Genomic DNA, 131570 nt, shown 5'->3' on the forward strand with positions numbered 1-131570 from the left:
GACTTAGCAAAATGAGTGTCTGATGGATGGAGTGCTGTAGAAATGTGTAGGGTGTGAGGATCCTCTCCAAATTTGGAAGGCAGAACTGCATGGCTGAGCACTTTAAGCAAGTGTGAGAATGGAGTTGATATCTTTGGAAATGGTGGAGATATGATGAAAACCAAAATGCCATACATGGGCACTAAAAACCTTTAATGCACACTTAACTCACTTCCTCTTTTCTCTTTAGCACTGACAACTCATTCTTGTGTGAAGGATGACTGTTAATGTCCAGCAGTCTTTCTATGCATGAGGCCTTTAGTCTTCATCTGCATGGCACAGGCATTGCATGCAACTTGTCAATGAGTTAGGCAGAGTCAGCTGCAACCATGTCCACAGCACCTTTGGTGTGTGACATCAGCATGCAGCTTGAGGGGGAGAAATACATCACAGATGATGAGGGAGCATCATCCACCTCATACATAGCTGGTAAAAGCAATCAGCATGCCATACAAACCACAGAAAGTGTACCTATGACACCAAGTACTCCCATTGACCACCTTGGACCAAGGTTCAAACCTGCAGCACCCACCCATTGCTCTGGTTGCACATGTGTCAAGTCAGCATATGTACAGCACCTGCATAAGGGTGAGGGTACATATGATGGATGAATCCCACTACCTTCACTACCACTACCTTGAGGAATACAACCAGGCTCACAACAAGAGGAGAATAGAGAGACAGAAAACCTGGGCATGATGGGGGCAATGGACAAAGACAATGAAGAAGTTTTCACCTTGGTTGCTGGGACTGCAGAGCTAGAAGGGACAGATCCCATCATGATCAAAGATGCTCATGTGAGACCTGATTGGTCAAAGTGGGAGGAAGCAATTAATAAAGAACTTACCTCATTGGATGAAGCACAAATGTGGAGCATCATTGAGAGACCATGAGGTGTCAATGTGGTCAGCTGTAAATGGGTATTCCATATCAAAAAAAACATGGAGGGAGAAATTGAAAAATACAAAGTGCAACTTGTAGCAAAAGGCTACTCACAGGTCCATGGCATCAACTACTATGATACCTATGCACCTGTCGCATGCATGACATCTATCTGCACCATCCTTGCTATTGCAGTGCAGAATGACTGGGATGTTGATGTTTTCAACTTCCAGAGTGCTTTCCTAAATGGGAAGTTGGATGACAATGAAGTAATCTACATGCAACTGCCACCCAGACTCTCAGTTAACAGCAAATATAAAAACCCTGTTGCCCAACTGCACATAGTGCTTTATGGATCAAAGCAAGGAGCATTGAAGTGGTATGAGTGGCTGTGCACCACACTCACTATGCTTGGTATGTGTTGTGCTGAAGCCAACTGGGGCATTTTCTTCATGCACACAGGTCAGGACATCCTACTCCTCACATCACACATTGACAACTGCACCATTACTGGCAATAACCCTAGCTTAATCAAAAGGTTCAAATCCAAAGTGGCCACAAACTTCAAATTAACAGATTTAGGCCCCATCTTGTCCCTACTTGAAGTAAAAGTTGTGCATAATCACTCAGCATGCATGCTCTCACTCTTGCAGGCATCCTAATCAATTCTATGTTGTTAAAATATAATTTTGTAGATCTATGGCCTGTTGCAATGCCTATGGACCCCTCAATGCAGTTCTTGACTGCCCAGTGCCCAAAAATGCATGCTGAGGCTGTGTGCATGAAAAATGTGCCATATCACGAAGCTGTCAGCTTGCTGATGCACCTAGCAGTCGCCACATGCCGTGACATGGCTTTCTCTGTTGTGATGTTGTCACAATCACAATTCTGCAATAATCCCAGGTTAGCACACTGGGAGGGCATGAAAAGGATATTTAGATACCTTTTAGGCACAAAAGGGCTCACATTGACATTTGGAGGTGATAGGTATGGCCTTGAGGGCTATACAGATGCAGATGGTGCCTCACAGGAGCACTGGCATGCCATTTCTGGCTACACCTTCCTGCTCAATAGTGGAGTGATCTCCTGGGCCTCAAAGAAACAAGAACTCATTACTTTATCTACTACAGAAGCCAAGTATGTTGCTGCTACTCATGCTGCAAAAGAAGCCATCTGGCTTCATTGCCTTATCCAAGAACTTTTCCACCCACTCTCACTCCCAACCATAATCCATTGTGACAATCAGTCTGCAATTGTGCTTGCTCACCATGGCAATTACCATGCCCATACAAAACACATAGACATTCATTATCATTTTATACACTATGCTATTGATAATGGCTTGCTTCACCTCATCTACTGTCCTACTGGCAGTATGGTTGCAGATACCCTTACCAAGGCTCTTGCAAACATCAAAGCCAAGCACTTTGCTTATGAGCTTGGACTCCATGATGTTTGAGGGGGAGTGTTGTATATTCTGCCTTTCACATTATGCTTTCATCCACTTAGTATTATGGTACATGTTTAGCCATATTACATAATCACATAAGTTTTCACACTCAAGTAGCATAGTCAGACCTCAGTTGGCTACTTAACCCAACTGAGTATATATTCTACAGGCTCAACCCCCACCTCCACCAGAATTGGTAGGAGATGAGAATGAATGGGAAGTTGAGGCTATACTTAAACACAAACATGCATGGAAAGTCAAGTCATCATCTAAAGAGCCCAGTGCAACCCTGCAGCTAAAATACCTCTATCTCATCAGGTGGCTTGGTTACCTGCATTCCCAGAACAGTTGGGAAAGTGAGTACAACCTTATAAATGCCCCAGAGGTTCTTGGGGAGTACAAGCACATTCATGACCTCTGACCACTATGTCCTACACCCCCAACACTGAAAACCCTGGCTCTGATTACTTCGACAATGACTTCCATGCCAACATTGACAAACCCTATGACCCATCTCACCCCTACTTTAACTGCTATGCCAGCACCCCTCCTCACCTCTCAGAACCACCAGTATGCTCCCTATCCCCCTTGCTATCCCCCAACTCCTCATATAGCAGTACCTACCAACCCCTTCATAACTCCATTGCCTTGACCTTGTGCCCATATCCATACCCAGTCATCCACTTAGCCCCCATCTCTCAATGTGAATGTGCCTGCAAGGACACCCATAAGGGAAAGTCCAAGGCCAGAGAGGGGCCCTCAGAGCCTTGTGATGCCTCTTTCTGATCCTGCAACACCCCCCTGCTCTCCCAAGCTGCCTACAGATCACCAACCCCAGCCTCTCATCCTGGCTCATCTGCTCCAAGCCTTGCATCGCACCAGCTGCACTCCAGGCCCCTGCAGTTGCCCCCTCCACTCCTGCCACCTCAACAAACAGGTTGGCTCCTGAGGCAAGCCTCTTCCTCAGTTACATGCAGCTGCTTAATGACTTCAAGCACTGGGAATCACATGGCTGGAGAGCATGAGAACACCATGAGCATCTACAGATGCTGTCTATGGTCTTCCAAAGCTCAGAAGTAATCAGAAAGCACATCCATGACCAAGTCAGAACTGCAGAAGGAAGCTTCGAAGCCCATACATACAAAAACCTCGATCACAGCAACTCTTCCATCCTCCAAGAAGCCCTGAAAACACAGGAGGCCACTGTCAAGATCATCCATGAAGACTTCAGCCCCTCACTTATATCCTCCTTTCACTCCTTTCTTGACCAACCCCCCCTCAATGTCATGGTCCATGGGCTCTTCTCTCTGGCAAGTCAAACAGCACCTGGAAGATCAAGCCTTCCTTTGGATCCTGACAGAAAAGAAGCATGGACAGTTGCAGGAGGAGAAGCCAGTCACCAAGGGAGTGCACAACATGGATGAGGAGGAATATCAGAGGCTGGAAGAAATGTTGAACAGAGGTGTCATGATTGCTGGGAGAAGATTATACCAGGCCAAGGCTGAGAAAATTTCCAGGCCATCACAGATTCCCTCGCAGATGTCCCTTCAATGGGACTCCTTGTGACTGGCTCAACTTTTTTACTCAGGCCCAAGGAGATTCAGCAGGATGGGCCATCTTCTATGCTACTAAAACAACCTGACCTCTGCCATCTTGTCCCTTCATTCCAATCTCCATTGATTCCCTCAGCAAATGCGAACTTGGTGGGCTCATACCCCTTGATTGGCAGCATCCCCTGCATTAATTCACCTGTTACCGATGTTCATGCCTTGGACATTGGTCATCTGACTGCCCAGCTCACAGTGGCAACTAACAGTGAAATCTGCTCCTGGGTGGTCCAAGGCCTCTACCTGCACTCAGAGGACCTCAGGCCTTTGGGGGGGTGATGTTACATTGCACTGTAGGAAAAGTTCAAGTAGCTGTATGATATGAGCTAGATGGCTTTAGGAAACAACAATAAAATGAAGGGAATGAATTGCTCATCCCAAGGGATTCTGGACTGTTGAAACTAGAAGGTGGGACTCAGCACTTTGTAGTGGTAGTGATTCATGATGTGTGCAGCATGGTCTGCAGTGTAGTACTGGTGATGTGAGCAGTATGTGTAGTTTGTGCATAGCAGTATGCAAGATGTGTGGTGTAGACAAAGTGGAAAAGAAACTCATAGTGACCTTCCAAGTGCCAAAATGTATCATTCTGTACCTAAGTACAGGGCTTTATAGTCCAGGCAAACCCAGAACCTAAGTAAGACAGGGTACAAGTAAAGGAAAGCCACACAACAGCATGTACACACAAGACAGGCTGCAACAGAGACCAAGAGTATACTACTAACAAAAAAGGAACAGAGACCATGTTAAAAGAAAGAGTCTGAAGGAAGGGGAGCAACCAGAGCACAGCAGCCATGGGTATAGCATTGCATGAGAGGGAGCAAGGTAGGTGGGAAGGCAGTGCATGTACAGCAGTGGATGCAAGAGGTCTGGAAATGTAATGGTAGTCACACAATGGTCGATGATAGGGGCTTACACATCCAAGGAATGCAGATTCCTTACAGCACTCACATTTGTTTCCCTTTTTAGACTCTGTACTATACTGCTTGCACTCATCATGCTATCAAGTGATGATGTTCTGTTGCCTGCAAGCTGCTGCCTATGCAGTCAAGCTTGCATTCTGTACATTTCCCTTTATGTCTTGCCCCTGTTTACCCTGCATTGTACTATAACTGGACTGTGTCTGGTCACCCTTCCTTCCATGATCTGCTGGTGGCCCTGATCCATGTGGTCACATGACATGTGTACCCCTGGTACCCATTTACCCCTGTATGTCATATATGCAGTTTCCCCTCCTTCATCATATGTTCACCCCCAGTTCCCTCTGCTCCACAGACTTGGTTATACATGTAGTCCTGCTGTGCAGTGATTCACTATGACTCAATGATGCCATAGCTGGAACTCAGGTGTACATTTAAATGTTTTCAAATGTTTGTTACACAGTACCTCACATATGTATATAAACCTGCATGTATCGTACTGCTACCTCATTTGAAATCTACTTTGCAACCATCCTTCGCTCTGCTTGCTGTACCCACAAGGACTCAACAGTACAACTTCAGTTGGCCAAGACTAGTGTTCTGCTGCTAGTGAAGTTAAATTACACATCACCTCTCACACTGTCATGTGCTTGCACTTTGCACTTGATTCATGATGTGATATGAGTCATCAGCATAACAAAAGCACACTGGCCATTGCAGCTTTGTTCCAGTGGATTCAAAGATTGGATTTTTCTCCAACATGTGCACCCAGCAATCAAACATAGTGCAGCCCATCCTGCTCAGTGTATCAGGATGCATCAGTGATGGAAATGGACATGGCTCACCAGTATTCATGGCAGAAATCACAATCTGGCCAGCTCAGAGACAACTTGAAAAATTCATTACACTTCTGCCATTGATTGTAAGGGCCACAAAGAATCAGTGGTGATAGTAACCCAGAGAGAACATAGAGCCCCATGCTCATCCTCAAAAAAAAAGTGAGACTTGTAGATCATGTTCTTCTGACTCAGCATCTTGTCTGCCTTCAAGATCCTGCTGAATTTGAGCTTGTTCTCACCTTGACACTGCCAGCATGCATGCATGTGCAGAATACAATGCAAGCAGGTCACTGGTGTCCTGTTGTTGCAGTCACCCCACACACAGCATGTGGTGAGCATTGAACATTGGGATAGGCCAGCACTCAAGTCTTCATCAATAAGCATTGCCACATCAGTGCTCTTGCCTAAACAGGCTTCAGAGCAGCTGGAGCCAGCATTACCTCACCTGCACTCACATAGCCCTGCCTGTCTTGCTTTGAGTGACAGAAACCTCAATAGGGCCACTCAAAGTTAAATGCAGAAAAAACATGCAAGCAAACTCAAGTGCAGTTGAGTTGTGAGTTTGTGAGTGAATATTTAAGCTCCGACTGGAGATTCAAACTCCGCCGAAAAGCGTGCATGCTTATCAACAGAGGGATCTAGCAAGTGATAACAAACTGATAGCAAAGACAAACATCCACATTCATATGTACTACTACATGCTATTGTAGTGTGAATATGAAGTAGATGTATACATGGGGGGTGGGGGGGAGACAAGAATACAGCTAGGGGGGGGGAATGGGGATGCATACTAAGTGATGATCAATATTCTGTCATACACTGTTTTCAAAGTGGATAAACATCTTAAGTACTAGATGAAGGGCCTTGATCCTCACCACCAGCTACACCTTTTTGCAAGGCAAGGTTCTGAGCCCAAAGTTCCTCCAACTTGACAGTGAGCTTCATCTTCTCCAACTCTTGAGCCACCATCACCTCCTCATGTGCAAACAGCTCACATTGCATAGTAAGTTGGTGTTTGCGATCAGCCAAAAGAGTGGTGGCCTTCTGGTGAGTCCTCCAGTATCCATACTCAAGCCAGTGATGCTTGACCTCTGACCTATCCTGCTGCACCTGTTGAAACTGCTTAACAAAAGTTAATGACACAGATGTGAGGTCCAAAGAAAGCTTGTCAGTGGCAGTTTCCCATGCATGCTTACAGGATGGCTTTGATGACAGCTTGGAATTGCTGTCATCAGAGAAAGCAGTGACACTGGGGGGGGAAGATGATGAGAGACGAAGTGCTGAAAACATGTTGGATGAAGTGATGTCAGAGTTGGAAGACTCATCTGTATTTGGAGTGGAAGCTGACCAGTGTTTAAGGAGGGGTTGATCCTGCTCAAGGGATGGATGTGCTGGCTGGAGTTTTGGATGATGGGATATGAAGGGAGGGGGGTTGTTGTTCAAGCTAATAGAATTTGCCCTGTTAAAAGTAGAGGGGGGAGGAGGTATGACAGGAGACAACTCAGAAAAAACTCAGAAAAATTAAAGGATGGTGGGGGGGGCAAGCAAAAACTGCTCAGAATTAGCAGGGAGGGACAACAGCAACAACTGTTCAGAAAAATGGGGGAGATGCAATGGGTTGGCCAATGGAACAACAGGTGGTGGCAGCTCTCACTCAGAGAAGGGTGGGGAGGGGGATGGTATGGGAAACAATGGCATCTCAACATGTGACAAGGGGGGGTCACCATCAACATGCATCAGTTCAGAATCATCTGCAAAAAAGTCATCCTCTATTTCACCCTCTTCCAGCTGAGGTGAATTTGGCAGGCCTGCAGCAGGATCAATGGAATCTATGGACAGTGGGTTTGGCTGCAGCTTGAAGAGTTCAACCATGCACCTAGTGAAATCCTGCCCACTATCAGCAGCACTCCAGGTGCTGTTGTAGGCAGGATTTGTGCACCACCACCTGTGTCAAGAATGCATTTTGGAATTATGGTAGCCTCTCAGAGTTTTTCCCAGAGGGCTCAGAGTTTCTCCCTGACCCTCAGAATTAAATTCCAATATCACTACACTTACTAATTATGGTACTATAAATTTTCTGCACTGTTCTTTTCCACCTCAGTGACTTCTTTGGACACTGAGGTGAGCATACCTATACTTACATTCATTTACCTGGTACTGACATAGTGTAGATACTCATAACTTCATTAGGTACCAATACAGTGACTTCTTTGTACACTGAGATACTCATAACTTTGTTAGGTTATGAGCCCCACTCTTGCACTCTAATTCCAAAAGAGTTATTACACAGCAACAATACCCACTATGGCAAAAGACAATCATTCCTTACAAGTCTCAACCCTAAATGCAGATGGAAGCAACTGGCTATATTACAAGGCTCAGGTTGAATGGGCCATCAGTTCAAAAGGGCTGATTGGACACCTGACTGGCTTGGATGCAAAACCAGAGGACCCTTCAGCAGGAAAAGACTCCTCCTGGAAGCCCACAGCCATGGAGCAAAAACTTGTCAGCAAATACCCAGAAAAACTCTGGCAATGAGCAAAGGACAACAGATATGTCAAGCAAGTGATTGCTGTGTCACTCCTGGAATCATTGTTCCTTTGAGTTCTGAAGGAAGAGACTGCAAAGAGTATGTGGGGTGTCCTCACCAACCTTTTCCAAAACTGCTCTTGCATCATCACAATCAATCTTTGGAGAAAACTCCAAGAATCTCACTGTGCAGAAAAAGGCAATGTCCATGCTCACTTCAACAAGATGCATGCACTGTGTGAACAACTTGCTGCACTTGGACAGTCTATCACAGACAATGACTTCACAGCAATCATTCTCAGTTCACTTCCCACTTCATATGACTCCAACCTTGCAGCTACGACATCTTCAGCCCTAGTCATGCCAAAGGACCTATCTCCAGACTTTATAATCAAAGTAATTTCCAATGAATATGATAGGCACCAAATGCAGACAAAGAGAGGCAATTCTGGAAACTCCAGAAATTCCAAAGATGCAGCTTACTCAGTGAAGGATGGAAAGAAGTCCACTTGTGAAAATTGTGGAAAGAAAGGTCATGGCAGAGACCAATGCTGGGAAGAGGGTGGTGGAAATGCTGGGCAAGTGCCCAAGTGGTTCCAGAACAAGGGCAAAGGGAAAAAGAAGGAGAAAGGCTCTGGAAAAGCAGCCACTGCAGCCAGTGCATCAGCCAGCTTGAGCACACAGACCAGCACTGACTCTGAACCCAATGGAGTTTGGCTAGTGCACCCACAGGATGATGATTGACTAACAGAAATTGCAGAGGAAGAAATTCCAAACCCCCAGGATATTGTTGTTGACAAAGAAGATGCATACACAAACACCTTTAATCATGCCCTACTCACAGGTGAAAGCCTAAGTTCCACAGAGGAGACCATCCTGTTCAACTCTGGCACCTCATGTCATATGTCCTCCTACTGCAGCAAATTCCTCAACTATAAGCCAATCATCCCCAAACCTATTACTGCTGCTGACAACCACACCTTCCATGCCATCAGAAAAGGTGACCTTGCAATCTCACTCCCAAATGGCACTGCACAAACCCACATTTGACTCAAGGACATACTCTATGCTCCCAAGATGGGAATCATGCTCATTTCTGTTAGCAAACTTGATGTCACTGGGTATGTGGCATTATTCCAAGACAAGTGTTGTCAAATTTTCAATGCTCAGAAAAAGAAAGTAGCCAAAATTCCAATGCAAAAAGGCCTCTACTGCCTCAAATGAGCTTGTCATGCCTTTGCAGGCCTAGCCAAGGCCACAGAATCCTTAACCATGGAGGAGATACACATCAGGCTTGGCCATATCACTCCTGAAGCCATCCAGCACATGCTCAAGGACAGCACAATCACCAGAATTAAGCTGGATGAGGCACATTCTACCATGGGTGCATGCAATTCATGCGAATATGCCAAAGCAACTTGGAGGCCCATTGGAAAAGAGCACAAGCCACCCTGCCATGAATGCCTTGGTGACAAGATCCATACAGACCTTTGGGGACCTTCTCCAGCCCAAACCCCAGGCCACAGTCAATACTACATGTCATTCATGGATGACCACACTCATTACACCACCCTATTTTTGCAAAAGATGAAGGCTGAAACCTTCAAGTCCTACAAAGCTTACAAAGCATGGCTGAACATGCAATTTGACACCAAAGTCAAGCAACTTTGCTTGGATTGTGGGGGAGAATACCTTAGTGTGGAATTTTTGGAATATCTGAAATCCCAAGGCACAGAATGACACATAACCATCCATGATACCCCCAAACACAATGGAGTTGCAGAACAGCTCAACAGAACACTTGTTGAGCATGTGTGAGCAATGATTCATGCCAGCAGCTTACCCAATAACCTCTGGGGGGAGGCCATTATGCATGTGACTTGGCTCAAAAACTGCTCATCAACTTGTCATCTAGGCACCAAGACTCCCTATGAAATGCTCTACAACAGACCACCTGACCTCTCAAAAATCCCAGTCTGGGGATGTCATGTCAAGGTCCATGATACCTCCAGCTCCAAGCTAGACATGCAAGCCCAAGATGGACACTGGGTAGGTTTTGACCCTGAGAGCAATGGCCACCACATCTACTGGCCTGACACATGAGCAATCAGAATCAAATGAAGTGTCATTTTCAAGTGCTGAAATGTGTCCATACCACATGGTGTGCTGCTCGAGGGGGAGCAGGAGAATTCTGACACCTCAAATGGAAATTCTGAAGCCTCAGAACAAAATTCTGGAGCTGTTCAAGGAAATTCCAAGGCCACACAGACAGTTGAGCAACCCACTGAAGCAACTTTGGAAATTCCAAGACCAATTCTGGACCCACTGTAGGGAACAAGTTCAAGTTCCCTAGGAGAAGTCATCCTGGTTGGAAGAAAATAGGGGTTGGGGGATTTGTGTTTTATTTCTTGCTTTTGTTTTTGTGTTTGTACCACTGGACTTGGTGGTGAGCAGCCATGTTGCTGACTAAGCATGTGTGCTGTGTTCATGCGAGTTCAGTTTACCAAAGAAAACCAATTCATGTCACAGGCCCTCAGTAGTAGGGTGATTTCATCTCACATTTCAGTGAGTTTTTGAGAATAGAATTATTACTTTGGGGAGTACCCAAAGGGCCAGGAGGACTGGCAAGACATTTAGATCAGTAGGAAGACATCCCAGAGCTAAGTCTTCATTTTAGTTCGCATTTTTACCTTTTTACTACACCTTTCTTTCTCCACACAGGACCTCCCTTTTGGGTCAAGCACAAATACTTGCCCATTACTGATAATTACTATTTCTAGGTATCTTCTATTACCTATTCCTACACTGCTCAGAGAAAATTTTGAAACACCTCCACCTCAACCTTGTTCCACTCGCCAGCACTTCAAATCAGACTATATGAGGCACTTACATGCAGGTGAAGGGACTCATGATGGACACATCCCTCTCAACTTTGTAAAAGAACTCCAAGAGAGCAATAGCAACCCTAACAGCCCAAAATCCTGAGAGAATGCTACCTATGTATTCGATGATGAACTAGCTGCCAATGAAGATGACACTAACATTGTGTATGCTATGGTGGCAGGGATGGCTGAGGCCAAAGGGCTGGATCCATCTACAGAATGTGAGGCAAAATCCCAAGCTGACTGGCTGAAGTGGCAAAATGCCATAAATGTGGAATTACAGAGCCTAGAGGAAGCACACACCTGGGATGTTGTTGAGTGCCCAAAAGGTGCAAATGTCATAGGATGCAAATGGGTCTTCAAGACCAAATGCAATGCTACTGGGGAGATCAAGAAGTACAAGGCCAACCTAGTTGCTAAGGGCTACTCTCAGATACAGGGCATCAACTATGACAAAACCTATGCTCCTGTTGCAAGACTTGCATCACTTTGCACCATACTTGCAATTGCTGCACACAATGACTGGGACATTGATGTCTTTGATTTCCACTTGGCATTCCTAAATGGAAAACTTGGAGACAGGGAAGATGTCTACATGGAACTCCCTGAGGGCTACACTGCAGGGCAGAATTTTTCCCATCCAGTTGGGAAGCTAAATGTTGCATTATATGGCTCTAAACAAGGTGCACTTCACTGGTACCAGAAGCTATGTGCTACCCTTGCAGATCTTGGACTCACCAGGGCACACACAGACTGGGGAGTATTCTATGGTCACATAGGACCAGAAATTCTCATTCTTGCCAGCCATGTTGATGACTGTACTGTAACAGGCAGTTCCCCATCATTAATTCACTCATTTAAACAGGAGATCAGCACTTGTTTTAAAATCTCTGACTTAGGGCCCATCAGTTGGTTGCTTGGGATGAAGGTGACATGGAACAGAGAAGCCTGCACCATATCACTATCCCAGCAGTCCTACACCAAGGCCATCCTGATGAAATATAACCTCACCAACTGCAAGCCTGCCACAATTCTGATGGACCCTGGAATAAAACTATCTCACAGAGAAATTCTGCAGTCAGCCAAAGAAGCTGCATGCATGAAAAACATACCCTACTGTGCCACTGTAGGCTCCTTCATGCACCCTGCTGTTGGAACATGCCCAGACATCACATTTGCTGTCTCCACAGTCATGCAGTTCAATAATGCACCCAACATGACTCACTGGGAAGCCATATAATGAATCTACAGGTATATTGCAGGCACAAAAGCACTCACTTTGATGTTTGGAAATACAGAACAAGGCCTTGAGGGCTATGCTGGTGCAGATGGAGCTTCACAGGAGCATCAATGGGCTATCAGTGGATATGCATATCTACTGGATGGAGGAGCTATTAGTTGGGCTTCATGGAAACAAGAACTTGTCACACTCTCAACTGCAGAAGCAGAGTATGTTGCAGCAACTCATGCAGCCAAAGAGGGGAGGGCTTGTGGCTTCAACAACTCATTGGGGAAGTTTTCCAACCACTCAAACATCCTATCCCACTGTATTCCAACAGCCAATCTGCCATCATGCTCACCAAGGATGGCAGCTACCATGCTCACACCAAACACATTGATATATGATACCATTTCATTTTTTTTTGCTGTGGAAAACCATTCCTTTCATTTAATTTATTGTCCTACTGATGACATGGTTGCCAATACCCTTACCAAACCTTTACCTAGCATCAAGGTGAAACACTTCACATCTGCACTTGGACTATGTTCCAATTGAGGGGGAGTGTCAAGAATGTGTTTCAGAATTATGGTAGCCTCTTGGAGTTTTGCCCAGAGGGCTCAGAGTTTCTCCCTGACCCTCAGAATTAAATTCCAATGTCACTACACTTACTAATTACAGGACTATAAATTTTCTGCACTGTTCTTTTCCACCTCAGTGACTTCTTTGTACACTGAGGTGAGCATACCTATACTTACATTCATTTACCTGGTACTGATGTAGTGTAGATACTCATAACTTCATTAGGTACCAATACAGTGACTTGTTTGTACATTGAGATACTCATAACTTCATTAACCTGTGCAACTCACCCCACCAAGGAAACTCCCTCTCAATCATTGCTGATAACAGTCAGTAAACTAATGTCTTTAGGAATGAAATAGTCATGTACCAATTATATTTTTTGTGCTGTTGCTGCTTGCAAGATCCTTGTAGGTGTGCCTGGCACCCATCTGCCCAAGTAGCACATTCTGCTTTCAGTACTTTGTTTTTAAACTGTAATAGTTGAGCAGTGAATTTTTGTTTAAAAGATATCCACATACACATCAAGCCAACTATGGATCAGAGCAGCAAAAACAGCTGGATTGTCTTGAGCAAGGACTCAGAATTCAGGGGACTCATCAACCAAGAAGATCACTTTTGCAATCTTGATGTATATCACATTCTTCCCATGTCACAATTGTTGCTTAATCCTACCTTCCTCTCAAGCATCTTGTGTGGAGTCAGAAAACAACTTCTTCCACTCTGCTTCATGGGTCCTACACCACTTGATAAGGCAATTGGTCCATGCAGCATAAGTTTTCTCCCATATAACATGAGGGACCACTGCTTTTGTTGCTGATCTGGTGGGTTGTGATGTCAGGGGAGGAGCAGACAGCTCAGACTCCATGGCAGCTATGGACAATGTATTAGACAACAGCAGTCAGAGTTTGAATACTGATATTCTCAGCCAAAAACTCACCACAAACACCTGACAAACACCCAAGGAATTAGCTGAACCTCTAGCAACTTTGAGGTGTACTAATATAGGTTTGACAAACTCGACGACTTTTTGGACGACATATGCAATTGAGCACACCTGATATCTCGTACCATTCACCTGTTACACCATCTACCACCCAGCACAAAGCTTATCTTAAGTCAAAGTCCTGTACAATTTCCGGCATACTGCAGACCTTTGTGACGCTCGCATAGACATTAATCCTTCGCGATTCCTGTGCGCCCAGGAGCGCCTGGAGGGCTTTGGTATGCACATATGCAAAAGACTTTCGTAGCTTCAGGAACGCCATTGCTTATCGCTGGCAAAGCTGAGCAGCACGACGAAAGAGCAGGAAAGATAGCGCAAGGCAACAGTAAGGCAAGGCCTAGGCTCACGGTATGCAACCCATTAATGTAACATTCATTGTTCCAGAAGCAAGTTGTGTACCGTGCCAGAAGTATCGAAGGCGATAAATACAGTCACTTCCAGTCAGAACCTAACTAATAATAACTCGCGACAATCACACAATCAACATATCGGCACCCTCTCAGACAGAGCTCCTCGAAGAAAACCACGAGCCAAACCACTGGGGAATTGACGATATCCTTGTACCCGTAACACTAATCTCGTTCAACTGCATGTCTGCGTCTCTCACCTCTTCAGGGCTCAGTTGAGCGTCTTGCCCTACCAATCCGTTTACGATATCCAATGCTGAGTTCTGCGTATTGACGAATTGTTCGTGTCGGGCATCTAATGCGGTAGGAGGTTTCCACAAGCCCCCCTCCAAAAGCGAGACCCAACTCGGTACTTTTCCTGCATCACTTGCTTCATCCCACCTTGTAGTCACCAATCGCACGCGCTGTGAAGCGTTTCCCCCGCAAAACTCGCAGAACTTTGCGAGGTTTTCACGCACTGAGGTAGGCATGCGATGGTCGGTTGTGCGATGCGTGTAGACAACCCCTGCAATCTTCACGTGTTGCAAATACCTGTTATGTGTGTGCGCAAGTGGGGTAGGGTGAAGAGACGAAGACTTACTTGTTTCGTAGCCACTCAGCAACCCTTCCAAGAATATCTTGGTCCGATTTGGAAGCATCGTCGAACTCCGGTATGTCCACAATGACATAGCGTTTGCCCCGAGAGATGTCCAATACAAACTCCCGAACGGCTTGCATGGGAGAAGTGGGTCCATCTGCGCCATGATCCCCTTCATAACCCGTGAGTTTATTAACGAACTACAAAGCACGTTGTCAAGGAATCTGGTACGTGGAACGAAAGTTGTTTAGCTTACGTTTCTTTTCCCTGATCTCGTAGGTCCCATTACTCTGAGGATGAATGGAGTCAGTATTCCAAAACTGGCACACAAGACACGTACACGATAACAATGTCATTTCCTGGTTGAATCAAGCCACGGTTTCTGTTCAGTTTCGAACTCATTGTAAATGCTACACACGCACTGGGTGGAAGCTGGCAAGTTGATATCATTGACCTCCATTCTGCACAATTTAGAGTACGTGTACTGACCTCCCTAGTTTTCTCCACGACATCCTCCGTCCCGACGCGTGAGGATGGGTCCATCCGCGAGCAACGCAAGCATAGGTCCCACCATTCGTTTGTCATACGAGAACAGGTATCCTTGCTGGATGGCTGTTCGGGAGGCCCCTTGAGTATCCGGGATTCAACGGAGGTGATATTGTTCAGCTGATAATAGGGAACTTTCCGGGTAAAAAGTTGCTGCAAGAAATATGGCTTGGTGAACTACATCAAAAAGAGAAAGAGTCCCGACGCACCAAAGTCGTCATCGCAAAAGCCCAAATGTCAGTTTCCACGGTGAACCTCGGGTCTTGGGAACCCAAGGTATCTACCAACTCCGGAGCCATCCAACGCAATGAGCCCCCAACCTCACGGCTTACGGTCATGCTGAATGTGGAATTCTCCAGGATGGAAAGTCCAAAGTCTGTAAGAACGGCTCGACCATCAGAGGTGATCAGTACGTTGTCCTGTCTCACAATTATTACGTGAATTGCCAAGTTCGTTAACGAGACTTACGCCCTTCAAGTCACCGTGAATTATTCGACCATTCGGATGACTATGTAGGTAACGAAGTCCGAGAGCAATGTCTTTGATCTGAATCGCACCCCATCAGACATGAATTTAAATGTACACTGTTCAACTTACAAGAGGACGGGGATCTATGTCTGGATTTTGCACATAGTGACGGGCACTACCTCCATCCATCCACGGAGATACTAGTGACACCGTGAAGTCAAAGTCCAAGGTTATTCCAAGGGTGCTGAGGACATTTTGGTGCTTGAGCTTCGACCAGGTGTGTGCCTCCCTGAACATTCGCTAGATGTTCATCAATATGGGAGACGTAGCAATCCAGAAGCACTACCTTGGCAGTCTCCTCGTCTGGCACACCAAGGGCAGTCTTCACTGCCACCACCATGGCACTCCCGTCTGCGAGCTCCATTGTGCCACGAAATATCTTAGCCTGACCCCCCCTATTACATTGGCGATCACGTTTTATCAGACCACCAAGGTTGATGGCATACTTCTTGAAGGCCCGTTCGGCAATTGGGAGAAGAGTAGTGTTTGTTTCAGGGGTGGTTTCCATCGACCGATAAGTGACGGCAGTCAGAATGTGTGCTGAAGTTGCAGTAGGTTCAACTGGTATTATATCCAAGTGACTCTTGCTCGCGTGTAGCACACGCTATCAGGCAATGGGTATGGATTGATCACAGCATCTGGCGTTGGGTAATCGAAGCCCTGGAAGATGTCAGTTTCACAACAACGACAACAAAAATCCATGGAATTAACTCACACACGACGACCACAACTGCAATGTTATCGATGTGACTTGAACACAAGCCATCAGACATGAGGCTCCTAGTGCCAAGCTGTAGAGATCTCCAGTAGGGATGTCTCAGTAAGCGAGCGCTGCCATGTGTTTCGACCATCTTCACTGGCTTGCTCACAAGCGCTTTGAGCCTGCCGCACCGTATTCATCGTCCATCTGCCAAATGACTGAGTACCACCCCCGAGTAAAATATTGTGCAGTCTTCATAGAATCAACACACCAAGGCTTCCAGGATCTTCCGCCCAACTTTGTAAGTCTGATCCCGCACATTGTCAAGCACAGCGCTCCTTTTAGTGAACCACCGTGGACCCTGGACAGCTCTAAGCGCTTGGAGACACCTTTCAATACGAGTGGTGTAGAAAGTGCGGCGTGTATTTCAAATCGTCGTCCATGTGGTTCCCTGACTCGAGTTCTCCGTGTGTTACGGGCGGTAAAACATAGAACCTGCCGTTCTCAGAGTCATTCATCTGCAACACGCAGGGTTTCGATCAGCCAAGCCATCCATTAATGGAGAGGTGAGTAGTCATCTCCAACAAGATCAACGCCCTGGCTGCGAGACTAGGAGCGTGATATACACCAACCATGATTCCCACGTATGCAGAAATAGGCTGCCGGCCGCATCATGGATATGATACATCTGATGGACCGCTGTAACAGCAATTCTTGAGCGAGAAGCAAATCACGTCCTCGTGTTAAAAGCACGGGTTGGCAATCACACCTGTGCCAACACTAGAAGTGAAGGTATCAGTAGCAGGGTTGTGAGAATCTCACCCACATCACCCACCCACGTTCCTTCATCCTGCATGCCATACCCAGTGTATCGGTCATAAGGCCATGATGGTGTCACCGTCTAACTGAACTCAATTCGAAGTGGATCGAAGTGTAGGTAATACCTCTCGAAGTGGTATCGTCCACTTCTCCTGCGTACACCTGCGAAGTAGAGTAGGTCATCTCAAGTCCCAAAGTATATTATGATGTCAGTTTATCTAATTGATCGCGATGTCTCAAGGTCCAAGAATGGGAACCCCACCTTGCTGCACAAGCAGACCCTATTAAACCACGCGTCGCCCCTTCTTCAATGGCTGCTGTGCTCATGGTTTGATGCCATGGAAAATGGTGCATGTACAGTACGGCAGGCTCGGTGCTTGGTATCTAAGCGCGGCCTCAAGGCAAGAGCGTTGCAGAACTGACGGCATTGCTTGGTAGACTGATAGAAGCTGCTCCCACAGAAGCCCACTGATAGCCTGTCATCAAGGTTGGCTGCCCTAGGAGTCCGCATCAATGATCGTATCATACCTAAGTTTAATACCAGAAGCCACTGCTAGCTCTTTAATGACCGTGGGCGTCCATAGGCAATACTCACACGTTGAATTTTGATGGTTTTCTGTAACGTCTACTTGCCGCTTACATAAGAGGAGTGAACGTCGTCTGTGACAGTGGGCTACTGTTCGCCCAACAGTAGTGATCGCCGCCTAGCAGTCACCGCTGAGCTGGTGTTTCAGAGTACAGAATAAACAACATTAATGAGGGCGGTGAAAGTAGAAGATAGGACCCGTGGGGAGGGGCGGGGTAAATTTTCAGTCCACTGATCGAGATCCCTTCATGGCAGTGCCGTTCTGGCCAGCGACCTCGAGTTTCTGTTATTGCCGAGTGCCGAGGAGATTAGTATTGAGCGGTTTTACAACGTGTTCGCCAGCCCTTGGTTAAGGGTCGTGTGTCATATATGACCTGTACTTCCTGTCAAATGCGTATGTGCAGCGGAGTTGAAGTGGCACTGCAATCACTAGTACTGAAACAGTTTTGGAAGTTCTTCAAGCAGATTCCATGGCCATCGTGTGCTTGGTACCGTACCACAGGAGGGCATCTCAAATAGGTGAGTCCTGTGGGCGATTATATGCAAGGCTGGATTCTAAGATAGAAGCGTCGCATCCACTTGGGTTCCTATTACGCTCGAATGAATTCGGATATTTGGTGCTCAATTCAGTAAGCTTTCATCCACGAGGCGTGCACCCTTGTGTGCACCTACACGTATATAGCATAAATAATAGGCCGAAGTTTAAAACCTCGTCAAGCCCACGGTTGGTATCCCTCATCCTCGGATAGTTTGCAATGGTGTTGACAGGCAGCAGTTTTTATTTGACAGTGACATCGGGACACAATGGAACTACAGCAATTTCTTCGCCAACTGGCTGAAGGGGCCGGCAAGTATGCTCTCAGCCTTGACGGGCGCATAGAACGAGATCCAACGACATGTCTCCGAGTAGGCAATGCTTTGGTGTATCGTGGAAAGTTGCATCCAGACGGAAGGGTTGTAGCAATAAAAGCTGCCCTCGACGGTCCACAGGTGGACGAGAACGTCATCAAGGTAGTGATTTTGGATGATATTCCTTGCAATACTTATCGTCGTCCAGCGAATATTGGGGGAAGCATCCATCTGGTCAAAGCTAAAGCATCCAAATATCCTCGGCCTACTTGGGATAACTGTCGACTTCGATCTCGCGGTGTCGATCGTAACTAATTGGGTGGAAAGAGGCAATGCCAGTCGCTATGTACAAGAACGAGACAACGACCCGCGCCCGCTCGTAAGTTGCAAGATGTGATTTTCTTGTACATTTGATTAGGCGTGGTTCAGGTCAAAGACATCGCTCTTGGTCTTCGTTACCTACATAGTCATCCAGATGGTCCGATAGTTCATGGTAGTTTGAGAGGTGTAAGTCCTCCTTGATGGACTTTGCCAATCCAATTATTCATGTGCTAGACAGGAAAACGTGCTTATCACCGATGACGGCCGGGCCGTTCTCACAGACTTCGGACTTTCCTTTCTTTACAACTCAGCATTCGCTATGACCACAAGTCCTCTGGCTGGTGGCACGTTGCGTTGGATGGCTCCGGAACTGGTGAGTGTGATGCCCACAGAAGACCCCCAACCCACCGTAGAAGGTGATATTTGGGCTTTAGGAATGACAGCATTGGTGTGTCAAGAGCCGTTTCCCTGTGATCAAGCTTGCGATGACAGCACTTTTTTAGGAGCTCTTCACCCGGAAACTTCCCTATCATAACCTGACCAATATCGGTGCCATTCAATCACGAATACTCTCGAGACCGCCAGAACGACCCTCCGATAAGGATACTCTGGCCCGCATGACAGACAAATGGTGGGCCCTATGTTCGCGTTGCTTGAGGATGAACCCAGCTTTGCGCATTGGAGCAGAGGATGCCGTGAAAGAAACTAGGGAGGTCAGTACACGTGTTTTACCTTGTGCAGAATGGAAACCGATGACACCACCCCGCCAGCTTCCACCCAGTGCGTGTTTTGTACTTCTTTTTTTGGTGACGTCGAAATGACATAGCAACTATGTTTTTACTGATTAGGAAATGACATTGTTATCGTGTGCGTAACACGTGACTTGCTTCAAAGTTTTTCGACATTAACATGCACTCGTTCACAGAGTAATGGGCCCTAGGAGGTCGGGAATAAGTAACGTAGGTTACAAAATCCTCGAGCCTAATTTTTTGCTAATTTGCTTGGTAGTTCATCAATAAACTCGCAAACTGCAAGGAAGGGCGTGAGGCAGACAAGCTCATTTCTCGTATGCATGGCATTCGGGAATTGACGTTAGACCTCCCTTGTGGAAGACGCTATGTCCTTGTTGACACCCCAGGATTTGACGGCACTTCCTGGCGAACCCAATATATCCTCCGGGAACTTGCTAACTGGCTACATGACAAGTAAGCGCTGAATCCGCAAATTGCCCCTTGCTCACGTATATATACAACAGGTACTTTGAAGACGTGAAGATCACGGGGGTCATTTACACACATCGTGTAACCGACGATCACATATCTAGGACAGTACGCGAGAACCTCGACCAATTCCGTAGATTATGCGGTGACAAAGCTGCACAACACGTGCAGTTAGTGACTACTTGGTGGGATGAACAAGAGGATAAAGAAGCAACACCGAATTGGGTCCCGCAACTAGGGGAATGCTTACCTATCGCCGCAAATGTGCATCACGAACGATTTCGATTTTTCAACACCCAGGGGTCTGCTTTGGACATCGTAAACAGGTTGGTCGGGGAAGATGCCGTCTTGACCGAAGAAAAATTGGTGGAGGCAGAGAGACAGTTGCACGATACTAATGTTGCGAGGCCACCCTACTCTCGATTCTCTTGGCTCTGGCAACAGATGAAGGAAATCTATAAGACCTTCAGATCTTCTCTAGGCGACGCGTTGACTTGGTTGGTCCCCGGCAGCCTCAAGAGGATACAATGACATTGATGATCTCCCACACCAAGTGACGAGCCAGTCGCACCGTTCACCGTTGTCGACCATTATAGGAATTCCATGGACTCATATTCTTGCCAATTCTACCAGCCCGTTCTCCTTACTTGCTTTCAACTTGCTCTCCAACGTCTATCGCTGTTAATATGCATATGTATGTTCTGAAGCCTTCAGCTCAGAGCGCACACCCTTGCGGTGAACACACCTCATATATGGTCAAGCTCGCGATAAGCATCGCTGTCCAGCTTCCGGTTTAGCCACTTGAAGTATGAGCAAGTAACGTGAGCTGATGCCTTGTTTCTGGGGGCATAAACAGTCGGCATACGATGATCTAGGTGGATCGTTTTCCAGATAGTAGGGTGTATGACCTCTCCAATTTCACCTCTCATCTGCTAGGCAGAACTGCCAAATAGTTAACTGAGCTTCAGTGTTCTTTCTCTATACCTGCACGACACATGGACCGTTACTATTTAATTAACCCGTTTGTTGATCAAGGAGGTGCCCACCTTTCTGTTAGCGCCACGCGCGGCGTGCGGGGCGAGTCCACCAGAGATCGAACTTCGACAGGTCAGAAGAACCTGCAGGTTTGTGCATTCTGACGATCACACTGCACAACGATCTTAAATAACGACGCCGATTTCTGGGATTGCCGGCACGTTCTGGTAAGGATTGGAGTTTTGGAGTAGACCACGTATCACTGTAACGAGTGGCCCAAGGACTTCATTACTCCACATGTACGGAGACTATCTTATCTCATTCGGCACAGCACGATTATCGAATAGACAGACGGCCGTTGGTTTCCCTCGCAGATGCAGATGGACGACTTATATGCAGGGACCGTTGCAGCCACAAGCTTTGTATTGAGTTGATGGTGTCAGGACCTACCAGTCGGTACGTTCCCCATCAATGATGCGTTCTGTAAATGTTTCAGTGATGGTTATCCGCCTGCAGGTTATAAAATCTCCGTCGCCCGCCCAAGAAGTTGCCTCCCACCCTACCTGTTGACGTGACAGCACCCCTTCGGGTCCAAAAAAATTGACATCTGTAGTTCTCCTGCAGCTCTCCTATCATCCGGGTTCACCACAAATCTCAGTACCATGTGGACGGCCGACGTCTGTCACCTTATTGATGTCAGGTCTCTTTCCAATCTCAAAAATGATTCAACATGGGGTTTTACGTGTGTGCCCTATGGTGTACTTGTAAACAGCTGGCTGCCATTTGCGTTGGGCTCCCCTAATGCATGGTAGCTCATTGGTACGCCTAGCGAGGTATCGGGTTTCGAGTCATGAGCCTCTCATTGTTGCAGAACTGAATTGCGGCCTACACAGCGAAAGTACTCGAGCTCCAGCAAACAAGGTCCACTGAGCACGCTCTACTATACCAGACGGGCAAAACAGTCACAGCCTTACTCACAACTCGCGACAGCCACATTACTTGGTTATATAAGTCAGAAAGGCTCGCAGGCGTTCCATCGGACAAAAAAGCCAGGCAATCCATTCGCAAAGTGGTATCTTCAACCGAAGGTGAGCCTTCGCAGTGCTGATCTCGTTTAACTGCTTCTCTGCGTCCACCACCTCTTCCGGGATCAGACGAGCGTCTTCCCCCACCAGTCCGTTTACGATATCCAAAGCTGACCTCTGCGTATTGAAGAATCGTTCGTGACGGGCATCCGCAGGAGTGGGAGGCTTCCAGAAGTTCCCATCCAGCTGCGAGACCAAACGCGGTATTCCTTCTGCGTCATTTACTTCATCCCACCTTGTAGTCAGCAATCGCACGTGTTGTGCGGCCTTCTCCCCGCATAACCGATAGAACTCAGTGAGGTTCTCCTGTACTGAGTCAGACGAGTGATTGTCGGTTATACAGTGTGTGTAGATGACCCCTGTTATCTGTAAATGTTTCAAATATCTGTTTCGTACGTATGTGTGTAAGTAAGGGGCGTAGTGCAGAAGAAGCAAGGCTTACCTATCTCGTAGCCAGTCAGCAATCGTCCGAAGAACTTCTTGGTCCGAGTGCCGAGTGTCATCGAACCCTGGTGCTTCCACAAACACGTAGCGTTTGTCACGACAGAAGTCCAGTACAAACTCCCGAATGAATTGCGTACGAGGAACGGGTTTCCCTGCATCAGGCTTCGTTTGATAGCCCATAAGTTTGTTGATAAACTACGAAGCACGTTGTCAAAGAATCCGGTGTGAGAATTCCTTGACCTACGTTACTTTTCCCCGATTCGGTAGGTCCCATTATTCTGTGGACATATGAAGTCAAAAGTGAAAAGCTTGCACGCAATCCACGTACACAATAACAATGTCATTCCCTGATTCAGTAAAACCAGAGCTTCTATTTTAGTTTCGGCCTCAATTAAAAAAAATACCGCACACGCACTTGGCGGAAGCTGGCAGGGTGATATCATCGACTTCAACTTTGCGCGATTTAAAACCACTGTACTGACCTCCCTAGTTTCTTTTACAATATCCCCCGCTCCGAAGCGCGAAGACGGGTCCATCCGCAAGCAACGCGAACATAGGTCCCACCATTCATTTGTCATACGATAACAAGTGTCCTCCCTGGATGGTCGTTCAGGTGGCCCCATGATAACCCGCGATTGAATGGAGTCGCGATTGGTCAGGGTCCAGTAGGGATGTTTCCGGGTGAAGAGTTCCTGCAAAAATACGACTTTGACGACTATGATGAGAAAAGGAAGAAGTCCTGACGGACCAACGTGGTCATTCCAAAAGCCCATATCTCGCCTTCCACAGTGGGCTTGGGGTCTTCGGAGACCAGTCTATTAACCACCTCCGGGGCCATCCATCGTAGTGATCCTCCACATGCAGACGTCATAGGTATGCTGAATGAGGAATTGGGAAGGATGGAAAGTCCAAAGTCGGTAAGGACAGCCCGACCATCTGAGGCGACCAACACATTTTCCTGTTTCACAAATATTACACAAGTCGACAAGTTTGTGAACGAGACCTACCCCTTTCAAGTCAGCGTGAATTATCGGACCTTCCGGATGACTATGTAGGTAGCGGAGTCCGAGAGCAATATCTTTAATCTGAACTGCCCCCCAATCAATATGCGGAGAAAGTTGCACATTTCAACTTACAAGAGGACGGGGATCGTTTTTTTGTTTTTGTACATAAGCGCTGGCATTGCCTCCCTCCATCCACAGAGTCACTATTGATACAGTGGAGTCGAATTTGGTGGTTATTCCAAGGACGCTGAGAACATTCGGATGGTCCAGCTTCGACCAGGTGTGTGCTTCCTTGAGGATTTGCTGGGTGACGATCACTATGGGAGAAGTACATAATATTAGGGCCATTACCTTGATAGTACGTTCATCGTCCATCCCGATGCCTCGGGGTGTTTTTATTGCCACAGTCCTTCCATCTGATAGCAATTTTCCTCGGTATATTAGAGTACCTCCTCCATGACAGCACGGTGACGGTTCTCGTTCTATCCAGTCGTCAAGGTCGAAGACATATCTGCTGGCCCGTTGAGCGAGTCGGTGAGGCACGTCTGAGAATGCATTGGAGTTTGACTGGTTGAATTTGGAATCATCATATTGGGTTGGCCCTTGTGAAAGTCAGTAAATGGTGACATTGGTCTGAGGAGCACCACACGTACTAAGTGGAAACTTGAGCTAGAGAACTCGTACTATTAGTTTTATATTTGTTGTTAAAAGCGCGTCCGCGTACCTGCTTGATCTTCTCGATAGCATCCAGCATTTCGATGCGCGAGGATGGCTCCATCCGCACGCACCGCGAGATTAATTCCCACCATTCATCCGTCATACGAGCACAGGTATCCTTGTTAGATGGCCTGCCGGGCGGCTTGCAGAGAATCCGGGACACAATAGCGGGCCTCTCTGCCAGATTGCGGTGGGGAACTTTCGCGGTAAAGAGCTCCTGTAGAAAAATAGGCAAAGTTGGTTACGACGAAAAGGCTCCTTGACATACCAGTGTTGTCATCCCAAAAGCCCAAACGTCACTCTCCTCCGTAGCACGGCAGTTCTCCGCAGACTCCGTATCGACCAACTCTGGAGCTTTCCATTGTAATGTACCACCAAAAGGAGATTCTGTGGTCATGGCAAATGACGGATTGGAAAACATGCAGTATCCAAAGTCTGTGAGAGTAGCGTGACCAATGGCGGAAACCAGTACATTGTGCTATTGCAGAGGCAATCAGCCAAACGTACCCAATCCTCGAGAGAGGTACCTACCCCATTCAAGTTACCGTGAATTATGGGACCATCCGAATAGGTATGTAGGTAATGAAGTCCCAGAGCAATGTCCCCGATCTGAATCGCACATCATCAAATACATGTGCGGAAAAACCGCGCCTGTCAACCTACAAGAGGACGGGGGTCCCTGTCTCGTTGCTGTACGTACTGATGAGCGTCACCTCCTTCCATCCATCCAGTCATCAGGGATACGGTGAGACCGAAAGCAGTCGTTATTCCAAATAATGGAAGAACGTTTGGGTGCCGCATCTTCGACGCGATATGTGCCTCCAGAAGTATCTCCTAGATGACGATCAATACAAAGGAAACAATGTTCATCGAAAGTCACCATGTACTTTAATAACTTTCTCATCAGAACGGGAAACAATCTTTACCGCCGCGACTCTTCCGTCTGGACACAACGTTCCACGATACACCAAGGAATGAGTCCCACAGGCCAGTGGCGTAGAGTCACGTAATATCTTTCCGTCAAGGCTAATACCATAGTTCCTCGTACTGGGAGCCACTCCGCAGGGGAAATCTCTTGATTTCATGGTGTAGCAGCTGGGCGTCGTTGTCGAACAAGTGGTGGGAGTCGAGGGATGTGTTGTAGCACTTGGCTTGAGCAGCCATTGGCGTCGCGATGTACGTACGACATGTCCCGGACAGGTGTGACGCGTAGCACAGACATCCAATTGACGGGTCCTTGGATAGCGGCTGGGATGCCAGGCCCCTGGCGGTCGCGAGTGATTACAAATCAGTCACTAACCCGGCCCGGTCTCGGGCTCGAGGCCGGACCGAGCAAAACACTACCCACATTGCTGGGCTTTCACTCAACTACTACGGGACGAGCCAACACTCCCACCCTACATGGGCCTCCCTTGCGAGGCACCCTACACACGGCACAACGATATGTACAAATTCGATTTCCGCGCCATGACCCGGGCGTCACCAGGAACGTTCACGAATGAATATATGTACGACAAGTACAGCAACACTGAGGCTGCCACTCAAACTCAAACCGACCAGATTGCCCAGCAGGTCAAAGAAACCACGACTGGATTTCTACCAACTCAAACGTACAGCTTTTTCAATTCGGACTGTGCGCTTTGTTGCTGCCACGTATACACTCGGTTTGGATAGCGCGTCTGTTGGGCGCTCGTGTCAACCCTTCACTGACCTGATCGAGTCTAGTCTGGAGCCAGAGGATAGATAACGGCGAGCTCCAGCGAATGGCCGATTGTGAGCTTGATGGATGGTAGGTGCCTATGTGCTCCACCTTCTGTCACACTTGTGCCTGGCCGTCGTGATGGAACCACCCCACGGTGAATATGCATTCCCGATCTTGTCGAACGGGTTCAAGGGCCAAGGGTGTCAGGTATGGGGTTAATTAATTTCATATCGAAGCTTTGGAGTCCATGGGAAAGCGAAAGTGAGAGCCGACCGGGGAACTGCTTGGGTCAGTCCTCGTTTTCCGCCTTCTTGCTCAATGCCATACTTAATAAAAGTTGGAGATGCTTCAATCCGGTTTTGCTCAGCACCTTCACCACCGAGGGATGGACACGAAGAAGCTGGAGTCTACCCCAACCGTCGTCACAACGCAGGCACGGAGTGCGCAAGTCAACTAGGATGTCCAGTGTCCAGACGACGGAAGGATATATGTGCGCGGCACAACATGTGTATCTGCCAGCAGTGGGCCTTGCAATACTCCGTCTAGCTTACATAGTGAGCTAAGCAGATGTAAGGGATCAGATGACCGCATTGTCCAGCATCTATCGGCTCCGAAGCGAGTCGTTTCTCACCGTGCCATATCCTGTTTAACATTTAGGCTTGGCCATATTCGTGATAATAAATGGGATAAATGTGGCATATGTTATAAAAGTCCGTCGTTGCGTTGGAACTTCTCGTGTCGCGACCGTCATTTGCGTGCTCGAGTCTCGAGTGTCCTCGTCGTTGGTGTTCGCAAAAATTGTCTTTTTTTGGGTCTCTCTCCCTCTCGCAGCAACTATATCTCTGTCAGCACTTCCCAACCAACTCCGTCTTCCTTCCCCACCACACCATCCTAGTAAACCTCCTCACCGCTCCCTTTCACTCCAACCCTTCCCCTGGCCTTGTCAACCTCAGAGTCCCAATCTGCCCTGAAGACACCGAGCCACACTCCAACTCCAGAACCATACACCAGCGCAGCGGTCAGCCCGTACCAAAGCCCAGACAAGCCGTATCCGAAGTGGAAAGCGAGTAGGAGACCCAGCGGGATACCAAGGACGTAATATGCACTGCGCAACGAACGTGCGTGACATTACGGGACAACGGTGTGAAGAAGGAAGATCAACATTGGCAGAGGACCCATCAGCTTCTTGACCTCGTACAAGGACGAATGACCCACCTCAAGTTTAACAACGCACCCATCATCTGAAAGAGATACCAAATTTATCAAGGGACCATACATTAGCAGCATCCAAATTGACTTACTTGCATACCCCTTGCCCTAAAGATTCCACCGGCGATGGCGCTCGTGCCGTCAAACACCTGGAAGAGCCCAGCGATCGGGAGAATGGAAGATACGAGGTGGACAACATCAGGGTCATCGTTGAAGAGGTACCCCCACTTATTACGGAACACAAGGAAGAGAGTGCTAGGTGCGCAAACAAAATATAAATGAACGAAGCAGGATTGCCACACACAACCAAGGACAGCGCAAGTTGAAACCAATACCAAGAAAGATCATGCATCAACATATACGCACAAGAGGGTTCGGATGAGACGCACCTCCAAACACCAGCCATGACAACAGCCAAAAACAACGAAGTGTTCGCGACAAGGCCAGCCCGACGCGATTTACCCTGACCAAGTAGGTTGCCGATCCTGTCATTCACCATGAAGATGCATCATTCAGGATATCAATCAAAACACAAGAGCATGTAAACGACTCACCGTACCGACGTTGCAACACTCAATGCAAAAGGCGCCTGATACGTGCATGAAGCCGATAGGAGAAGCACGGACTGCGCTGCAAGCGGAACGGGACCTAGGCTGAATTACGGACCGCCAATTTAGCTAGGTAGCCAAGCGCAGCCCAAGGAAGCCCGATATCAAATGCAAAATACTCACAGACTTGCAGCCACTTGGATCCGGCCGCTCTCCTCAGCCTACAAACATGGTGGGAAATAAGTATTACTCACATCCAGTGAGTTCCCAGCTCCACCATTCGGATGCAGTTTGGCCTGTGTACGTCACGGATGAATATTCAGGGTTCCATTAATTTAAACCCACGACTTACCGACTCCTGCGATACCCAATCGGAGGAGTGCGCCCCACCCGCGCCATATGCCAGGTCCAATCGGGCACCAGGCAGTGCGCGGGAGCAAGAAATAGGCATAAACGATAGATGCAAGCGAAACAAGATTGAAGGACAGAGCAGTTGCAATCGGGGCGCCTGGGAAAGACAATCCGAGCGGGTACACTGGAGGGTTTGATCAGCAACGTGTTGACCGGATGACGGGCCGGTGCACACCGAAGAACCAATTCAGGAAAGCATTGATAGGTGCAACGACGACAATGATTCTTGTCGGAACGGTAAAAAGCCCTTGTGACTGGAAATACCGCCTGGAAAGGATTATTATTGAGATGACCCTGCAGGGAACGTAATTTGCCTGGATATGCAATTAAAGGTATACGCAGGAAGGCCCCACGATGCGTGTTTCAGGTAAACACCAGCGAGGTGTGCTACTTCGGGGTCCTGCTTGAGCAGCAGAAGAACCGGCTCAGCATTGAACCAGATGAAAAGTATGGGCTTGAATCGAGGTCAGTTATCTCATGTGAATGATGGTGGATGTAACTGATACGCACGACGAGCGCAAATGAGGTCATAAGAACTATAAAAAGGGGGTTAACGCAATGGTGCCGGAGAGGGAACCGAACTTTTGGCTTACCCATTCTCTGGGTCCAAAGACCGACCATGTGTGGCGTGTCCGACGTCCACGCAGGGGGAAGGAGCGTATCAAGAGTGGAGGCGAGACCCTGCACGATGCTATAGCCTGTAACGGAGGCTGTCATACTGCCGAGAGTGGCAGCAGCCAGGGCAAGAGTGGACAAATGCCCTATGGAGACGACGGATGCAAAGATGAAGGAGTACTCGAAGAGATGTGTGCTGTGACAACAAGGTGAGTAGATACGAGGACCGAAAGGGGTCACACGCACGCGAAGACTGGAAGTGAATAGCGAGTGAGGATGCCTAGTTCCTCGCGGAATATTTTGGATGAAGGCGACGCGTCAACGGCCTCGGCTTCGGTGTAGCCGTTCTCATCGACAGCTTCGTGGATGCAGGGTATGGGTGGGCTTTGCTGGAGGAGCGGGGTACGCTCGGAGACGTTGGACATCGTTCGCTGACCTGAGGTTCGTCTGATTGGGATAGCTCGCGGATGGGAAGGCCCAGCTTCTTCGTGGGTGATGGGAGGAAGGTTAGCCTGGCTAACGTCCTCGTTGAAGTGCGACACGATAGCGTAGTCCTCGGGCAGCGACTGCGGCGTTGAGTGCTGCAGCGACATGGCGCACGGAAATTGAGGGTCTGGCTGACGGGGTCTTGCCTAATAAGCACACGGGGCTCCCGGTGAATAGTATTCAGTTGAAGCAACTCCGACAACACCGAGTCAGAGCTCGCCAGGGACAGTCCCGCCTGTTATTCAACGCAATTAGTAGCCGAGTGTTCCATTGAATACAAAATGTTCTACCCAAGGTACAAAGTCGAAGGAGCGCTTGCTCTTGCCGGTTAGCGCTAGTCGGAAAAAAAAACAAACTATGTACATGCCACCACTGGTCATCCGTCTCTACTTGGAGTTCGCCAATCCAGTCGGTGCATGATCCTGCTACACATTCGTATCAGTTGTTTTACTTTGCCCTATAAACGATCGTCGTCACCATATGAGACTGACAAAGCAAAGGTACGAACGATGTCTCGTCCAGACTATCACCGCACTTCACTCTGCGTAGAGCCCCGAGAGTCTCAGGCTTGGTCTTTGCAAGGAGGTGGGTGTCGACGTTGATGGAAGAGGGTTTTAAAGAGTGAGATTGTTTCCAGGTACGGTCATGATATTGCAGAGAATGACCCAAGAGGCAGATCCTTTTTTGAAGAGAACCATCCAGCGGCTGCTTCGCCAATCATCAAGAGGCCCACTAATCAGGAGAGGTTACGCATGACGCCTCCCCTTGCTCGAATCACTTCGTGGCATCAAAGTTAACTATTGCTACGATCAGACGTGGCAGCATGCTTATGTCTTCATACATAAACCATCTCCTACCGAATCCCGCCCACCAGTTAGCTCTTCATATTGTACGTGCTTTTCACCACTTCATGAATGCGCAGCCATTCACCTCATGTAAACGCTTAAGCCACGATTGCGGTGTTCTTTCACTGCTTCCTGCCTCGCTGACGTCTGTCATCCAAACTTCTCTCTAGGGCTGTATCGGTTCCGCCCCTGCTCCCGACGGCATCGGTGCGAACGCCAACTCATGTTGCCATAACCAAGACAGTGCCGTCAGCAGCTTTCTTCTGCATACACAATGGCGATGATCGGTCGTGAACAGCCTTCTAAGCTTCCCGTCCAGAGCGCTCACCGTGTCAGAAGTGTGGCTGGGCGCTTTCCGTTTTTCAAATACCTTAATCGATAACGCCAGCGGTCGCAAATGAATGATTCCGAGGACTAATTCTTTTCGATTTGGAACATGCGGAATACTCGAGGTCGATGTCTACACGTGTATGGGTACCGGGTACATGTAGGACGGGGATAAAATGCGATCAGTGTACTGCATTGCCCGATTTCATCCTACTCGCAGCGAAGCACCTCTCCAAGCACTCAGAATGGTTCGAAAGACCAAGGATAATACTCAAGACATCGTTGTTGCGTACGTTGGTGTAGTAGATGTCACTTGGTATTGATTTCATCCATTCCTTTGCAGAGTAATGGGTCCCACGGGATCGGGAAAAAGCAATGTAAGTGTCAACCCTCTAACACGCCCAGACCATTTGGACATAGCACTTGATAGTTCATCAACAAACTCACAGGCAATAAGGAAGAGTCCAGAGCGGACGGACTCAAGTCTTGTACGCAAGGCATTCGGGAGTTTACGGTGACCCTCGCCGATGGCAAACGCTATGTATTCGTGGACACGCCAGGGTTTGACGACACTTACCGGTCGGACCGTGAAATACTTTTCACTATCGCTGATTGGTTAGAAAAGAAGTAAGCGCCAAGCTTGCAAACACGTGCATGTTACGCAACTCGCTCACGTTTCTAAATAGGTACCGGGGACTCGTAAAACTTACAGGGGTTATCTACACGCATCGCATCAGCGACAATCGTATGTCCGGCTCAGTATGTAAAAACCTCGACTTGTTCGGTCGGTTGTGTGGAGACGGGGCTGCACAGCGTGTGCGGTTGGTGACGACCATGTGGGATCATCAAAAACCGGGGAATGCAGGATTGTGGGAGAAGAGGGTGTCGCAACTGGAGGGAAACTTCTGGGAACCTCTTATCACTCTAGGAGCTCGTCATGAAAAGTTTCTCAACACACAGGATTCAGCTTGGAAAATCGTAAATGGACTAGTCCCCGCCTGTGCCACCTTGGTAGATGCGACGCGGAAGTCGGACGAAGCAAATGCGGGTCAGGCCCTTCTGATCCAAGAAGAGATGGTGGACGCGGAGAAGAAGTTGAACGAGACCAGTGCAGGAAAGGCGCTCTACTCTCGATTCCAGAGGGTACTTCTGGAGCAGAAGGAGACACTCAAGCAACTTGCGAATGGGCTAGCGGAAAAGGATCCAAAAGTAGCAGAAAATTTGCGAGCAGAATATGGTAAGTTGGAAGCCGAGATACAGAAGGCAATAGAAGATACGGAGAGAATGAAGATACCGTTTGGGAGGCGAATTGCCTTGTTCTTCGGTCGTAAAAAGACTCACTCTGTGAGTGCTTGCATTGTATCTTACTGTCAATGTCTTAGACTGATCGACACCGCAGCGCAAGATTGAACTGAACTTCGTACCAGTAGCATTAATAGATAACTGAGCCCCTTGCTCAACGCTCACTTTTTTCCACCTCAGAGCGTCACGCACTTCGCATGCGCGAAATCTGTTGATGGTTGCACGACGACTACGCTCTTCCTCCACTGTGTAAATCATTTCTGGCCATGACCCGTCTACGCACTACTATTACGAGCTAATGATATTATCATTTGATTATCATGCTAATCGCTTCCCGTGCCGACTGAGAGGTGTTCTGATAGCGAAGTGACTTGACTCCTTGGCTTATCAGATTTCTCCACGTCCCTTCCTCGAATCTCCTGAGATCTGTATCGTCCCCCATAGTACCGACCAAGACGACCGAGGAATAGAAATAGACACCGGATTGACAAAGCCCACGAAAGCAGCTTATACTGGGAGTTTCTGGCCGTTTGGCTTTCAACTGCTGGAAGAAGAGTATGCCAGCGAGACGATCATCATATCTGTCCGGAAAGTTAAGCGACTGCACTGGTGACTATTAGCGCCACAATAGCAGCTTGCCTGTTTCCCTGCAACCATTTCCTTACTGCCTGAGAAACATCTTCTTCAGATATCTCTTTTTCACCCCGTCCGAGGGGCGCGCCGATACCTGGGGTGTCGATAAGGAGGATCTTGTGACCGCAACCATCGGTGTAGAGCCCAGCTTCGACCTTGCATGTTTGACACTTCACACTATTTCCATTTCCCTGGTAATTCGCCCCGGTGGCGTTGCACATGAACTGTCGACTAGTTCAAGAGCTGGCGTCTTTGAGTTGAATGCATTATGATCTTACAGAGGTCCTCCCCGAGCCTGGGGGCCCGATCAACCTGCAACAAGAGTGGGGGTTTAACACTTCACAATTTTGTAGTTCGTGCGCCCGATACTCACGCAATAATGCCATCGACTTAACGAACAGAGCGAATTAGCAGTTATACTCCTGGCAGCTTAAGAAATTTGGACTACCCTCTGAATTGGCCTGACAGCAACCCTGGAAAAGGGTCAGCGAGCGTCAATGAGACCCAAAGGAGTAAGTGAAGAAACCATTATATCTCGCTGCGCGACTCAGAATGTAGTATACAAGTAGTCGCTGGAGCTTGTATCGTCAGATAGAGTACACGAAGAGGAAAAGGCCAAACAGTGTTCATTTATCTACGTAAGGATCACGATGTTTCGTGGTGCGGAGCGGGATCCCACCTTGTTGTACAAGCGTGCCCTAATTGTCTGATAAATGAATCGTGCGTGTGTGCAGCACGGTGGGCTCGGCGCTTATGTAGTGTAAGCGCCGCCGCATTGCAAGCGCATTGTACACACGTCTAGAAGTAACAGCCGCAAGTTACTTCCATTTAGCGCTTCGAACTGGAGACCCTGAGATTCATATATCCATGATTCTGATAGCGTTGTGAGCCATTCATGACGCATGCCACTTGTGTGTTGATATCTTCTGCTGCATGTATGACATGGGTATAAAGGTTACTCGAATGTAATGCCATTTGAATCTTCTCTGGTGCATACCTTGCCTGCCATCACTCGCCACTTGATAGCAGCGATTGCTGTGACATCATGGATACAAGTGATTTCCTCCACAAACTCGCTGAACATGCCAGCAAGTATGCCATCAACCTTGACGGACAGATTAGCCGGGACCAATCCCCACGTGTTCGCAGGGGGTAATGCTTTAGTGTATTGTGGAACAATATCTTTGGAGGGAAGGACAACGACTGTGGCGATAAAAACTGTCGTTGGCGCCACGCAGGCTGACATGAAAGTTATGAAGGTAATGTTTATGGAAGGACTAATATTTCTAGGCTAATCGCCCTCTAGCGAGTACTTCGAGAGGCACATGTCTGGTCGAAGCTGAAGCATCCGAATGTCCTCAGCCTAGTCGGAATAACTACCGAATTTGACCTCACGATATCTCTAGTAACCACGTGGATGGAGAATGGTAGTGCTCGCGCCTTTGTACAAGAACGGCACAACGATCCCCGCCCCCTCGTAAGTCAAAAGCCACGTTTTTTGCCGGCATCTGATGACGTATGATTCAGATTGGGGACATTGCTGCAGGACTTCATTACCTGCACAATCATCCGAAAGGTCCAATAATTCATGGTGACCTGAAAGGGGCATGTTCCTCTGTTGAGGATTTCTCTAGCTTGACTAATTTTCTACATGGTAGGACAACGTGCTGATCGCCCAAGACGGTCGGGCTCTTCTTACAGATTTCGGACTCTCTATCCATCTTAACTCATCCTTCACCATGACTACACACCTTCCATGTGGGGGTTCCTTGCACTGGATGGCTCCAGAGTTGGTAGATACAACTGGAACTGGAGACTTGCGTGCTACTGTTGAAAGTGATGTTTGGTCCTTTGGCATGACAACATTAGTATGTCAGGTAGCCCGCTCATTATTACAAGGCTCGCTAAAGCCCTGCAGGAACTTTTCACTGGGAAAGCGCCATACCATGAGCAGAAGTCGATTACAGCCATCCTCTTCCGCATTCTGGAAGGGCAGCCGACACGGCCATCTGACGAAGATACCAATTTTCGTATGACAGACGAATGGTGGGCACTATGCTCACGTTGCTGGAATAACAAACCATCTCGCCGCATCAGCATGTCAGACTCTATCAATTTGATCCGGCAGGTCAGTGTAAATAGCTTGCACTCCGTAGGAGATTAAGTCAGTGATGCGACTTCTCTAGCTTCTCGCTAGTACGTGTATAGTATTTTTCATTCAGGCGAAACTACAACAGCTGTTTGTCTTCTTGGATTAGATATCATTGTGTAAGTACGCCATTTTACGGGCGTATCATTAACATTGGCCTCGTTTATTTGCTCACAGAGTAATGGGTCCTACGGGATCAGGAAAAAGCAATGTAAGTGTCAACCCTCTTACACCTGAGCCGTCGGACGTAACGCTTGATAGTTTATCAACAAGCTCATAGGCAGTAAGGAAGAGTCCAAAGCGAGAAAACTCGAGTCTTGTACGCGAGACATCCATGAGCTTACAGTGAACCACACCGATGGCAAACGCTATGTGTTCGTGGACACGCCAGGGTTTGACGACACCTACCGGTCGGACCGTGATATACTTCGAACTATTGCTAATTGGTTGGAAAAGAAGTAATCACCCAGCTTGCTAACATGTTATGCAACTCACTCAACCGTATTCAATACAACAGGTACCGGAGTCACGCTAAACTTACAGGGGTTATCTACACACATCGCATCAGCGACAATCGTATGTCCGGATCGGTCTGCAAGAACCTCGACTTGTTCGGCCGCTTGTGTGGGGACAACGCTGCACAGTGTGTGCGGTTGGTGACTACCATGTGGGACAATCAAAAACCGGGGAATGAGGAAATAGTGCAAAACAGGGTCTCGCAACTGGAGGGAAACTTCTGGGAACCTCTTATCTCTCTAGGGGCACGTCATGAAAAGTTTCTCAACACACAGGGATCAGCCTGGAATATCATAAATGGATTAGTGGAGCGCCGTACTCCCTTGGTCCAGGGAAACATAGCTGCTGCGAGGAAATTGGACGAAGCGAGTACGGGAAATGTTCTTCTGATCCAAGAAGAGATGGTAGACGCGGAGAAGAAGTTGAATGAGACCAGTGCGGGAAGGGCCCTCTACTCTCGATTCCGGCAGCTACTGCGGGAGCAGCAGAAGATACTCAAGCAACTTGCGGACGCGCTGGTGGAGAAGGATCCAAGTGGGGCTGAACAATTGCGAGCAGAGTATGGTGAGATTGAAGCTGCTATGCTGAAGACAGAGGATGAAATGGAGAGAATGAAAATACCGCTTGCGAGACGGATTGCCTTATTTTTTGGGAAAAGGACTCGTTCTGTAAGTATCCTTTCTCCATCTTACTGTCCACGCACAGTAAATAATAGACACCACAGCGCACAGTCGCACTGCCCCTTCCACCAGGAGAATTAGATAATAACATCGCGGCATGACCTCTGTGCGAAGGGTCGAAGTGTCGTTCTCACAAACTATCAAGGCGTGATCGAAAAACACATATCTTCCCTGCACACATCGCGCCGATAACGTACTGTGTGCGTTCCGACTTTAGTATCGGTACACTGCCATCGCGTCCATTTACATCCCGGTTATGCGTCAGTCAAGTTCGTATAAGTTAATATATTCCGAAAAATCTGTATTTGTAGTCTCTGAATGGGTTCCACCGCCCTAGTGTTTCTGTTATTAGTGAAGGGATAATAAGGTCGTACCCAGAAAGACCTGATCACCAAGTCCTCCGTCCAACCGCCCACAATACGAATCTCGTATAAAGTCGAGTTGACGCGTCGAATGAGACGGAAGTAGGGGCGAGTGAGGATCTCGCATTCTCGATTGCCACCGTCGTAGAACTTCTGGGAGCACTTGAAGTCGATTGTGAGACTTTCGCGATCTCCTTACTGCCCCTCGCTACTCTATTCGCACCTCCACTCTATTCGCCCTCGAGATGTACTTCGACGGCAGCAAGCTAGCCAAAGGCCGGTATAACTTCTGCACGAAGTATTCACACATGTATATCAAGGCAAGCAAGACCGTTAGCGGGGGGGTTAGCACATCTTGATCGTAATGTAGTAGTTCACGAAAAGTAAGACAACGCCCCTGAATCCAAGCCCTCTGACCAGCTAAGATGTGAAGAGAAGGAAGTCTACAGCAGGCTTCATTACAGCGGTTTGCGAAAATAATGTCAGTAGCAAAATATTTGTGAGCGCTCCGTGAGCTCCGCACAATAAGGAAATGTACCAAGCTGGCGTGAAAACAATATTTTGCTACTGACATTAATTTCGCAAACCGCTGTGAACGTACAAGCGTCACTGTATTCCAGCGATACTCTCGGATCACAATGTACTGACGATCAACTCCCTGTCACAGTGGCACACGGCAATACCGCAGATTCGGATATGGAAAGGGGTACAAGTCACAAATAGTAACGATGACTACCATTGAATTCGTACTATACACACTCAGCAGTGTGAAGGTGAACCAGAGCTAGACCTCCTCTAAACTCACGCCCTTTCGCACCCACTGACGAAGTCCCCTACAAACGGTCTCGCGTGCGGAGGGGAAAGTACCTTACACCTGCCAAGCTTTGGCTCTGTCGTTCTCGCGCTACGCGACGATTCGACCTGGCACGCCCACACGGACAGAAGACGGCAGATAGTAAGGAGTAGGCAACAGCGAGCGCAGTGTCGGCGGGTGTTGGAGCAGCCACTTGACTTGTTTGAGGATTACTCGTAATGCACAAACGCGCCCTAGATCCCAAACGATGAGTCGTTCATGTCATAACTCGTGAAAGCCGCGCGGCAGGCTTAGCGCTTACTACTAAGTGTAAGCGCGGCGTCAAGGTGGGAGCCTGACAGAAGGTGTTCTCGACATTAAATGTGCACCAAGGTTGGCTGTCCTGATCGTACCACTGCGGGCTTTCAATGTAAAAACACACGTCCGTGATCGAAATGACCGTAGGTACATCACCTCTGTTCAGCGCTTCTAACTGGCCTGAGATCTTTTCATGCATGAGACGCACCACTTTTGTGTTGATGGCTTCTTCTGCAGCGCGTGCAACATGTGTTTAATGGTTACTCGACTATATAATGCCATTTGACCCCACTCAAATTTCTCCGGTACATACTTCGCAGGAGTCATCACTCAGCACTTAACAGCAGCAATTGCTGTGACATCATGGATCCACGTGATTTTCTCCGTAAACTCGCTGAAAAGGCCAGCAAGTTTGCTATTAACCTTGACGGGCGCATAGAACGAGACCAAGCCCCACGTGCCCGGGGGGGTAAAGCTGTAGTGTACCGCGGAACATTATTGTCGGAGGGAACAGCCGTGGCGGTAAAAACTGTTATTGGTGCCACGGAAGTTAACATGAAGGATATGAAGGTAATGTTTATGAAAATGCTACTATTTCCTTGCTGATCGCCCTGCAGCAAGTCCTTCGAGAGGCACATGTCTGGTCGAAGCTAGATCATCCGAATGTCCTCCCCCTACTTGGAATAACCACCGAATTTGATCTCACAGTGTCCATTGTAACTACATGGATGGGAAGGGGCAATGCTCGCTGTTTTGTACAAGAACGACACAACGATCCCCGTCCCCTGGTAAGTCAAAGGCCACGTTTTCTTTGCGTATCTGATGAGGTACGATTCAGATTGGGGACATTGCTGCGGGACTTAGTTACCTGCACAGTCATCCCAAAGGTCCAATAATTCACGCCGACTTGAAAGGGGCAGGTCCTTCTGTTAAGGATTTCTCTCGCTTAGCTAATTGTCTATACGATAGGACAACGTATTGATAGCCCAAGACGGTCGGGCTCTTCTTACAGATTTTGGACTCTCCATTCATCTTAATTCATCCTTCACCATGACTACACACCTTCCATGTGGGGGCTCCTTGCGCTGGATGGCTCCAGAGCTGGCAGATTCAACTGAAGGCATGCATGCCACTGTTGAAAGCGATATTTGGTCCTTTGGTATGACGACATTGGTATGTTAGGTAACATCTTCATTGTTTATAAAGCTCGTTCAAGTCATGCAGGAACTTTTCACTGGGCAAGTGCCATACTCTCAGGCATTTGTATGTCAGGTAGCCATCTTATTGTTACGAAGTTTGCTGAAGTCATGCAGCAACTTCCCGCTGGGAAAGCGCCGTCATTTATGGCCATTCGGAACCGCATTCTAAAAGGGCCGCCGGAACGGCCATCAGACGAGGACACCCATTTTCGTATGACAGACGAATGGTGGGCGCTATGCTCACGTTGTTGGGCGGAACAACCATCCTCCCGCATCAGTGTATCAGATTCTGTCAAATGGACTATGCGGGTCAGTATAAATGGCTTACACCTCTCGGAAACTAAGACAATAATACGGCTTTCCTAGCTTCTTCCTAGTATGTGTGCGGTATTGTTCATTCAGTCGAAACTACAACACTTGTTTGTGTCTTCGTGGACCAGCTATTATCGCGTACGTTGGTGCCGTAGATGTCGCTTGACATTGACTCTATCTCCTCCTTTACAGAGTAATGGGTCCCACGGGATCAGGGAAAAGCAACGTGAGTGATTACCCTCTTACACCTGAACCGTCGGACATAACACTTTATAGTTCATCAACAAACTCACAGGCAATATGGAAGAGTCCAAAGCGGGAAAACTCGGGTCTTGTACGCAAGAGATCCAGGAGTTTACAGTAAACCACGCCAATGGAAAACGCTATGTGTTCGTGGACACGCCAGGGTTTGACGACAGTTATCAGTCTGACCGTGACATACTTGCCACTATCGCTAATTGGTTACAAAAGAAGTGGGCACCCAGTTATAAATGCGTTCATGTTACGCAACTCGTTCACGTTTTTAAACAGGTACCAAGGAGATATAAAGCTTGCAGGAGTCATCTACACACATCGTATCAGCGACAATCGTATGTCTGGTTCGGTGTGCAAGAACCTCGACTTGTTCGGTCGGCTGTGTGGAGACAAAGCTGCGCAGTGCGTGCGGTTGGTGACAACCATGTGGGATAATCGAAGACCGGAGAATACAGCATTATGGGAGAATAGGGTGTCGCAACTGGAGGGAAACTTCTGGAAACCTCTTATCTCTCTAGGGGCTCGTCATGAAAATTTCCTCAACACACAGGAGTCAGCTTGGAGTATTGTGAATGGGTTAGTCGGGGCCCGTACTCCTGTGGTCCAAGGAGAGGTAGACACTGCGAGGAAGTTGGATGAAGGGAGTGTTCTTCTGATTCAAGAAGAGATGGTAGACGCAGAGAAGAAGTTCAATGAAACCAGTGCAGGAAAGGCGCTCTACTCTCGATTCCGGAGTGTACTACTGGAGCAGAAGGAGGCACTCAAACAACTTGCAAATGCACTAGCGGAGCAGGATCCGAATACGGTAGAACAATTGCGAGCAGAAAATAGTAGGACGGAAACCGAGATGCAGAAGGCAATAGAAGACATGGAAAAGATGAAGATACCGCTTGGAAGACGGATTGCCTTATTCTTTGGTCGGAACAGGGCTCGCTCCGTGAGTGTAGTTGTATCTTAATGTCGGCATATAATGACTAGTGGATACTACAGCACAAGATTGAACTGAACTTTGTACCAGGAGCATCATTAGATAACAACAGGTAGGCTTGACGTCCTGTGCGGAAGGCCGAAGTTACGCCTGGTCATGATAATGACAACCTCACTACTGGTGCCCCCACTACTCTCCATCTGCAGGCCAGTGCTCATGCAACCATTCAGCTTTCATCAGTTCATACATACTTGATTTTAGTATTACCCACACAGTATATGCGATATGTTCAATTACATAGGCTACACTTCCTCACCGCCTCTTCAGCTCTGCCAACCGGCTCTCCCACTTACATGCTTCTTCCAGCTTCTTCTCCAGCACTTTTATTTCTGCCAATGTATGTTCCAGCTCCTTCGGCCCGCCACCATACTGTATACCGTTTCCTTCGCTCCGAACACCAGCAGCGCCTGCAGGCAAGAATGAGCTCATGATAGGTGTCAATGTCCAGTTTCCGGTTCCGCCGCCTATCAGAGTGAGCAAGTGAGTATGGTATTTCGCGAGGGATGATCTATGGGAAGTGTCAGCTTGCCCCGGTATTGACAGACTGCGACCCTGATCCTCACCGTAAAGAGATAGTAATTAGGGATATATCGAGTGATTTAGCATGTTCGTACATCTGTCCTTCCACATCGCTTGACACGGCACTCGTACACTCTATGTAAAGCAGGTCAACACCAGACAAGTATAGGTACAGGCTGCGCCTCACCGTCTAAGATTGCAAACTTAGGTCGATGATAAAACACCCGCGCCAACGACATCTTAACAAGGCGGCTCAGCACGAATACCTATAGACATCTTGAAAGGACTCACCCTCTGCTTCTCCCCACCGCTCAACACATCCCTCCACTCCTTCACGGTCCCCCATCCCCCCTCACGCTCAACCAGATACCCCAAATGAGCAGCCTCTAATATCTCTTGTAAACCCCGAATATCTCCATCCTCCGCATAAAACATCCCCAGTGACTGTGGATAGATCACCTGCTCTAACAATGACCCAGTAACCATATATGCCCGCTGCGGAACGACGAATACGCCAGGTCTAGGTCTCCGCCTGTCATCATCTGCCATCTCCGCCGATGGTCGAGTGACAGATGCGAGTGGTCCACACGGCGCCCACAGGCCAGCAAGAACACGTGCAACTGCCGTCTTGCCAACCCCATTGGAACCAGTGATCATCAAGTGCATGCCTCGGTGTAACCTAATGCTCAGTGCGCGCACAAGCGTCGATGAATCGCCGTGTGCGGTCATGGCCTCTTTCTCGTTGGCTTCACCATTCATACCATTACATGACTCGGATGATGGGAGAGCGGCGGAAGGGATACAGACGTCGACGTTTTTGAGTTCGAAAGTGTTGCCGTCACCAGGGAGGGCAAGAGGTAACTTCGGCAAGTGATGTAAAGTCGAAAGGAGTGTGTATAGCCTGTAGATGATCGTTACTAAGGTGTTATACGGCACGTCTGTAATTAGTGAAGAGCGTACCGTCCAGTAAGCCCAGCAACTTCTACGAGATCCTTGTACGCGTACATCAGCCGTCCACCTGCATCGGCGAGAGAAAGCAACAATCGCCGATTTGATATGTACGCTGTATGCGGTGAGCCACTATAATACTAAGTGAGAAAGGGGGTTACTACATACTCTCCGTGCGATCAGCAAACACTCCATCCATCTCTGAACGAGTTCCACCGCCCTGGTGTTTCCGCGTTATGAGTAAAGGAACAGCAATGAGGCCGTACCCAGCTGCCGACCAGAGATACTTAATTACGAAGTCCTCCGTCCACTCGTACGCGATGCGGATCTTGTAGATGGAGTTGATGTGTCGAATGAGACGGAGATAGACACGAGTGAGGATCTCGCGTTCCCGTGCACCGCCGTCGTAGAACCTGAAAGCAGTTGGAGCCAAGTGAACGCTGTGCAAATTGTAAGACTTACGCAATCTCTTCGCTCTCCCTTGCTACCCTATTCACACCTGCACGATACTCACCCTCGAGACGTGCCTCGACGGCAGCAAGTTGACCAAAAGCTGGAGTAACGGCACGAAGTATCTGCACGCATACGTCAAGTCATGGCAGGCCCCTAGAAGGATGGCGCACCTTGATCGTAATGTAATAATTCACGAACAGTAAGACAGTGCCCCTGAACCCGAGCTCCCGTGCGAGCTGAGATGTGAAGAGAAGAAGGTCTAAAGAAGGTTTCATCAAGTTACCGCTGTAAACGCGTGAATCTTAATGTGGCGATGCATAAACCTATAGAGGACTGACTATATCCCGGCGATACTCTCGGACCACGCCTCGACGTCGGCTGTGATGTACTGATCAACACCTTGCAGTGGCACACGGTAATATCGTAGATCCGGATATGGAGAGAGGTACAAGTCGTGAATATACTCTGCCATGCGGGTGCGGAATTTCAGTGCAAGCTTCGATTGTAGATGCCGGATCTATGCGGCGACGGACAGAACGTCGTAAGTTAGATGGGCAAGTGCAGACAAGCAGCGATAGCATACCATGGAATTCGTATACACACTCGGCACTGCAAGGGCGAACCAGAGACCCAGACCTCTTATGAACCCGCGTCCATTGGCACTCACGAGATCCCTAACAATTTTCCCGTCAAGTCTTGCGACTGCTACACTGAGCACTGTGCGTAGTACGAGGAAACATGAGTGAGCGATGAGGAGGAAGGCTTCTTTCGTAAAGAGAGAGGGTATGACAATCCTGAGAAGTGCACGGAGCTGGTGGAGAAACGTGCTCGTTACACTCTTTGGCTTTGGGCGTCCATTCGATGCCCGGGCCCGTGGGTCGACAGGAAAGTACTTTGCATCTGAATCGTGGCTCTCTCGTTCTCGCACTACGCAAGGACTCTTCTCCTTTGAACGGTTCGATGGGGCATGTCCACACGGGCGGAAGACTGCCGTCCGAACGATGAGTGCTGATGCGAGAAGTAGCAACAGCGACCGCCGTGCTGGGGGGTGTTGGAGTAGCCGATTGACTTGATGGACGACATTGGCAGCGACATGGACATCATTCTGGGCCAGCTTCGAGAACGTCGCCATAAATGCTGCGACGATGGACAGCTGGAATCTAGAATGTCAGCTTTCGGGGTGGTCATAAGCTTGCGTTCACATGTGATTATATTAGTATCGACACTTGGAACAGCGTTTCACTTCGGTCTAGGAATAATTTGCAGACAAGTCCTTTAATTACGGTCGCTCAACACTCCAGCGACGTACAATACAAACGAACACAGTGTCACAAGGCCACCGAGCCTCGCAAGTACATCCATTGCCCCAGCATGACTCGGCCCAGGGGGTCCTGCTCTGACCCGATCCCTGTCCAAACTCGCATTTGCACCATACAACCCACTATGTCCTCCTGGAGGCTCATCTAGAGGCACGCTACCCAACCCGGTGCCACTATAATGGCCATGTGATGACGTCCTCGAACTTGATTCGGTAGCTTTCCACCCTGTGGCACGTTGCACATGCGGACTATGGAACGGATTGGGAGTACTGCGATCCTGACCGGACTTCGGCTGCTGGTGCGCTCCAGACGATGATGGATGTCGTTCATGTGTCCCATGGGCTCTAGATCGCCAATGCTGTTGTACCCAGAAGCTCCGTGAACCACGCTGTTGTGAAGGTCGGGTCGTCGTTGCTTGTGGATGATGTGATCCAAATGTAGACGAAGAGGAGCCTAAACTTCGATCGTACTCCCGTCTAGTATAAAACCGTCGGAAAACAGCAAATATAGAAAGACGAGAGAGGAAAAAAGAAGGCGTTAGTTAGAAGAAACGAATCACAGACTAACATAGACCAAGAGAGTTTCGGGTACAAACCCGAACGCACCGTTTTCGATCGTCACTCAAGATGGAGTAGGCCTCGCTTACAGCTTGAAACTTGCTTCCTGAAGCAGTGTCTCCGGCAACATCTGGATGATACATTTTGCTCAGCTGTCAACGTATCTCCTGAACCTGTTTCAGCATTCTGAGATGTCGGAGCGTACCTGATAGAACCTTGTCTTGGAGTGTGAACGTCAACGGTAAATTCGAAATGGTATCATAATGAATAACGACACCTTTATCTGAGCCTTTGTAGCAGTTCTAGGAACCGAAAGAATTGCATAGTGGTCCTGCTGCTTTGCCCGTTTACACGGACTGGACGAAAACTGTCGGTGACTCATCCACACGGCAGCCGTCCAGCATGGTTCGCTCTGTATTCTAGCCCACCTATTCAGGATTGACGACAAACATGTTGAGGATCGTCGAAGCGAAGGGTTCATCCTCGACGTTGATGACGGCGAGTTCTTACTGGCAACACCAAGTCTTTGCCGTGACCCCACCTTCCATTCACGGTATAATAGCCCCTGAGTAGGAACCTAGATGTCTTTCCAATGCATTCGCAAGTACTACCCGCCACTAACACCTTCAGCCTCAATAAGCGCCTGCTTCTCCTTCTCTCTCCCTAATCTTCCCTTTCCTCTCGCTAGATCAACCTGGTGCCAACATTTCCTAGCCACATGAATCACCTCCATACTTTCGTCATACACACTCTCAAACCTATTCACCTCCACCGCAAAGCGACTGATCCTGTCCTCGCCCTCACCTTTACTAATTCCATCCCTCCCACCAGCAAGAACATCCCGCACACCAAAAAGGAACCTGTCTAGCACCGCGAGGTTGTGTGCCGCTAGCATCGTATGTGCAGACATCTCATGTGTGTGCAACAAATGGTGCAAATATCCCCGGCTTCGCGGCGGATTGTATACCACTTTCCCACTCCGATCTCTCTCCTCGTACGATTGTACATCGGCCTTGCTATGGAGGATATGCGAAGTGGGAGAACGTGGCGAGCAGGCAATGCAGGGACATATCGGAAGTGGTGCTGAGAACTGAGACTGAGGTTCCGCCGCTCCAGCCAAACAGTCCGACAACCTTCCATACTGGCGTGCGTACCCTTGATCATATAAGTTATGCCCCACATCCTTTTTCTTACCTTCTTCCGAAGGTCCGTGATCAGGAGGTAAAGGAAAGGCGAAATCCAATGCAACACCGACGTGAGCAGCTGCAATCGCTAGATCTGCGTCAAAGATATCCACACCGACATCTCGGATAAGTCTAAGCATCTCATGTGGGGACCGCAGCGCCGGTCACCAGTCGTGGCTTTCCTTCTGGAAGCTGCTTAAGAGAGGCCTGGAGCAGCGAAGCAGTATCTGGGAGCATGGCAGACTCCGGGATTCTTGATGGCAGTGGAGATGGGGTGTGAATATCACCGTTCTCTGGCGTCGGAATCTCTATCAACTTTACCGCATCTTGAAGCATATTAGGTGACTCCTGCTGGAGCACGTTGTTTGGTTGGGTTCGGCGGGGCGGACATAGAGGCTTCGGAATCGATCCCCGCAACGTCGCGAGGTCGAACGAGTACCCTACGACGCCGTCATCCAGGCGCTTGGTGGGCTTAACAGCTTCGAGATCAGGGCCACAAAGCTCTTCGGACAGGCTATGTGCGAACTGCTTCACGAGCAGGAATCGAGGTTCCCCCAGCCATATTAACAAACACGTTTAGTGGGTGCTGAGATGGTTTCCCTGACGTTGTCAGAGAGGAAGATGGAACAGAGCGCTCCAGTGGCCGAAGCATGTCCACGAGCCAAGCAATACTACGTTCTATACTCTTGGTCACACGTTTCTGCGAATGTGGGGGCGCCGTGAACGGTGTATCGCTGAGCGCAAACACGACGTCGGGCTGCAGCTTGTACACATACTTTCTCCAATCAGAGAGCGTCACCTATCGACTTGAGTAAGTTAACGGTGATACACGAATGATCACAAGGGCAATACTCCGCTAACCTTCCTCACACCCCGCACGCATAATGCAGACATGTATGCGTTACCATTCGGAGGCATCTCACGCGTATCCATAGGATCACGGAGGCATAGAGACACGATATGTTTCCGTTTGTCGAAGCCCAAGAAATTGTGCAGTGGATCTGGTCTCGTTTGTAATGTCGGCACTGGGGGAGACTGTTCTATACTATACGCACCGGTTCATATGCATCGGCGATGGCGGTATAAACAAACCAAACACGCTTCCTACGAGAACGAAATGACACTTACAACGACTCGAACGGAACATTAATCCACTTGATAGCGTCCGCGGAATTGCAATGGTCGCGTGAAAGATGAGGAACGACTCCGCGGGAGGTCCCAACGAGAATATTTGGGGTATCGAGAGTGACGGAAGATGTTCCATCAATTGCAATATTAGTAGTACATTCCTCCCGTGGAGCCGCTAAAATGATCCTCCCAACCCGAGGTCCAAATCTCGACTGGCAGGACTTCTGGAGACCGAACGTCAGCATGCGCACGTCACTACCCCCCTGTGAATGTGATTCTGAATCCAAAGCGGTTCCCATGAAAGTTCGATCGAACGGGATATCTGCGGGTGGTGATAGAAACTCAGAACCGTGATTGTGCACAAGAAGAAGATGATCAAGATAAATAATTGAGGCATCTTTTTGGCACTGCCACCACAGACATAAAGGTACCCTTTAGATAAGCGGCGAAATTTAAAAAGATTAATTTGTGCGATGGGACATATGATGGCCCCCCGTTCTGCAGTATGTATATGAGCCCCAAATTACTTGCATTGCATCCAGACGTACTAACCATCAAGTGAATTTTCGCAGTAGCCGCGATCAATTGCCTGTTTGATGGCGTTTGCTGTTCTGTAACTGTAAGACGAGGGTTGGTATAATACCATTCATAAACTCAAGGTGCAACGAGTCGCAACGGTAATTTACAGATGGCTCTATTACGATTAAGAGTAGATCTAGTTATAACATAAGCTAACATAGCATAAGCAGAGGAGCCATATGATGCCAATGAACTGACTTGTTGTCTATGATACATGTCATGCTTGAGAGTACATACAACATGTGTGACGTGGCACGGGTTTTCACCTTCTCGAACTCTTCAGTGCCCTAAGCTGGGGGATAACGTCATTCACAGCTTGTGTAGACATCCCGTCCCTCCCTTCCACCATCACGATCACCTCTTGTTTTTCAAGAGAATCCTCGTTCACCAGGTGCCTATTTAGCGTATCACTTTCGGTAACCTCGGTGAAGTGAGCCAAGAAAGAAAGATTCCAGGAGGGTAGTGACACTCGAATGAACCGAGAGAACAGCTTGCGTGTCCTAATTTTATGACTGTTCTTTGGACACTCTTTGGATTTCCCGCGCTCGTGGACAGGCGGGCCCATCCAACTATCCGGAGGCATCCACGTCCAGTCCGACGTGTCGAGATGGGTAGCGGAGGACGATCCACAGGCGGCGGTAAAACCACTGCCATGTTTCATCGAAGACACTGGAGAAGGTAATTCCGACGAGTCAAGGCTGCTTGGCGCCTGCAGTGATATCTGAGATGCGTCACAAACGGTGTGGGGACGAATGCTCGCGCTCGAGTGTACCCGTCGAGCATGCGACGGGTGAGTGGATGTAGAAATTACAGGTTTCGGGCGTTCCGCATTTAGAGGCGATATGCCTGCCGAACGAGGACGTGGCGTAGTTGGTGTTGTAATGAGAACAGAATTTGCACGCCTGTGTAGTTTACGTGGAGGAGGCGATTTTGTGCGGGGTAGGAATGATTCGTGGATCGGGAATAGGGAAATTGGTTCCGAAACTGTCCTCGTTTTCATGCGGGAATCCACGAAGGACGCCAGGGTGCTTTTGATACTGCTGGGCGACTTGGGCGGGATGGACTCCGGCCTCGACCCGGAAGCGGTCCTTGGCCAACAGCGCATCACAATATGGGAAGCGCGCGAAATCGGAGAATGGGACTCCGCTGCAGAGGATCCCGGCATGGAGACTACAGCACTCAAGTCTAAGGATAAGATACGTGGAACTTTTTGGAGTGAATCAGAAGAACCCTCTGGCACTTGTTCCGGCACCTCTGGATCATGAACTGTCTTGTCGACAAGTCTCTGGGTCGTCGCAGCATCGCTTGGCTGACCAAGGCTTGATGCAGGACGGGAGGGCAGGTTGTCCACATTATGTTGCATCTTTCGGGCGTACGCCGGAAGTAGGACGTCGTGCAGACTAGTGCACTTGTCTACCACGATGACTGCGGCCGGATGCCGGGAAAAAGCGGAGATACAGGCACTTTGGAAAAGCACACTCCTCAGCACGCTGCTTTTCGATAAGAACCTCAGGCAACAGTTGGGTAGCAAGGAAGAGTTCTAGGTGACGAGTTGTTAGCCCTCGTTCTAGCTTTCAGCGCTCGGGTAGTCCGTCGTCCCTGACCCCGAGATGTCAAGCAGGCGTTGCTCTGACGATGGACTGACAAGTTGTCACTGAAAACGGGGTTGTATCAAGTGGAGTTCAGTCTAAAGGCAACGTAATGGCTTCTTACCTGAGAAGTACGGGCAGAGAAGGGACGATGTTGATAAGGGTAGCAGAAGCCAGATGGCGAAGACAGTGCTGGCGTGATTACTTTGGACACGGGTTTGTTTGTTTAGTAGGACGCATTTTTATCTCTACAAAAAAAGCCCTCTGATGACCGGGCATCAATTGATAATGCACACTAGTGATTATTATTGCCGCCTCCTGGGACGTCGCTGGTGGATAAGTCGCCCGAAGTTCTCGCAGTGATCGGAGTCGTCAAGTACCTGTGACAAAACAGCGAACTGCCCCTGCTTAGTGTGTTCAATGCAGTGCTTGCCTAAAGTAGCCGGTACGGGCGATAATCGATAAAGCTGGGCAACTAATAATCCCGAGGCTCGGGTTTCATGCGAAACTAACAGTAACAGGAAACCGGTGAGGGCAGCGGCTGGCTGTCTTGCGCTACGCCTGCAAGGCAGCCTTGGACTCAGTTTTCAGTTATTGGTGTCAGTCTTCGCATTCGGAGGCCTAATACCGCCGGTAGCCATAAGGTGGACGCCACTTACTCCTTCGTTGGGTACCTGTACTAGAACTGCCGTTCCGTGGCGCCGCCCTCTGGTGCTCGGTGTGTGTACTTCATGTGTGTTCCAATAGTACGCTCGACTGCCCATCTACTGTACACACGGCCGAAAAACTCGGAACAGTCAGCTGATTGTTGCTTCGCGAGCCGGTGGCATGTAAACTTTCCTGAACTCTAGGGTTCCTGTCATCGCGGACGTCAAGCAAAACACGTCTGGGGCATGTCCGAAGTTGTCTAGCCTGTGCGTGTTGGTTGCGCCACCTTCTCTGATTTGGTCTGGGTGTCCTCCCTAGTCGGCACGCGATATGTGGCACTCAGTTTCGGCTTTTATTCACGCCTCCGAATCGCTATTTGCACTGGAGGCAGTACCACTTAACCGCCTTCCGCGCAGGCTTACCTCTCATGTACTGGTACTAGATCCTGCCGACGAACAATGCAAGCTCTCCCATGCGTGCCGTGGCCATTGGCAATTACAACTACTGGACACTGCATGCCTAGGCTTATAGCACTGGTTGGCTTTCAAATAGGACCGTCAGGCTATCACGCTGTGCAAAGAATTCCTTAGCGCAACAAAGGTGTGCAACCATTCTATGGGCAACTGCGAAAGGTAACGTGCGGCAGTATGTAAACAGTGATCAAGATAACGACGAACCCAATACTAACAGGTGGTACGTGGAACTCGAAGGTCCAAAAATTCATGATGTCCGTAATAAGAGGAGGTATTAATGTAGGAAGACTGTCAATGCGCCAGTGACCCAGACCGAGGAGGATATGCCGTAGCTCATAGGCGCCGCAGGAGAGCTGAGCCCGACAAAAACATGACAAGCAGGGTTGCGACGATACCAGCGAAAGCAGGGTGCGAAATGTACTGTGATAGCGCACCAGAGCATCCCGGGCATCCCCAACCTTCAAAACTTGAATAAATGTGGTATCAAGCATAAGAGGGAAAACATACCGCTACTAATTGGCGTGTAAGGTTGGGGGGTGTATAGTGCAAACGTCAATCCGCTATTTGGAGTCAGGTATCCAGGGGCGCGAGGAGCGTCCGGCCCCTGGTCACCCCATATCCTCAAGTTGTACTCTGCCTGAGCCAGCGGCAGGTTCGGATGCGACGTCTGGTAGGAGTATGGATCCCAGACGACGTTGGTAGCAGTGCCGGGTATTATACCGTTGGTCGGACCAACGGGGTACGTATTCCCGTTTTCGCAAACGGCGGACACGGTCAGATGTGTTGGTGTTGCTATAATGTAGCTGAAGTTCCAACCAAAGGTGATATACTGACTGGGTGCAATTTTGAAATACGAAGTCGACTGCTGAGGTGGTTGGGTGACTGTGATTATGCCAGCTGGGGCACTTTGGGGTATCGTGGGCATGGCATTCCCAGTGGAGGTGGAATTCGACTGTGTCTGGGTGCCAGTCTGTGTGCCCGTCTGGCTCTGCTGAGATGCAGTTTGCGTTCCGGTCTGAGATGATGTCTGCTGCTGCCCTCCATTTCCATTATTTCCATTACCGTTATTCTGGCGTTTTTCCAGCATCTCTGGGTAACTGCCCTCCATGGCCAACAACCCACCAGTAAAAGAGGGAGAGAGAAAGAACGGGAAGGAGAAGAGAACGTGAGATGCAAATTCGACGCAAACAACCGTCTTTGAACCGAAGAGACGGGCATTTCTTAGCCTGTAATTGATTTCCTATTGGGGATAGCGCTTTGAAGACCTCAGGAAGACTGACGCTATTACCCTTCACATCGTCAGGTCAACCGCTGGGAAACAGAACTTCAGCTCGTCGTCGATCTTGCTTAGCCTTTTACTACCTGGGAGGTGCGTTTGCACCGCTATCCTGCAAGGATAATCGTGGCAGAATCAGGAAAGTCCGCCTTGGAACGTGGTCAAGTGTGTCATATATTGCACACCGCCCCGCACACATTCGGACGTAACAAGTTCCTCGCAACTCGGTGAGCTTTCCTTGAGCGCGAAAGCCACCCAGCATCAGGCTTCTGGTCACTCTCACTTGCCCGATGTTCGACGAAAGTCCTAGTCAGCCCCCGTCCCCAGCCCAAGCACTTGTTGCACTTGGGCCGCTCGAGCCCGAGTGGCAGCCCGTATTCCAGGCTTCAAACCAAGTCGTGCTTTACAACCCAACTTCCCATGCGCTGACGATACATCCAAATGCAACGCACTGCTTCCCTTGCCCGTACTGCCGCCGTCCGCTTCCACCAGGCTTTGCACTTGAGGAGGATATCCACATCCGTGAAAGATCTTATTCAAGGCCATCAAACTACTTCAAATTGTTGTCTGTGTCAAGCGACACCTCTCGGACATCAACCCCACCTCCTCTGGCAAGTGGAACTTCACAGTCTGCATTCCCTAGACAGGCTATGGCAGAAGGATACTTCAAAAAGTTCTTTCAAGAAGAGTACCGCCTGGGTATGGGTGCCTACGGAAGCGTGTATCTTTGTCAAGTTAGCAGGTGATCTTTAAGATTCGCCTAATCTTACTGATCATGTTGCAGCATGTTCTCGATGGAAACCCACTAGGTGCGCTTCGACTCATCCCTTTCATGACGCTCAGCCAATATTTTCATACACGTAGGACATTTTGCTGTCAAAAAAATTGCAGTGGGAGAGTCTCACTCGTATCTCCTCAGTATCTTGCGCGAGGTTTGTGAACAGACTATATGGTCTAGCGGTATTACTTAAAGGGAGTCTCTAAGATCCGTCTTCTGGAAACTCTTCGTCATCGGAATATAATCACTTATCATCACGCGTGGCTTGAATCATATCAGTTTTCTTCCTTCGGCCCGAAAATTCCAACACTACAGTTGAGTGCGCCGCTAAATTCTCGCGGCATCGATGTTGATGAGCGACTTCAGCGTGCTCATGCAGTGGGCGGAGGGCGGCAGGTATGTATATGAATGACCTTGGCTCTGTACTTTTTCTGAACGTCGACCACTAACAGCTTGGACGATTTCATCGACGTTCGACTTGGGCGGCCGTCTAGACTACCTTACTTACAATCATCCTCATCCTCGTCACCATCGGATTCCCCGTCTGCCCGTATACGTCAGTTCCGTGCAATGCAGCGTGCTCCGCCGGAGGAACGCGAACGTCTTCGCCGAGAAATGGAAGAAAAAGCGGCTGCTAGAAATACTGGAAAAACATCATGGAAGGCCGTCCACCTTCTAAGCGCGGAAGAAGTACAGAGCTTGTTTTCGGACGTGGTGGAGGGTCTTTCCTTCCTGGTTTGTCAAGGTTGTCTTTGGTTGTCACCAACTAAGACTTGCGAGTTAGCATAGTAGATCGATACTGCATCTCGATTTGAAGCCAGGTAATGTTTTATTGACCCATGATGAAGGGAAGCTCATGTAAGTGGTTGTGATCCACGCATGCGTCCGCTGACTTCCGCCGACAATGCAGTCCCCGTGCTATGCTTTCTGACTTTGGCACCTCTCGTGATATGCTTCAGTCTTCTGGATCGCGCTCGGGAAATACCGGGACGTAAGTGATCCACACCGAACGTATCCATGTTACCTCATGATTATGGATCAAAGATTGGAATACGCTTCACCTGAATCTTTACCCTCACCCCAAACCGGGTTCTTGAAGGAGGTAGACTCGAAATCCGACATGTGGTCTCTTGGAATGATCCTTCATAAAATGCTTTTCTTCCGGTTACCTTATCGATATGCTTCGGATTCCGAGAGGAGCGAGGAAGGGGAAGCGGACATACTAAATAAACTAGAACAGGAGATACTGGGCTACTCGGGGTGAGCAATTCACAATATCCCCTGAGTTACCGATGTACTGACAATTCACTGCAGATTCCGGTCAACATCGTCTTTATCTGCTGCCTTCGAGTCTCGGCGCCTTCCTCGAGCCTTCCTTATTTTGTTGGAGACCCTTCTCAGTGTCATTCCGTCTAGTAGACCATCATGTGAACGGATTGCGGGCGCCATAAGGGAGGGAAGAGTATGCACAGGTGCCCTACTTCGTGTGACTTCACTAATCACATCCTAGTTCAATCCCGTTGCTCCTGCCCCGGACGCATCAGGAACGTCTCTGGTTCCCCTCCGTAAGGCAACCGACGAAGCTTACACGGGGAATTCCTTCGAGAGACCGGTAGCCATGGTACCTGCATCAGCGACCAGTGGGCAAAGTGGTAGTGAAGATATTACTGTTTCGGAGCCCTCCCTTCCTCATTCAGATGAAAAGACACCACTTTTACAATTGCTTTCCCATGCTTTGCCTAGGGGCTTATCTTCTTGGCACGTCTTCATGGGCATGCTTCAGGCTCATCGACCGCGCATAACTAAGGATGCTTGGACAAGAACTTTCAAAGCATGCATGCTCGCTGCCAAGGTACCTGTTTTGCCACCAGATTTGACTTGCATTAAGCAATCGCTCCGTTTAGGCGGTTTCCATCGTTGTTTCGTGGGACGCGTTCCATGTACGTCCTGGACTGCTGACAGTCTCGGTTTTGGCTGCGCTGGCAGATCCGTTTTCAGAACAACTTCGGGTATCGTTCATCCTTGCACTTGTCCACCTAGGATTAATATGGGCAGCAAGACGGGTCCAGTTTACTACTTTCGGGTACCCCACATACTAGTTGCATTCGATCTCGCTATCACACTCTTGATTTACTATCCAATGCAAATGAACCATAGCAGTGACGGTGCAAGTGACTGTTTGGAGGCAATTCCATGCTGCATATCCGAGGGAGTTGGACGGCTCGACGGCCTTTCACCACCGCTGTCTCTATCGATAGGAAGAACATCGCCGCTGGTTCCAAGCAACGTGTCCACACTATGTGGAGTTCTTCCACTCTCCCCTCTTGGCAGGTACCCTAGTGATGTAAGTGGGGTTAGTTGCAGCACCAGGAATACCCACAAGTATGGAGACGGCCCCCTTACGCAAACTCTCGTATGGCTATTTTGAGGAACTGCTTCTAGTAGTTTCTGTGGCGAACTTTGGAGCACCAGTCCAGCTAGACGGACTGCCAGGGTTATATTAAACTTAGGGCGACTAACTATGCATGCACCTGCTAGTCCGTGTAAACCAAACTGACTGGTAGAAAGAAACGTGCTTTACAGGTCCATATGTAACGATTCGACACCATTACCGTTCTTTATATTATGAGCTCCGGCATTATTGCTTTCGTCAAGGTCATGATGAATGGTTGCATAACACAGATAACCACCTTGAAACGTCAATATTATCGGCCCTTTATGTTATACGGTCCGCGGCTTGCATGAAATGAGTTTGGCTACTCGTTCCAAACAGCACCACCCATTCCAAGTATTGCTTTCCAAAAATGCACGTCGTCCAGGGCTATCAACGTCTTCAGATTAGGCAAGGCCATCTTGAGATATCGTTCAACAGCCTCCGCATGTCCAATAATGGAGTCAGAAATATTGAGCTCCTCAAGGGGTAACGACCGCCACGCCGACTTCTCCTCTGGCAGAACCCTAGCATCGATCGCCATGCTGAGCCTAGAAAGCCGTGAGCAGCCTCGCACGAGTTCTCGGAGACTTCCAATGGTCGTGCGGTGCGAATCAATCCATGGGAGACCGCGCAGTCGCAGTTCCTCAATAACTGGCCATGAAAGGGCCGCGTGTTCAATGAAGGGGTCATCAATGGCGAGATGTCCGATATCCCTGATATCAAGAACGCGAAGGCGATGACAGGCAAGGAGTGGTTTGAATGTTGACGGTGAGTACACGAAAGGTTTAAGGATGGAACTATCCAGGGAGTAGATGTGATGTAAGACGAGGATGTGCAAGCCTCGTGAACGGCCGTGAGCTCGCTGGACCTCCTGGAAGAAGGTATGCATGACAGCCTCACTAGCCGGCGCGGAATAAAACACTGAAATTTCCCGGAGTTGAGTAGAGGCTGTGACGCGGAGTATGTCACAGAGTTGATCCAGGGTTGGGGTAGTAATTCTCATGCATTGCAGCACTGGGAACACTAGCGGATCAAAGTGATGCAATGCAGGGACTGGGTCCGCAGTTAGGGTCAGACTCAGAACTTGTAAGTTCTGCATTTGCCTGGGTTGGAGTAAGCTGCTGGGGGGGATGTACAGCTTGGTGGGGAAGCAGAGCGTGCGTAGGTAGGGCATCCGGTCAAACCTCAATGCTGAAGGGTGAACAAACGATTGCTCGTGGGCATAGGCATCGATTTTCAACACTCGAAGCGAAGGTGCACGATTCGTGACAGATTCCAATAATTCATGAAGGTCATCTGGCTCGAGGTGACGAGGCAACCTGAAGCGTAATTGAGCAAGGCGAGGGGAGAGGACATCATCCAGTAGCGATAGCGGGATTCTGTCGGCAAGGAATCCGAGGTTCAGGGTATGAAGTGACGGGAAAAGCGCATGGAATACGTCCGGAGAAATTATGGTGCACAGAGTAACGTCACCAACATCGAGTAGTCGATCAGAGCTCCTGCAAAGCTCAAAAACACGAATTCGGAAAGAATATTTTCTCAAGCGAAGCCAATCCTTAATTGTGGGCTTGCTGACTATTTCCTGGCTACAATGAGCAAAGGATCCGCGACGAGTAGTGACGATAAAAAGACATACAATTGCACCCCATGAGTCCTGCGCCCAGAGGTGACCAGGCAGGCACTTCACAAGTGGTCCCAACGCACATTGCGTTCGCCAAAGTACGTCGAGTGCGGGGTCCGTGAAGGCTCTACACGTGCGAGCAAGTCTTGCGATGTCACTTTTACGGCAAGTTGATCGCGACTCGGTGCCGTTCTCCACGAACCCAATAATATGTAGTAAAATTTCGGTAACGAGGAGGCACGGATGCATAGCTCAAGTGGGTGGTTGTCGGGTAACGCGAATAAACTTGGAAGAGTCAACACTCCGGCAAGAACTTAAAGGAAGACTGCCATGCCGTTGTCATCCACATCTACGGTTCAATGATGAGTAATGAGCTGAGCATCATGTGCTGCTGCGTTATGACAGGACGCTCACCACCGGAGTTCCATCGTTGGGAACCACACGACACATACCCTCCGTTGCCGGGCAGCCGAATGCAAAATGTTACATGACAATCCATGATTGGGGGCTTGGAACGAGAACTCGGACACGAGTCTGGGGTCTGGCGACTGATCCCGGAATTTGACACGTAACACTTCTCTCCGAGAACAGACACTCCGCTGTCACGCCACCACGCACACGTCGAGAATCATCGAAGAGTCGGTGACTAGGCGATGTCCGTAGCTTCCAAGCCTCGGCAGAATGACATTGACAATTGATTCGGGATAGTGTTAACAACATCACTGAAGTTGTGGAACCTAAGCTGTGACACTTGTGGCGCGGAGGTGGCAAGATATGGCTGGATCGACTCATTGCTACCTGTCCCAATTTGTCCGGTTCTCGTATGCAATACAATGCTAAGTTTCTGAAACTGGTGTTTAGTAGACGAGCAGGTCAGGGCACCCGAGCCGATTAGGTCATACAGGCTGGACTGCGGTCTTCGTCGGATGATAAGTGCCTGGATAGTGTGCTGGCGCGGTAGCCAGATAAGTGATAAATCCACTGGGGCAGGTACATACCATGTTGTATATGACCTGTGGGCTTGGTGTGAGAACTCGGTGAATTGCAATCCGGGGATCTGGTAATGATAATTGACGAAGGTAAAGAATAAGGTGGTTGCTGAGCGCTGAGCCGTGGTGACTGCGGCCCGATCGCACCTAAGTTGACTCGATCCTACTTCGACCATCTGTCTCCACATCCCTGCGTGAAATGAAATCGAGCAGGGAATCTCTTCTCGCGGCCCTGCAGCTGCCCTCAGGTCTCGATGACGAAGTACATACAACCAGCAGTTTGGGGCTAGCCATCGTATAATGATGCTATTCGCTTTAGGAGCTCTCCAGGGCTGTTTCTGACCTCGTATCTCTCGTAGTGACAGGGGTACAAAGTGCCAGAGTGACGCTTCAAGAGTTGGTCGATGCAATTAGAGAGTACGAGGGCACGGAATACTTGGCCAGTCCTTTCGACCCCTCCGGTTTCATCCTATTGATGCGAGTTCGGCCTTCTTTCAGGAGCCATTGACCATCCTTCCCATCCTGCTGTCTTGTAGCAGTGATCATGCCCAGGAGCTGGTTCGTGTCTGCGGGCTAAGCAGCAGCGCCAAGGAAATAATGATTGTGATACAAGAGGGCATAGAAGAATTGCAATGGTATTATCATGTCGACGACGGGGAGGCACAGGAAAAACCTATCACGGCGCCTGTACAAAGGCTCATTGGTTTAACTGTGCTATGCACGACAGGTGGCTGCTCTTTTGGAGTTCTTGTAGTTCATCGATGACCCAATTTAACCAGCGATTCCCCGACTGAGGCTTGGGAAGAGAACTCCCTTTCAACTTGCCGGCCCCATTGTTTTGGACATTCACTCCCTCGTACCGTTCGCTGCTCAAGAGGCCACCCAACATGAGGGTCGTTTGTTATTGCGCGAGGTTGCTCGTTTAGTCAGAGCCCTCCAACCCTGGACATCGGCCTCTGCCTCCCAAGATGACCTTGGACAAATGAAGGTTCGCCTGGTTGTTGGTGTGCACTTCAATCCGCTGATCATCTTGCTATTCCAGAAATCGCTTCGTGATCTCCTTGATACTACGGTCGTAGCGTGCGTATCCTCGATACAAGCTTCCCTCTCCGTTAGGGAATTTGAGAGGTTGTTTCCGCGCTTGATTGTGAAATCTGCCCTCCAAAAAGGCTGGGAAGATGGGCAACGGGTTATGACAGAAATCCAAGTATACGGTCGCCCTCCCATTCACAGTCATTCCCGGCTTACTTCTATTGCTAGGATGCTCTAACAATTTTGGGCACCCCTCCAGAGCTACCTGAGCCAAAATCAACCAGCGACTTGATATACCTCGCGCATGCTGAGCCTGTTGTTCCCTTGTCTTTGGCGAACTTGACCCAGCTTCATCCGTTGCTTCTCAACTCTTTGCAGAGGAACGTTGCCAGCAGATGAAACACTCTTCCTTTTGCTCCGGTTGCTGGGGCCAGAAAGTTCACGCTCTGACGCTACTGAAATTCCCCCAGATATTGCGGAGTCTCTTTGCAGCGTTCTTTCGGTTTTAGCTAGCACTCATCTCGGATCCGTTCATGCGCCACTTAAACCTTCGATTGCTCTCCATGATCCTTTCCAAAGTTCACCAGACCAGTCAGACTCGATGTCCTACTAAGATTAACCACTGACGAGGAATTCCCGCAAATGCGCTGTGCGGCAGTAGGACTGCTCAAAGAAGCCACTCTTAGCGCGCTTTCATCTCCAGATCGCTCCACGGAACGGAACCCATTTGCATCGTCAACGTTGCTACGTGCCTTTGGACCCGTGTTGTTCAAAACCAGCCCCCCGGATTTCCTTATACTTAGTCACACTAGAGAAGAACTGGAGCGTTCCGTTGAGCTGCTACGAATCAATGACTGCCTTTCATTCTATTATGTGCTCCTGCTAAGGGATAGGGAAAATAGCGTACGCGTCATTCTCTTATTAGATTACCCTTGCTTATGGGTAATCAAAGACCGGGGTCCGTGACCCGGATAACATTGTAAGCGTCGAAAGATCCTTCCTTCGTCCGTTGCAACGGTTCCTCGAGCAGTGGGTTGGCATGCAAGGTATGGGAGTCGAGCTGTTGTTCAACAGGCGACTCACCTCACTGCACGTAGAGGAACCCTTGATGTCTCTTCTTTCTCTTCAGGTGAATCTGGAGCGAGTAGACGCCGCTGTCGCTGGCATCAAAGGGATTCCCAAAAACGAGAAAAGTGAGGGTGCTTGATTACTTACAAGCGCCCAGTTCTCGCCGCAAACGTGAGTTTAATTGCTTTTTTTTTGAGTTCGACAGCACCTCACCGCTGCGCCGCTGTCTCGCGGCATGGAAGGTCCCCACGTAAATTCCCTTGATTGTCCCCTGGGCGTTTCCACTGAAAACGGTGCCTGGCACTTATCTGGTGTGAGCCGGGGAAATGCGTGCCTGTACTAGTTTCGCCATTCCGTTAATTAGACGATACCCGAAACCTCTACTGTATTGACGAGTTTCGTTTGGTGTGGCATGACCGTGGAGTGGCGCGTACTCTGTATTACCTTGGCAGCCCTCCGTGCCTGTTCCCGTGACAGCACATCATGCATCATCCCTGAATTCAACATCTCGGCGGTGATGATCTACATGAATATTATACCCGCGAAGAACCGTGCCCAAATCCTGGACTCGCTGAATATCCGTGCATCCCTCATTTCTCTGCTTCTTGTTATTATACATTCGTGACGAGCGGTATGGTCGTAAGTTAAACAGTGGAGATGAAGCTAGGTATCCAAGACAGTGCGGAACGGAGAGGATCGAGAGTGTGCGTTATATGTAAGTAATTCCCTGGTTCGGAAACTTTGAAACCTGGCAACGGGAAGTCATCGTGAATTTCTGGTACTGGTCGCCACTGGGAGTGTCAAGGGCGATTATAGGTCATACAAAAAATGGCTACATTCCAAGGCGTCGTCCTGCGTTCTGCTTCCCCGCGCTAATCAAATTTTTGGTATTTGAGTTCGAGTTTTCGGAGGGGGAAGTAGAGGATACCGGCCAACGGGAAGGCCACTTCAAAGCCGATGTCGCCTGTTTTGGTACCGATGGGACCCTCGAACCACACTTGTTGCATACATGGAATGACGAGGCCGAACGAGAGGATGACGGCAGCTATAGCAGCTGCCCCCCAGGGCAGACGGCGTGGATTGTTCCAAGAGCTGTGATCGTAGGAGTTAAAGTCGCCGTTGCGGAAGCAGTAATGTTCGACGATTAAGATAGCGCCATATGCACTTGCCCAATACCCGATGAGGCTCAGGAAATCGGTCAGTGTTGCATAGAATCGATGGGCGCCAACGATAGATAATGGCAATGAACTAATGGGGCAAGCGGCCCATCCGAATGAAGGGGGTAAGTCAGCGATGGATGACCAAGAAACTCAGGAGGATTGACCCACATTGCTGTGCCGACAATGGAAAAAACATATCGGGGAACTCGGCTGAACGACGGTACAAGAACTTGGAAGTTGAAACAAATAGAGTAAAGCGTACACGCGATATTCGCGGTAACGCTGAGACTCAACATGACCGTGAGGAACTTCCCAAAACCGCCAACTGGACTAAGCATGGCGCTCAAAAGGCCGCCGATGTTGCCTGCCGTGCCGTAACCCTCATTCCAACTAGGAACATTTGGAGTGGCCATGACTGCGGCTACTCCAAGGCACTCCAGCACGATCTGAGATAAGTTTAGGATTAGCCATTCACGGACATGGAAAAAATCACATACGATAGGCACAACATAACCAAGATACGAGTACAAGAAGATCTTGCGACTGCGTCGCGGATAAGGGGTCAGCCAAAATGTGTGATTGGAGATAGAAGGGTCATACCTCGAAACGGTAGGTTCGTAATACATGGTGAAATCCGAGGCCATTGCAGAGTACGTGATCACAAAACCTGCGAGGACAGATGCAAAACTAAGGATAGTAGACGCTGAGGCAGGTTCTCCCGAGAATGAGGGTGCGTTATACAGATGCTTCCCGCCAACACCAAGGGCGACGATGAAAGCAAGGAGGACAGGTGGCCACGAGAGACGCTCGTACCAGGTCAGTACTCTGTAACCCATGAAAGAGATCTACATGGTTACGGTTAGTCACGAAGGCGGGGCGGTGATGTAGTTTAGCCTATATACGTACTACCAGCGCAACGATCGCAATGATGACAATTCCGACCCTTAATAGGTCATTCGCTAAGTAAGGCTGCAGAGCATGAAACGAACTAACGCTCACGTCCAGCTCATGTTGTCGTTCGAAACACTAGCGAGGGCTTGGCCGCCGAGAATAGAGTTGAGAATGTTAAAACCACATAATCCGATTAAGTTAAGAAGGGCGGGTATCGTCAGACCGTAGTACCTGCATGGATTAATGAGCAATGCGGGAGAGTGCTGAAGATGGTTGAGACTCGCCCAAAGCTGTAACGGGAGTGGACCATTTGTCGCATTCCCGTTCGAGGTCCCCATGTGTTACTAGGTTACATTTAGATGAATGATAATCTGGGAGGGAGAGCGGACATACAAGTATGCGGGGAGAGAACAAGCAAGGAGATTGAAGAATAATATTACGAGACATGAATCACGGAGGCTCAAGCCGAAGACGATTGGTCCGAGTGTTCCGGTTGAGAAGCTACTCAAAAACTGAGAAGCGGCGCCATAACCGAGGACAGAGAGTGACGTACGAAAGGATGTTGAAGTTCATGGAGAACCAGACGAAGAAGATCTTGTAGAACTGCTTGTCTGTCCGTTGATCATAAGGGACTGGGACGATACCTGCGATCGGAGTGAGCAAGACGGAAGACGGAGCGGAACGAGAGACGGACCCCTCTCCTCGACTCCCCAGCTGAGGAGGGCTTTCAGCCACGGGTGATACCTACTCCCCTCGCTATGTACGGATGCTACATCAGACTCGGCCTTCGAGGCAGCATCCTTCTCGACGTCGGACAGTTTCTCGTCTCGGAGGTCGGCCATGGTTGGCAGTCGAGGGGTGGTACAGCAAAAAAAAGATAGCGAGGGGGGCAAGGAGCTATATATCCTGTCACCCTAGCAAAGGCACCACATGATAACATCAAACTGGAAAAAAACCGCCCTGCCTTTAGTTTTCTCCCATCTGACGCTTTTGTTGATGGGGTCAACTAAATATTCGCTTATCTTCTGTCCTTTTTCGGCACATCGCCCGATCCATTCCCCCCTTTGGCAACTGTGGCTGCGCCGCCGTCCACGTGCAAATGTTGGGCTTGGTCGCTTGCTGGCCGAACTGGGGGGCACTCATTAATGCAACTGCATACTAGCTCGACGATGGCTGCCGTCGCTGTCCAACGACCGTACCGCGGCTCCCGGGTGTCGTCTTTCTACCCAGTAAAGTCGGTGCCTCCTTTGTCTTCCTTGGACAGCGCCTTTCAGCTCCAAGAGTACATCTCGCTTCTTATTCGTCTTGACGTTCACGATGTCGATACCATAGTCTCATTACCCGGAAAAACTACCCTTAAGGGCAAGGGCAAGGACAAGGATACCGATGAATCTGGCCAAGATGCTCCCGAAAGCGACGGAAAAATGGTAGAGGACGGTGAACGCAAGGGCGAGCCATCCGTCGACCGGGCGTGTTGGATCTACGAGCAATTGCGGTGCGTCCCTCTCAGGTCCTGTCAGAGTAACTTTCATTTTGGGCCTGACTGTTCATCCAACTTTCGTTAGTCGCCTCGCTCAGGACCTTTCGCACCCCCTCATTACCACACTACAGCAAGAATGTACCCGAAGCTCCTGCCCACAGATGCAGGCTGGTGAATGGCTTTATTTATGTGTCGCTCACGGGAACGATGAGGCCTTGGAGGTTTTACATTTTACCCTTCTTTGGAGTTGCCCATGTTCTTATGCCCTGTGTCTTTTTTAGCAATGTTGTGCCATCGATTACATTGTCCACACAGTGGATAGCGCGACTGCACTATTAAATTCTCCAAGGGCGTTTCCATCTCGGTAAACTTTTCACCCGCATTCCCCCCCTCGATTAAACTCAACTTCATCCGTTTCCCCATCAGGCTCTCTATTCCACAGTCATCGCACCGTCATTTTTCCTCTCTTGCAAGAAGGCTTAGCCGGATCTTCTCGCACGCCTATTTCCATCACCGGGAGGCGTTCCAGCAAGCCGAAGCCGAGTCCTCGCTTTATGCCCGTTTCCTGAAGCTCACCGAGTCTTTTCGACTTGGTTCCCCCAGAATTTCTGGTCATACCAGAGAGCGCCATTCAGGCAGATTGCAGAAGTCGGGAGGACGTTGAACCGCCTCGTCTTCTCGCTGCTGCAGTTCATCCCGATCGAACTTCTCCCAGCGACAACCCTGTTGCAGAGCAAACTCACTCTATACCTGCAATGGATAGTGGTGCGCCGGTCTACTCGCAGACGGAGGACACTGGCTCTATGGGCAGCCGCCAGCCCACGTCGAGTTGGCCGGAAGTCGTACAGACACGATGATACTCAACGAGGTTCACAATATAACTGAGGAATTGGTTAAAAGCGTACCCGGGAGCGAGGTCGGGAGCAGCACACTGGATACTCAGGTTGTTGATTCGGAGCCTTCTCTTCGACAAATGTGGATCGGCGAACAGACCGAGCTTCAGGAAATGGGCGATCCTCACGTGGCTGAGGAGCCGGTCCCAACGGCTCCAGGGTCACCGCCAGTCGATGAAGTTCCCCTTATATCTCTCGTAGAATTGCCAGATTCTACAGAAGCCCCTTCGGCGACATCTCTGCAGTCCGACCCCATACTTCCTATGCCCAAAATAAAGGAAGAGCCCCCCTCAACCACCGCTTCGATTGTTGCGATGGCAACACCTGAGGAAATCACGATGACCGACCCAGCGTCAACTACGGATGCAAACGTGGAAAGTCCTATCGTCCCCCGATATTCGAACCATTACAGACTCAGGATACACTGGACTTTTTGCAGGAGCCGCCTTTTTCTGAAATAAAATTACCCGAGGAGTCGCAATCCGCCTCTGATCCAAACCTTGTGCAAGTGGAAGAATTGCACCCAGCACACGTGGAACCTGAGACGAAGGAATTTTCACTGGACCTTAGTGAACCTCCACCTTCAGAACCAGTACCACCAGAAAGCGACGTCACTGACGAGGCTATAGTTCACGACGACGACGACGAAAAGGAGTAGTACAGAGAATGTTGAATTTTTTCATGAACTTCACATATCACCTTCTTCGCGGCTCATTCTCGTTGTACGCTCTCTCTGCCCTTGCTCACAATTACTCATGACTTCGACGTGATTACTCCAAGATGCGCTCTCATTTATGATACCAGATATCTTACACCCTGTTCAAAAGATGACTGGTACATGAGGTTATTTTTGATCTCACCCGCCAAAGCACTACTGCGCTATGCCCGCTAGCCATTCCCATCAGACTCTCGGCCAGTTCTATAAAAAATTCTAGAACACATACATTCATGAAGGCAATACAGGTCACGCTTACCTCGCCCCTTTATCACCTCCCGAAATGAGTGTCCCGGCCGCCCATGGATTATATCGGACAAACCTCAAGGGGATTGGATCCATATCAATTCGTGAAATTCATTGATACGAGATTATCTTAACATGCTGCGCTGATTGAGCCTTGACAGCCCCCCTCGACGTAATGTGCTAAGTGGAGGCGTTGCCGGTACACAGTGCCTGTGCATGCTCACATGGTCTCGAATTTTCTGAAGTTTCATTATGCCTAGCAGACGCTTTCTAGTAGTCTCTAACCCAATACGGTTTGGCACGGCGTTGGCATTACGAATAGGCACTGTGGCGACAAATAATGTTCATGTGGTCGACTTAGAGAGTTCATTGCGTCCGCTCTCCTTATCATGAAATACCAACGAAATGATTTGGATATACACAACACACACATACACTGATACAATTTGGTAACTACCATCCAAAGCTCTGGTATTACAAGGATATTACCCTGATATGCCAATCCCGCGTCTGCCATCAGTCGGTAGATGAGTTTCATGCTTTCCAATACCCGTTCTTCGTCCAGACGTCGGCCTACCACCTGTACACCAACAGGCAAACCATCCATTGCCTCGGCATCGTACATGCGATAATTGTTCCGCTCGACGGCGTTCCGCGCACGAAATGACTGAAGGTAGCTTATCGGTGGTTCCGTTTACCCGGGTAATTGGCATTACCCCCGCGCTGTAATCAAGCTGACGTCCGTACGATCAGCGTTCCTATGTTCCGCAGGAAGTTGCCAAGCTCACCAAATTGAACAAAATAGCGTACCCACAAGCCTTCCATCCGTGCCGCATACCTCCATGCGGAACAGCGGGTAAGGCGTTCGGAACGGTGAGTATGAAATCGATACCATTGTCTCCTAAAGAGTCGCGGGCTTGGACACCTCGCCAGACTCTAAACCAGCGAGTACGATAATCCTCCCGTTGTACTATGAGTTTGCAGTATTCCTCTACGGTTTTCGCGTGGAAGTTCTCAACCAGACCCGCATAAATTGGATCGCGGCGGATGTATCGTAGGTACCACGCGTATATTTTCATGATGAAGCGTGGGAGCCTCGTCGCCCGTAAAGCAGGGACCATCCCTGCAGAATTTGTTTCAAAGCTATGAAATGGTTTCGAGAAAAATTTTCCGCCATCGGCGAACAGAAACTGGGAGGCAATCTGCAAACCCTCGTATGGGCAGGGTGAGTTTCTACCTGTAGGATCAGAAATGAGATGCTATAAGCAAAGGAAATTGTTCCTACAGCGTGACGATTTCGTGGCCATGCTTTGCGAGCACCTCCGTGACCATCTTCAGTGCTCTCAAACATGCCGGTGAGGGCGCAACGACACCTGATAGGACATTCAGAATGTTCTTTCCACTTGTCATTGCCACCTACCATCGTCCCATAGAACCCCCCACCTTATTGGACGATCTTGTGGCAACTGGACTTTCCTCCACGGCAAATTTATCACCTTCTCACGCTGAATCAGCCTAAAAGATAGTGAGTGGTGGTGTAGTTACTCACGGAATGGTCGTATTCCCATGGTTTCATCTGGAGCACAGCACGCCAAAAGGTCTCGAGATCTTCGAGCGTCTTTGCCATGGGACTATGACTACCAGCAACCCCGTCTTGACCAGGACCAGATGCGGCATTTCCACTCTTGGGGAACCTTTGTGTGCTCGATTTGATAGCGTAGATACCGGAGTAATGCGCAGGGACTCTGACACTGCCTGCTATATCGCTTCCAATGCCTATTCTGGAGCCTCCGAATGCCAACAGTGCACTTTCACCGCCCGAAGAGCCGCCGGGGCTGTAACCCTTTTTGTGAGGGTTCTCGGTGACGCCGAAAACGTCATTAGCGGACTCGTAGGAGAGCAAGGTTATGGGAACATTAGTCTTGACATAAGGAATTGCACCTGCGTCGTGCAGGAGCCGTACAATTGGAGCGTCATTAGACACGGGTGCGTTGGTGAATGCAGAGTAGCCCAGTGAGGAATCGTACCCCTTGACGGCAATCATATCTTTGAGCGAGACGGGTACTCCTGCTAAGGGACCAGACCGAATTGCCGTGTGCGCCCATTTCTCAGCTTCACCAATCATCACCTCCGTAAGGCAGTTTGTCTGTGCCTGTGCTTGAATCGTTCTTTTGCCATAAGCGAGGAGGACGTCCACTGGCGAAAGTGAGGATGTCTGGACAGCATGAATGATGGACGAAATGGGTTGAGACAATAATCGCTTGTCCTGCGGTGATAACGGTTCGTGGTAGGCCTGGGGTAAGGACGCAATTCGTTCCTCTCGTTCCCGGCGCTTGTCAAGACTGTGCGGTAGGTAAGTATGTTCGGTCGGAATTTGTTGCATTACAGCCAATCGCGCTCACCATGCTCGACGATGAGCAAGATACGAAAAGAGCATGTTATCCTACTGAATGGTGCTGTACTACCTTCGTAACAGTTGGTTGCAGAGAGCGAGCAGCTACATAAAAGGGCCTGCGGGTAAACTGTGAGATAAGTTCTCGTCAGCATTCTGATGAGGTTGCATTCGGGGATATGGTAACAATTGCAGTCTACCAAATGAAGCAAAGTAAATCAACCATGTAGCACTCAAGTCCCAATTGTGGAGAGTCGAATGTCCTCTCCATCGTGGTTTCAGGACGTACCCTGCCGAAGCCTTTTGCTCAAACAGCCATTGACAACATGACTTTCAATGTCCGTGACAAACTTGGAGCTTCCAAATAGCTCGCGTACGAAGACATGTAAGCACGCCAGAGGAGTGCGTGTCAACTCGCCCACAGCGCGACCGCAAGAGAATACCAGGGGGGCAAGTGCTGTGCCACAGTGTCTCCTGTCCCCGAGAATATCGCTCCTAACGCGGAAGCTTCAGTAGAGTGAGCGGGCGATGGTACACACCACTTCTCTGCGCCCCTAGTACATCTTCAGGTGAGAGAAGGTGCTTCATTATAGCACGCATTCCTCCGCGGAGGTGAGGATGGACAATCTTTCAACTCGCGAGTTTAGCATCGCCGCTCTCGCCCGAGACTTCGACATTGGTGGGGGGCTTCGGAAACGAGGCGGTTGAGTCTCGTTATTTCCGGGATTAAATATACATATATTCTCAGTCAGATGTTAATGTGATGTTGTCATGGCTTGGGCCTCGTGATGAAAGGTACGTATATGTGTTTGAGTTAATACGAGGAAGGAGGGTCAGGTCAATGATGAATCGATGCCTCTTGAGTTGGTACCAGTTGCCCCAGTCTGGCACAAGTGCCTCTCAGTCTAACGCCAAATAGGTCAGTGACATCATCGCCCGATGGGACTTCGGTGAGTAGCTTCTTCGGCAACTTAGAAATGGGGTGAAAACGACTTTCAAGAAGTACCTTATACTTCACTGACAGGAAGCCAAAACAGTTCAGTGGAATCAACGTGCATTGAAAAGATGTAAGGGGTGTACAAAGGCAGCGCCTAATAAGCGATAGCTTCAGAAGCAAGATGAATAGGGGTGAGGACGTGATGCCGGAGAGCAAACGGCGTAATACTTCTCATTATCAATGAAACGTTGCTACTTCACTCCACGCGGTCAATCCTTGGGGGATTAGGAGGGGTGTCCTCTGAGACGTTTCGGATCCCGGTCGACCACACTTCCAGCTCCTTTTCTAGCGCTACTAATGTCTCGCGTACACCATCACCTACCTCACCGCCCTCGGTTTGACGGCCGAACCCAATCAGTAATTCCATCCTCGCGCGTAGAAGGGTCTCATAGGCGGCCTTTAACCTCGCAGGTCCCGACGGCGGAAACGACCCGTTTTTTGGTTGAGATGTGGGAGGGGATGGTTCATCCACAGCCAAGAGTTTTCCAAATTCAACGAGCGACATGGCACGGACAGGATGTCCCTCGTCAAGTATGGCAGATAACCCAGCCGAATACTTCCCGGCAGTGCGAATGGTTTCATTTAACACTTCTTGCGTTAACGGCGTTGGAAATGAAGATATCAAAAGTGTTTGATGGAGCTTCAAAAGCGCTAACAAAGGATGTGTAGATGGTGTCAGCCCAGCGGAAATGAGCACGGAAATGATATTTGCGGTCAGTGATTTCGCTTTGTTGTTGTCTACATAGACAAATTATAGAGTAAGCTTGGTTGCAGCAAATGAAATGTTACATACCTTGCAAATTCGTCGCCTTGTGCAATGCCTCCTGTCCGACACGAACCACATCCATCACCGTATCAGGATCGTCGATCGCCGCCCGGCAATTGGTGCAACCGGATATTCGGCTCTCTGCCAAACTGTTAGTCGTCTAATTCTCGTTGCGTCATTCTCCACTTACTTTCGGTTGGTATCGGGCACGTGCCTCCACAAGCCTTAGGACACCACACAGCTTCACGGGGGTCTACTCCACCGGATTTAGTACAAGCTTTACAATGACACTGGAAGTTATATGTTTCCGTGAGAGTCATCTGTCGTAGTGATTTGGGAAATGTCGTGTCTACGTAAGACATCAGAATCTGGTATCGAAGATTAATTCAAGTACGAGACCATAAATGCGTTCGTACCTCTTCACCTGGAGCAATATTTCTAAGTGCGGCGACCTTCGCAACCGGCTCGTCCCTCGAATCCTTTCTGCTGCGGGGGAATACCACGACCACGTTTGGTGTACAAGAGTGGTTGATGAGAGCAACTAGTGGTGAAACGGCGACTCCGATGGGGGTCAAAGATGGCGTAGTCAGTGCAACCGTGTTAATAATAAACTAGAGCTTTCGTCAGCATGGTGTAAGAACATTTACTATATTGCGATTTCAGACTAACCCGTGATATCAAATCGACAAGGTCCGCTGTGGACATGATGCCATAGTCTTCCAATTCGGTTGGGGAGGACGCTCCGAGGTAACGAACGACGGATTGAGCAAGGTAAGTATGTCCTTCGACAGCAGACGGATGGATAGATTTTCTGTCTACGTAGGGTAACCATGAGTTTTGGTTTTGTCGAACCATTATAGAGACACACTGGACTGCATTGCCTGAATCTCTTTTACCTGACGTGCCCGTCAGCTGTGCGTATTCCGAGCATAAACCCCACGAAATCCATACCCAAATGCCACCGGCACCCTTGCGTTTGATCCGCCACAAGATCCTGCCCAAGCATCGAACAGCATCACTAGGCACAGACACCTTATCAGAAGGCGCTTCAGCAGACCAATTCTGGATTGCGGTACACTCGAGCTTGTGCGTTGGCCAGTCATTATTTTGACAAGTCTTCCGCGTCATAAGTCAGTTGGCTCTCGAGCTCAATCTAAGATGCTACTTCGCAGAGAGATGAAAAATGTATCTGATACTTACAGAGGTACAGTACCACACCTTGCGACACGCTGTACACCGTTTGAGTCCAGAAACAGGCGACCCAGCGCATCCAGAACAATGCGAGTCAAGGTACGTGGTAGAAAGCGTGAACACGTGAGGTCGCAGGGATAGTATGACATCGCCTTTGTGACGGTTAGGCTGACTACGAGCCAACGTAAATTTACACTCACCAGGTCTTATATTTGTAGACCCCTGATTCCACAAACCTCGTCCGGAGCTGGTAGACTCCCTTACTGCGAGCCACGAGGGAAGTTCCTTGTACAAATCACCCCGCGGAAGTATGTGCAGATCAGCATTATCATCCGGAGGTGTACTTGAGGTGGTCGGTGCAGCGGAATTTGCGGGCTCTGACATCGGAGGACCTATTGCACCGACATCCGTTGATACGATTCCAGTATCATTCGGATGTCTTGCTGGTCCAGACACCAAAGCTGACTCTGGTGTAGGTAATTGAGTATCTTCGTTTGCCCGTGCGTCTGCTATTACTTGAGGCGAAAGAGGCCCTGAGGTATGTGGAGCATCGGATGGGCACGATACATACGTTCTCCTCGATTTTGATTGCCTCTTGGACTTTAGATCAGCGAAAGACATCCGCTCCTTGAAGATGGAGGGGCTAGACGATAAATTGTGATGTCTGTACGGCAAATGTTGAACGCTGATTATCAACTTTTTATTCAAGTGGCGCTCATTCCTACTACGGAGACATATATTGTTGGCTCAAACTGACTACACCATCCAAAGTCTAGATCTTCCTCGACGTCGAGGACTCAGTACAAGTCATACATTATATAGTAATGGGGTTACATCGAAGAATAACGCTCACACTCGTGTAGCTGGGAACCCACCCACTTAGTATTGGCTAAAAACAAACTCAACTTCACTATGCAACACTCATCAAACTTCCGACAAAGGTCAAAATCTAATCCAAGTGAGGTCAAGACACAAGCATGAGGACCTAAGGCTGACTTACCAAACGAGGCCGGACGTCCACGATATCCTCCGGGACGAGGAAGATCAATGCATTCATCTTTCTCGCGATGGAAATGGCCAATTTGGCTGATATTCACAAACCCACATTTTAACGGTCCATCCACGAGGAGTGAGTCTATGACGTACCGTTTTGTCTTCGGTCTTCGTACGGACCAGTCTCGCTGACGTTGATGACCAGCGCCGGATCAACGATGCCTGGTCTCAGTCCTTCAAGAACGTTGAGGAAGAACAGGCCAGTGGTAATCGAGGGGTCTTTGAACGACCGAATGGGACGGATGCCAGGCTTGCCCTTTTGAGCGGTGGTATTAGCCCACTTCAGCATCTCTGTGTCGCTTATGGGTCGGCCGGACCCTGATAGTGACATGAGGGTCTTGGTAATATTCATCCTGCAAACGAAGTATAAGTAGCTGTGCCTATCAGAGGTCTGGAATAAAACTTACCTCATAAGCTGCCAAACAAGACCCAGGACGAGAGTTTTCTGCCCGTCGACGATGTCCGAACCTTGAATACCCACGAGGTGCATTCCATTCTGCTTTCCGAGTTCGACAGCATAATTTGTATTTTCCACCTGCTTGAAACGAGAAAGCGTGCTCTGGTTCGGCTTCACACCGATATCCTCCTGCTCTCCGTCTTCTAGCATAGTAGGAGGAGGGGCTTGAGCACCCCCTCTGGGTTTCGACACCCGCCGCCAGACCACGGATCCCGGGAGAATCTTATCGAAGGCTTGCAGGATGACCAATCCATCCTTGATGTTCTCAAACAAATTATAAACGCCAGGTTCAACCCCCAATGAATTAAGCCAGAGGGTGAACACTCGGGCCTCACGCTCTCCTTCCGCATCAAAGTCTTCGACCACGCCATAGTCCTTCGCCTCCTGCTCGTCAAGAGGGTCCAAGCCGGGCCATGTATTAAAGAGATTGGCGACGAACGCAAGGTTCAAACGAGGGTTACCGGCAACAAGCGATGAGACTGTGAGGTACTTCCTACAGTTGATCGCCGCGGCATTCTGCAGCACCTGTTCCGCACGTTGCCTAGTGTCCCTCGTCTGCAGAGGAGCAAGAGAACACTGTTCAGGTTTGAGTTGGTTGAGAAGGACTGTATAGTTTTCGCCATCGCAAACGTCGCGACTAAAGTTGTTGACTCTAGCGATAGGCTGTGGTCAGATGCGTTAACTTGTAGTTACTGGAAAGCCGTACCTTCTCTTCCAACCAGCGGCCTTCAAATGGTAGTTGAACCAACGCAGAAGGATTTGGTCCGGCGTAAGGCGAAGAAGATCATCAATGGTCTCGCCATCTTCACATAAACGGTACAACTCTGGATGGAGTTTGATATCGACTTGTGCGAGAAGACCTCTGCGGATGATTTGCCAGATAAGCCCGAGGATCAGGTGCTCCCTCCCTTCAGCAATATCAGAGGGACCGATATTGACGACGGAGCAACCTATAGCTTTGGCAGAGGTGATGACAATGTTGTTATTTTCCGTCATTTGAAACGCATTCAGTGGCTTGCGAGCAGTGGGTCTGTTCAGCACACGGGTATCGATAGTGTCCGGCACAGAGTCGTTGATGAGTTTGCAGAGAATGAGACCGTCACGACATTCGTCAAAGATTTGCATCGTTGCCGTCGGGATAGGGAACCGAGACCCAATATCCGGATCGTTTTCAATGACCTGAAGCCCATATGAGTGTCGGAAACTGGAACGATGCACAACTACGTACTCCATTGATGTGATTCGTGAATTCCTTTCGCTCGTCCTCGTTGATCGTATGACTGACGTTCGCATTTGACCCTTGGACTGTCACTTTTCCGGCTCTCGTGGGCAATACAGACGCTTTTGACTGTGTTCGTAGTTTGACGTTGAGCTAAAAGGGTCAGTGTGAGGTGTGCACGTGTGACATCATCGGAAGGGAAGACGCACTTCGACCCAGTCTTCGAGCTCGACTTTGCCACTGGCGTCGACGGAAACATGCTTCAGCGTCTCACGGGCTTGATCGTATGATTCACCGCTGTTCTGGAGGACCTGCAAGACAGAGCTCTTATCTACCCGTCCTGGAGTGTCCGTTTGGATCGCGCTAGAAATGATTTAATAATTCAATGTGGCGGGTAGATACAGACCGAAACGCACTTGAAGCGATTGATGAGATCGAACATCTCATCCTGAGTGACTTCGGGATGCTTTTTCTGTAGTCTGAGTGCCTGCATCGGCGACGATACAGTGTTCGGTGGTGGTGAAGATGGCGGTGATGGTGACCCGGGTGTCGACGAGAATGATGATTGATTTGATCTGGGACGCCACTGCTTGACTGGCGTGCTGCGGGTGCCCGTCAACATCACCATCGTTCAACTTGAATGGACTCAGCTGGTCAGTGGTACGTAGTACGCCCTCTCAAACTATACCATTACCCTATTTTTATAAGTACATGCTTACAGGCTGCGGGCACGCAGCACCTGCGCCGGAACCCGGGTGGGTCCTTTGAAATTTCTGTTCTCATTAGCGCAGTCCTGGGCAGAGGGCAGCGTACTGCCTCGTTCACTGCCCTGCGGACCCTTATTGTGGTGACCATACGGTCTGGTGCTTTGTCCAGGCAGGCCTTCAGTATCTCGGACTCCAGCTCTTTCTCGAGGTTACTCTAGCACCCTTAGAACTCAAGTCACCGTGGCTACTGACAGCCAAAGCCCAAGACGAATTTGATAGATTTCAACGTAGGTGTTCATACGCAAAAGTACAGGAAATCGGCGATGCACGCATGATCAAGCAATGATGCGAAAGCTACGCAGACCGCCAGAGTGGCTATTTCTTTGTTGTCGTTGTGCCAGTTTTCTTCGCTGTCGCCGAGCCAGCTTTCTTCACTGTCGTTGAGTCTGTTGACGGGGTTGTAAGTCATCGAGCATGTGGTTTGAGGGAATCACTGGCTATGCTTGGTGTACTTAAGCGCATTGTTATTCATGGTTGGCCGTCTAGACGAAAAGTAACATGTCAGTGTCAACTGCCAACACCCACACGGGACATCGATGTGAGTACTTCTTCGATTTCCCTTCACTTCGCGTTGCAGATCAGCATCAAAGACGGGTCGAGATTGGATGATGTCTGTGACCTCACCTACTCTTAGGCTGCTTGGGTTTGGCGGGTGGGGCGGCGCACCTACAATAGTGACTAGCGCATCCACACTGGTTGGAGCACGAAAGATGATACCCACGTGCCACGGCAGTCCACGATCGTTATTTCACTGGATACAAAAACGGCAAGTACGGAGCGTTGTTCACCCGAATAATCGCTACACGATATAGAATTACTGCCAAGATACGAGAAGCATCTGGTCAGCTCACTCCTGATGTTCGAAGGGCATGATCGATGGCAAGAGGAGATGCGTGATTTCAGGCTGAGCTGCGATGCCTCGACCAAGTTGGGAGTGTCCCCTCCTTATAGGGGAAGGCTGTACGGTGAGTAACCAAAGCAAGCGCCTGTTGGTCACTTTTGAGGTGTCGATCTCACGCCCTCGAGGCAGTAATGTGTCATGCCCAGGCTGACATATTATTCAGGACATCTAATGCGGCAAGCTGCATGCAACCAGCAGTGCACTCGTTATCAAGAAGCCTGGATGTCCGTTTATCTCTTCACTGCTCGTGATCAACAAGGTAGCCGGCCATCGGATCGTGCGGGAGGACAAATGCAATTCACCTTGCAGCCGCTCGTGTTATTGACAGATGGTCTGCGTGAGCCCTCTGGGTTTCGACCAATACCTGCAAAGATTCATCGACGCAAGTGGCGAAGTGACCTGATCTTACCTCTCCGAATCGTTGATCGCTTGAGTCATGTCAAACGAGGGTCGATTCCATCCATCAAGCTGTTTCGAGGCGGTAACAAACACAGTGATATGCCTATGGCATCAAATGGTCTCGTTAATCTAGAGTATGTGGTCAAGGAAGAACCTACACTTCACCGCTCCCTTTGTGGACACAAGGATTCGGTCTCTGGCCTGGCGAACCCACCAACGTGATTGTCATTGGACTCGTCTGCTCTGATACAAGGCTTCTCAAACCATAGTATGACTCCGGGGTTCCTCTGTTTCATCAAATACACACCTTGAGTTTGTGCATATTCCGCTAAAATTTTGACGAAGTCCTCACTTTTGTCATATACACGAGGCAGCGAGCTTCTTCGACACACAGCTATACAACCATTAGAAGTAAGGTCGAAAATGGGGTTTCGACTGTGGATATTGGGTTCCCGGAAACTAGCACAGAACTTGGAGACCGATTGTATTTCACAATCTGATGGCGAGTGGTCTCAGTAGTGATACAGTTAGCTACTAGGGGTACTCACCCAAGACGCGGCCTTACTGATCCAACATGACCACGGAGGTTGGAGCAACCCAGCGGTGGTGGGCCATCTTCGCGTCTGGCCCGATGCGTATAGCAGCTGGAAATGGAAAGACCGCAGAAGAATGGATGTACATGGCAAGGAGGTGTAACAGATGGCGATGAGCGGGGGACAGCAACGATAGCTTGAACGGAGAGTAATTGCAAGTCCTACCTGATAGATCTCAATTCTCGACATAATCCTAGTAGCGTCATGTAATGATCGGGGTGTGAGCTCGTTTCTGGCTACTTCCATCCGTCCGTACAGCGGTCCTGCATTATCGTCATCAGCCAAATTCATCGTTTAAATCAACAACTGGTGTGTGGGATCGTCGCTATACGGAGCCCATTCCTAACAGAAACCCGTGAAATTCTAGTGCTCACGACCATGACGGGGTCGATCCTCGCCTTGCTGTATACGCGGGGCAGTGAACTCCTTCACAATACCACTATGAGGTAGGTACAAATGCGTAGGACTCTCATGTCGTGAAGCGATGCACCTGCATGGGTATAGTGAACGAAATCGTAAAGTAGAGCTGCCGTGACCGAGTGAGATACATGAAAACGGGCATGGGATTCAAAAAAAGTGCCAGTCCATGACTCCGATGACAAGTGACTGCACGGGTGATGGGATCTAAATTCTTAGTGATTGAAGTGCCCATTCGCTAGGCGTCCACAGGCATCTAGTGCGACTGAATGGATTAGAGCGACCCGGCTATCGCTGGGTATCTCTACGTCACAGAGAGGATTGGTAGGACTCAAAATCCGGTTCTGCTCCGCAAATCTTATAAGAGGCAGATTCAGGGTCATAAAATAACGCACCAATTGAAGTACCCACCCCCTGTGAACCCTGGCTCATTTAGTGCCATAGCACGCATCGAAAGAGCCCACGATCACAAGGCGTTTCCTCCTCTGAAGGCAAAAGGGATGGCGAGAAGGGTAATTGGAGGATCGACGTGCACTGCAAGTCGACTGTCGCGTGTTGTTGCCATACTGTAAACTTGGAACGCATGCCAATGATGAGTTGGGAGCAGGGATTGCCAACGACGATCTGCTAGCTGTTTCTATTTGCCGGAGGGTGCGTTAGAATAGTCGATAATGTCGCTCGGTTGTGACCCACACCTTCTTAAAGCCTAGAACTACAAATTTGAACTCTCCCCCACCCCGCTCGTAAGGGTACCCTCCCAGGCGGATCCCCAGAAATGGATAGAGAGATGTCCCTCCCCCAGCTCCTGTATTTTTCCAACCCCCCATGTTACAACGACGGGAGCGCGAAGGCGACACTGTAAATAGGGAAGGGTGAGGGGGCTGGGCCTGCGACAGTGAAAGATGCGGTGGCCGATTTGGGGGAAGGGGGAGACATGGAGTACTGTGGTTTGGAAGACTCATGGACCTTCGACGAAGTGGGATGTGAAAATTTTAGGCGGGATTGTGGCCAAGTGTGGCATGTCAAGTTTACGGGCACGAAATTTCCCGCCCACTTCGCAGGATCATGCGAGTGACCGCCAGAAAAAAAAAACACCGCATACTTCGCTCTCAACGAGGGGGGAGGGGTGAATGATAGTATTGTCGTTGTCAAAAGAGGTGTCTGTCTGTTTATCAGGTCCACCAATCGAAGTCGTTACATTCAATTTGCGGAGTTCGAGCGAGGGTCAGCAGACCCACACCACTTCCGCGTAAGACCACTCCAGCCCACGTATTTGACGTCTCGATTATACCAGCACTTCTTGGGAACTTGCAGCGGCTGTCACTTCAGTCGCGACACCGGGCCTTATCTCGTTGAAGCATTGGGTACATGGAAAATGCACATTGGAGACTCCTGGGGATCTTCATCGCACACATCAAATCTTCGAATTTTCGAGTCGACCATCTGCACGCGATAGCGCATGTCAGCAACTTTAACGTCAGGAAGGGGGTCACCGAAGTCCTGTCCAGCTCCCGTTAGGTGCGCTTCATGGAAGACGCCACGGCGGTAGATTCCAGTAGCTTCGCTATGGAGAATATGCGGGTTTGGCTCATCGTAGAACTTACTTAACGCACGCCAACACACTGGCACCTTCTATTTCAGCTTGACCCTTCATAAGGGCGGACATGACAACTGGTCAAGGGCAGTACCCATTACGAGTCCCACAGGCGCAGCATGACTAGTGAGTGTCTCGGTTCACTCAAACACACCATTCGGAGGCACGATCGAATGAGGGTACTGACGCAGTCTGGGTTGACAGACAGATTTCCCGCTGGGATTTTTCCCCTGGACAGTTTCTTCGCAGTATTCGTCTTCTACCCACACGAAAGGGGATGAAAGCATCTTTGTGGCATTTGAGGACACACGCTGAGTTGCACTCCAAGCTCATGATGATGGTGAGCGACTTGCCTTGACTTTAGCGTGACGTGACATACCCCTTTTTCGCATGTCACGTCACGCAACTTCGGACTCGGCTGACTATCGCGTTTGCAGCAGCGCACTGCAGGATGGAGTATGGCACGTATATGGGCAAGCACCGTATACAGAGAGGAGAGCTTGACGATGATATTTCGTCATGCGTTCGGGTTTTGGCCAGAGCCAGAGGATCCAGTAAGGTGTAATCCCACTCGGTACAGCTGGCACCAGCCCGGAAGCAAACTGCTGTGCCATTCGAGGTTAGCGATAACGACGGTCAGAGACTTCGATCATGAGAGACCTACGATATGATCTCAGGAAAGCTCGTGTTGCAAGGTCGTTCCGGAAAGATAGTCAAGTGGTCTGGTGTGATCGTTGACGTCGCTCCGAATCTCTGGTAATAGAGGGAACTTGGAGTCCAACTTATCCCTCGCATTGGATTTGAACGTAGCCAGGATTTTCCGGGTGCCACTACGGAAACAGCTTGTGTATGTGGACCCACTGCATGGTACTTGAAATGTCAATTCGGATAAGCGCCAGCGCCGCCGCCGGGCTCCCTCTCCCTGTCGGAGCCCCAGATTTACACGACTCAGTTTTTGCATGCATAGTTCCTTTTCCCCCTTGCTATTGAGTATTCCAACCTCGCTCGGCCGCCTAAATTTTAGGCGTCGCGTGGGGTTTGTGGTATCTTCTTTTTTTCTTTCTTTCGCTCTGCAGTTTTTTTTTCGTGCTTGATGGATTCAGGAAGACTGCCCTCGTACAGGTCCTCGTACTTATTCAGGTTCCATCCGTATACAAGGGTCAGGCCCTCTGCTCGCGAGAGAGTGACGGTAGGTGCTAGCACCAGTACATGACTCGTTACTTGGGAATGCTGATGGTGACTAGGCCGTGGTGTACGCGTCTGATGAAGAAGGCTTTATCCCGTCGTATCAAACTGTCGTTTCTGATTCCGTGGGGTCTTAATTACATTCCCAAATATCCATGTGCTCATCTCCCTGGCTCCAGAATCCCTCTAGCATCATTGCTCGGAACCTGGACGATGCTGTCAACGTCATGCACTCTGTCGATGCGCCCCGGCGGAAACTGAGCACGTCCACCGTAGTGATAGTAAGTACAACTACTTTCATCGCAGGATGAACGAGATTCAGGATGCATTGCCTAGGATCTATCGTTGTTTATGTGTCGCAAGCCGTCCTCTGCCGCTTGACCGTGAGCACAAAGGGCTGATGACAGAGTTGATGGAACAGCTTCTATCTCATTTCGTGCCCTTGCGACGTTCATCCCATACCCACTTTTCCTTCGTCTAATCCTTCCTTTCGTCTAGCAACTTACGATCTCCGAACCACTGGTGTATGCAGTAAATCCACAGATTAATATATACGGCTATCGTCAAACGTTTACGGTTCGGTTTAAGGGCGTTTCCTTATACCCATTGAGCCGCTGTAACCCAGAGATGTACTAGCGGGAGGTCGGATTTGTCCTATCAAGTTGGGTATGGAAATCGAAAGGTGATAAGTTATTGACTGGGGTGAGTGATAGAAGTAATGAACGACTGGATCTGGAACAGAGGTGATAAGACGGTAAGATACACAATACAAGGGAAGCGATCATGGAATGAAACTGGCAATACGTGAAGGGGGACTAACTACAGGAGCGTGACGGTGTGAAACCAACTTGTGGTATGTACTATTCCACATTAACTCATTCCGCAATATGTCCCATACTTATTGTTCGACTGTCTAGGAATTCCGTTCCAGGATCAAAGGTATCATATTACCCCCGTTGGTCCTGGTATTCATTCACGAAATGGCGGCACTCAAGAGGTTGGTGACTGACAACTCTTCAATGACGAAGAACAGAGCGGACAGATCCACATCCTTAGTGGTACTCCGTGTGCAGCACTTGTGTCATAAAGTTGCCCAATGCCGTGCGCCGTCTCGTGCCTGATAGCGGGCGAGTGCACGACCCATGACCAGACATGGAGAGGCACGTCCCGAATGCGAGGTCGCCTCATATCGAACAGGCTGGTCCCCGTCTGGTATACTTGAGCCCTCGGTGACACGAACCATGATTCCGGAGTTGAAGTTGAATGCGGGCTGGCGATCGGGACAAAACGTCCAGCTACGTATCCTATCAAGTGTGATGGGTTGGATTGGTTGGGCTGAGGTACACCCATATACGATCGCGAGCGTAACGAAGGTCCCTGAATAGCTCGTGCTATTGTGTGAAAATGCCGGTGGTTGGACGAAGATGTCGTACAAGATGGCAAATGTGCCCGGGTATGGTTCCGAGGTTGAAGACAGGCTGTATGGTCAGTGTCTGTTGTCATTGTAGAGGGAGGTAGATTAATAGTAATTGATACGCAGGAAGACCTCACAAGCTATTCTACGGTGGTGTTTGTTTCAGGAGGAGCAGGACAGGTATGTTGTGCGATGGCATAAACCTGTACAATGCTCAATGATGGTCACAGGGAGATTTAGATCTGGGTGCGAGCAGAGCGAAGGTCATAGAACTCTTCAAGACCCGAAACCCCTGTACGTCTATCTCCATCCAAATTATCCCTTTCTCCCTCAAGGAAAGTGTCTCAGCATTTTTGACACTCCCCCTACCGCGATTCGCTCCTGTCCCGCAACAGAGTACCTACACACCATTACACATTTCTTCGTATTATGCTTTAGCAGTGAAAGTAAGTCTTTCCCCAGGGGTTACCTTGACACCCAACTGTCCTCAAATCAGCAAGGTACTAGATGGGGTTATCCAGCGCACAATGTTGCACGAATCTGGAGTGAAGACATCGATTTCGTCCGCTGACGCCATTTGGCGACTGGAGGTTGGTGCGATCGAGATCCATGAATAGTAAACTCTGTTATTATTTGGTGTATGTCACTGACTATTCCTCATTTGAAAGAAGGTTTGGCTGGCGACTGAAGTGCTGAGGTGTCTATATCAGGCAAGTTTGCCGCTTGAAAAAAGCGACCACCTTCGGAGACCTTTAGCATGACATTGGGCCGCTGGAATTCAGCAGGAAGTATAGCATTGGAGTTGGACAGGTGTAGAGAAGATATTCCAGGTAGACTAATAAAAACAATTTCCATTCCTTCTAGGATCATGGGATCTGATTCTCACTGGTAACGTATGCATGTTACAGTAAATGATATATCTTGTGTGGTCAACCGTTGAGGGTGTTCTACGATCCCAAAAGTCAGCTGGACCAATACAGTAGTCGTGTTCCCTGGGACTGTCCGAGTACGACCCTATCTTTCTTGTTCGATTCCGGTGGCGCTACCGAACTTCGAAGGTGGTTCGCTTTTTTGCGAAAGTCTCCCACGCAGTTCCACTCCATTCGCTGATCTTTTTCCGGGCTTTCCACTAGCTCCACATTCCCAACCCCTGATGACGGGCACTTTTGCGTCACAGGTGAAGTGGTGAGGAGTGATGTTCGGGGGTCGGGTTTGACTTGGGGTGTTGCACTACGGTCGTGAACTTCCTCGGTACTGCTCCAATAGGGTTTGCTACGCGTGGCTGAGTAAATATCGCTTCACTTGATAATATTCCTCCTATGACTGTCCTCTTAGGGTGAGAGTAACGTTTGCTCAAAAACATGGGTGGCGAGGGGTCGTTGACGGAGATCTTCGACGGAGATCTTTGATCACGCAGCTCCACCGTGTAAACTAGCAGTATCCTGTGGCTCGGAAGCTGGGTATGAGCGGACAGTTGCATATCGGCCTATGGCATAAAGCTCACTGCCGCTCTAAGCCAGAACGTCTGATCCGACGACTGCATTTTTCTGGAATCTCCTGCTTGCAATCCTCGATGACCCTCTACCAGAGACTGCGGGAGGAGCGTGGTTCCATCAGTTCATTGCCAGATAGGCGTGTCGGAACCGGTCAAGAGGAGCTCTGGATAACCAGTCGAATCGGAAAACGCGCGCAACACCATCATAATCCTCAATTTCAACTTGCTTTTCCTTTCCTCGGTAGCCGCTTGTGCCTAGTGGCTGAAGTTTTGTTGATGGGAATGGCAGAGACGCGATATAAAATGCACCTACTGCGATGGCGGGAGTGCCAGGTTATCGGTCAAAGCCATGTCAGCGTTCCCTTCGTGCATTCTTCCTTCTGAGCATGATCCTCGTCAATGGAGCAAATGGAAACGGTGGGCGATAGCCCTCGTAATCTGGAACCTCATTGCTCCGATGTAAGGCATTCAGCTTCGATACCATATTGGATTCCGAGCTGACGATAATCGTTCTCTCAGTGGAATAGCGAGTACGTTCTATGTGAGCTTGTAGAAGCTCATGGTACCCTTTTCTTTGCACTCATCAGTCATTCTATGTGTAGTCTGGAGTGCAAGGCAAGATACAGGAAGAGTTTGGCACATCGAATACCCTCGCGACTTTAGGCGTGGGGTTATACAATCTCGTGAGCTTAGCCTATCTCTCCTGTATTTATTATTCCAATGCTCCTCCTAGGGTGCTGTATTTGGAGTACTCTTCGGAGGACCACTGAGTGAACTTTATGGCCGTCGGCCGGTATATATCATCTCGTCTATATGTTTCGTTGGTATGCACTTCTTCCCATTCTTTGATGAATATGCTGAGTTTTATCAGTCTTTAGTTTCGGTTCGACACGTTCACCAAATATAACCACTCTCTTGATCTGCCGGGCGTTCATGGGCCCACTCGGGAGTCCTGTCTTCTCGATCTATGGCGGTTCAGTGACGGACCTTTTTACGCCGGAAGAGCGGGGTCCTGTAGCTGCATTATTTACACTCGTGTTACAAGGTGCCCCAACAATCGGGCCTGTTCCGTCATCTTTTTTACGGCCCTTCTTCCCTTGGAGGCGGTTACTCGATTTTATAACCATCTGGGGGGGGTTCTTGCTGCTACCACAATATTGTTTGTCCCCGAAACCGAGCCTGAAACAATTCGAAGGAAGATAGCCGAATCCGAAGGTGTCGTCCCAGATATCAAAGAAATAAATTCCTCCGACAAGTGGACAAAAGCACTACTTACGCCAATCAGTGAGCGCATTTTCTCCAATCCGTCTGTTTTTATCAGGTGCTCATCTACCTTCCCTTTCGTCTAGCCATACTTTGTAATGAACCGATCATGATCTGGACTACGCTGTACCACTCCTTTGTCTTTGGGCTCTTATTCCTTCTCCTCGAGGTGCGTAGGCTGTTACCGTTTTTTTTTTTTTTTTTTTTTTTTTTCTTTTTTTCAGAATCAAATTGATTTGTTCTTCTTAGGCGTACCCGTATATCTACGACACTTATTATTCGATGTCGCGAGAACAAGCAGGTCTGGTCTTCATTACCCCATTCACTGGGAATGTGCTTGGCGTTCTCGTATACTTTGGATTCCACAGGCCGCTATACGAAGCACGCCAGCGCAGAATCCAGGCCGAATCAGGTGGCAAATCAGAGATTGAGCCCGAAGCTCATCTACCCGGCGTTCTTCTTGCATCGCTTCTTACTCCCACCGGGCTATTTTGGTTGGCATTTTCCGCACAACCGGACATACACCACTTTTTCTCCATAATTTCTGGTGTTCCGATTGGAATGGGAATGATCCTCTTACAACTCTCGTTGTTCAACTACTACATTGACCTTTACCCAACGATGTCGGCGTCCGCTATCGCCGCAAACACTGCCGTCCGGAATATCGTAGTGACTATCATGCCGTGCGCCGGGGTGCCACTATACACTTCCTTGGGTATACGCAATGCGAATCTGCTGTTGGCATGCATCAGCTGTATGGGACTCCCAACTGCTGTTATTCTGTATGTCTTCGGAAGAAGACTTCGGGCGGCGAGCAGATGGGCCAAACAGGCCACAGATATTGGCCTGCTTCCGCAAATGAGCATCGAGGCCGCTGCCCCTTTGCTTGCACAACCCCCTCAAAATCACTACGGAGGAACTCATTCCTCCGAGTAGAAGTGTCACGAGTTATGATACTTGTTTTCCGTTTAACGTCCTTACGAACTTGATGTGCCACGTCACGACTTTAAACTTCAGCTCCATCGTTCACCAAAGAAAAATCTCAAGTCGGATAGCACTCCTTATTGTAAGTGTACAGTTTCGCAGTCTAAGATAGCCTTGGGTGGTTAGACATGCTTTGTACTCATCTGGCAGTAGGCTCCTTCGTACCTATATGGATTGTTTTGTAAATTTGCCACACCAGAATACACGCCATTGTCGAGCAGCGCACCAATACCGGAGGAAAATAGAAAGATGGTGATAGTAAACTGCATCACGAGTCCGGCACCTGCCCAAGGCACTGACGGCGATGGACGTACCACAAACACAACAGGAGCCGTTCCCGCTCTCAATTCGTCTGGCGATTGTTCAAGATATGACACTCTTTTTGAGGCTTCTGTATAGCCTTTCAATCACACGGGGATTCTTGACGCCCCATACAAAACTTGTCTTTGCCCTGTCATGTCGTTTCTCAAGAAAATTCGTAGCATTGTGAGTTGAGATGCTTTCGTTTCAACCATCGTGTGCGCTAGCAAGGTCGATTCGTATAAGAATAATAGTTCGAGCTACGGCTCCGATGGGCCTCCCTCCAGTCTTGCGGCGCAGTGATTTCAGATCTGCAAGTGTGCCAAGCACGGAGCAGTTTTCCTGGGACGGTGATCTGCCAGCTGTCTCAGTTCACCGAGGTGGAAGCTGGAAGTTTTACGAAGGGCCGTTCGAGTGCTACCACCAAACCAAGGTCTCCTATGAAGCTTCAAGCTGCTTTGGACTCTTCCCAGTCATGAAACGACCCACCCAGGAAATGGGGAAAGTGGTTTCCCCTCTCCCAGTTCTGCGCTCGAAGCGTCCATTTTTCCCGGCCAAGTTGTTTCGGTGTTGGATGCGCGAGGACGTTCTGGGAGTAGGAAGATAGGCAGTGCTTGACTCGAGATTGTGGAAGGAAGCTTAAATTTAACCAAGACACGAGATACTGTTGGAGTCTCGTGGACTTCAAAGAGAATCGACGAGGTGGCAAGTGATGGGCTTTTTTTTGGAGTGCGACATGCAGGAAACCACCAGTGGTGGGTACGTACATAACATATCTTTGACAAGCGTAGAACCACACGGGCAACCACCAGAGATAAATTAGCTGTCACTGCTCTCGAGGAGGGGAACTAACAGTATAGTGGTTGTCAAAACCCAAAAGATGTGTTTATGAGCTTGGTGGAACCCACCACAGTAGGGGTGAGCACACTCAGGACAAATCGCAACAAGACAGAACGTGGACAGGCATGTGGGATTGAACAACCGAGCGTACGCTCTGATACAGGATGATAGAGAGAGAAAGGAAGAGGGAAAAGAAGATATCCCTGCGCATACATGTAGCACCGATATATATACCCCCAGGATCCAAACAGTGCAACACAGCGAGAGGGATCCGCATGCCCAGACAAGGAGATAGGAGACGTGATAGTGCGGTGCGACAGGAGATGTGACAGCGTGAAGCAGTAGCGTGAGCATGAGTGACGCGTGAGTGGTAAGTGTATGCTTACACCCTCCCGACCCATAAAAAAGGAGCAACGGGGGGTGAGTGAGCTGTACGTGAGTCATTCTTCGTCAACGTCTTCTTCGTCAAAACCCGACCTCCAACTCCGTTCCTCAACCCAAACTTCTTCTTCTAAACCCGACCTCCAACTCCGTTCTTCAACACCCTTTATGGTGGGTGTTCCCTTTCCCAGATGTCCAGCGCCTCACAATCCTCCAAGTCCTTCTTCGTCAACCACTCATCATCCTCTGGCCCAAATCCTAACCACTGCACCAAATATTTCTTCGACCTCCCAGCCCGCTTCTCATCCACTATCCGCTCAATCAAGTTCTCCAACTGGCCGTCCGCTGTGACCACAGGGCCAGGGTGAGGCAGCTCGTGCGAGGGGAAAAGTGTCGTGTCATTGGGCACGAAGGCGCATAGTTGGCTAGCGTGGAATGTGCTACATGCATTTGACGCACGAGGCACGTCCAAGACATAGGTGGATGTATCTGGGGAAGCCGATAGGATGGTATATGGGCCATCATACCGTGGCATAAACTTGGCTACACGATTGGTACCATTAGTAATGTACTCATGACGACGATGTTTTGTAGATAACCAAACCTTGTCCCCGATTGCAAACCTCGGATCGGGGACGTGGCGATGATTAGCCACATGAGCCTGTGCTGCCTTAGCTGCAAGGAGATTATCGCATGCTTCCAGGACGTCCATATCTAGGCGAGCCAGAAAACTGGCTGTGTCGCTGTTTTCGGTCTCACCAGCCTCTGGAGCGGAAATGGGAGGCAGAAGACGAGGGGAGCGTCCCAGGTGAAGCTGGAAAGGCGAAAACCCTGTGCTGTTGTTAAGGGTGTTCATGATGTGAAAACGCACCTGAGGCAGGGCCTTGACCCAGCCTTTCTGATTACACTCGACGTGGAATCGAATGCACTGGTTGACGGTCTTGTTGGTGCGCTCACTTGCCCCATCCGTCTGAGGATGGTAAGATGATGACATCTTAAGCTTAACGCCCGTCAGTTTATGAAGCGATTTCCAAAAACGAGACACAAAAAGCTTATCACGATCTGATATGATCTCTAAAGGAAGACCGTTCTCGCAGTACCAGTGGTCAAAGAACAAGGAGGCGAACTCCGAGGCAGTGATGGAACTCCGACAGGGCACAAGACGTATATCCGCACCAAGGCGATCTGTCATCGTGACAATCATGTTGAAGCCGTGGTCCTCCGGCAGGGGACCAATGAAGTCGACAGCGACCGAGTCACCCCGAGCGTCTGGGACAGGCAAGGGGTGCAGCGGGCCCGCAGGTGCTGTGGTAGGCGACTTGTTGCGTGCACAGTGGGTGCAGGCAGGAACATACACGGATGTGAGATCACGATGCATGTTGGGCCAGTAGAAGGAGTTACGTAGAGCTGCGTAGGTCTTATCCGTGCCAAAGTGGCCTAGGGCGTCATGGGCAAGGTGGAAGAAACGTTCGCGAAGGGAGTGTACATGAGGAATTACCAGGCGGCCTGCAAGGTACAACAGACCGTCACGTTCCTGCAGGCCGGGAAGTGAATCGAGGAGTGAGAAAAGACGCCGGCAGAAGGGGTCTTCTGTGTACCCTTTCAATATTTCCACCGTTAACGACTTGTCTACCTCAACCGTTGACACCGCAGCGACGGGGGGAGCATCGTCAGAATGACGAGACAATGCATCAGCACCGACATTACGCTCGCCTGGAACATACTGAATAGTCAGGTCAAACTGTGACATGTACTCCTGCCAGCGAGCCTGATGCCGAGAGAGGTCGCGCTGTAAAGCAAAGTTCTGAAGAGTACGATGATCTGTATATACCAACACCGGGGCACCAAGTAGCTCGACCCTCCATTTCTTTAAGGCGCGGATGATGGCAAGGAGTTCCTTCTCATGTACAGGATAGTTGAGTTCAGCGCTACGAAGGGGTGTAGAATCGAATGCAACCAGCCGAGCCGTTTCCCAGGTGGGTCCCCAAGAAAGGATTGCCCCAGTACGGAAATCCGAGGCATCGCATGTAAGAAATATGTGATTGTCACCTGGATTATCGTGGTCGATGGTCGTCAGACAATGAGGACTGACCACGAGATCCTTGATGGCCTGAAATGCCTGCTGGTGGTCACTCGTCCACACCAGGAACTTGAGTTCTGCCACCTTGGTCGTCAACGTATTCAGGATGCGAGTGTGTTCCGTGAGATTGGGAAGGTGATCAGCGACGTAACGGACAAGACCAAGGAAGGCACGCATGTCAGTGACCGACCGTGGAACTGGCCAATCGAGAATCCTCGTGATCTTGGAGGAATCAGGCTCGATCCCTTGTGCAGAAATGCGGTGACCAAGGAAAAGCACGTCAGTGCAGAACAGCTGAGTCTTCTTAAGGGAGCAAAATAACTTAGCCTTGCAGAGAGCCTGCAAGACCGCACGAACATTTCGTTCATGTTCCTCGAGCGTCTGTGACCAGATGATAATGTCATCAAGATAGACATGGCAAATGCGACCTATCAGGTGACGGAGAGCAGCAGACATGCGACGTTGATGAACCGCAGGGGCATTCCTCACGCCCATGGGCATGACAGTCCACTCATACAGGCCCCAAGGTGTGTGTACAGCCAGCCACTTGATGTCATCTGGGTGGACCTTGGTCTGGAAGAACGCATTAGTCATGTCCAACTTTGCGAAGTACTTGCCCTTGGCACAATCGCGAAGGATCTCATCGATGCGGGGCAGTGGGTGATTATCTGGTACAGTGTTCAGGTTGAGTTGTCGGAAGTCGTTCACCCAACGAGGTAACGCTGTAGGATCTGCCTTCGGGATGATGAAGGCCGGTGAGGAGTGTGTGCTATTGGAGGGCCATAACCGCCCTGCATCGAGATGCTGTTGTAACAACGTTTTCCATGCCTCGCGGTATTTCTTTGGGCAATCATACGACCGAAGTTGGATGACCTTGTTGGCGTTTTTGGGCTGTACACGGAAAAGGACGTCATCAGGCAGGGCATCCGTGGGTGGAATATCAACAGGGAACCAGTCAGCGAACTCATGCTTGAGTCGCGCATCACGCTTTGTCAGCTCTTCTGCAGCGGCGAGAACCTCAATGCGGTGCTGTACCGCACCAATGATATCCACCCCACAGACCGGAGTGGCTGCCACCTCAACAAGTTCACGATACTTAGGCAAGACACCGCATAACTCTTCAAGAACCACATTCTTAAGTTGTTTAACTGCTTGAACAGTAGGAATCACTGGCTGCGAGGGAGTAGAGACAGGAACCGGGGGAGGGTTTATTAAGTCGTAACCAGTATCTTTATCCACACATGTACAGAGAGCGTGATCGATAACAAGCTGATTATGCGAAAGAAAAGGAAGTCCTAACAAGAGGGGAGTACACAGACAGGGCACAATGATTGCGCGAACAGAACGTGAATGGAAACGTGCATCAGGAGAAAGACAAGACAGGACAACGTAATTCTGCAGGGACATGACCTCCCGTTCACCAGAAGAAAGCGCCACCGAAACATCAAGAGACTTGTGCAGCTGGCGGTGCCGAAGACCCAGCTTTGTGACAAGGTTTTCATCAATCAGAACTAGATGTGAACCGCTGTCAATCAGTGCTTTTACAGGCAGAGGGAAGGTCAAACTAGGTCCTTCAAGAAGACAGGACCATCGAAGGTGGGGAACTGAAAGAGGCGCGACGTACTCTTCACCTGAATCAGTTCCATCCCCAAGGGCAGCAGAAGGCATGACGACAGCGATGGTATCCACATTGTCGTCAACTTCGGTGATGCGAGCACACTTCGCTGCTGGCTCTTCCTCGACGACAGCGGCAACCGGCTTGGCACGCTTCTTACGAGCAGCCTCAACATCTGCGGCAGTCAACGTCTTGTAGTTCTTAGCATCAGGGAAGTCGTTCGGACAATTATGTGTAGTGTGGTTTTGAAAGAGACGACGACACTTGAAACACCCAGAGTTATTGCGGAGGAGTTGGCGTTCCTCAACAGTGAGAGCAGGGGGACGAGTACGAGTACGGCTGTCTGGTACCTTTGAGGTCGATGCGGTGGTATTGGCTGAGCGACTAGGCTGAAAGGGCTTCTTACGAAGGGCTGCATCGATCTTTGCAGCATCGTGGACACGTTTCTCGTCGAGGAGACGGACCAAGTCGAGCCATGCACGGAACCACTTTTTACGATGAGTAGCAGTCAGACGATATTCTGCAGTAAGGTCCGGGTGCATGTGTGACTCCAAGTGGAAACGGAGATGGTCTTCGGTAAGGTGGAACTCGCTTCCTCGCAATAAGACATTCAGGCTTTCTACTTCGATGGCCCACAGATGGAAGGCCTTATTCCCCTGTGTCGACGACAACATTTTCTGCTGTATAGCCTCTGCCCAATCGCTGGGGAGCCAATACATACGAACCTCGTCCATAAATTCAGAGAAGGATAGGGCAGTCAGTCGACTACCGTTGTTACTGATCCAATCTTGCACGCGAGGATCTAAAAGGTGACCCGCGACCTTAGCAACCTGGACATCCTCAGCTACACTCTTCAGCCGAAAATAATTTTCGCAGCCCAGCTCCCAGCTCCACAACCCTTCTGGGGTGATATCACCTGCCGTCAAGAAGGGAGGATTTTTACCAGGCACAGTGTTTTCACACCGCGCCGTCTGAGACTGGGTCGAAGACATTATAATAACAGGGAAGACCGCTGTGGAGCTGTCTGACGACGAGGAACTATCGGTGGTCGCAGGAGACGCTGGATGCGCGTACAGGGACGACACTGGTGACAGGGGAACATGCGCAGAAGGGGCGGATGGAGACGATGTGGCGCTAGGCAGAGCCACAGGTGGTGGTGTGGGTGGCAGCGGGAGGGAGGCGGCACGGGACTGAGACAGCGAGGGCGAAAGCGAGGACAACGGAGATGACAACGATGTCGCCGGCAGGGGACCGTTCCCTCGACTACAGGTAGTCAAGGGCACAGGAACGGAGGGGGTGCGACGAGACGGCAGCTTGACACCTTTACCAGGCGTCGACATGCGCTATGGCACGTTCAAAAAAAGTGGAACCCACCACAGTAGGGGTGAGCACACTCAGGACAAATCGCAACAAGACAGAACGTGGACAGGCATGTGGGATTGAACAACCGAGCATACGCTCTGATACAGGATGATAGAGAGAGAAAGGAAGAGGGAAAAGAAGATATCCCTGCGCATACATGTAGCACCGATATATATACCCCCAGGATCCAAACAGTGCAACACAGCGAGAGGGATCCGCATGCCCAGACAAGGAGATAGGAGACGTGATAGTGCGGTGCGACAGGAGATGTGACAGCGTGAAGCAGTAGCATGAGCGTGAGTGACGCGTGAGTGGTAAGTGTACGCTTACACTTGGTTCCTGCTGCCAAGCCTGTCCTGTGCGGAGTTCGAGCAAACCACACCACTTTTGCACCAGAATTTCTGACGCCTTCAATCCACTGCACCCCTTGCACTGGCGGGTTCTATTCGGGTATCATCTCATTGAAGCACAGGCAACGATAACCAGAGATTCTTGGGACGTCTTTCGCACACCCATTCGCCTGCCTTAGACACAGAATTTTCAGTCGACTGCCTACTAGTTTCTACACACTGCAGCTGCACGGCGGACCCTCGACTCCATTTTTTTTCTTGAAGTTACTTCAGCGCCCTTAAGAACCTAAGTCACTGTGGCTGCTGACAGCTCAAGGCCAAGACGAAGTGGATATATTTTAGTTTTCAAGATAAGGGTTCATACGTCAAGGTACAGGTGATTAGTGATGCACGCATGATGAGGCAATGATACGAAGCCTATCAAGGATAGGGTCAAGAATATTTCCTCGCTGTCGTCGAGCCTGTTTTCTTGGCCGTTGTCGAGTCTGTTGACGGGGGCATAAGTCATCGGGAATGTGGTCTGAGGGAATCAACCAGCCGTGCTTGGTGTACTTATGCGCGTTCTTATTCACGGCTGGCGGCCTGCAAAGAGTAACCCGCCAGTGCCAACTGTCAATACCCATGCAAGATGTCGACAAGAGTACCTCTTTGATTTCCCTCCACTCTGCCTTGCACATCAGTACCAAGGGCACATCGAAGTTGGATGACGTCTGTGACCTCACCCACTCTCGGGTTGCTTGGGTTTGACGGGTGGAGTGACGCGTCTATGAACCAGCGAAGTCGCATCTGGAGCTAGAAAGATGATACCTACGCGTAACAGTTTTCCGATGCCTTACAGGGTACATTTTTGGCAACAGCTACTGTTTTGCATTCGGTGGGCTGTTCGTATGAATCACTGCTGTACCATAGTAGTTAATGCCAAGATACAATGAGGATCCAATAAACTTACCAATCTTCGGGGGGCATGATCGATGACAAGGGTAGGGGTGCAGTTCGAGACTGAGCTCGGGGTAAGCATTGGGGGCTGTACCACAGCAGGTCATCCAAAACAAGCAGGTAGGCCGTGGCCTGCGGTTGCTTCAGCTTCTCCTGTCTCGGACGGCAACAGTAATACTAGCGGGTTACCACTGATCGGGTTTGGCTCTTGCCACTGTCGTTCATCAGGACATGTACTATCACCAGTCAAAACTTATTGTTTCGATCAACTGACGGCGGCGGCGATCGCTGTTCAACCCATACAAGAAATCCCTGGACTCCTTCCGTAGTACGACTTGTGAAAGCCTTCGCTGCATAGCATAGGAGGCGGTGAGTTCCCTCACGACACTGTTACGCCATACATACATATACGTAGCACCATCAGTTGGCGAAGCAATGGACTTGCGTCGAACGTCGAACAAGACCATAAATGTGAGGTTCGGGGAAATGAGCGCGAAATTCAAATAACAATACAAGTCCATGAGTCTGATGGTGAGTGCTCTTAGTGATGGTGGAATCCCTAAAATGTTTAGAGATTGAAGTACCCACCCATTAGGCGACCTTACTCATCTGACGCAACTCCATGGATTAGTGCGACTTGGCCCTCACTACTGCTGGGAATTTCCTCACGAAAGGCGGAGGATCAGAGGACTGGCAGTGCTCAAAGACCGGTTTTGATAGTCCTCGGGGAAATAAAATCCAGATGCACCAATTGAAGTGCTCATCACGTGTGGTGATTAGCTCTTTAACAACACAGGGTGCATCAGCCGGGGATCAGAAGATATTGCCTTGCTTAAGAGCGAAAGGGGCGGGGAGAAGGGGAAATGTGAGGATCAACATGCATTGCAGGACGATATGATTCTTGCGTATTGTTCCCATGTTGCAAATTCGAATGCATGACAATGGCGAGTTGGGAGCAAGAGCGATCTGCGAGTTGTTTCAATATATCGAGGTGTAAGTTGGGGTCGTCAACGATGCCACTCGATTGTCACCATCAAACCAAATTGTGGCCCATACCCTTGCCAAGCCTTGAGTTTCTTCGAACTCCCCCAGCTGCGCCCGGGAGGGTAGCCTCCCAGGCCAATGGAAAGAGCCGTTTTCCCTCCCCAACTCCCAGTTCCAAGTGTATGCTTCCAGATGTCACAACGGTCACGATGGGTGCGCGAGGGGGGCTCTGCAGGTGGAAAAAGGGCCGGACCCGGGAGGCGAAAGACGGTTTGGATTGAACAGGGAGAGGTGGAGTACAATAGCTTGGAACATTCCTTCCAATTCGATGAGGTGGGATTTGAAAATTTTAAGCGGGACTGTGGCCAAGTGTGGCATGTCAAGCTTAAGTTGTTGGTTACTTCGCGGAATCTTCGACAACGGAGAAAAACATGCAAATAATTGCGGAGAAAAACAATGGATATTTCGCTCTTGACGAGGGGGCAGCCGAGGAAAAAAGGTATTGATACTATTGCCGTTGTCAAGAGACATGTTCGTCTGTTTAAGAAGTCCACCAATCGAACCCTTCGGCGTTTAATTTGCGGAGTTCGTGCGAGTGCTCGGCGATGGTCAGCAGACTTGCACCACTTTTGCACCAGATCATTCCAGAATCCAGCCCAAGTTTTTGACCTCCTGAACATCCGCTTGCAGATTTGCAACGACTGCCTCTTCAACCGCGATGCTCGAGCCTTAGTTCGTCGAAGCGTTGGGGGCATGGCAAAAGGAACAACGGAGAGTCTTGGAGAACTTTTATCGCACACATCAAATCTTCTGTTTAGAACAGAATTTTTCGAGTCGAACATCTGCACACGATAGTGCACGTTAGCAACGTCAACGTCAGGGAGGGGGTCACCGAAATCTTGTCCAGCTCCGGTTGGTGCGCTTCGCGACAAATGCAGTGGTGATACTTCGTTATGGAAAATATGCGGGCCTGGCTTATCGCAGAACTTACTTGATGCACGCCAATACACACTGGCATTTCCTACTTCAGCTTCTTGATCCTTCAGAAGGGCGGGTATAACAACTGGCCAAGGGCAGTGGCAATCGGGAGTCCCACAGCGCATGCACGACTAGTGAGTGTCTTGGTTCACTCAAACATACACCGGTCATGATTGGATGAGGATATTGACACGGCCTTGGTTGACGGACAGATTTCTTGTTGGGATTTTCTCTGTTGCGAACAATTTCTTCGCTGTGTCTTCGTCTTCTACCCACACCAAAGGGGATGAGAGAATCTTTGCGGTATTTGAGGACACACGCTGAGTTGCACTCCAAGCTCATGATGACGGTGAGCGACTTGCCTTGAATTTAGCGTGGTGTGACATGCCCCTTTTTGGCATGTCTCGTCACGCAACTTCGGATCCGGCTGACACTGCGCTCGCAACAGTGCACTTCTAGGGTGGAGTATGGCATGTATACGGACAAGCACCGTGTACAGAGAGGAGAGTTTGACGATGATATTTCGTCGTGCGACAGGGTTTTGGCCAGAGCCAGAGGATGCAGTGTGGTGCAATCCCGTTCGCTACAACTGGTACCAGTCTGGAAGCAAACTGTTGTGCTATTCTAGGTTAACGGTAACGACAGTCAGAAACCTCGATCATGAGAGACTTACGATGACTTCAGGAGTGTTTATGTTGCAAGGTCATTCTGGAAGGATAGTCAGATGGTCTGGTGTGATCGTGGACGTCGCTCTGAATGTCTGGCAACGAAGGTAACTTGGAGTTCAACCCAGGAGGAGGTCTCGCATCGGATTTGAACGTAGCCAGGGTTTTCCGGATACTTCCACGGAAACAGATCGTATGTGGACCCACTCCATGGTACTTGAAATGTGAATTCGAATAAGCGCCAGCGCCGCCGCTATTAGGCTCCAACTTCAATGTCCTACTGACCCTGGCAGGGTCTCAGATGACTGGACAACTTAGTTTATGCACGCATCGTTCCCTTCTTTTTTTTTTTTTTTCCTCCCCTTTCTATTGCATATTTCAGCCCTGCTTGGCTGCCTAAATTTTAGGCGTCGCGCAGGGTTTGTGGTATCTTCTTTTTTTCTTTCTTTCTCCCTACAGATTTTTCTTCGCACTTGATGGATTCGGGAAGACTTCCCACCTACAGGTCCTCGTACTTGTTTAGGTTCCATCCGTATGCAAGGGTCAAGCCTTCTGCCCGCGAAAGAGTGACGGTAGGTGCTGGCAGTAGTTCATAGCTCGCTACTTGGGAATGCTGATGGTGACTAGGCCGTGTTGTACACCTCTGACGACGACAATCTTTTATCCGACGAACAAGGCTTTGTCCTGTCGTATCAAACTGCCATCCCAGACACTGTAAGGTCATGGTGACATTCCCAAATATCCGTGTGTTGATCTCCTTGGCTCGAGAAGCCCTCTAGCATCATTGCTCGGAACCTGGACGATGCTGTCAACGTCATGCACTCCGTCGATGATCCCCGGCGGAAGCCGAGCATGTCCACCATAGTGGTTGTAAGTACAGTTGTTTTCATTGCAGAATGAATGTCGTCATGTATTGCGTAGGACCTGGCGTTGTTGATGTGTCGCAAGCCACCCTCTACCGCTTGATCGTGAGTTTGAAGGGCCAGTAATCCCAGCTGTAATAGGGAAGATGAAACAACTTCTATCTCATTTCGTACATCCTTGTGACGTTCATCCCATACCTACGTTTCCCTTGTCTAACCCTTCCTTCAGTCTAGTAACACAAGATATCCGGACCTCTGGTGCACGGAAGCGTAGAATCAGCAGGCTGTTATTTATGGCTATCATCGAACGTTAGCAGTCCGTTTTAAGGACCTCTCCTGTGCCCTTTAAGTCGCTTTGCAGACTTGAAGCTTGTGGGAAGGAGAGGCGACATCGAGATGTACTGGCAAAAGGTCGGACTTATACTGTGAAGTTGGGTATAGAAATTATGAAAGGTGACAAGTGATTGACTAGGGCGAGTGATCGAAAACAATGAGCTATTGGAACTGCAACTGCAACAGAGGCGACAAGACGATAACATACATAGTACAAGGGAAGGGATGAAAGCTATTCTGTCACGTTAGCTATTCATTCCGCAATATGTTTCATACCCATTGATCGATTGTCTGGAGATTCCATTCTGGGATCAAAAATGATATCGAAGGTTCACTTGTCCACGTTGATTCTGGCATTCATTCACGGAGTAGCAGCACCTGATCTAGAGCTTGGAGACTAGTGACTCTTCTAAAGATGCGGATTTGTCTACTGTGTCTAGTGCTTCAGTGATACCCCGTTGTAAAGTGGCCCAACGACGTGCACCATGTCGTACCCGATAGCGGGTGAATGTATGGTTCATGACCAGACATGGAGAGGCACGCCCCATATCCGAAGTCACCACATATCCGAACAATCATTTAGGATCGCAAGCGTAACGAAGGCTCCTGAAGGTCTCGTGTTATTGTGTAAAATCGCCGATGGTTGGACCCGTGCGAGACTGTGTGCTGGCTAACTGCATCTAGTACCTTGTCGATTCGAGGAAGCTGACTTTCAAGGTAACCTCTGGGAGAATACTCACATCCGATGGCGAATTATCGGCTGCACGAGCGTAATGGACAGGAACGTGTAACGGTGTGTGGATGATTTGTTGCAGGAGAGCAATGAATGAGGTAGGAGGGGTGTCGAAGACGGTGAGACATTTTCCCCAAGGGAGATAGGGATAAACTGGGGTCTTGAACACCCCGTACGAGTTCTGACCTTCAGTCTGTTCGCGCCCTCTAAATCTACTTGTGACCATCATCAAGCACTGTGCAGGTTTAAGCCATCGCACGACATACCTTCACGAGGTCCTGAGGGCAGAGAAGGTCAAGGTAATGCCGCTCCCTCCAACAACAGACACTGCCGCAAAATAGCTTGCAAAAACCGAATGTCCGAGTCCTCCTGCGTATCAAACGCCGTTAACCTACCCATTCTCGGAACTGCACACAGGTACTTTCGTGGTCTCGTACAACATCCGCATCCGGAGTAAAAGTAAAGGCATCGATGGACATTACTAGCGTGATCGTGGGTGTATGTGGTCTCATCGGACTGGGTGACGGAGTTGCCCACGTGTTACTGGCTATTCCCTACTTGTAGAACGTTTGGCTGGTAACTGAAGTGCAATTGAAAGTGTCAAGCTGGCTTTGTAGAGGTCGAGTAATTATCTTGTTTTCGTGGCGCATACTGTGTTCCGGAAGAACTTGATCCCGTTTCATTCGCTGGACGTCTCCAGAACTTGTCTAGAACAGACCTTTTTCCGCGGCATTCCACTGGCTCCGCATTTCCAACCTGTGCGCTTCGAAAAGGATGTCCTGGTGGGCACTTTGCGTCACAAGTAGTATTAGTAAAGAGGAAGGCAGTAATATTCGGGGGGTCGGATTTGGTTTGGGATCATTCCTTGACTATGCAGCTCCACTTTGTAAACCTGGCGGGATCCTGTGGCTCGGAAACAGTAGATGTTAACGCCGGCAGTTTTATATGGGCCTATAGCATAATACTCAAATTCCAATAGGAAGAATGTCTAATCTGACGACTACCCGTTTCTGGAACCTTCTTCCTGCAATGACCCCCCTGAGACCAAGAGGAGCGCCGGTTCCATCAGTTTATTGCCGGACAGACATGTCGGAACCGGCCGAGAGGTTGGACCTCTGGACCACGGATCGAATCGGTAAACGCACGCAATGACTTCACCTTCGATCTAACCATACTCGCAAGGCTAGAGCAATTCTCAATTTCAACTTGCCGTGCGTTCCTTCGGTTGCCACTCGTATCCAACGGCTGGATTTCGTTTATGGGAATGGCAGAGATGTGATATAAAATGCACCTACTGCGATGGCAGGAGTGCCAGGTTATCGGTCATAGCCATGTCAGCGTTCCCTTCGTGCATTCTTCCTTCTGAGCATGATCCTCGCCAATGGAGCAAGCGAAAACGGTGGACGATAGCCCTCATAATCTGGAACCTCATTGCTCCAATGTACGGCGTTCAGCTTCGGTACCGTATTGGATTGCGAGCTGACGATAATTGTCCTCCAGTGATATGGCGAACACGTTCTATGTGCGTTTGTAGAAGCTCATGGTGTTCTTTGCTTTGCATTGATCAGTCGTTCGATGTGTAGTCTGGAGTGCAAGACCAGGTACAGGAAGAGTTTGGCACATCGAATACCCTCGCGACTTTAGGTGTGGGGTTATACAATCTCGTGAGCTTAGCCTATCTTCCCTGTACTTATCATTCCAATGCTCTTCCTAGGGCGTTGTATTTGGGGTACTCTTCGGAGGACCACTGAGTGAACTTTATGGTCGTCGACCGGTATATATCGTCTCATCTATATGTTTCGTTGGTATGCACTCCCTCCCATTCTTTGATGAATATGCTGAGTTTTATTAGCCTTCAGTCTCGGTTCAACACTTTCGCTAAATATATTCGCTCTCTTGATCTGCCGGACACTTATGGGCCTATTTGGGAGTCCTGTCTTCTCGATCTACGGTGGCTCAGTGGCAGACCTTTTTACGCCGGAAGAACGAGGCCCGGTGGTTGCATTATTTACACTCGTGTTACAAGGTGCCCCAACCATCGGGCCTGTCCCGTCCTCTTTGCTAGGGCCCTTTTTTCCTTGGCGACGGCTACTCGATCTTATAACCATCTGGGGTGGGGTTCTTGCTACCGTCACAATATTGTTCGTCCCCGAAACCGAGCCTAGAACAATTCGAAGGAAGATAGCCGAATCCGAAGATGTCGATATCAAAGAAATAAATTCCTCCAGCAAGGTTTGGACTAAAGCACTACTTACGCCGATCAGTGAGTACTTTTTCTCCAATTCATCCGTTTGTATCGGGTACTCATCTACCTTCCCTTTTCTTCAGCCATACTTCGTAATGAACCTATCATGATCTGGACTACGCTATACCACTCCTTTGTCTTTGGGCTCTTGTTCCTTCTCCTCGAGGTGCGTAGGCTGTTACCCACCTTTCTTCAGAACTAAATTGATCTTTTCCTCAGGTATACCCGCATATCTACGACACTCATTATTCTATGTCGCGAGAACAAGCTGGTCTGGTCTTCATTGCCCCATTCGTTGGGAATGTGCTTGGCGTTCTCGTATACTTTGGATACCATAAACCACTGTACGAAGCGCGCCAACGCACAATTCAGATCGAATCAGGTGGTAAATTAGAGATTGAGCCTGAAGCCCGCCTACCTGGTGTTCTTCTTGCATCGCTTCTTACTCCCATCGGATTATTTTGGTTGACGTTTTCGGCACAGCCGGACATACATCATATATTCCCTACGCTTTCAGGTGTTCCGATTGGGATGGGAATGACTCTCTTGCAACTTTCGTTATTCAACTACTACATTGACCTTTACCCAACTATGTCGGCATCCGCTATCGCTGCAAACACTGCCGTCCGGAATATCGTAGCGACTGTGCTGCCGACCGTCGGGGTGCCACTATACACTTCCTTGGGTATACGCAATGCGAACGTGTTATTGGCATGCATCAGCTGTATAGGGCTCCCGACTGGTGTTATTTTGTATGTTTTCGGAAGAAAACTCCGGGCGGCGAGCAGATGGGCCAAACAGGCCGCAGGTGCTAGCCCGCTTCCGCGGGAGAACATCGAGGCGGTCGCCCCTTTGCTTGCCCAACCCCCTCAAAATCATTACGGAGGAACTCGTTCCTTCGAGTAAAAATGTCATGATTTATGACACCTGTTTCCTTTTTGAAGTCGATGTGCCATGCTAAAATTTTCAACTTCATCTCCATGGTACACCAAAGAAAAATCTCAAGTCGGACGGTGATACTCCTTGTACTCCTTTTAAGTATACTGTCTCGCAGTCTAGAATAGCTTTGGACGGTTGACGCCGCCCTCAACTTTGTAATTATCAGGCAGTAGATTCGTCCATACCTATCATCTGGATTGTTTTGTAAATCTGCCACACCAAAATACACTCCATTGTCGAGCAGCGCATCATCACCGGAGGATGGTAATAGTAAACTGTACACAAGTCTGTGGGAATTGTACGACGACCGCTGATTGTCTGTGTTCGAAGCGCGGGCTCCGGGCAATAGCACCGAAACAGGCCTGGCTGCGTGCAACACTTGTTCAAGACATGACGATCTTTTGCGGCTTCCGTACAACTTTTTCAGTCGCCCGGAGGGAATCTTGATGTCCCATACAAAACCTGTGTGCCTTGTCATCTCGTTGCTCAAGAGATTTCGTAGCATTGTGAGTTGAGTTGCTGTTGTTGCAACCATCTGCCGGTGCTGGTCGAAGAAGAAACTCCAATAATAAGTTCGAGAAATCTCTGACGGCCCTCCATCTGGCCTTGGGGCGCAGCAATCATAATACTAGCGCTCGTCTTCCCTTCGTTCACACCGGTACATACATCCCTAGTGTGCCTTTTGCTTTTGCCACTTTAAACGCTTGGCGGCGTCCCACAGCACGCTGTCGATGTTAAACAGCATGCATTGGGAAGCCGCCAAGCGTTTGAGAAACTCGCTCTTTGTTTCTACAGGCGATCGATTCGCGAAGTATCGAGAAAGGTATCGGGAGTTATTGAGTTTCGAAAGGTAAGCCTATTTGGTATTTACTAAATGTATGGCGGTGATGCGAAGCCAAATCACGGTGACGTCGAGGGCGAAGCTGAATTATTGGCATAGCGCAAATGACCTTCCCGAAGCTGCGAGGTAGGATATCGTACTACATTAGCTCTTTTATACTGTAGGAGACAGGCACGAAATATTTCAAGGTACACATACGGGCGAAGCAGGATCAAAGCCAATAAGAATATTAGAACAGAGCTGTCACAACGTCCTCAACATCTGAACATGTGGTCCTTCCACATCGAACCGATTCCTTTGAAGTGACAGTACCACGATAGGATCTTCCTTAACGACTACTCGCAAACCCAGACAGATGGTCTGTGTTAGTTAAGGTAGTGGAAAGAACCGTATGACCCTTCTTATGCGATAAAAGACAGACACGAAAATGTCAGAGGTACTATTAGCACGGTTAAGAACGGAACAGAAATTAATATAGAGAAGTGAACACATCTCGTTATAGGCTTTCTATCATCTATGCATTAGCGCTTCAAGTTTCAGCATCGGGCCAAATCCTTATAGAACATACGACGCAAAAAAGTATCACTCAATATCCCGTTTGCATATCACCGTGTTACACAGTCGTACACACGGTAGCGACGTGAGCTGCGAGGAATTCCCGAGAGGATGATTTTGCTAGCTGTCCCAGTTCATCGTGGTGGAAGGTAGAAGTGTCCAGGGTCGTTCACCAAGCCAAGCCTTGTCGTTTGTCCCTGCGAAGCTTCAAGCTACTTTGGACTCCCCCCAGCCATGAAAAGGCTCACCCAGGACATGGAGAAAGTAGTTTCCCCTCCTCCAGCTCTGCGCTCGAAGCGTCCATTTTCTCGACTAAATTATTTTGATGTTGACTGCGCGAAGGGGGACGTTGTGGGAGTAGCAAGATCGGCAAGTTCGACTAAGACACGGTGGGAGTACCATGTCCTTCAAAGGAAATCGACAAGATGGCAGGTAGCGGCCAAAATTAAAAAAAACTGGAGCGTGGCGTGGAGGAAACTTGGCTGCCACTTCGCAGATCTTCGACGAGCGGAGAACCGTACGGACGACCGCCGCAGAAAATTAATTGACAGCCTGCTCTCGACGGGGAGCTGTTAAAAAATACGTGGAAAAATTGACTGTATTGTCGTTAAAAGACGAGGTTCATTATGAGAGCCGCTGGCATTGGCGGAGTTCGAGCGAGGGACCTCACACCACTTTCGCACCAGACCCATTCCCACCTTCTGACGACTTGAATGCCCTCCGCCTCTTGCGATGGCGGGCTCTGTCGCGACATTCGGACATTATTTCGTTGGAGCGCAGGCAACAACCAAAGATTCTTGGAGACGTTATCGCACACCTCAGATCTGGCGCCCACCGCAGACACAGAATTTCCGGTCGATCGTCTGCTAGTTTCTGCACACGACAGCCACGTCAGCTCCTTTAATATCAAGAGGGGGGTCACCACAACTTGTCTAGCTTCGATGAGGCCCTCTTCGTGACAAAGCACCACGGTGGAAAATTCGAGCAGTATCGCTATGGAGCGCAGGTTGGTTTGCCTTGTCGCAAAACTCACTCGACGCACGCCAAAGCACGTTGGCATCTTCTAATTCCTGACCAAGTTCAAATGGTGACAACGGGAACTGGTTGAGGGGAGTCGTCGTGTTTGGGGTCGCACAGGTACAGCATGACTAGTGAGTGTCTTGGTTCACTCAAACGCGCTCCATTTATTCGGAGGCACGATCGGACGAGGGTATTAACGCAGCCTCGGTTGACAGACAGCTTTCTTGCTGGCGGTTCTCCCTTGAAAAAAGTTGAAGCGGGCAATTTCTTCTTGACTTCATCTTCTCCTATCACACTAGTGGCCTTGGAAACAGTGTTGAAGCATTCGAGTTAAGTTGCACTGCAAGATTCGTGATGGCGGTGAGCAACTTGCCTGTGGGATTTTGCATACAAGTAACAGCAGTGTGACGTGGCATGCCCCTTTTTCGTGTGACAGGTCACGCAACATTCTCACCCACGTGTGTTGGGTTCACGTTGGGATTGCATTCGCGACAAAACTGGGAGGATGGTGTAGAACGTGTATATGCACCAGCGATGCGTACAGACAAGGTTACATGGACGACAATATTTTGTGGTGCAAGCCGTCTCGGTCAGAGGACCCGAGGTGGTGTAACCCACTGGTACCATGAAGTTCAGCGTCGCCGTCGGTTTAAATTTTTCCTGTGTTATCGATGACAGGATTTAGAAACCTGGTCTCAATCATAGGAAACTTACGATGTGATGGAAGTGGGTCTATCCCACTTCGGCCCTTTTTGCAGGGTGATAGTTCCGGAAGGATGGCTCCTCACATCTAGTGACGCGTCGTGCATGGCTGGCAACGAAATCATCTTCATTCTGGCGCGCAAGCCTTGGATTGGTGTCCAGAGTTCCCGTACGAGTGGGATGCCGCCGCGGAGGCAGATGTGTGTTGGCCCAGCGCATGTGGCGAATACCAATTCGAATAAGCGCCGCGATAGGTCCCCGTTTCTGGATCTCAATGTCAACCCTGGCGGAGTCTACGACATGGACCATTGACTCAATTCATCCCATTTTTTGCCTTCTGTTGTATATTTTGAACCCCGTTTTAATATTTAAGCTCTGGATCGCAGCCCAGGGTCCCTGTCTTCTTTTCTTCTTTTCACCCTCTTTCCTGCGGTACACGATGGACTCGGGAAAACTACCAAACTACAAATCGTCATACTTGTTCAGGTTCCATCCTTACGCGAGAGTGAAGCCCTCCGCCCGCGAGAGAGTGATGGTAAGTGGCAGCGTCTGCGAAACTTGTCAGTTCGGAGTGTTCATGGTGACTAGGCTGTTCTGTACACCTCTGACGACAATGGCTTTTTTTCTGAGGACCAACGCTTTATTCCATCGTATCGAACTGCCGTCTCGGACCCTGTGAGGCCTTCGTGACATTCCCAAGTATTTTTTTGTTGATCTTTGCTCCAGAATCCGTCTACTGTCATCGCTCCGAACCTGGATGACGTTGTCAACCTCACGGACTCTGTCGATGCGCCCCGACGGAAGCTGAGCATGTCCACCCTAGTGGTAGTAAGTACAACTACTTTCATCACAGAACGAGGTTCATCGTGAATCACATAGGACCTGGCGCTGTTGATGTGTCGCAAGCCATCCCCTACCGATTGATCGTGAGCACGGAGGGTTAATCCCAGCTTCAGCAATGACTTCTGTCCTGTATAACTTTGTGACCTCTATCTTAATTACACTTCCCTCCTCTCCTTCGTTGACCTAACACCGGCAGGTCTTCGGACACGTTGTGTATAATATCTAGTATATGGGAACATATGAACTGCAGTTTAATACGAACGTCACTATCATCCGAGAAACTGGTTCTCGGCTTATTGGAGATTGAGACGTACTGTATTGCACACTCGAAGGTCAGTCTGCTTACTGCAAACTTGATCCCTGTAGAAAAGAAAACAGTGGAGGGGGATCATGCAGACTTCAAATTTTGCTTGTCTGCAACGGTATGGCATAACCAATGACATCTCCTTCATCCCATGACTTTCCACTCGGCGTTCTCCATCTCTCCTACTTCCGCATGCTTGGTGCAAAATTTATGATGAATAAGGTATGTGGAGGTGGAGCCACATAGACCAGGTAACATTATCGGACAAGCACCATGCGGTGACTAGAACGAAGTTAACGACAGTTATTGGACAGACATCGGATCTCCAAGACTCCACCTTGTCTTATAGAGATAGTATGCCGTCGCAAAGCACGTGAATGACGCAACCACGAGGAAGATAACAAAAACGGGAAGTTTGCGGTCTTGGGTCAACGGCGATGGCTCGTTGGCCTTCGTATGGCCACTTCGCAGGTTGGACCCAGGTCGACTACTTCGAGGTGCACGCAATCGATAGGTACCCTTCTCATTCGTGACGGAGGGTGATTGAAAAACGTATCTCGACGACATCCTTTGTAGCAGGCACTCGACAAACTTCTACTTCGCAAAACGAACTTGACGATTATGTAAGCACCAACGCGGAATCTGACCACGGACTAACATGATTCTATTTAGGAGAAAGAAAACTAACATGACTCAACCCGCAACGACTTCAGCAATTCTAAGGTGCCGGTTTGTGCACTTGTTCAAAGCAGCCAACCTCGATGTTCAGACGCTGGAGTGAGGGGAGTATCGGTGGCGTGGTAAGGTCACAGTCAAGTCGTGCAAATATTGCAGATGGATCAGCTCGTGCACACTACTGGACGAAACATCCGCTTTGAAAGAGAAGCTGCGCAGATAAGGAATTTCGCCGAAGTTCACCGTCAAGGGGAGAAGTGCGAAACAATAACGGTCAGCGTTGATCGACAATACTTGAAGGGATAGTGCACAAGCTGGCATGAAATACAAAACGCTACCGGGGTGGTATCCAGAGATCGAGAAGCTCAGCCGAACAAGGTGGGGTAAACTAACGGGGTCAGGGAACGTGATTGAACTTACAGGCAATATTTCGTCGAAAACTTCGATGTTCAGAGTGTGAAGCGATGGAAAGAACTCATGAGATAAGGGCAGCGAGAAGACGGTGTCCAAATTTTTTTGGGCGGATTGTGGGTAGCGGGAGCGTGGTGTGATCAAAGGTTCGTATACGGCATGAATATCTTTTCAGCGAGAGCCAGTCATCGTACGAAGGTTCCTGCAGGAGAGACTGGCAGGAATCAGCAACCTACCACTATGATGCGCAGGTGCAGACATCGTACCACCACCCTGCCGCTCCAATGTACCTCTAGAGTCCAGAAGTGCTCAGGAAAGCACATGATGAGCGGACTCAGGGAAGATTGCGTTTCCCAGAGAACATCAAGTGCCGGGTCCATGAACGCCTTGCAGCACCTTGCAAGTCTTGCAATGTCCTTGTGACAAATAGCACAGATTCCATTCGAGTTGCCAACTCTTTCATCTACCAAGAATCTGATAATGAGATCCAGAATTTCGGTGATTCCAAGGCAGGCATGCATGACGCGTCGAGAACGTGTGTGGAAACGAGATTTTCTCTACACGAGAGTATTCCAATATGTACTCAACAAAATAGTATAGGAGCAAACCACACTAATACGACTCACTGTAGAGGGCTGCGGAAGTTAAAGGGGTGCAAGCATCTGAAATAAGATAAAAGGCCATATCAGAGAGTAGTCAAGAATATCTCATGTCCTATACAAGGTCGCATACCTCTTGACGCTGTCATTCACAAAGTCTTTTGTTTGCATCTTAGTCTGGAATGGGGGCATGGCAACGATGAGTTGGAAGCAGTGATTTCTTCAATTTACCAAGGCGTAAGTTGACAATGCGACTCGAGTACCACCGATTCACCGTCAAGCCAGATTACGGGCATTGTGCTCAAAAGGGTAGCGGAACCGAGAAATGGATGGTGTGTCTCCCCTCCACCAACTCCCAGTTCCAAGTGTACTTTTCCACGACGGTGGGTGCGCGAAGGGGGTTGCAAAGTGGGAAAATCAAAAGGGCGGAACGCGCGACGATGAAAGATGGCTTTGAAAAAACGTGGAGACGAGTATCGCAGTTTGAAGCGTTCAGTCAATTCGATGAGGTGGGACTTAGAAGCTTCATGCGGGATTGTCATACACCGTGTCAAAGCCTTGTTACGCATTTCCTAGGGTCTTCAACAAATATGAATGATTCCAGATGAAACCAATGAATATCTCGACGGGGGGCCGAGGGGGAAAAAAAGGGTCTGGGTGTATTGTTGTAGCCAAGAGATGTCAGTCAGTTTGTTTTTCAGGTCTATTAAGTGGCACAAATCGAGGTCTTCTACATACGTAAGGCATCATTTGTGCTGTCAACGTACCAGCCCCTCCGGCAGACTTGAAACGGCTGCCTCTTTAATCGCGACGCTCGGGTTTTATCTCGTGGAAGCGTTGGAGTAAGGAAGACCCAGAGTCTCTTGGAGAACTTCACCGCACACACCAAATCCCGCGTTAAAGACAGGATTTCTACTCGACCATCTGCACGCTAGGGCATGTGAGCATCGGGCAGCGAAATCTTGTCCAGCTGCGGTCGGGCGAGCCTCATCCCAGTGAAAAATTCCAAGTGACTTTGCTATGATGACATCTTCTACTTCTTGATCCTTCAAAGCGGTTGGACATGACAGTTGGTTGAGCCTGGGTGGCGAGTCATACAATTGAAGTGAGGGGAGTACTAATTGCATGGACGGACCCATGTCGATATCGAAGTCATCAGGTACGATCACAGTCAAGTCGTGCAAGTATTGCAAATGAATCAGCTCGTGCATACCACTAGGCGAGATTGCCACATTCCAAGAGAGACCGAAGCTGCGCAGGTTCGGCATTTCTTTGAACCTTACCGCTAAAGTGGTACTACTGGTCCCCGGGAAGCTGATTATCAACACTTGCAGAGACGGTGCACAAACCGGCATGAAACATAGGGTTTCATCAGAGTCCGGGCGCAAGGGTGGATAGATTTCGAAGCTCAACTGAATGAGATGCGGTAAAGGGATGGAGGAGAGTAATGAGAGTGAATCTACACCCTCTGCATCGATGTTGAAAGGGGGGTTGAAGGAACCAAGGTGCAGCGTGTGAATCGACGGAAAGAGTTCGTAGATTAAGCCCTATGAAAAGATGGTTTTCAGACTATCCTCATTGACCAAGGGTAACATCAGGCCAGTATAATTGAAAGCTCGGATTCGGCATGAATACTTTTTTCAGCTCGGCCCAGTCCTCATGCGAAGGTTCCTCCTCTCGAAACTGTGGCAGGCGTCAGCGACTCTACCGCCACAGGTGCAAGATGGCATACCAGGATCCTGACGTCCCCAACTACCTCTATAGTTCAGAGGTGATCAGGCAAGCACATGGGCAAAGGACTCAGGGAAAATTGCGTCTGCCAGAGAGCGTCAAGTGCTGGGTCCCTGAATGACTTGCAACGTCTTTGTGGCGAACAACACAGTTTTAATACATGTCGCTAGCGTGTTCATTCACCAAGGACCCGATGATGTGGCGAAGAATTTCGGAGACTTGAAGACAGAGATGCATGTCGTTTTATTGGAGAGGCAGGGCGCGAGAGGTTGATTAGGAAAGGGTGCCACTGGGCCCCAGTAGCAGGGGGATGAGCGGCGCAGTAAGCTCTGGGGATGAACAATTGACTTAGGTGGGTGATTGATATGGTAGTAATATGTACATAGTAGTAACCTGTAATACTGTATTGCGAGGGTCTGCAGCAAAACAGAAAGTACTGACACATTAGTGCTGATAATTCATGAACCTGTCAAGCACCGGTTGCTCTGAACAGGGTAGGTGACATGCATTGTTTAATATCCGCTAGCGCTTCCATACAGCCGGTTTAAGCACGGTGGAAGTCTCTTGTGACAGTTCCCGTGACATCTCGAAGTCACTGAGGGCCTCATTCCAACCTTGAGACCCAGCGATTACGGTGCTCCATATTAATCTGGGACTTCGGATCCTGGGAATAGTACCGGCTGGCCGATACTTCTATCAGTGTTTATCCATCAAAAGTGGTCATAATACGGAAAGAATTCGTTATGGCCATATACACGAGACAGTTTGCATTCCTTCATAAGGGGTGGTACCTTCACGTTGCAAAGTGTTGTACTTGCATCGAAACGATAAGCGATAGGACAGAGGGAGGTTGGAATTCATAACCCGACCAGTGTGGTTTGCAAGTCTGATAACAACCAGCGATGATGAAAAGTAAACGTAGCCACTGAAGTACCCACCATGTGGATCATCCCCCCTCAATTAATCCAATCGCGTAAATTTTGTTTGCTCTAGGCCAAGACGACAGCGAAAATGGGTTAGCGATGGAACAAGCCCGAGAAAGGCACGTACGATGGATGAATGTATCACCGAACAAATCGTATTCATACCACCACCTCGCAATCTCGAATACCGAGTGCGATCCAAGGACTGCAAACTGTCAGTTGTCTCACTTCACTGGGTGGAGGGTTAGGGTAGTTGACAAGGGTCACTCGCGTGCCATCAGTGACCTTCGAGTTGGGTTGTGACTCTCGTCCCTGCGAAGTTGTAAGCTGCCCGGACTCCTTCCAGTCTCGAAAAGGCCACACCCAGGAAACGCAGGAAGTAGTTTTGCCTCCCCCAGCTCTGTGCTCGAAGCGTCCATTTTTCCCAACCAAAATATATCAGTGTTGGTTTCGCGAAGGGGAACGTTATGCGGGTGGCAAGGTTGGCAGCGCTGGAATTGCGACAACGGAAGAGAGTGCTTAAAATCGGAAAAGCCACGGGGTACCGCAGGGGAGAGCATTCGAATGGAATAAACGAGGTGGCAGATGCAAGTAAAATTTTCGGTCGGCGGTGTGGCGAAGGGTAGCATATTTGTGGACAAGAAATTCGGTGGCCACTTCGCCGACCTTCAACGAGCAGAGAACCGCACGAACGAGCCCCTCAGAAAATTAATCGAAAGTTCGCTCTCGACGGGGAATTGTTGAAAAATGCCCAGCAGAATTGTTTGTACCGTAGTTGTCAATGGGAGAGTTTAATAAGGCCCATCATGAGAACGGCTGGCGTTGGCGGAGTTCGAGAGAAGAACCCACAACACTTTTGCACCAGATCCACTTGCACAGGAAATTCTGACGACTTGAACGCATCGCACCCCTTACCATGGCTGTCGTGACATTCTGGCATTATTTCGTCCAGACTTTTGAGTCACAGCGAAAGGTGCAACCCAGAGATTCTTGCAGGCGTCATCGCATACAAATCTTGCGCATGCCTTGGACACAGAATTTCCAGTCGACACGCCTGCTGGTTTCTACACGCGATAGAGCATGTCAACTCCTTTAATGTCAAGAGGGGGCTCAACGCAATTTTGTCCAGCTGCAGTGTGGCGCTCTCCATAACAAGGTACCGCGGTGAAAAATTCGAGCGGTTTCGTTATGGAGTGTAGGTGGGTTTTCCTTGTCGCGGAACTCACTCGATGTATGCCAAAGCAAGCCAGGATATTCCAATTCTTGATCGAGTCCAAATGTTGATGATGGGGGCTGGCTGAGGGAAGTCGCCGTTTTGGGGTCGCACAGGTGCAGCATGACTAGTGAGTGTTTTGGTTTACTCAAATGTACTCCATGCAGTTCCGAGGTACAATCGGACGAGGCTATTGACGCAGCCCCGATCGACAGTCATGTTTCTTGCGGGTAGATTTCCCCTGACAACTTGAAGCGGACAATATCTTCATGGATTCTTCTGTTATCACACAAGCGTAGTCTTAGAAAACAGTGTTGAAGCAATTGAGTTGAGTTGCACAGCAAAACTCACGATGGCGGTGAGCAACCTGCTTGTAGAATTTGACGCACTTTGGCAGTAGCGTGACGTGACATGCCCCTTTTCGTGTGACAGGTCACCAATCTCACCCACTACTAGTGTTGGGTTCGCGTTCGCGACAGAACTGGGAGGATGGTGTAAAACGTGTATATGCACTAGCGATGCGTACAGGAGGCTACATCGACGACGATATTTTGTGGCCAGGTTGTCTTGGTCAGAGCCGAGGACCCAAAGCTACGCTGGCACTATGAAGCTCAACTGTGCCGTCGAAATTCTTCCTATGACTTGTCGATGGCTGAATTCAGGAACCTGGACGCGATTAGTGGAAAACTTTCGAGGTGAAGGAAGAGGGTCTACTTCACTACAGCCCACTTAGCAAGGTGGTGGTTCTGGACGGATGGCGTGCGAGTCTGGACGCATCGTGCGTGGCTTGCAACGAAGGTAGTTTTAGTCTGGCACGGGAAGGCTTGCATTGGCATGAATATCGTGGCCAAGGGCCCTGGGACTCGTGGGATACTGCCGCGGAAACAGATTTGTGTGGGCCCAGCGCATGCGGCGAATGTCAAATTCAAAATAACGCCGCGATATGTCCCCACAGCGTTTCAACTCTGGCAGAGTCCGCGATATGGTCTGTTGACTCGATTTACGGCTTGCCCGTTCCCTTCTATTGCACATTTTAGACCCCGTTTTGATATTTGAGCGCTGGATCGCAGGCCCCGGTCCCTGGTATCTTCTCTTTTTTTTTCACCCTCCTCACTCTGCAATCTTTCCTGCGGCACATGGGAAAGCTACCGAACCACAGATCAGTTATACTTGCTCAGGTTTCATCCCTACGCGAGGGTGAAGCCCTCTGCTCGCGAGAGAGCAATGGTAAGTGGTGGTGTTTGCATAACCCAACCAAGAATGCTGACGGGTGACTAGGCCGCTCGGTACACCTCTGACCCTGATGGCCTTTTTTCTGACGAACAACGCATTATCTCTTCGTATCAAACTATGGTCGCGGACTCAGTGAGGTTTCAGTGCCAACCCCAGGTATCCTTACCCTGACGACTTTGGCTCCAGGAATCACTCTCTCATTATCGCACGGGGCCTGGATAATGCTGTCAACGTCACGCACTCTGTTGATACGCATCTCCGGAACCTGAGCGTGTCCACTCTGGTGGCAGTAAGCACACCTACTTTCATCGTGGAATGAACGAGTTTCATCGTGAATTGCGTAGGACCTAGCGGTCTTGATGTGTCGAACGCCGTCCCCCACCGGTCGACAGTGAGTACGAAGAATTAATCCCAGCTCTAATGAGACAGATAAAATCACTGCTATCTCGTAGATGCACCGGCGCGACGTCTATTTTAGTTTAGTTACTCCTCGCTCGCTCGCTATTTCCTTTGGTTCTTCTCTGCGTCCGACAGCAGTATGTTTTCAGATATTTCTTGTATAGTCTAGTATCTAGTACGGCGAAGTATAAAAACTGCAAGTTAATAAGAACCTAGTTGTAACCATCCGAGAACCTGCGGAATTCTCGGCTTGTCGGGAATCGAGACGTCCTTTTCTTTGCAACCAGATATTGCCCCTAGTGTTCACCTGCTCGAGCAAACTACTCCCAGATTGGAGCGCCCCCGACCTCGAAGGTGCCTCCACCGGTAGGAATGATGGCAAGGGGAATGTAGCTCATACCGGTGCAATGGCGAGGCGTGGTTTCCTTACCGTGACGCTCGAATGTCCCTTTACCCATCCCCATGCGCGTTTCGTTCCCCTGGTGCAAAATTCTCAGAGAAAACCGTCCATTACCAAGACAGACCCCTAGAATGCAAAGCTTTTCCCTCTTGGTGACTTCCCCGGCGACCATGAACTGTTTTTGAGGTGAACTTGGCGCCCGGTGGGATGCTGCTTGACCCACCTTACGACGATCCTGCAATGGTCTTCCTAGCGCTTAATATTCGCACAGAGAACACTTTGGTGACTGCTTACTTGGATCACCCGATTTCCTATCCCTGCTCCTGCGGATAAGAGCAAGGTTAGCTTAAAGTCGTCGCAGTCGGCAACCAAAGTTGATCTTCGTTACGCGCTATAGTTCGAATTCCCCGATACTCTGTCGACTACAGGAACAAAAAATAAGAAAGTAACGTCATCAGGTAGAGTGGCAGGACAAACCAAATTCGAATGGATCTCATTCTTCCCGAGTCTCTTAAGGGTACGTCAGCATGCGCATTCAGAGTTTCTTTTGACTCGACCGCCCGCTCCAGCCCTGATGCACCGTTGAACCCAGGTGCAGGCCCGTGTTCCGGTGATTGGGGGCAAGTAGCGATGAGGAAACACCAAGAAGGAGAAAATTAATGCAGAGGGATGTATAAATGACTGATATTGCACCGTATCGCATGGACGGAGCCAACCTGACCTCGTGGTGGTCAGGACGTCCAGACTCATGAAGGCGAGGAAGGTGAAGAGACTAACGGAGGTAATGAGCAAGGAAACGGATTGACAAGAAGTAGAAAGTAATTCTGAAGTATGAATGCAGGACCTTCACGGGCGAAAGGATCAAAGGCTCTGGAGCTGAAAGAATAAAAGACTGCTTAAATTTCGGACTGTTGAATTCCGTTGAGATTGGGCGATGTCGTCAATCCGAAAGGCTTGAGGTTGTCCTCGGGGGTTACTACATGAGTTTAATAGGGCGATAGGGAAAGCTTGGTAAAACAATAAGAAACGCACTAATGTGAACTGTAATTCTTCTCCTGATCGCTGTGATACAATCCTGTAGACAACGCTACGGTACGGGAAACTGCCATCATTCCAGGCACAGTGATTCCAACCTTGGTGCGAGAATTCTAAGACATCGTTCTACCGCCGTCCGACCTTCTATGCAAGAGGGAATAATGCGGAGCTTCTTAAGAGAGATAACAAATGCACTTCTGGCTCTTTCAAAGGCAGAGTCCTCGCATTGATAGCCGTGCACGGTAAGGAAAGTCGTGGGCAGCCTCGCAAGAGCACACGTGTGCTTTCCGTTGTTAAATGAGTCTTCCGCTCTTGGAGTTTGTATAGGTACAGGATCTCGATATCAGGCCGCGCTTGCATTGCCCGTGTGACTAGGCGCTGTCAATATCCAGTGTACCGAAAGAAACGAATTTGAGAACGCGCGAGCGGTGGCAGGCAAGAAGGAGTGTCACTGTTGATTGAGGGAAGTCGTAGGAAGGATCGGAGGTGAGAACCCGACGGGGGCGTCGCGCGTAGAGCGCGTGGAAGTTTGGAGAGCGTTTGTAGATGCGCTTGATCTCCAGGAACAGTGCGTAGAGGTCACTGTGGATGGCAGGCGAGCAATGGAAAACCTCAACAGAACTGAGTTGGGATGAAGTGATAGAGGAAAGCAAGTTGGAACGATGATTCAAAGAGCGAACGATCACATTCAAGCGTTGGAGTGAGGGGAGGGTCGACTGCAAAGATGGACATACGTCGACACGAGATCCATCGTCGACATCGAATCCATCAGGTAAGGTCACCACTAAGTCGCGCAAAAAATGGATCGACTCGTGCAGATTCCTAGGCAAGATATTCATATCACGTGTGAGGGTGAGGCTGCAGGTAGGGTATTTCGAAGTTCACTCTCGGGGGAGGCGTAAACCACTGCAATACATCTGGCGATGCATTGACTATCAACGCTTGGAGGGGTGGCACACAACCCGATTAGGGGTAAACGGATGTGGTCAAGGAACAGGATTGGGTTTAGAGGTGGACTCTGCTGAAGATGTCGGCGTTCAGAGTATGAAGCAACAGGAAAAGCTCGTGAGATAGATTCGGCGAGGTGTCCAAGGTATTCTTGGAGACTTGAATTAAATGTGGCATGCTATGGTCAAAAGCTCGGATTCGGTGTGAATATCAATATCTTTCAAGCTCAGCCAGTCTTCATGCGAAGGTTCCCTGTAGGAAAGACTGCGTCAGGCGTCAGTGACGTATTACCACGGGTCCACATGACATACCAGGACCCCGATATCCCCCAATTTACCCCCACAGTCCAGAGGAGGGCGGGCGGGCACATAGCAACAGAATTCAGGGAAGGCTGCCCTTGGTCCTTGAATGTTTTGCATGTCCTCGCAAGTCCTGCAATGTCCATGTGACGAATAAAACAGGCGTTATCAACCCTCTCAGGCACCAAGAATCCAATAATGTGGTAAAGAATTTCGAGAATTCGAAGACAGTCGCGCATGTCGTGTCCCATCCGCTGCTTGTGGGGATGATTCGATGATCAATGAGAGGTCATTTGATTTGTACTTCATACTCCTTCGCGACGTCCGTCTCCATCAGTCTTCCTTCGTTCTTCCTTTCCTAAGTCCGACCGGGGCTTCTAGTACGACGAAGCATCAAACACGCAGGGTTACCTAGTCTGCGGATTCTCGGGTCCCTGGTGGTCTCCCAGCCTTGTAGGCAGACCACAAGACGATGGACGTTCTTTTTCGAATGCTCATTGGAGCCGTCGCAATGATTACGATGTTAAACTTACGATGCCAGTTCCATGAGGGATGGTTGACTTGACAAGATATGGGATCTCGAGGTACTGCAACGCTACCCATACAGTGGACGAACGGACAGCAGCAACCAGCAGACACCGTGACGCCATGGTCTGCTTGTTTGTGATAGGACTTGTCCATCGTTGTGACGTCATCGAAGACGGAGGAATCGTCGGAGATTGTTATTTGTACGGGTTGTTGGTTTCACGAAAGTCCAAGCGTACGCCTACTTTCACATTCCCGGCATGGAAACAGAGTGTGCGTTTAGATCCTGTGGTAATCTTCGTGAATAATTAGAGTCCTCCATGAGCATTGAACGACAGTCGCAACAGTCACACTCGAGTACTTGGAAGAGCTAGTTCTGTGTTATTTAGTTTCTTTGTTGCTATCTCACACATTCTACTATTTGTCTGGCGTCTACGCCAACTAAACGAAGCCTTCTTCCTTCTCGCTCAGGCAGGTTGAAGGCGAAGAATAATTACTTGATGCCATAGACACTCATGGGTCTTGTTGAGCGTGCTGAGTTCGAAGTTGGCGGAACGGGGTTATGGAAGGAACTCGGAGAGCTTGGGCTGGCAGACATCCTCGTCCTGTGGCGGGTGCATGGAATAATGCGAAGATCACTAGGGCTATTTAGAGCCACCGATGTCCTCAAACATTATCGCGGACTCGAACTTGCTCGAGGACTGAACAGACTCTTGCAGCACCGAGCTTCTGTGTGGTAAACAATCTTACCCGAGGTCGAGGTGCGAATAGTTCTAAGGATCTCGACCAGTTATGCATTCAACCAGCCGAACACGAGTCAAGTGGCGAAGTACAAACTGTCAAGTATAGGTTGCCGCTCCATGGCAGATTTAACTTCAAATCGTTTTTGCTGTTAGTTCACCGAATGTGATATGAGCGCAAGCACGAAGTAGAAGCGTCACAGTGAGATGGTAAGCAGTACTAGTGTTAGAGGGGAGTACTAAAATACACTCTACGATGTCTGACCTGCAGCAGCAATGGACACGACTGACGCTGGCGAGGATGAAGGTCGTACAACCATATTGCCTAAGCGACGCAGAGACTGTCCAGTCGAATGTCATTGGTAGTATGTCCCATGTCTGACCATGTCTGACGGAGGGCCGAAACAGGGTGACAAATGGTTAAAATCGAAACAGGCAGGGAAGAGAACAGTGGGTCTATACGGTCCTGCAATTATAGTTCTCCATGATACACCGGGGTTTCGGATCATAGGAGTAGTGCCAATTGGCGAGCACCTCTTCGAGTGTATATCCGCCAAAAGTAACCATAACACGGAAAGGGCTCGTTGTTGCCACATACATGAGACAGTTGGATTTCTTCATCTCGCCGCAAAGGGGGATGTACAGATGTACAGATCGTGCCTCCGCGCAGGGGAGTTTGTGATTCATAACCCGACCATACATATTGATTGGTGTAGTTCACAAGTCTGATAACAACCAGTGGTGATGAAAGTAAACGCAGCCACTAATGTACCCACCATGTGGATCCTCCTCCTTCATTTTAATGCTATCGCGTGAATTTTACTTGCACGGCAGCTAAGACTGTACCGAAAACGGGTTAGCAATGGAACAAGCCCGGGGGAGGCACTTACGATGCATGAAAGTATCACCGAATATATCGTATTGGTGTTGCCGCGTTACAATATGGAATAACAAGTGCGATTCAGAGACGATAAACTGCCAGCTGTGTCACTTCATGGAGGGGAGGAATTAGGGGTGGTTGACAAGGGTCGCTCGAGTGCCACCAAGCCGGCTTGTGACTCTTGTCCCTGTGAAGTTGTAAGCTGCTGTGGACTTCCCCCAGTCTCGAGGAGACCACATCCAGGAAATGCAGAAAGTAGTTTTCCCTCCTCCAGCTCTGCGCTCGAAGCGTTTATTTTTCCCAGCCAAAATGTTTCAGCGTTGGTTTCACGAAATGGGACGTTCTGCTCGGCAGCGGAAGAGAGCTCAAATTCAAGTGAAGACACGGGGCACCGCTGGGCAGAGCGATCGAACGGAATCGACGAGGTAGCAGATGAAATTCAAAATTTTGGACGGCGATGTGACGACAGGTGGCATGTTTGCGGACAGAAAATTCGGTGGCCACTTCGCAGATCTTGGACGAGCAGAGAAGCGCACGGAACACTACCACAGAAAATTAATTGACAGCGCACTCTCGACGGGGAAGTGTTGAAAAATGCCCAGAAGAATTGATTGAATTGTCGTTGTTAAGAGACGTTTGTCAGGTCCATCATGAGAGCCGCTGGCTGGGCGAAATTGGCGGAGTTCGAGCGAGGGACCCACAACGCTTTTTCAGCAGACCTACTCCCACCAGAATTTCTGACGACTTGAACACGTCGTACCCCTTGTGATAGTTGTCGCGGCATTCGGGCATCATTTCTTCGAGACTTTGGGTAACAATGAAAGGCAGAACCCAGAGATTCTTGCAGACGTTATCGCACACAAATCTTGCGCCCACCCATAACACAGAATTTCCAGTCGACCATCTGCCAGCGTCTGGATAAGAGGGCGCATGTCAACCCCTTTGGCATCGAGGGGGGGTCACCGCAATCTTGGCCGACTTCCCCGCCGCGTTGTTCGTGACAAAGCGCGACGGTGAAAAACTCGAGCAGCTTCGCTATGGAGTGTAGGTCCGTTTTCCTTTGTCGCAGAACTCACTCGATGCACGGCAAAGCACGCTGGGATCTTCCAATTCTTGATCGAGCCTAAATGCTGACGACGGGGGCTGGCTGAGGGGAGTCATCGTTTGAGGGTCGCACAGGTGCAGCATGACTAGTGAGTGTCTTCGTTCATTCAAATGCACTCCATTCATTCGGAGGCACGATCGGACAAGGGTATTGACGCAGCCTTGGTTGACAGACAGATTTATTGTCGGTAGATTCCCCCTGAAAACTTGAAGAGGGCAATTTCTTCATGGCTTCATCTTCTTCTATCACACGAGAGTGATCTTGGAAAACACTGTTGAAGCATTCGAGTTGAGTTGCACTGGAAGTCTCATGACGGCGGTGAGCAACTTGCCTGTGGGATTTTAGAATGGCGGTAGCGTGACGTGACACACCCCTTTTTCGTGTGACAGGTCACGCAGCACGTTTGCGTTCGCGACAGAACTGGGAGGACGGCGTAAAACGTGTATATGCACCAGCAATGCATACAGGAGGCTACATCGACGTCGATATTTTGTGGCCAGGTTGTCTAGGTCGCCTTGACCAGAGCAGAGGATCCAAAGCCACACTGGCACTATGAAGCTCAACTGTGCCGTCGAAGTTCTTCCTATGTTGTCGATAACGGAATTCAGAAACCTGTTTCGGTCATAGCAAACTTACGACGTGAAGGATGAGGGTCTGTTTCACTGCACGCCTTTTAACAGGGCGGTGGTTCCGGATGGATGGCCTGCGAGACCGGTGTGATCCCGGACGCGTCGTGGGTGGCTGGTAATGAGGGTTATTGTTATTCTGGCACGGGATGTCTTCTGTTGGCATGGATGTGGTCAGGGACTCATGGGATGCTGCCGTGGAAGCAGATGTGTTTGGACCCGGCGTATGTGGTGAATGACAATTCAAAATAAGCGCTGCGATAGGTTCCCGTTTCGAGATTCAACGTTTCAACCCTGGCGGTGTCTACGACATGGTCTGTTGACTCAATTTACGGCTTGACCATCCTATTCTATTGCATGTTTTAGACCCCGTTTGAATATTTAAGTTCTGGATGCTAGCTCCGGGTCCCTGGTGTCTTCTGTTTCTTTTTTTTTTCGTCCTCTTCACTCTGCAATCTTTCCTGTGCTGATGGACTCTGGAAAGCTACCGAATTACAGGTCGTCATACTTGTTCAGGTTTCATCCCTACGCAAGGGTGAAGCCCTCTGCCCGCGAGAGAGTGATGGTAAGTGATGACGTTTGTTGACCCACTGGTTCGGAACGCTCATGGTGGCTAGGCTGCTTTGTACACCTCTGACGACGATGGCCTTATTCCTGACGAACAATGCTTTATACCATCGTATCTAACCGCCGTCTCGGACTCTGTGAGGTCTTGATGGTATTTTCAACATATCCTATTGCTGATCCCCGTTCTAGAATCCGTGTAGCATCATCGCTCAGAACTTAGATGACGCTGTCAATGCCGCGCCCACTGCCGATGCGCCCCGAAGGAAGCTGAGCATGTCCACCCTAGTGGTAGTAAGTACAGCTACTTTCATCGTAGAATCAACTAGGTTCATCATGAATTACCCAGGATTTAGCGATCTTGATGTGTCGCAAGCCACCCTCCACCAGTTGACCGTCAGTACGAAGGTTGATCCCAGCTTTAACCCGAAAGATGAAATCACTTCTACCTCGTGCATTCACCCTTGTGGCGTCTATCTTAATTACGGTACAATTTCATGTATATCTAGTATCCGGTACGATGAAGCACAAACACTGCAGGTTAATATGAACTCTACAGATCCAGTAAGCCAACGTTGTTTTCCGAGTTCTCAGCCTGTCGGGAACCGAGATGTGCTGTATTGCGCACCTGAAGCCCCGTCTATGTACCTAACCCTGTACAAACACAGGACATAGGTGCAGTGGAATCATGCAGACTCTAAATAAGACGTGCCTAATAAAGAAGCACCCATACACACGAAGAGCGTCTTCTACATACGTTCGTGTCATCAAAATGTCGCCCCACTCGGGCAACTCTGGCGCGCTACCTTATGCACCGTTTCACATGGGCGGAACCAGCCTAACCTCGTGACGGCGAGGACACTGATATTGAGGAAGGCAATGGAGGAGAGGAGACTAACGGAAACAGTGGGAAAGGAAGGGCAAGGGCAGATTCGCAAGGAGTCGAAAGCAACGCCGAAGCGTGAAGGCGGAACCTTAGCGGGCGACAGGATCAGGGGCTCTGGGCCTGCAATAGTAAACACCGCTTAAATTCGGACTGTTGAATCTCACGACATCGAGCGACGCCATCCATCGAAAAGTGAGGTTGTCTTCGTAGGTACGAAATGAGTTCAGCCAATAGGGGGATTCCCTCCTAGTTGAACTAGCAGGGAAAGCCTGATATAACAATATGGAATGCACTGTTGTCCCAATGATTAGAATGAAAATACCATCAAAATCAAATGCCATTGCCACATTGCAATCACCAGCGAGGAGTGTGCAGAGAGACCACCATGTATGAAATCAAGCACAAACACCTAGGTTGGCAACAAAATGATCTGTAGAATCCTACAAATTGTGGACTATCAGTGGCGGGAGAAATGGGTGATACAATTCTGTGGAATACGCCACAACGCGGAAAACGACCACTACTTCAGGCGCAATGATTCCAACCTTGGTGCGAGAATTCTAAGATATCGGTCTATCGCGCTCCGATCTCCCATACAAGAGGGAATGATGCGCAACTTCTTAAGAGATAATGAACGCACGCCCGGATCTTCCTCAGGCAGAATCCTCGTATTGATGGCCATACAGAGCGAGGAAAGCTGTCGGCAGCCTTGCAAGAGTTCACGTATGCCTTCCAGTGTTACACATGCTTTGTTCTGTTGGAATCCTTCCAGGTATAGAGCCTCGATATCAGGCCACGCAAGCGTGACCTGTGTGATGAAGGCGTCACCGATATTCAGCGTACCGATAGAGTCGAGTTTGAGAACGCGCAAGCGGCGACATGCAAGGAGGGGTGTCAGTGTCGATTGCGGGAGGTCGAAGGAAGTGAGTTCGGTTTGGGCGCTTGAGCACCGCACGCTGAGCGTGTAAAAGTTTGGAGAGCGTTCGTGAATGCGCTCGATCTCTTGGAACAGTGTGTAGAGGTCACTCTGGGTGGCAGGCCAGCGATGGCAAACCTCAACAGAGCGAAGTTGGTATGAAGTGATAGAAGAAAGCAAGCTGAAACAACGCTTTAGAGAGGTAGCGAGGACACTTAGATGTTGGAGTGAGGGGAGTATCGGTTGCGCGGATGGATATATACCAACATCGGATCTATCGTTGACATCGAATCCATCGGGTAAAGTCACCGTTAAGTTGCATAAATATTGCAAATGGATCAACTCGCGCAGACTACTAGGTAAGATATCCACATGACGAGGGAGGGTGATGGTGCGCAGGTAAACCAGTTGGGGTAAACGGATGTGATCGAGGGACGGGATTGGATTTAGCTCTCCGCAGAGGACATTAGCGTTCAGAGTATGAAGCGACGAAAAAAGCTCGTGAGATAGGCTGGTCGAGAAAAAAGTGTGCAAGGTATTCTTCGAGACTTGAGTTAAATGTAGTGTGTTGCGGTCAAAAGCTCGGATTCGGCGAGAATATCTTTTCAAGCTCAGCCAGTCCTCATGCGAAGGTTCCTGCAGGAGACTCTATGGCGGTCGTCAGTGACCTCGAGGTACAGACGACTCAGGACAGACATACCAGGACACTGATGCCCCTATCTACCTCTATAGCCCAGAGGTGAGCAGGCAAACACATCGCAAGAGGGCTCAGGGAAGACTGCGTCCGCCAGAGAACGTCAAGCGCTGGGTCCTTGAACGCCTTGCATGTCCTCGCAAGTCTTGCAACGTCATTGTAGCGAACAGCGCAGATTTCAATGAAGTCAACCACCAAGAAACCAAAAATATGGTGACAAATTTCGAGGATTCGAAGACAGTTGTGCATGTCGTATCTCGTCCGCAGTGTATGGGAACTATCTTGGGGATGATCGACGATCGATTAGATCTTAGAGGTCTATCTCAATTGGCGTTGCCCATGTTTCCTTTCCTCTGCCGACAGTAGCGGAGCTTTATCTAGCACAACGAACATCGAGCCCGCAGATTACTTGTAAGATTTACCACGCAAGAAACTACGTACCACCGTTTTGTGGATTCTCGGCTGGCGATCGAGGCACACACTTGAAGTCTGAAGACCAGTCTACTTGCTGCGAGCTTGAAGGTAGAGAGGCGGTACCTCGTACGTTTGTCAAGTATCGGTGACCGACTCTTCCGACGCTTATCGTAGTGGGGAATGAACTCGACACCAATCGAACTTGAGTGTGGCACGACCCTTACTACTACATATGTGGTTTGTGAGTGTAATAATTTCGTTGGGCAGTGGCTCCGTCCGTTTGAACAATGTTTATAGGTAGCGCTGGAGTATCTCGAGATTCCCTACAAGGTCAGTATCCCCTTCTCCTTGCCAAGTTAATCATCCCTCATGTAATCCCGCAGTATCGTAAGTCTTACACCGCGATCATTTCGACGGCCCGGTGGTGAATAGACGAAGCCGATCCATACAAGAGTTGACTACCAGGTTTACTCGGGGCCGCCAATGTCCTCAAACGTTATCGTGGACTCGAACTTCTTCGAGGGCCCAAATTCAACGGTTGGTCGAATAGGCTTTGGGAGCATCCCGGGTTCAAGTGTACAGTACAGACATGCTTTATCTGCTTTATCTGAATAGCTACAACCGGTGAGCAATCTTACCTGACAAGGACATGAATGGCCCATTTTCAGGTAGTTATGCATTTAATAAGCCGAACGTGAGCCAAGTGGCGTTAAGAGGGGAATATTGAGATAGGGTTTACGAGGAGTGAACTGCAGTAGCAGTGGTTGTGGTTGAAGCTGGCGGAGCAAGGACTGTCAAGTGAAGGACTCGAACATCGTCGGAAGCCTGCCCGCTGCGTGACGGAGGGGCCGAAAGATCGCGACAGACGGCGAAACATGAAATGGACGAGGATGAGACATGGTCGCTCCTGAAATTTCATACCAGTTTAGGTCACTCGAAGCTATCTCCGGAAGGTCCTCGTTCCAGCCTTGAGACCCAGAGGTTGGAATTTATAACCTGACCATGCACGCTGACCGGTGTAGTTCACGGGTCTGATAACAGTCAGCGGTCATGGAAAGTAAACATAGCCATAGCGACGGTAGTACCTACCGTGTGCATCGCTATTTTGTCGCGTTACAACCGAATTGTTAGTCAGAATCGCCAACAAGAAAAAGTGCAAGGAATGAAATGGAGGTGGACAGATACAGATAGGTGAATACGCACCCCCATATCAATAACCCAAATGGGACACTGAACATGATTGCCATATGATCCGCACCGATCACTGTATCTGTTATTTCATTCACGTACTTTTGCCTATCACTCGTCCACCGATTAGCACTGAATTAACCCAACAAAAGTCAAAAAAGGAGTCCGAGGAACAGCATCCAATCGACCAAGGGCCCAGCCAAAATGATAACATGGCGAACTGAAAAAACTCACCACCTCTTCCACATTCTCCGCGGGCACAGGGTTGGCCGTGGAAGTTCAAAAAGTGGATTCGAGCTGTGAGTGTATCGTCGGGAGATTGTCGATGCATTAATCGCAAGGGGTAAGGTATGAGAATGCTGTAAGCAGAAAACGGTCGCACAGAATATACACCTGAATCGAACTGATGAAACACGTAAGCTCGAGGATCTCGCCGATACCTTCGGCTCACCTACTGCACACATGATAGGGTCGTTGACTTGTCCAGCTGAATCTGCATCCGGCAGTGAGTAACGAACGGTACAGACGTTCGAAATGAGAAGAAGGACACGAGAACAAATCTTGAAGAACGCGTACAATGTCCATCATTTTAGACAGTTCTGTGCTCTCGAACGGTGCGAGAGACGTATCGGAAGTAATTGATTCTGAGGTCTGACTAGTGTCATTCGATCGCAATAGATGGCGAGTTGCTCACTAGCATTAGCATGAATGACCAAGCCGTACAACTCTCGATAGACGGCGGCATCAAACATTCGCTCGTGCGGGTATAGTTCACAATGCGTCCTCTTCCGAACTCAGATGTCAGCTTCCAGCACACAACGCACCGAAACGCCTACACGCACCAATACCGCATCTCGAGCGCCATTTCTGTAATTACAATCGTCGCACATCGCACAGCATCGCACACGTGAGCTGGCCTCGAATCCCTACGATATCATACTCACTGATATGGCCTTGTTTCTTGATACCCCTCAAGTTCGCATACATTTTTCCTGGCACCAAACCATGCACCCAAAAGAGGAGTCTCCTCTCGGTATCGACAAAGTAATATTGACATTGTTTTCGACTCTTTCCATTTGCAAGTTCAAGGACAAGTTCGAAGGACAGAGATGAAGGTGGGGATGGGAAGGTGATAGAGTGAGATGCAGTGAGCTCAGAGAGGCGGGAAATGCATTTTTCGACGGCTCCCAAATCTTTGGGATTGCGCACGTCAGTGTCAGTGTCAATGTATATTCACTGGTGTGATGTTAACGAGGCCAGAAAGTGAGGTGAAACAAGGTGGACGGTATGAATCGGTTGCCTACACTTTGAATGTCACTGAAGTATGGAGCGCCTTCTGGGTGCGTACACACCTTCCAACTTGTGGGACTGAGATCTGGTTTGCTGTTCCGCGATGTCAGTGGAATTCCTTGTCTCCTCGTGTAGACGAGTGCACAGAATGGAACACATACATGAATTCTCCTTTATTGTATCTGTCTATTTCAGAGGCAGTAAATGAGGTGAACATCCTTGTTGGTAACTTTCCCGTAGTAGTGGTGGATTGTGAAGACAGTGACACGGACGACTCCATGACAGGTTGGGGGACGTCGTGCTGCATGGATGCTGAACTTTTCTGTATCGCGTGCCAGTCAGGGAACAAAGTCGCGGTGCTTAATCATCACTGCTACCGTCTTCCATGCCTACCGAGGAGGAAGAGCTGGTCGAGCTCATGCTCACTCTCAAGGTCAAACGAATCCATCCCATTTATTGGACATGACGGCGGGGACGCTTATATGTTGGGTATGGGGGAACGCGACGCCGGTCGAGGCTCGTAGCATTCTCGCATCTACACCCCAGATTGCGTATGCACTGATCACTCTCATGGTCAAGATGAACGCAATCGACGTACAAGTACTCCAAGTTAGTCGCATGTGCTCCCATTTTCACTAGACTTTTCGTTGTTTCCCTATGCAGAGGTCAACGAGCGCCTCGAAAATTTACAGCCCTCACTGGACACTTGCCAATTCTTCCGCTACCACTCTCCGTCTGGTACTCACCATAGTTCTTCGGTTGTTTCATTGCCACACTATCGCTGTTGGTTATTCACGTGGACAGTGCGATGTCTTGTAGTTGACCTTGTCACTGTGGAGCACCCGCACATATGGGGAGTGTGTGAACGTCAGCTGCCAGCGTGCGTGGATGCTCGAACGCGTTGTCATTCCCTGTAGTAGATGGAATTGGCGAGTGTAAGGGGGTATTTGATCAGGTCTGTGTTCGCTGCCAGCGCCTAACGTCTGAGGTTGGTGTTTCCTGCCTGAAAACCCAGTCCGTCCCTTTCCCTGCTGACGACGCTGTTCCTGCAGACCTAACCTCTTGATGTCGTTGCTGAGGAGGGGACCTTTCATTTGCACACGTAGCTCTTGTAGCCCATGGTCGTGATGTTTCCAATGGCATCGTGGCCTCTGCATCGACTACTGCACTCTACAGAAGTACCCCTGTCTACTTGAAGTGTCCGAGAGAGGGTTAAGGTTAACACATTCTAGAGATTCTACGACGAGCAGTACTGAAGTGGACCAGAGCGATCAGATGTCGGCAAGCAAGTTTGGCCCCAATGCTCCCCCTCCTCCTCTCGCACTGCTCCGAGATTTGTCTCCCGCTCTTCCTTGTAGTCCTGACACTTTGTATTCCACAGCGTATACAACAGAGCATCAATACGCTGTTCATCGTGGGCATGTCAAAGTGGCTGACATGACTGGAGTGGACGAGAGGAGCTTATCGTCGCCTGCTAACGCATCCCTGGCTGGCTGGCATGCATCTCGATGCACCGGTCGCTGGCCTTCTCCCCACTCCGTGTGTATTACTGGAAGGTGCGAACCAACCACCCCAGATGCTCTGCGTCCCATACGCTGTGCTCCATGATCTCGCCCAGTCTACGCATTTCAACCTGCCAGCAGAGACTCCTTCCATCAACCATCACTTAGAGGTTGTGGCTGCTTTGTCTTCTCTCATCGCTAGTAACCTGTCAGAAGGTGGGGGTCCCATCGTCAGTCCCAGTATCCCTTCGCTGATCTCTGCAGATAATTTTTGGCCCCCTTTACTAGCGACGGCTAATCCTGGAATGCTGGAATATTGCCTGCGTCGATCGCATATGCTCCTCCGTTCACACCAACGTCTGGACCATCCAAACCGATACCGTGCATGCAGGCGCAGAACTCGTACAAACCGTGCACCCCGCACAGAATCAAATGTCCCTCACCGCTTTCTATGAGTTCTTTTTGGCCGCCTTGCCTAGAGATGGTGCCCAATCCCAGCATGTTGCTTGCCGAGGTCGCATATACTCACTCGTTCCCACTTACACCTGGACCATCCATACCGACACCGATCGCACAAACGCGGAACTCGTCTACCACGTTCACTCTGATCACCCTGATCACCCTGTCCAACCCGCTCACTCCGTCCACCCTGCAGAGAACCAAACATGCAACATTCCCCTTACCCACCACCCCCGGCACTAAATGAACACAGGGTCATCAAGTACCCATCTTATTCTATGGGAACTCAGTCAAATATCCAGGCAAGAATGGAGAACCTGATGACAAGACGTTTAGCTGTCCCACGCCGCTTGGGCGGGGACACCTCGTCGTAGAGAGCATGTAAAGAGGCACATCAAGTGCATGCAACGAATGACGAAGGTGCGCACAGTCATTCGACGCTATATGTGTGTATGCAGTTGCGCTAATGTTGCTTCTTAAAGGTTGGGTCTGCCAGTATGGTGGGGAGGCCTGCAAGAATACCTTCAGCAGGAAGGATAAGTTAGACAGCACGTATGGAGGAACCATCCAGATCAAAAAAGTTGGGTGGATCTAACATGGAGCCGCAGTCACGTTGACAAAGGCTTCAAATCATGGGGGAGGCAGGGAGAAAGTTCCCATTTTTATAATCGCTAATTTTTCGATGATCTCTTCACGTACGAGTGTGTGCTCATTTTACTCTACGTACGACATTTCCTTATGCACCTTATCGTTACAACTTACTGTAGTCATAACGTCCTGCGCCATTTAGTACGATGTAGCATAGATTCCTACAGTGTATCACTCTTGTATTCTGGACGTGGCCCTTGGAAAGCGGAATATCAAGTATTGCTCTTTTGGTACGAGGGGGAGTCAGGTGTGGTCAGCGAACCAGCCAAGTATTGGACTCCACTAACCGCAGAAAATCCCGCCAGGCGCTAGGACTATAGTACTGTACTGTCCAGACATCCGGCTCGGCCGCTGGCCCGTCCACACCGTCAGTGGTGACGCACATGCTAGATGTTACCAAATGCAAGGAGGGGGTAGTAGCGTCAGCTCACCGTTTCTAGGATATGATATCCAGCAACTAGCGTATGCTTCCAGATATTAACCAGCGACCTTGGTCATCGACTTAGAACTCACTGACCAGTTATTCCACAAGGGCGACTGCCGTCGATGAGGGACTCCTTGCCCTTGTAGTGAGGAGAAAAGGTCCAGTAGTTTCATGTACATATCTCCCAGAAAGCTGCACATTTGTGATCGAGATCGGTGGCATGCACACGTTCACAACGTTCATAAATCGCGACGGTGGTCCCTGAGCGAACCATTGCTGATTTGCTTCTGGTCTCTGGAACTGCTTCAGAGCAAGGCAGCATACGGTGTTCCGGACGGGTGCGACTTACGGTTGTCATTGAGAGTGTCCGAGACCGAGCAACTAAACAAGTTGAGCGCAGACATTCTTGTGCACTGAAGCACTGGCCAGAACGCAGGCGGGCAATATAGGTGTATGCCTACCCTAGCCTTGCTTGCCTACGGCTGACTCCCCCTTGTCGAAAACGCAACCGAGAACAATTCAGGGGATGACCAGCAATGAACGCTAAAGAAATTGTCGATCTGCACACCCGTTCTGCATCACATGCCATGCACGTGCATGGCAAAACAGTTTACTGGAGGGGTGGTTGGGCGGAGGAGCCTTCCGATGACACTTGTTCAGGTGTGGTACTGTAGTAGACCTTCGCTGACTGACTTCGCCTGGCAATGGAGGTTGGTAAGTGCCTGTGGGCATTCCTCGACAGCACGAACCACCGACGTGTATATGGCGACCGCGGCTGCTGACTGGCGCGTCTGCGTATCGGAGTGGGCGATGTCGAGCACAGAGATATCGACCGCCAGCAGAACAGTGGACTGTGGGTTTGGCAATTTGGCACATTGGGGGAAGATGTGCTGCTTACATAATACGTACAGCCTCACCTTTTCCACATCTCCCGTCGTCGACGTCGAACAGAACTCACAAACCGTACACGAAAAACCTTTTCAATGGCACGCATGCAGTCGAAGAAACATCGTCGTCTCTTGGATTTCGGGAAGCCGCCCGGTTCTGCGCCTAGCGGTCTCACGGTACGCATGTTTTCTTTGCTAGGGGATGGCATGTTGATTTTGGGGTTCAGTCTCAACGCCCTTCTCAGGCTCCGCCAGAGAGTCCTGCCCTTGATGTGGAAACTTCGAACAGCGCATCCAAGGGAGGGCTTTCCAAGATCAAGCGCTTCTTTCATCGGAAGACTCAAAGTCATCAAACCACTGCGACGCAGGAAGCTCAAACAAATGCCGATGGGGGTCCTCCGGAACAAACAGAGCAATTACCGGCGCCTGGAACAGAGGAAGTACGTTATCTGCAATCCCCCTGCTCATGCTATGAGCCTGGCTGATCCCCTTGGGACAGACTCAAAGGCCTGCCGACGAGACACAGTCAGCACCCGCGTCAGCTGCGGTTGGAAAAGATGTCGATGGCGCGGTGAAAGCATTCCATGACATCAATCCTATTTCGCCCATCGGATGCGGCGTTATCAGTGTCGTCGATGACAGCCAATACCCGGTTCACGGAGATCCAAAACTTCAGCGATACGTATCTCCAACCTTTCAAAGTTTTCAATGAAATCGTTACTACTCTTTCCAACGTGCGTGTTTCATATTTACATCCGATACCTTCACCACATGTGTGCGCCAGGTTCACCCCTATGCCAAGATTGCACTGGGAATCTTGTCCGCTGCTTCCAATGTACGTTCACGCTTCAACGGACCTTCCTTATTTCACATCGTCCACAGCTGCTTATCAGCCAAGTTAATCGAGATGCAGCTGTATCCAGTCTGCTGAATAAGATCAGGAATACCTATGAATTTCTTGCGGAAGATGACACCATGAAGACTATCGACAACATGAAGAATACCCTTGGGATGATCGCGCGGGTGATAAGTGACTCTGCACAATTTATCAAAGACTATTCCGACATGAAGAGCTTCTGTACGTCTTATTTTTATGTTGTTTCGTATGCTGGTGCGATACGTACGTCGCCAGGGAAGAGATTGGGGAAAGACATTTTGTCTGAAACGCAGACCTATTGTCGATGGCCACATCAAAACTCTAGACGACTTGATGCAGCAGTATCGCGACCGCACCATCCGGAACATTCACATCAACATGTATCGCGTATTCGAGGATTTTGAACCTCGATGGCATGGCTTATGCGGGCGGGGCCGGCCTGAACACGACCAAGAGATGTCTTGATGGTACGAGGACCGAGATATTACAGCAGATCATTGGTTGGATCACAAATCGTGACGTCGATGCGCCCCGGATCTTGTGGCTTCATGGTCAGGCTGGGAGGGGAAAGTCAGCTATTGCGCATACAATTGCATCGTGGGTCAAGGACGTGGGGGCAATTGGATCTTGCTTTTGCTTCGTCCGTGACCGACAATCTGAGCACCGCGAAGAGAAGATGTTCACTACCATCGCGCGAGATCTGGCTGGACGTGACCCTGCGTTTCGACGAGCATTAGGCTATATTCTTGCGGAGGATCACACTCTCAAGACCACCCCTGACGCAGCGCAGCAATGGCAGCAGGCTCATCTTGGAACCGTTGTCGAAGGCCATGGGAGCGATAGTCGGAAACGTGGTTGTGGTGATAGATGCCTTGGACGAAAGTGGGACAGACGAGTCAAGAAGGCACATTTTGTCACTCCTCGTGTCGACCGAGGCGGCGCTTTTACCTGCCAATTTCCGCATTCTTTTGACGTCCAGACCGTTGCCGGACATCGAGTACGTGCTGGGACATTCTCAGCATGTGTTAACAACCTGTCTGGACGACGTCCCTTTGGAATCCGCAGAACGTGACATCCGTCTATTCGTTACCAAAGAAATTGGCCACCTGAAAAATATTGGATCCACCGAGATAGACCAGATGGCTGAGAAGGCAAACGGGTTGTTCGAATGGGCGCGTCTGGCCTGTGAATTTATCAAGCCAAGGAAAGCTGGACATACCGTAAAGGAACGCTTCGACGATGTGGTCACTTTGCAATCTGGAGAGGGGAAGACGCTTCTGGATGCAACGTACATCTCAATCCTGGAGAGTGGTATACCCACATCGCCAGTGCCCCTTTCGCGATTCCTTTCGGTGATGCGACAGGTTTTGATGGTCGCGGAGCCCCTACCGATGAAGACACTGAACCTGATGCGAATGCATTTCCCAAGGGAGGATGATCGCTATGACATTTCTGTCATCTTGGAGTTCATGGGTCCAGTGCTAAGTGGCATCAATGCCCATTCAACTCCTGTCTGCCCTCTCCATGCATCATTCTATGACTTCCTAACTGATCCTTCACGGAGTGGGGTCTACTTCATTGACATGTCTGACTTCGTATGACCAGTCCTTTGCATCGTTGCAAATTCTGTGCAGTGATCTTAAATTCAACATCTGTGGACTGGAAAGTTCCTACTTCAGCAATGCAGAAATTGCTGATTTACAAGAGAGGAAGGCTCAAAATATCATGTCTCATCTATCTTATTCCTGTCGATTCTGGGTCCAACACCTACAGAAGACTGGATTTGACTCGAGGCTGGCAATACTGGTGCACACTGTGGTTGGAAGTGAAAGGCTTCTGTTCTGGCTTGAGGCCATGAGTCTGCTTGGTTTAGTTGGGAATGCTGCAGATGCCCTTGCCTGTACTGCAAAGTGGCTGAAGGTGAGTATTGCATAATTTATGGGTAACATCATCTGAGACCAATGAAAGGGCCAAAGTGGGTTTGAGGATACATTAGCATTGGAAAAAGATGGGATACAGTTCATTTTGAACTATGGGAATGCAATCTCACACAGTGCAATGCATGTCTACCTCTCTGCACTCCCATTTTGTCCATCAAATGCTTTGCTATCAAAAATGCTCATGCCAAAATTCCATTGTCTAGCAGTAGTTTTTGCAGGAGGGTTCAAGGAGTGGCCAGATGTTCAGCTGATTTTAAAGGGTCATCAATGTTATGTCAGATCAGTGGCATTCTCTGCTGATGGGAAGAGGATTGTCTCAGGCTCATATGACAACACTGTGAGGGTTTGGGATGCTGAGAGAGGTGTGCAAGTTGGCAGCCCTCTGGAGGGTCATACAGATTGGGTCAGATCAGTGGCATTCTCCCCTGATGGGAAGAGGATTGTCTCAGGCTCTTCTGACAACACTGTGAGGGTTTGGGATGCTGAGAGAGGTGTGCAGGTTGGCAGCCCCCTGGAGGGTCATACAGATTGGGTCAGATCAGTGGCATTCTCCCCTGATGGGAAGAGGATTGTCTCAGGCTCTTCTGACAAGACTGTGAGGGTTTGGGATGCTGAGAGAGGTGTGCAGGTTGGCAGCCCTCTGGAGGGTCATACATATTCTGTCAGATCAGTGGCATTCTCTCCTGATGGGAAGAGGATTGTCTCAGGCTCAGATGACAAGACTGTGAGGGTTTGGGATGCTAAGAGAGGTGTGCAGGTTGGCAGCCCTCTGGAGGGTCATACATATTGGGTCAGATCAGTCACATTCTCCCCTGATGGGAAGAGGATTGTCTCAGGCTCATATGACAAGACTGTGAGGGTTTGGGATGCTGAGAGAGGTGTGCAGGTTGGCAGCCCTCTGGAGGGTCATACATATTGGGTCAGATCAGTCACATTCTCCCCTGATGGGAAGAGGATTGTCTCAGGCTCTTCTGACAAGACTGTGAGGGTTTGGGATGCTGAGAGAGGTGTGCAGGTTGGCAGCCCTCTGGAGGGTCATACATATTCTGTCAGATCAGTGGCATTCTCCCCTGATGGGAAGAGGATTGTCTCAGGCTCATATGACAACACTGTGAGGGTTTGGGATGCTGAGAGAGATGTGCAGGTTGGCAGCCCTCTGGAGGGTCATACATCTTCTGTCACATCAGTGGCATTCTCCCCTGATGGGAAGAGGGTTGTCTCAGGTTCAGATGACAAGACTGTGAGGGTTTGGGATGCTGAGAGAGGTGTGCAAGTTGGCAGCCCTCTGGAGGGTCATACATATTCTGTCACATCAGTGGCATTCTCCCCTGATGGGAAGAGGATTATCTCAGGCTCTTCTGACAAGACTGTGAGGGTTTGGGATGCTGAGAGAGGTGTGCAGGTTGGCAGCCCTCTGGAGGGTCATACATATTCTGTCACATCAGTGGCATTCTCTCCTGATGGGAAGAGGATTGTCTCAGGCTCATATGACAAGACTGTGAGGGTTTGGGATGCTGAGAGAGGTGTGCAAGTTGGCAGCCCTCTGGAGGGTCACACATATTCTGTCACATCAGTGGCATTCTCCCCTGATGGGAAGAGGATTGTCTCAGGCTCAGATGACAAGACTGTGAGGGTTTGGGATGCTGAGAGAGGTGTGCAGGTTGGCAGCCCTCTGGAGGGTCATATATATTCTGTCACATCAGTGGCATTCTCCCCTGATGGGAAGAGGATTGTCTCAGGTTCTTCTGACAAGACTGTGAGGGTTTGGGATGCTGAGAGAGGTGTGCAGGTTGGCAGCCCTCTGGAGGGTCATACAGATTGGG

At 49.4% G+C, this 131570-nt stretch overlaps 39 protein-coding genes across 39 annotated transcripts; 18 read left to right on the forward strand and 21 right to left on the reverse strand.

Moving 5' to 3' along the window:
* Positions 1-6577: 6577 nt before the first annotated feature.
* On the reverse strand, positions 6578-7243 carry F5J12DRAFT_940181 (uncharacterized protein; the record flags this gene model as incomplete). The annotated part of the gene is made up of 1 exon (XM_051749678.1): positions 6578-7243. A coding segment is annotated over one exon (666 nt), but the record flags the coding sequence as incomplete, so codon positions are not given.
* A 7208-nt stretch (positions 7244-14451) lies between these two features.
* On the reverse strand, positions 14452-16374 carry F5J12DRAFT_893054 (kinase-like domain-containing protein; the record flags this gene model as incomplete). The annotated part of the gene is made up of 9 exons (XM_051747622.1): positions 14452-14890; positions 14940-15136; positions 15193-15226; positions 15277-15368; positions 15426-15635; positions 15692-15901; positions 15951-16028; positions 16080-16250; positions 16297-16374. The coding sequence occupies 9 exons, from the start codon at positions 16372-16374 to the stop codon at positions 14452-14454; spliced, it is 1509 nt and encodes a 502-aa protein (XP_051599789.1).
* Positions 16375-18614: 2240 nt separating this feature from the next.
* On the forward strand, positions 18615-21531 carry F5J12DRAFT_742800 (kinase-like domain-containing protein). The gene is made up of 10 exons (XM_051742042.1): positions 18615-18839; positions 18891-19126; positions 19173-19343; positions 19394-19471; positions 19524-19733; positions 19789-20065; positions 20134-20152; positions 20211-20244; positions 20294-20490; positions 20541-21531. Exons 2-10 carry the CDS (start codon positions 18920-18922, stop codon positions 21034-21036), a joined length of 1689 nt encoding a protein of 562 aa, XP_051599790.1. The 5' UTR covers positions 18615-18839; positions 18891-18919; the 3' UTR covers positions 21037-21531.
* A 944-nt stretch (positions 21532-22475) lies between these two features.
* On the reverse strand, positions 22476-23189 carry F5J12DRAFT_721184 (uncharacterized protein; the record flags this gene model as incomplete). The annotated part of the gene is made up of 2 exons (XM_051741296.1): positions 22476-22950; positions 23008-23189. 2 exons carry the CDS (start codon positions 23187-23189, stop codon positions 22476-22478), a joined length of 657 nt encoding a protein of 218 aa, XP_051599791.1.
* F5J12DRAFT_114906 (kinase-like domain-containing protein) lies at positions 22861-25971 on the reverse strand. Its single transcript, XM_051738012.1, has 14 exons — positions 25618-25971; positions 25394-25564; positions 25262-25339; positions 24999-25208; positions 24738-24947; positions 24667-24682; positions 24365-24615; positions 24146-24316; positions 24017-24094; positions 23758-23967; positions 23338-23701; positions 23254-23287; positions 23008-23204; positions 22861-22950 (listed from the first exon to the last, which is right to left on the reverse strand). Coding segments are annotated over exons 1-12 (1959 nt in total). The 5' UTR covers positions 25816-25971; the 3' UTR covers positions 22861-22950; positions 23008-23204; positions 23254-23285.
* Positions 25972-27323: 1352 nt separating this feature from the next.
* F5J12DRAFT_783075 (MATE efflux family protein) lies at positions 27324-29808 on the reverse strand (the record flags this gene model as incomplete). The annotated part of the gene is made up of 12 exons (XM_051742818.1): positions 27324-27537; positions 27648-27673; positions 27734-27896; positions 28031-28126; positions 28196-28289; positions 28444-28485; positions 28542-28724; positions 28776-28867; positions 28894-29054; positions 29111-29136; positions 29194-29411; positions 29462-29808. The coding sequence occupies 12 exons, from the start codon at positions 29806-29808 to the stop codon at positions 27324-27326; spliced, it is 1662 nt and encodes a 553-aa protein (XP_051599793.1).
* A 1114-nt stretch (positions 29809-30922) lies between these two features.
* Positions 30923-32544, forward strand: F5J12DRAFT_115315 (P-loop containing nucleoside triphosphate hydrolase protein). The gene is made up of 4 exons (XM_051738014.1): positions 30923-31250; positions 31304-31500; positions 31560-32217; positions 32273-32544. The coding sequence occupies exons 1-4, from the start codon at positions 31221-31223 to the stop codon at positions 32318-32320; spliced, it is 933 nt and encodes a 310-aa protein (XP_051599794.1). The 5' UTR covers positions 30923-31220; the 3' UTR covers positions 32321-32544.
* F5J12DRAFT_115259 (uncharacterized protein) lies at positions 32273-33504 on the reverse strand. Its single transcript, XM_051738013.1, has 7 exons — positions 33430-33504; positions 33335-33380; positions 33257-33281; positions 33182-33197; positions 33087-33120; positions 32815-33032; positions 32273-32756 (listed from the first exon to the last, which is right to left on the reverse strand). The coding sequence occupies exons 2-7, from the start codon at positions 33335-33337 to the stop codon at positions 32483-32485; spliced, it is 570 nt and encodes a 189-aa protein (XP_051599795.1). The 5' UTR covers positions 33338-33380; positions 33430-33504; the 3' UTR covers positions 32273-32482.
* A 619-nt stretch (positions 33505-34123) lies between these two features.
* Positions 34124-34972, forward strand: F5J12DRAFT_721309 (kinase-like domain-containing protein; the record flags this gene model as incomplete). The annotated part of the gene is made up of 4 exons (XM_051741305.1): positions 34124-34285; positions 34336-34425; positions 34467-34676; positions 34727-34972. Coding segments are annotated over 4 exons (708 nt in total), but the record flags the coding sequence as incomplete, so codon positions are not given.
* A 94-nt stretch (positions 34973-35066) lies between these two features.
* F5J12DRAFT_115410 (P-loop containing nucleoside triphosphate hydrolase protein) lies at positions 35067-36365 on the forward strand. The gene is made up of 4 exons (XM_051738015.1): positions 35067-35168; positions 35219-35415; positions 35475-36141; positions 36198-36365. Exons 1-4 carry the CDS (start codon positions 35139-35141, stop codon positions 36252-36254), a joined length of 951 nt encoding a protein of 316 aa, XP_051599797.1. The 5' UTR covers positions 35067-35138; the 3' UTR covers positions 36255-36365.
* A 1695-nt stretch (positions 36366-38060) lies between these two features.
* F5J12DRAFT_742821 (kinase-like domain-containing protein) lies at positions 38061-39080 on the forward strand (the record flags this gene model as incomplete). The annotated part of the gene is made up of 6 exons (XM_051742043.1): positions 38061-38196; positions 38244-38414; positions 38465-38542; positions 38596-38799; positions 38851-38889; positions 38940-39080. Coding segments are annotated over exons 1-6 (648 nt in total), but the record flags the coding sequence as incomplete, so codon positions are not given.
* F5J12DRAFT_769145 (P-loop containing nucleoside triphosphate hydrolase protein) lies at positions 39081-40493 on the forward strand. The gene is made up of 6 exons (XM_051742227.1): positions 39081-39134; positions 39192-39275; positions 39330-39363; positions 39414-39610; positions 39669-40329; positions 40383-40493. Exons 3-6 carry the CDS (start codon positions 39334-39336, stop codon positions 40434-40436), a joined length of 942 nt encoding a protein of 313 aa, XP_051599799.1. The 5' UTR covers positions 39081-39134; positions 39192-39275; positions 39330-39333; the 3' UTR covers positions 40437-40493.
* On the reverse strand, positions 40494-43548 carry F5J12DRAFT_833682 (ABC transporter transmembrane region 2-domain-containing protein). Its single transcript, XM_051745815.1, is given in 11 exon segments — positions 40494-40711; positions 40724-40888; positions 40944-41034; positions 41087-41138; positions 41191-41800; positions 41860-41962; positions 42016-42260; positions 42310-42422; positions 42471-42585; positions 42639-42817; positions 42884-43548. 11 exon segments carry the CDS (start codon positions 43430-43432, stop codon positions 40633-40635), a joined length of 2301 nt encoding a protein of 766 aa, XP_051599800.1. The 5' UTR covers positions 43433-43548; the 3' UTR covers positions 40494-40632.
* F5J12DRAFT_833685 (uncharacterized protein) lies at positions 43549-44682 on the reverse strand (the record flags this gene model as incomplete). The annotated part of the gene is made up of 4 exons (XM_051745816.1): positions 44454-44682; positions 44382-44396; positions 44225-44328; positions 43549-44095 (listed from the first exon to the last, which is right to left on the reverse strand). Coding segments are annotated over exons 1-4 (839 nt in total), but the record flags the coding sequence as incomplete, so codon positions are not given.
* Positions 44683-44706: 24 nt separating this feature from the next.
* On the reverse strand, positions 44707-46881 carry F5J12DRAFT_833689 (uncharacterized protein). The gene is made up of 5 exons (XM_051745817.1): positions 46489-46881; positions 46222-46405; positions 45895-46159; positions 45529-45863; positions 44707-45500 (listed from the first exon to the last, which is right to left on the reverse strand). Exons 1-5 carry the CDS (start codon positions 46785-46787, stop codon positions 44784-44786), a joined length of 1800 nt encoding a protein of 599 aa, XP_051599802.1. The 5' UTR covers positions 46788-46881; the 3' UTR covers positions 44707-44783.
* Positions 46882-47207: 326 nt separating this feature from the next.
* On the reverse strand, positions 47208-48666 carry F5J12DRAFT_115542 (uncharacterized protein). The gene has a single exon (XM_051738016.1). It carries the CDS (start codon positions 48428-48430, stop codon positions 47330-47332), a length of 1101 nt encoding a protein of 366 aa, XP_051599803.1. The 5' UTR covers positions 48431-48666; the 3' UTR covers positions 47208-47329.
* Positions 48667-50110: 1444 nt separating this feature from the next.
* Positions 50111-50864, reverse strand: F5J12DRAFT_721337 (uncharacterized protein; the record flags this gene model as incomplete). The annotated part of the gene is made up of 2 exons (XM_051741307.1): positions 50111-50235; positions 50285-50864. The coding sequence occupies 2 exons, from the start codon at positions 50862-50864 to the stop codon at positions 50111-50113; spliced, it is 705 nt and encodes a 234-aa protein (XP_051599804.1).
* A 209-nt stretch (positions 50865-51073) lies between these two features.
* On the forward strand, positions 51074-54303 carry F5J12DRAFT_833700 (kinase-like protein). The gene is made up of 12 exons (XM_051745818.1): positions 51074-51787; positions 51838-51862; positions 51918-51985; positions 52039-52145; positions 52198-52227; positions 52284-52566; positions 52616-52689; positions 52742-52822; positions 52876-53091; positions 53146-53293; positions 53342-53683; positions 53736-54303. Exons 1-12 carry the CDS (start codon positions 51344-51346, stop codon positions 53928-53930), a joined length of 2013 nt encoding a protein of 670 aa, XP_051599805.1. The 5' UTR covers positions 51074-51343; the 3' UTR covers positions 53931-54303.
* A 284-nt stretch (positions 54304-54587) lies between these two features.
* F5J12DRAFT_783081 (uncharacterized protein) lies at positions 54588-55971 on the reverse strand (the record flags this gene model as incomplete). The annotated part of the gene is made up of 2 exons (XM_051742819.1): positions 54588-55840; positions 55902-55971. 2 exons carry the CDS (start codon positions 55969-55971, stop codon positions 54588-54590), a joined length of 1323 nt encoding a protein of 440 aa, XP_051599806.1.
* Positions 55972-57019: 1048 nt separating this feature from the next.
* Positions 57020-59431, forward strand: F5J12DRAFT_833712 (uncharacterized protein). Its single transcript, XM_051745819.1, has 11 exons — positions 57020-57137; positions 57195-57356; positions 57377-57602; positions 57655-57863; positions 57918-58082; positions 58136-58263; positions 58286-58436; positions 58487-58810; positions 58860-58953; positions 59005-59146; positions 59218-59431. The coding sequence occupies exons 1-10, from the start codon at positions 57075-57077 to the stop codon at positions 59112-59114; spliced, it is 1632 nt and encodes a 543-aa protein (XP_051599807.1). The 5' UTR covers positions 57020-57074; the 3' UTR covers positions 59115-59146; positions 59218-59431.
* F5J12DRAFT_921249 (permease for cytosine/purines, uracil, thiamine, allantoin-domain-containing protein) lies at positions 59432-62025 on the reverse strand. Its single transcript, XM_051749288.1, has 8 exons — positions 61721-62025; positions 61580-61670; positions 61420-61527; positions 61311-61370; positions 61135-61257; positions 61042-61078; positions 60304-60980; positions 59432-60223 (listed from the first exon to the last, which is right to left on the reverse strand). Exons 1-8 carry the CDS (start codon positions 61866-61868, stop codon positions 59848-59850), a joined length of 1620 nt encoding a protein of 539 aa, XP_051599808.1. The 5' UTR covers positions 61869-62025; the 3' UTR covers positions 59432-59847.
* Positions 62026-62141: 116 nt separating this feature from the next.
* Positions 62142-64374, forward strand: F5J12DRAFT_833720 (mps one binder kinase activator-like 4). The gene is made up of 7 exons (XM_051745820.1): positions 62142-62521; positions 62592-62727; positions 62788-62870; positions 62933-63049; positions 63078-63334; positions 63355-63770; positions 63839-64374. The coding sequence occupies exons 1-7, from the start codon at positions 62172-62174 to the stop codon at positions 64055-64057; spliced, it is 1578 nt and encodes a 525-aa protein (XP_051599809.1). The 5' UTR covers positions 62142-62171; the 3' UTR covers positions 64058-64374.
* A 330-nt stretch (positions 64375-64704) lies between these two features.
* On the reverse strand, positions 64705-66932 carry F5J12DRAFT_833730 (amidase signature enzyme; the record flags this gene model as incomplete). Its single annotated transcript, XM_051745821.1, has 8 exons — positions 66763-66932; positions 65910-66702; positions 65781-65856; positions 65646-65733; positions 65149-65593; positions 65059-65094; positions 64850-65027; positions 64705-64796 (listed from the first exon to the last, which is right to left on the reverse strand). Exons 1-8 carry the CDS (start codon positions 66795-66797, stop codon positions 64705-64707), a joined length of 1743 nt encoding a protein of 580 aa, XP_051599810.1. The 5' UTR covers positions 66798-66932.
* An 857-nt stretch (positions 66933-67789) lies between these two features.
* F5J12DRAFT_833747 (uncharacterized protein) lies at positions 67790-70396 on the reverse strand. Its single transcript, XM_051745822.1, has 10 exons — positions 70278-70396; positions 69907-70221; positions 69716-69858; positions 69467-69631; positions 69384-69411; positions 69185-69330; positions 68932-69126; positions 68706-68883; positions 68543-68656; positions 67790-68487 (listed from the first exon to the last, which is right to left on the reverse strand). Exons 2-10 carry the CDS (start codon positions 70088-70090, stop codon positions 67946-67948), a joined length of 1695 nt encoding a protein of 564 aa, XP_051599811.1. The 5' UTR covers positions 70091-70221; positions 70278-70396; the 3' UTR covers positions 67790-67945.
* Positions 70397-70479: 83 nt separating this feature from the next.
* Positions 70480-73100, reverse strand: F5J12DRAFT_833753 (calponin homology domain-containing protein). Its single transcript, XM_051745823.1, has 8 exons — positions 72852-73100; positions 72645-72798; positions 72445-72588; positions 71923-72395; positions 71167-71868; positions 70853-71112; positions 70707-70792; positions 70480-70655 (listed from the first exon to the last, which is right to left on the reverse strand). The coding sequence occupies exons 1-8, from the start codon at positions 73061-73063 to the stop codon at positions 70617-70619; spliced, it is 2070 nt and encodes a 689-aa protein (XP_051599812.1). The 5' UTR covers positions 73064-73100; the 3' UTR covers positions 70480-70616.
* Positions 73101-79619: 6519 nt separating this feature from the next.
* Positions 79620-80712, forward strand: F5J12DRAFT_913279 (uncharacterized protein). The gene is made up of 4 exons (XM_051749090.1): positions 79620-79776; positions 79836-79885; positions 79936-80151; positions 80227-80712. The coding sequence occupies exons 1-4, from the start codon at positions 79716-79718 to the stop codon at positions 80320-80322; spliced, it is 423 nt and encodes a 140-aa protein (XP_051599813.1). The 5' UTR covers positions 79620-79715; the 3' UTR covers positions 80323-80712.
* A 457-nt stretch (positions 80713-81169) lies between these two features.
* On the forward strand, positions 81170-83399 carry F5J12DRAFT_940243 (major facilitator superfamily domain-containing protein; the record flags this gene model as incomplete). Its single annotated transcript, XM_051749679.1, has 8 exons — positions 81170-81659; positions 81720-81741; positions 81803-81883; positions 81934-82024; positions 82072-82336; positions 82396-82484; positions 82550-82632; positions 82713-83399. Exons 1-8 carry the CDS (start codon positions 81550-81552, stop codon positions 83397-83399), a joined length of 1428 nt encoding a protein of 475 aa, XP_051599814.1. The 5' UTR covers positions 81170-81549.
* Positions 83400-94258: 10859 nt separating this feature from the next.
* F5J12DRAFT_116158 (uncharacterized protein) lies at positions 94259-95014 on the forward strand. Its single transcript, XM_051738018.1, has 4 exons — positions 94259-94510; positions 94566-94652; positions 94710-94808; positions 94860-95014. Exons 1-4 carry the CDS (start codon positions 94415-94417, stop codon positions 94902-94904), a joined length of 327 nt encoding a protein of 108 aa, XP_051599815.1. The 5' UTR covers positions 94259-94414; the 3' UTR covers positions 94905-95014.
* Positions 95015-97222: 2208 nt separating this feature from the next.
* On the forward strand, positions 97223-98913 carry F5J12DRAFT_940262 (major facilitator superfamily domain-containing protein; the record flags this gene model as incomplete). The annotated part of the gene is made up of 6 exons (XM_051749680.1): positions 97223-97315; positions 97451-97531; positions 97582-97672; positions 97720-98130; positions 98196-98278; positions 98332-98913. Coding segments are annotated over 6 exons (1341 nt in total), but the record flags the coding sequence as incomplete, so codon positions are not given.
* A 3327-nt stretch (positions 98914-102240) lies between these two features.
* On the forward strand, positions 102241-103199 carry F5J12DRAFT_116400 (uncharacterized protein). Its single transcript, XM_051738019.1, has 4 exons — positions 102241-102704; positions 102758-102844; positions 102896-102997; positions 103049-103199. The coding sequence occupies exons 1-4, from the start codon at positions 102387-102389 to the stop codon at positions 103091-103093; spliced, it is 552 nt and encodes a 183-aa protein (XP_051599817.1). The 5' UTR covers positions 102241-102386; the 3' UTR covers positions 103094-103199.
* A 2527-nt stretch (positions 103200-105726) lies between these two features.
* On the reverse strand, positions 105727-106607 carry F5J12DRAFT_116449 (uncharacterized protein). The gene has a single exon (XM_051738020.1). It carries the CDS (start codon positions 106354-106356, stop codon positions 105823-105825), a length of 534 nt encoding a protein of 177 aa, XP_051599818.1. The 5' UTR covers positions 106357-106607; the 3' UTR covers positions 105727-105822.
* A 2865-nt stretch (positions 106608-109472) lies between these two features.
* F5J12DRAFT_783093 (uncharacterized protein) lies at positions 109473-111030 on the forward strand (the record flags this gene model as incomplete). The annotated part of the gene is made up of 9 exons (XM_051742820.1): positions 109473-109563; positions 109602-109853; positions 109906-109951; positions 110047-110095; positions 110147-110238; positions 110288-110390; positions 110446-110492; positions 110585-110637; positions 110831-111030. 9 exons carry the CDS (start codon positions 109473-109475, stop codon positions 111028-111030), a joined length of 933 nt encoding a protein of 310 aa, XP_051599819.1.
* Positions 111031-112306: 1276 nt separating this feature from the next.
* Positions 112307-113913, reverse strand: F5J12DRAFT_927627 (uncharacterized protein; the record flags this gene model as incomplete). Its single annotated transcript, XM_051749415.1, has 4 exons — positions 113716-113913; positions 113195-113663; positions 112895-113041; positions 112307-112757 (listed from the first exon to the last, which is right to left on the reverse strand). Exons 2-4 carry the CDS (start codon positions 113431-113433, stop codon positions 112307-112309), a joined length of 837 nt encoding a protein of 278 aa, XP_051599820.1. The 5' UTR covers positions 113434-113663; positions 113716-113913.
* Positions 113914-114219: 306 nt separating this feature from the next.
* F5J12DRAFT_687684 (uncharacterized protein) lies at positions 114220-114429 on the forward strand (the record flags this gene model as incomplete). Its single annotated transcript, XM_051740333.1, has 1 exon — positions 114220-114429. A coding segment is annotated over one exon (210 nt), but the record flags the coding sequence as incomplete, so codon positions are not given.
* Positions 114430-115439: 1010 nt separating this feature from the next.
* On the reverse strand, positions 115440-116488 carry F5J12DRAFT_783095 (uncharacterized protein; the record flags this gene model as incomplete). The annotated part of the gene is given in 4 exon segments (XM_051742821.1): positions 115440-115721; positions 115741-115869; positions 116051-116241; positions 116404-116488. The coding sequence occupies 4 exon segments, from the start codon at positions 116486-116488 to the stop codon at positions 115440-115442; spliced, it is 687 nt and encodes a 228-aa protein (XP_051599822.1).
* Positions 116489-117527: 1039 nt separating this feature from the next.
* Positions 117528-118016, forward strand: F5J12DRAFT_893079 (uncharacterized protein; the record flags this gene model as incomplete). Its single annotated transcript, XM_051747623.1, has 4 exons — positions 117528-117623; positions 117676-117762; positions 117815-117916; positions 117972-118016. 4 exons carry the CDS (start codon positions 117528-117530, stop codon positions 118014-118016), a joined length of 330 nt encoding a protein of 109 aa, XP_051599823.1.
* Positions 118017-119028: 1012 nt separating this feature from the next.
* F5J12DRAFT_893080 (uncharacterized protein) lies at positions 119029-120367 on the reverse strand (the record flags this gene model as incomplete). Its single annotated transcript, XM_051747624.1, has 2 exons — positions 119029-120072; positions 120125-120367. The coding sequence occupies 2 exons, from the start codon at positions 120365-120367 to the stop codon at positions 119029-119031; spliced, it is 1287 nt and encodes a 428-aa protein (XP_051599824.1).
* Positions 120368-121631: 1264 nt separating this feature from the next.
* On the reverse strand, positions 121632-123102 carry F5J12DRAFT_833877 (uncharacterized protein; the record flags this gene model as incomplete). The annotated part of the gene is made up of 8 exons (XM_051745824.1): positions 121632-121828; positions 121955-122123; positions 122172-122213; positions 122269-122364; positions 122415-122503; positions 122563-122587; positions 122665-122913; positions 123027-123102. Coding segments are annotated over 8 exons (915 nt in total), but the record flags the coding sequence as incomplete, so codon positions are not given.
* Positions 123103-124337: 1235 nt separating this feature from the next.
* Positions 124338-125214, forward strand: F5J12DRAFT_940267 (uncharacterized protein; the record flags this gene model as incomplete). Its single annotated transcript, XM_051749681.1, has 2 exons — positions 124338-124742; positions 124801-125214. Exons 1-2 carry the CDS (start codon positions 124509-124511, stop codon positions 125212-125214), a joined length of 648 nt encoding a protein of 215 aa, XP_051599826.1. The 5' UTR covers positions 124338-124508.
* Positions 125215-131570: the final 6356 nt, after the last annotated feature.

The sequence above is a fragment of the Pisolithus orientalis genome (genome assembly GCF_024613125.1).
Source record: "Pisolithus orientalis strain OTSU chromosome Unknown F5J12scaffold_15, whole genome shotgun sequence".
Lineage (NCBI taxonomy): Eukaryota > Fungi > Basidiomycota > Agaricomycetes > Boletales > Pisolithaceae > Pisolithus > Pisolithus orientalis.

Bases quoted from the DNA above. Each gene is read 5' to 3' on its own strand.
- F5J12DRAFT_833689 (XM_051745817.1), bottom strand. From the start codon at position 46,787: ATGGGAACCGCTTTGGATTCAGAATCACATTCACAGGGGGGTAGTGAC. The intron at 46,160-46,221 runs GTTAGCGGAGTA...TCAAGTCGATAG, and splicing joins GCGTGCGGGGTGTGAGGAAG to GTGACGCTCTCTGATTGGAG. The intron at 45,501-45,528 runs GTGACCGGCGCT...TCCCCACATGAG, and splicing joins CAGAAGGAAAGCCACGACTG to ATGCTTAGACTTATCCGAGA.
- F5J12DRAFT_913279 (XM_051749090.1), top strand. From the start codon at position 79,716: ATGTCGTACAAGATGGCAAATGTGCCCGGGTATGGTTCCGAGGTTGAA. The intron at 79,777-79,835 runs GTCAGTGTCTGT...ATACGCAGGAAG, and splicing joins GGTTGAAGACAGGCTGTATG to ACCTCACAAGCTATTCTACG. The intron at 79,886-79,935 runs GTATGTTGTGCG...TGATGGTCACAG, and splicing joins TTTCAGGAGGAGCAGGACAG to GGAGATTTAGATCTGGGTGC.
- F5J12DRAFT_769145 (XM_051742227.1), top strand. From the start codon at position 39,334: ATGGGTCCCACGGGATCAGGGAAAAGCAAC. The intron at 39,611-39,668 runs GTGGGCACCCAG...GTTTTTAAACAG, and splicing joins GCTAATTGGTTACAAAAGAA to GTACCAAGGAGATATAAAGC. The intron at 40,330-40,382 runs GTGAGTGTAGTT...TGGATACTACAG, and splicing joins GTCGGAACAGGGCTCGCTCC to CACAAGATTGAACTGAACTT.
- F5J12DRAFT_116449 (XM_051738020.1), bottom strand. From the start codon at position 106,356: ATGCCGGTTTGTGCACCGTCTCTGCAAGTGTTGATAATCAGCTTCCCG.
- F5J12DRAFT_115259 (XM_051738013.1), bottom strand. The intron at 33,033-33,086 runs GTAAGATCATAA...ACTAGTCGACAG, and splicing joins CAGGCTCGGGGAGGACCTCT to TTCATGTGCAACGCCACCGG. The intron at 32,757-32,814 runs GCAAGCTGCTAT...CTTTCCGGACAG, and splicing joins AAATGGTTGCAGGGAAACAG to ATATGATGATCGTCTCGCTG.
- F5J12DRAFT_742800 (XM_051742042.1), top strand. From the start codon at position 18,920: ATGGAACTACAGCAATTTCTTCGCCAACTGGCTGAAGGGGCCGGCAAG. The intron at 19,344-19,393 runs GTAAGTTGCAAG...GGCGTGGTTCAG, and splicing joins ACAACGACCCGCGCCCGCTC to GTCAAAGACATCGCTCTTGG. The intron at 19,734-19,788 runs GTGTGTCAAGAG...GCACTTTTTTAG, and splicing joins CTTTAGGAATGACAGCATTG to GAGCTCTTCACCCGGAAACT.
- F5J12DRAFT_116158 (XM_051738018.1), top strand. From the start codon at position 94,415: ATGGATTCGGGAAGACTTCCCACCTACAGGTCCTCGTACTTGTTTAGG. The intron at 94,511-94,565 runs GTAGGTGCTGGC...GATGGTGACTAG, and splicing joins CTGCCCGCGAAAGAGTGACG to GCCGTGTTGTACACCTCTGA. The intron at 94,653-94,709 runs GTAAGGTCATGG...TGGCTCGAGAAG, and splicing joins AAACTGCCATCCCAGACACT to CCCTCTAGCATCATTGCTCG.
- F5J12DRAFT_116400 (XM_051738019.1), top strand. From the start codon at position 102,387: ATGTGGCGAATACCAATTCGAATAAGCGCCGCGATAGGTCCCCGTTTC. The intron at 102,845-102,895 runs GTGAGGCCTTCG...TCTTTGCTCCAG, and splicing joins GAACTGCCGTCTCGGACCCT to AATCCGTCTACTGTCATCGC. The intron at 102,998-103,048 runs GTAAGTACAACT...TGAATCACATAG, and splicing joins GCATGTCCACCCTAGTGGTA to GACCTGGCGCTGTTGATGTG.
- F5J12DRAFT_833720 (XM_051745820.1), top strand. From the start codon at position 62,172: ATGCAACTGCATACTAGCTCGACGATGGCTGCCGTCGCTGTCCAACGA. The intron at 62,871-62,932 runs GTAAACTTTTCA...TTTCCCCATCAG, and splicing joins CCAAGGGCGTTTCCATCTCG to GCTCTCTATTCCACAGTCAT. The intron at 63,050-63,077 runs GTCCTCGCTTTA...CGTTTCCTGAAG, and splicing joins TTCCAGCAAGCCGAAGCCGA to CTCACCGAGTCTTTTCGACT.
- F5J12DRAFT_115315 (XM_051738014.1), top strand. From the start codon at position 31,221: ATGGGTCCCACGGGATCGGGAAAAAGCAAT. The intron at 31,251-31,303 runs GTAAGTGTCAAC...AGCACTTGATAG, and splicing joins CGGGATCGGGAAAAAGCAAT to TTCATCAACAAACTCACAGG. The intron at 32,218-32,272 runs GTGAGTGCTTGC...TCGACACCGCAG, and splicing joins GTCGTAAAAAGACTCACTCT to CGCAAGATTGAACTGAACTT.
- F5J12DRAFT_114906 (XM_051738012.1), bottom strand. From the start codon at position 25,815: ATGAAATCAAGAGATTTCCCCTGCGGAGTGGCTCCCAGTACGAGGAAC. The intron at 25,340-25,393 runs GTAGGTTGACAG...TGTGCGATTCAG, and splicing joins ACAGGGACCCCCGTCCTCTT to ATCGGGGACATTGCTCTGGG. The intron at 24,948-24,998 runs GTATGTCAAGGA...ATTTTTCTACAG, and splicing joins CTTTTGGGATGACAACACTG to GAGCTCTTTACCGCGAAAGT.
- F5J12DRAFT_833682 (XM_051745815.1), bottom strand. From the start codon at position 43,432: ATGGCGACGTTCTCGAAGCTGGCCCAGAATGATGTCCATGTCGCTGCC. The intron at 42,423-42,470 runs GTGCGCCATCCT...GTATGCGTGCAG, and splicing joins ATTATTACATTACGATCAAG to ATACTTCGTGCCGTTACTCC. The intron at 40,889-40,943 runs GTGAGGATCAGG...CACTTCCCATAG, and splicing joins CTAATTACTATCTCTTTACG to ATCATCCCTCGCGAAATACC.
- F5J12DRAFT_833700 (XM_051745818.1), top strand. From the start codon at position 51,344: ATGTTCGACGAAAGTCCTAGTCAGCCCCCGTCCCCAGCCCAAGCACTT. The intron at 52,228-52,283 runs GTATGTATATGA...GACCACTAACAG, and splicing joins CAGTGGGCGGAGGGCGGCAG to CTTGGACGATTTCATCGACG. The intron at 53,684-53,735 runs GTACCTGTTTTG...CGCTCCGTTTAG, and splicing joins CATGCATGCTCGCTGCCAAG to GCGGTTTCCATCGTTGTTTC.
- F5J12DRAFT_115542 (XM_051738016.1), bottom strand. From the start codon at position 48,430: ATGCAACATAATGTGGACAACCTGCCCTCCCGTCCTGCATCAAGCCTT.
- F5J12DRAFT_833747 (XM_051745822.1), bottom strand. From the start codon at position 70,090: ATGTCAGAGCCCGCAAATTCCGCTGCACCGACCACCTCAAGTACACCT. The intron at 69,859-69,906 runs GTGAGTGTAAAT...ACCGTCACAAAG, and splicing joins GTCTACAAATATAAGACCTG to GCGATGTCATACTATCCCTG. The intron at 68,657-68,705 runs GTAAGTGGAGAA...ACAGTTTGGCAG, and splicing joins GTGCCCGATACCAACCGAAA to AGAGCCGAATATCCGGTTGC.
- F5J12DRAFT_833712 (XM_051745819.1), top strand. From the start codon at position 57,075: ATGAAATCGAGCAGGGAATCTCTTCTCGCGGCCCTGCAGCTGCCCTCA. The intron at 57,864-57,917 runs GTTCGCCTGGTT...TTGCTATTCCAG, and splicing joins ATGACCTTGGACAAATGAAG to AAATCGCTTCGTGATCTCCT. The intron at 58,811-58,859 runs GTACGCGTCATT...GGGTAATCAAAG, and splicing joins TAAGGGATAGGGAAAATAGC to ACCGGGGTCCGTGACCCGGA.
- F5J12DRAFT_833753 (XM_051745823.1), bottom strand. From the start codon at position 73,063: ATGGTGATGTTGACGGGCACCCGCAGCACGCCAGTCAAGCAGTGGCGT. The intron at 72,589-72,644 runs GTGCGTCTTCCC...TGACCCTTTTAG, and splicing joins AGCTCGAAGACTGGGTCGAA to CTCAACGTCAAACTACGAAC. The intron at 70,656-70,706 runs GTAAGTCAGCCT...CACTTGGATTAG, and splicing joins TGGACGTCCGGCCTCGTTTG to ATTTTGACCTTTGTCGGAAG.
- F5J12DRAFT_921249 (XM_051749288.1), bottom strand. From the start codon at position 61,868: ATGGCCGACCTCCGAGACGAGAAACTGTCCGACGTCGAGAAGGATGCT. The intron at 61,258-61,310 runs GCGAGTCTCAAC...TAATCCATGCAG, and splicing joins CACTCCCGTTACAGCTTTGG to GTACTACGGTCTGACGATAC. The intron at 60,224-60,303 runs GTGGGTCAATCC...TTGCCCCATTAG, and splicing joins TCCATTGTCGGCACAGCAAT to TTCATTGCCATTATCTATCG.
- F5J12DRAFT_115410 (XM_051738015.1), top strand. From the start codon at position 35,139: ATGGGTCCTACGGGATCAGGAAAAAGCAAT. The intron at 35,169-35,218 runs GTAAGTGTCAAC...AACGCTTGATAG, and splicing joins CGGGATCAGGAAAAAGCAAT to TTTATCAACAAGCTCATAGG. The intron at 35,416-35,474 runs GTAATCACCCAG...TCAATACAACAG, and splicing joins GCTAATTGGTTGGAAAAGAA to GTACCGGAGTCACGCTAAAC.